Consider the following 143,027-nt stretch of genomic DNA (forward strand, 5'->3'; position numbering starts at 1 on the left):
GGGTCCTCAGTGCTGTGCCCTGCCACCCCTCCTCGCTTCGCAGTGGGCTGGCGGGGTCCTCCAGAGCCCAGGGGTGCAGGGAGAGGAGCGGGAAGGGGGGAGGCAGTGTTGAAAGGAGAGCCAGCCCAGGCTTTGTTCTCCCATCAGCCAGTTCCGTCTACTACACAATCTAGCTGAGGTTAAATATTAATTAAGAGCAGAATGACAGTGAGAGCTGAGCAGTGTCACTTTCTGTCCCAACACAAATGCTAATTTCCTTCCTGGTATAAAAGTGACTTTGGAGTGGGATTGGCAGCTCAGGAAGAATAGCTGGGGAGGACGTGGGAGAGGAGGCGAGGGCCGATGGGCAGCCCTGCTCCAGAGCCGCTCTGAGGGATGGAGGAACGGAGGGATTGAGGCTGGAGATCCCGAGGGAAGAAAAGGGCTTGTCAGGTTACAGAGGATGCTCACAACTCAATCCTCATTTTCTCCACTTGCACAAGAGTGATCTGAGAAGTTGGGATAGAGCTGGCTCTCTCCACCTCTCTAAAGCAGGACTCGTACTTAACCTGGGGTGTGTGCATTGGTTTTGGGGCTCGGGAAACCCTGGACATTGCTTACAAAGCTGCACATGTAGGGCATTTTGGGGAGAGCTACGAATTTCCATCAGAGCGGGTATGATGCTCCCACAGTGTCACACTCGGCATGTGGTACCCCTCTTTGAGGTCACCTCACGGTTCAAGACAGTGGCTTGAGCCTTAGCTGAACATCTATTTTCTAGGTAGGAAGCAGGAGAAAGTTGGGGTGGGAGAGTGGGGCAAAATAGCTCCACTCTGGTGTTCTGTCCCCATTAATGAGCTATCCCGGAATCCACACCTCTCTTCCTGTCCACACCCGCCTGCACGGCAGGATGGGAAACACAGTCCTTTTGCTGACCATGCTGTAGCTTCACATAAAATCAGTGTTTCTGTTCATGAGAAAAGAGAGAATGGCAGACTACTAGGATTTCTGCTGCAGTCTCTGTCTCACTGAAAGGTCAAGAATTTTGGATTTTGGGGTGTGTGTGTGTGTGTGTGTGTGTGTGTGTGTTATCATCTCCCCAGGTTTCCTGGCCCACTGCCCAGACAAAGCTGACTACAGAAAAAGGCTGAGCCCTGGCCGGTTTGGCTCAGTGTTTAGAGCATCGGCCCGTGGTCCAAAGAGACTAGGATTCTTTTCCCGCTAAGGGCACGTACCTCGGTGGCAGTTTGTCCCCGGCTCCAGTTGGGGTTGTGTGGGTGGCAGCCACTCGATGTGTCTCTTTCATATCGATGTTTCTCTCTTTCTCTCTCTCTCCCTTCCTTCCCACTCTATCTGAAGACAATACCAAAACAAACAAACAAAAAGTCCTCGGGTGAGGATAAAAAAAAAAAAGAAAGTAAGAAAAAGGCTGAGCACCCAAATGCCTATTTAGTCCCGAGTCCCATCAACTATTCCTGAGTTCACAGCTGGTCCTGAGAGGCTAGCCTCTGTGAGTGAAGTTGGCAGGCTGAGCCTCTGACAAGGGTGACTGTTTAAAAAGGGCTAAGTAAGTGGGTGCTTACTCTGTTGAGGAACGTGGCCTCGCAGGGCGCTCTGTGGCGTGTGTCCAGGAATGACTTTGCTTGGCCTCTGTGATACCTCCGTCCTGGTCGCACCTTGTTTCCCGCAGCCTGGAAGGGTGGCTAAGGAGAGGGAAGGCATTGTACTTCTTAAGGAGAGACGCAGAGGGGGATGGACAACTGCAGAGGAATCTAGACGGTTTTCTACTTGTTTGTTTTCACGTGGGGAAACTATCGCTGTGTGTTAGGTTGAGCACCAGGCCTGGTCATTCTCTGGAAGATGACTGTGTTGTTCTGTTCTTGTACTTAAAGGTGCTTATAAGGGTGTCAGGGCTGGGAGATGGCACTGTTCAGGGAAGAGGAGGCAAGAGGCCTGAGTGGGGTGAGGGTCTGGGGTGGGTGCTACCTCTGTGTGTTTTGGAGGCCTTTGGAAGGCCTCCCCACACCCTTCCCTTCTCCATCTTTCTTAAAATACCCTGTGTTCCTGCAGCAGTGGCTGCTGATCTAAATAAAAGCAGCGGAAATGCAAATGGTCAGGTTCTCCTAGCAACAGGAGCCAGCCCACGCAGGGCGTGTGGAGCAGAGCAAAACTGGCCTGGGGCTGAGATGTGGTGGCTTGGGTGAGGCAGTCTCCTGGTACAGCTCTGCCCCTCTAGCTTCAGAGAGGGACAGTGCGGAGGGCAGCCCCCTGCTGTGCAGAAGAAACCCTCCAGGAACTGGCCTGAGGCGAAGGATTATGCACCGGGGAGAAGGTAATGGGTAGGGGACACCACAGCCACCCTAGTTAGAGACACCTCCTGACTGCCGTGGCCAGAAGGGTGCCTCTCAGAACTTGATTTTAGGGCTCTGACCAGCTGCATGATTGGGAAGGGCCTGGATGTGTACACATGTCTCTATGTGCCCGTTCGAATCAACCCATGGAGCCTTGTCATTCCTAAGGTTATGAAATAAAAGGAAGTTTTAAAAATGCTCAGCTTCCTAGGTAAGGGGATCAAAATTGGGAAACTGCAAAGTTTCTTAGACACACCTGGTTTAGTCCCCTTCTGTTACAAATGAACAAACAAGTCCAGGGAGGTAAGTGACTTTGCCAGGACACAGATCTGATTAGTGGCAGAGGTGAAACCAGAAAACAGGTCTTCAAGCCAAGACTCATTCCAAGTTAAGTGCTGGGCCCCTGGGGGAAAAAAACAACAGTCACTTTAGGCACATCAAACAAGTCTAAAGACAGTTGAGAGACAAATGGGAGCCACCCCGGGGAGTGCCACGGATAGTGAGCACCTGAAGGGCAGAGGTATCGCCCGGGCTGGAAACACAAGGATGTCGCTCAGGGTGCTCCCAGCTCCCGGCGGTGTCGGCGGTCGCTGTGCACAGTCGTCCGCAGGGTCTCTCAGTGGGAAAGGAGAGGACGAGCACCACCCTGTCAAGGTTACATGGGAGGAAACTGGAGAAGGGTTGGTGACTTGTTCAAGGGGGCAGATCCAAGTGCAGAACTCGGTACAGCACCCTGGAGTCCTGGCTCCCTGGCTCCCAGAGCAGTCTGTGCCCCAGACAGTGTGATCCTATTACAAGAAGCAATTCTTGTATTACTCACACTCCGCTTCCTCCTGCAAGTCTCCTACAGCGTCTCACCCGGAAAACAGTGGAAAAAAAGGGTTCTTGGTTCCAGCCGAGTCTTGGCAACTTGAGTACATGGTCAATCGTTAGGATTCCACGCTAGGTAGCAGGGTGGATGACAGCCACAAGCCATGTCAGGGAAATGGCTGCTGTCCTCAGAGCTTCGTTTCAGATCCACTGACTGCAAAGGAGCATGTCTGCATGCCTCACTTCCCCGTGGCCCCTGGCGCCCACGGCCAGAGCCCTGGAAAAGTGCCCTCAGTCCCACCTTCCCAAGCCGCCCTACTGCTCTGGGCCAAAGCCCCAGCTAAGGCAGTCGGTTGATGACTAAAAGAAAGGACATGGGCTTTGGTGTCAGCAGCCTGGGCTTCTTAAGCCACTTAGCTCCTGAGAGTTGGATGTTTAAATCTGTAAACTGAGAGCAATGTGTCTGTCTCATGGAGTCATATCTTAGTGATATGTAAGGTGCTAAGACAGCCAGACGTGCAGCAGGCACTGAACACACAGTGCTTTCTGTGCTTCTCATTGGTGGTTGTGGTTGCTCGGGGACCAGGTGGAACTTCAACTGCTATTGCCAAGGCAGGGAATGCTATTTTCCAGGTAGCCCAAGATGGAGCTCAGAATGTGATCCCCCCCCCCACACACACAACTTAGTTTGCCTTCATTATTGATTGAATAGCTTTTTATGAACTGATTTAGGAATGTAACCTCTAGGTCTGTTTTTTTGTTTGTTTGTTTGTTGTTCCCCAGCACCTGATATAGTAGGCACTCAATAAACAATTCCTGAGTGAATGAACAAACTCATGTGTTTATGTGAGAAAAGGTATTTAAATGAAAGATACCCCGCTTACAAAGGAATATTTGAAACATAAGGAGTTCCTAAGTTTGGTCTTCTTACAGAATCTCTTTGAGGCCAGGCCCAGAGAAGACAGGTCAGGGTCCAGGGTGGGTACCTGATCTGCCAGGGGGTCTGTCCAGCCATGCATGGCCTGTATCCCAGGTCTGGACAGCTTCCTGGCTCAGAGAACACAGACAACAAGCTGCCATCACTCACAGAAATGGGTTTGAGGGGAAAAGTCTTCCAAGATCTCTGAGGGGCTCCTGGGTCAGTAAAATGGAGAGTCAGCTTTGACCCTGGCAACTTCATCTCTCTCTCACTCTTCCAACAGGTGAGGGCATATTCAGCTGAGGTCTCCTCCAAGGAGTGGTTTGCTCTTGCCTCTTTGTTCACATCACCCCACCCACCATCTCAGTCTTTCTCTCTGCTTTTATCTCTCTGTCTCTGTCTCCCTCTCTTTCACACACACACACACACGCACACACACACACACACACACACACACACAGAGGCACACATATACATAAGAGTTTGGATATTAATTCTACCATTTCAAATCCAAATTATGTTTTTAAAATGTGGATAGCTCTGGCTTATTCATTGTTCTCTTGTTGCTGGAGCTGTTATAGAAGTGAATTTCCCACTGCTGAAATAGTAGCTCCCTGCATCTCCTGGGGGCTTGGCAGGGACGATGGCTGGGATCCCCACCGGACCTCTGGGAAAGCACTGGGAAAGTCTGTGAGGTCCCCGGGGGATGGGGGACGACAGCCCACTTCTCCTGGGAAGAGCACACCCGCTGAGCTTATTTGCAATCTCCCTGAGTCCCAGACTCAGTGCAGTGTTCAGATCTGCTTTTGCTTCCTACACTGAACGCACTGTTGACCTGCAAGAGGAATCAGAATTCAGGATTATCTGAGTGAGAGACAAAGTGCTTGGCCTTAGCTTTTTCATTTCTAAAACAAGAGTCTTCGCTCCCCGGAATCAGGCTGCCTGATATCATCATCTGTGAAGCTCATGGAGAGTAAGACAATTGTATTTCTCTTCATGGGTGGGAAATCAGGTCATCCTCTCCAAAGGGACAGAATACTCCCCTCGGCTGCGAAAGCAGGTTCTGCTTTCTACCCCCTCCCCGCAAAACTACAGAGGAAAACTGCAGCTGCCTACTACTGAGTATGGGGGAGGGGGATGAGATATTTTTAACATAAGGAATATCAGTGAACAGAATGCTAAGGAACTAAATAACTTATTCCAATAAATATGAAGCATATGCTCTGCCTAAAGCAAACCTGGCTTTTGCTATATACAAATTTCACGAAGGAAAAAAATGTCGGAAATTACAGAAATATCTGGCCGTAAGTGGGCTACAACCACTTGCTACAGGAGACCTGAAAGGCTGTGCAGATGGTGAGGAAAAAGTGACTGGGTGGCCACAGGTGTGTGGGGTCCTTGGACATCTGGTCATGCAGGTCTGGGGACTGTCCAGAGCTCTCTCGGGGCCTGGGAGCATGGGCTTTGGATGGACATTCCCTCACACAAACCCAGTTTGTAGTGTCAGGGTGGGCTTGACCAACCATGGGACACTGTCTTCAGCTTCACTCCCTGAAATCCGCATCAAACATGGAACAGGCCTGTCTCTGCGATTCCTGGGAAACATGGCACTGTGGGTTTTGTGTGACAGGTTCTTCCTTTTGCAACCAGGAAAGGCAATTTGTATTCATCTCATTAGCGAGGTTCTAGTAATTGGGGATATTAGTTTTCTTTCTAAACCTGACAAACATTTCACTCTTTCCCGCAGTGGGTAATTGCACCCCCAACAGCCTCTCCTTTTGTGCTGCCAGATGGAAAGGATGTGTTTGCCATTTTCATTAACACAATTAGTACCTCAGCGTCTCCTGCCCTTCCCCAGCAGCGCAGTCTCTGGGATGGGCTGGGGAAGGGGGACCGAGCGAAAGCCTGCCGGGGGCCCAGGTCCCGCGGGCCAAGTCGTGGGAGGGCTGCCCAGGGTGCAGCGAGGGAGGGGACGGCCGCCGCGTGCTAACCGAGACAATAAAAACAACGCCCACGACTGTGTGGTGGAGGAGAAACTGGGCGCTATACTGCCTGATGCTCCCCTCCCCCCGCCGCATCGCCTCGGAGCAGAACAGCCCCCGCGCAAGAGCGCCGCCCTCGCTCCCCGGCGGCCTGACCCGGGGCGCGCAGCCACCTCTGTTCCCACCGTCCCCCGCTGTCCCCGCCGTCCCCCGCTGTCCCCGCTGTCCACTCTGCACCCCGCTCTTCCCACGCCGGCTCTCGCTCCAGGGCGGCGGCCCCGCTGCGAGGGGCCGGGAGCCCTCCCTGTCCGCAGGCGGCGCTGGAAAGCCCGCTCCTTGTCCTCCGAGCTGGAGCTGAACGCGAGCAGCCGCCCGGCCCCCGCTCTCCAACCCCCACCTCGGCCCCACCACGGAGGGGCGCTGTCCCGCGATTCACTGGGGCTCGGCTCCCGGGCCGTCGCAGCACCGACTGGCAGACGGGCTCCGATCTGTTTCTCTCCCGAGACATCCCGGCGAGAGCAGGGGCGGTGTGGGGGTGGACTGCAGCTCGTGTCTGGTTCCTTTCTGCTGGTCCCAGATGAGACCCGGGACACTAGCTGTTCGCTGGACGCTCCCAGCTGTCAGGGCGATGGGGGCACGTGCCACCGCCTCAGCCAGAGGGAACGAGAAGCTGGACAGGGAGCCCTTTCCACTTTTCCCTTCCCTCCGGCCTCTGAGCGCCAACGTTAGGGACGAGCCCGGAGAGGAGCCACCTCTAGGATAGCCGTACTGTGCCCTAGGGAGGAGTCTGTTGCTGCAGAATGAAAAACAATAAGAAAGAAACATCCTTGGTCATAGCCACTACACTGCGCAGACTTACCTAGGACATCACCTTCTTTTCCCCCTTTTGTCTCACCGCCTGATACCATTTTGGCCAGAGGTGGCGCTGCTGGCAAAGGTTTACTTTAAGACATCATTACACTGGGATTTGAAAGAACTTGGGTAGCAGAAGCCCATGGTTCCTAAGGGTAGTTGTGTCACCAGAGAACAGGAAACATTGAACTTCGTGTGACCTCTCTAATTTAAGAATGATATTTCTTCCTGGGACGGGGGTTTTTGAAACAACACTAAAGGCAAATACATGAGCGATTTCCCTGACTAGAATGAACTCCCTTTTCTTTCCAACATATGACCCCATACCTCTTTTTCCCCAAGAAACTTTCCTTGATGGTAGCCGTGCAAAACAATCTTCATGGAGAATGCACTGCCTGTCTCATTCACTTACCGTTGATCAGCCTTGTCCTACACAATTAAAGGTGGCAGGATCGCTCACTCAGCAGCCTGTTGCAAAGTCTTTTCTTCTTTAAACCTCACTCAAAACTGACAGCTTTATTATAGGTTTCCTGATAAATGGGTAGAAGCAACACACTCTTATGTGATTTATGTTGCCTTTAAATTCAGAGTCCTGCCAAGCATTGTGCCTCTTTTTTTGTGGGTAGATGCAACAAATTGTCTTTTACTACAGAGAGTATATCCTGACATGAACTAGACCATTGGATCCTTAGGAACTTCACTAATGTGGCAAGCCTTTAAGCTTTCTATCATGCTACCCATGTAATGGATTACTGTGATGTTCTATAGGATATTAAGACAAACAAGGTTTCTCCAAGGTTATGACAAAGTGTAGGAGCATTCACAGTGAAGGAATACTGTTGTCCCTGCCACAGGAAAACAAATAGCTTCTGATTATCTTTGGTGATAGGAATGGGGAGTGGGAGAGACTTTGTTAGGCTAACATCTGTGTACCAGCTTCCAAGGGCTCCTGTTGTTTTGCTACAGCAAAGTTACCACATCCATAGCCGGCTGCAAATGGCACCACTGATTATGTGTGCAATACTCTACCTCCATTCTCCAAGGCCATATGGCTTTTGCAAGAGCCAGGAAGGAAGTTCAGTGGGGATGTGGTTGGAATCACACCTCTGCCTCTTTCAAGTCTTTAATGAAGGTACTAACTGTAATTCCTCCAAGATAGTGTGTTTGCTGTTGGATTACTAGCTTGGCAGGGGGGAGAGTGTTGGGGGTAAGGCAGTTCTAGGCCATAACAGACCTCACTCTGTGGGTAAGGGAACCAACAAGAAGATTCTTCCAGTTACTAAGTATATCTATTCCAAATATATGAAATAGATCCATGGTCCCACTGGACTTGGATGAAAACTACATCTTTTATGTGACTTTCACACTCTGAATAGTGAGTGAACTGAGGTGGCATTTCAGGTATTAGGATTAGAGTCAGTTCAATTCATTTCTTAATGCCCCAAAGAATAGAGCATCCTCTAGGACCTCCTGAGGGAATTGGTTGAGCAAGTTGCTTGTAACAGATCCATTTTGATATTCATGTTCTTTAACATTTAGACTTCTTCTCTGTCTATAGCATGCCAGGAAGTTCTGGCATTTTGTTCCTATTGGCTGTAGCTTACTCTTGAGATTGGCCAACCTAGTTGACTATTAATACCACTTCCCAAGTGCTCAAACCATAACATTAAAACCCACTTCCCAGTTGTACACCCATTAAAAAAAAAACTAGCTAATAAAGTCTTATGATCTTCTTGGTCTAACAATCTTAGAATTCACTTAAATACATGCTCCCCAGACTCCTGTTGATACAAGTTAATAATAAAGTCCTGCAACTCTTTTGACATACAGTCTATCTGCTCTAGGCCCAGTTCTCGTATTTTACAATCTAAACTATGCTGCCATTTAATTCTCCTTGAGGGTCTGGAAGCAATGAGGGTTGTGGACATGTGTCCCGAGGAAAGTAGAATTTCCTTGGTCAGTCATTGAAAGGTTTCATTCTATGGAAATGGGGTTGCTGGATATTCAGGAGAATCTGAGCATTCAAATTCTTGGTCTCATTTGGGTCTGCACAAGTGTCTCCATCCCATATCTTGGGGTCCCAAATTCTTCCCATTAGTACCCTCAGCTTATTGTAAGAGATTGAAGGGGAAGGATTTGAATATTTAATTAGATTTTCAACTCTGCAATCATTAACATAATTTTCTACACTTGGCCTACATCCATATCCATCCAGAGACTACAGGAGAAGGAGTCCTTTAGAGTTGCCATGGAGACTTTCTCATTTTCCACCTGGTTCTGAGTTGGGTACTCAAGGCTTTCAATATGTTCATTTCTCTGTTTACTCTCTTTGGAGTCCTCAGAAGCAGCCAGGTAACGCCACGGTCTTTATAATCACTATTGTCACCATGATAACTAAGTACCACGGTCACTTTATTTCCGTTGTTTTATACCTGAACTTTATTCCTTGTCATCACCAATAATAAGCTGAGTCACTGTGATGCCAGTGAATGCCATGGATTGCCAGTATTCCATTTTCTCCTGGTAAGAAGGCTAGTTGTGTGCTTCTTAAATATGAGAGCAATAGAATATGTTTCCTATTGATTTTTAGAGAGAGAGGAAGGGAGGGAGGGAGGGAGAGAGAGAAAGAGAAACATCAATGTGAGAGAGAAACATTCACAAGTTGCCTCCTGAACAAGCCTTGAATGGGGATCAAACCCATAACGTAGGTATGTGCCCTGACCAGGAATTGAACCCACAACCTTTGGTGTATGAGACGCCACTCCAACCAAATGAGCCACCAGTCCAGGGCAATGATACTTATTTTTGAAAATTTCTTCTCCCGATATTGTCAGTCTCAGAAAATTAATTTAAATAAATTTTCTGAAAAACTGTTTTTTTATATGCATGTATGTATAACCAATGGACATAGACAACAATGCTGGGGTGGAGGGTTCGGAATCGGGAGGAAGGTGTCTAGGGGAGATAAAGGAGAAACATGTTAAAATAAATTAATAAAAACTGCAAAACAACAACAACAACAACTGCGTTTTCTATGTTAGAGGCTTTGTCCAAATGTTTATGCTTTATAATCCTTGGCTGATAAAAAGTGATTTTATTCAAGAATGAGGAACCAGAAAACTGATTGGATTATGCTCTCTATCATGTGAATAGTCTTGCTGGCTTTGAGTTTCAAAGTGACTTTGTGACAGGCAGTTAGACAGACGTGGGCAGAGCATGGATGATGGGCCAGGTACAGAAGGTCACCAGCGTGGAAAGCCCTGGATGCCTAGCAAAGGACAATTGTAGGGTGGGACCTTGTCCCCAGGGTGACCATTCCTCCCCTAGCATATGGCTAGTCCTGTGGGTTGGAACCCCTGACCTTTCATATGGCTGGTCATTCCGTTTAGACCTGACTTTTCCTCCCTAGAGATAACATCTGGGCCTCAGTTGTATTTCAGCTCCAAGCCCAGAAAAACAGCAAAACCAGACCCATGGCTGACCTCAGGGCCAGATGCATTGGATAATGACCACCTGCCCTGGCACCCACCAACCAATCAGTAGAGACCCAGCCCCTGAAAGGACACACCTAGAAAACTGCTGAATACGCTGTTGAGATCGGCCCCTGGGACCTCCCCTGAAACTCAAGTACAAGGTTGCTGAACCTGCTGTGGGTAGCGGAACAGCACCAGGTGTTAGACCGGGGGAGTCAGATCACACCTGGGTTCTTGAATTCCGGCTAGGAAAGAATCCAGAGCCAAGACTCAAACTGTAAGATAACATTTATTTATAAAATCACAGAGGTGGAAGAAATAATTCGCAGAAGAATGGGCTTAGGAAAAAAGTTATAGAGGTAGAGGAAGGGTCCTTGGAGCTTTGCCGCGAGGAAGGTAATGGTAACATGCAGGTGGGGTGGGGGCGGAAGGGAAAGGCTAAGCCGAGCTCCAGGGAGGGAGAGCTCACTGGGTAACTTATCCTCAAGTGTTTTAAGGGTGGAGATTTGGGGGGAGGTCCCAGGCAAAGATCTCAATAGAATAGTCAGCAGTTTTCTAGGTGTGTCCTTCCAGGGGCTGGGTCTCTGCTGATTGATTGGTGGGTGCCAGGGCAGGTGGTCATTACCCAAGGCATCTGGCCCTGAGGTCAGCCATGGGTCTGGTTTTGCTGTTTTTCTGGGCCTGGAACTGAAATACAACTGAGGCCCAGTTGGGAGGAAAATCAGGAGGTCTAAACGGAATGACCAGCCATATGAAAGGTCAGGGGTTCCAACCCACAAGACTAGCGATATGCTAGGGGAGGAATGGTCACCCTGGGGACAAGGTCCCACCCTACAATTGTCCTTTGCTAGGCATCCAGGGCTTTCCACGCTGGTGACCTTCTGTACCTGGCTCATCATCCATGCTCTGCTCATGCCTGTCTAACTGCCCACCACAAAGCAGGTCTGCTCTGCCCTCACCAGTCTAACCCCTGGTGCCTGCCTGCCACCGCCAACAACTTGATGGGCTGTTTGTTGAGAACCCCCAAGGTCAGTTATGTAGGTCAGATTCTTCAGAGAAGAACTTTCTAATCTCTCATTTGGAAGGTTGGGATCTTTCTACCTGAGCTCGGGGGGTGACAGGTAAAGAGGCGCGGAAGTCTCTGGACTCGTGATTCAGTACGCACATGGTCACTCACGCTCTTTTTTGGGATGGTGCCTCTGTCCTCACATGGGCTACACACTCCCAGTCTAGAGGCCATTCTATCTGCTCTGGACTTAAACCTGCAGAATTCTGCTAGGCCGGGAATGTGGGGCAAGTTCCCAGTGGTGAGAGGTGAGCAATGAATCTAAGGATCTCAGTGCTTCTCAAACAGATTTACCCAGTTTTCTTTTATTCAACCGTCCCCCTTATGTCTCTAGCCCCAGTGCTGAGGGTACTGATGCAGACTATTTCTGGGCCCTTTGTGACTTGTTTGGTGCAAACTGTGCTGGTTCTCAGCTTTCCTCACTTCGGGCTTGGGGCTTGGCTCTCTGAGTACTGCTGGACCTGGTTAACAGCTCTCAAAACTTGTTGATTTTGTCTCGTTTCCTGATGCACTAACCATGTCTTAATTTTTAAAATTCTTCTTTGTTGTTTTAATGGAGTTTCTGGAGGATATATAATTAGATGCATATGTTCAGTCTTTCATCTTACTCCAGAAGTCTCCAATCCACCCTTCCAAGGGAAAAAAAAAATCTATTTTGATTCCCATCTGAATTCGTCACTATCTAATCATGGGGCAGACTGTTTAATTTAATAGGTAGAATTTAATATAAAGAACTGTTAATCAGGTATAAAGGATTGTTAACATGGTGACCAAAAAAGCTAAAAGAGAAAACTCCACTGTGACAGAGATGGACATTGCAGGAAGCAGCCACCGCTCCTAATTCCTGGAGGAATTACTGAAACTTGGGAATGTAGTGGAAAGGGCCTCAGAAAGCCGAATCCCGAGCTGGTGTCTCGGAGGGAACAGGAGGAGGCTGGTTCGAGTGTGGAAAAGCTGGATGGGAAGCTGCTTCTGGGCCGAATCGCTCTGACGGGAGCAGGAAGCAATGCTGGTGGAGTCAACAGGCGTGGGAAACCAACAGGAAGTTAAATAGGAAGGAGCATGTGCCGTCCTCCAGCTCCAGGCCCGAAGTCCCTGCCTCGGGCCCTTGTTGTCCGCGCCCCGAGGAGACCTAGCTGGCAAAGGAGAAAGGTGGTGTTCAGAGCCCAGTCCCAGCATCACAAAGCCGACTAGAAGGTGGGCTGGACGCTGAGGGACAAGAGCTCAGTGGTATAGTCTACCCTTCTGGCTACTCACACTCGTGTGCACCGTACTTAAGCCTATTTGAACTTCCAAACAACAGCAAAATCAACTCTGTGTTTCTACCTTCTTACAAAATCATTCTCACTCTCCAAGGAGGAGACACAAAGTGCAAACATTAACTGTATATCTAGGTGGGAGACAGTCTCACCCAGATAGTAATTACTAAGCTCTAGTAATTACTGATCCGGTTCAGTTGTAGTCCCATCTGAATATTCTGTTTCTAAACACTGTCTTTTGATCCTAATTTTTCTCCTTAGTTTCTCTCAACTGGTTTAGAATTTGGGTTGGGAAGAGAGGAGCATTATATATTGACCTTCTCAAACATTAACATGCTTATCGTCAACAAGGTTTTAGCTATTGTGCCGATTTACATCCATTCCCAAGAGCAATATGAGTTCCAGTTGGTGCACATCATCCACTTAGTATTGTTGGACCCTTAATGTTGCCAGTCTACAAATGAGAAATTGTGTCTCACTATTGTTTAATTTACATTTTTCTTTTTTTTATTTTGTTTTGTTGTTAATCCTCACCTGAAGATATTTTTCCATTGATTTTTTTTTTTTCTCCCTTAGATAGAGTGGAAGGGAGGGAGGGGGAGAGAGAGAAAAAAAAAAAAGAGCCCTTGAGGGAGACTCTTCAGTCTTTCTGGCCCACTCTCTAACCACTAAGCCAAACTGGGTAGGGCTAATTTACATTTTTCTTATGGGAGAGGATTAACATCTTTTGTTTTTTTTGGTTTGTGCCCCTAGCGAGAACTGAACCTGGGACTCTCTGGTCCACAGGCTGATGCTCCAACCGCTGAGCCAAACTGGCCAGGGCGGATTAACATCTTTTTACATATGTCTGTTGGACTCAGGTTTCCTCTTCTGCTCATATTTTTTGCCTATTTTCTATTTTTTTTTCTTCTTAATGATTTGCTGGAATTTATTAAAACTTTTAAATCAAACACATCGAGAAGAATAGAGGACAATATAAAAAAAAATTCATGTTCCTACCACCCAGCCTCACTAAATTGTCTTCATTAATTGTATTATTTGCTTCAGATTTTAAAAAAGAAATAAAACATATATATACTTGATATCCATTTGGCCCCCTTCTCCAATTCCATTTCTCCTCCATTCCTCCCACGATAATCACTATCATGAATTTAGTGTTTATCATTCCAATGCAAAGTTTTTGTACTGAGTAGGAGTTATATTCTGAATACTAAGCCTTTGTTAATTTTATGCATTTTGAATTGCAAATACCTCCTCTCGTTCTGTGCTGTGTTTTTCACGTTGCTTATGGTGTTTTTGATATATGAAAGTTCTAAATTGTAATGTGATCATACTTATCAGATGTTTCTTTTATGGTTTGTGTTTTTTTGTGTTATATTTAAAAAGATCCTTTTCCTATCTTTCCTGCACCCTTTTTGTGAATGTATGTCTTATCTTCCTGATGAAAGTCTATGTTCCCTTGAGGAAAGGTCATGATTTATATGCTTCTTTCATTCTCTACCACGTTAATTCTAGTAACTCCCAACTGGTAGGTCGCAAAGACCAAACTGGTGGACAGCTCCTTTCTCTCTCTGCATCTCCAACTCGAGCTACTGCTCCCTAATCACTATCTGTGCCCTTTCCTGTTTTCTTCCTATTTGAATCCCCCCTTACCACTCTTTCCTGCAGGACTTACAAGTTTAGAAGAATATTAGTTACAGCTGAGAACTATTCAAAATTAAGGGGAGCCCTGGTCGGGTGGTTCAATTGGTTGGAGCATCGTCCGGTACACTAAAAGATTTCAGGTTTGATCCCTGGTCGGGGTGCTATCGGGAGGCAAATGATCAACGTTTTTCTCCCTCCCTCCCTTCCTTTCTCTCTCTTTTCTTTCCTCTAAAAAAAAATCAGTTAACCTATCCTCGGGTGAGGATTAAAAAATTAAGGGGATTAATGGCTCAGACAAGTGGAAACTCCTCGGACTTCAGCTTTGATTCCGCAGACCATTGGCATGGTCACTAAAGGAACGGATATGGTGTCTATCTTTTCGCCTTACTTCCCACTGGGTCAGCTTTATTCTCAAGCTTGTGCTCCCTTGCAGTCACATGACTTTTTGATGCCTAATTCAGGGTTTCTCAACCTGAGACTAGTGATGTTTGGGCTGAGTAATTCTTTCTTGGGGGGAGGGGTCTTTCCTGAGCATTGCAGGGTGTTAAGGAGCATCCCTGGCCTCTATCCATTAGATATCATTAACATTCCTCCTTTCCACCCTAAGTTGTGACAACCAAAATGTCTCCAGACATTTCCAAATAACTTCTGGAGGTGCGGGGGCGGTGAAATCACTGCTGGTTGAGAGTTTTTCTCTTAATTAGATGAGCCTCCGTGGTATGTCTGGGCCTGAAACAATGATGGCCTGCTCAGGCTTGGAAAGCGCCGATTGTCATCATCCAATTTAGACTCGTCTCTAGAGCACTATCAACTTCTGGTCTGTGTTTACAAAGAGTAGGAAGCAAAAAATAAAAGCTAGGTACAGGTAGAAAGAGAGAAGGTGGAAGTAATATTGGAGAGTCAAGAAATGGCCACCCCAGAAAAATCTGATATGAGACCCAAAGTGGCAGCTAAGTGACCATTGCCTCTCTCGTTTTAATATCTGATAATCAATTAAGTATTAGTCCTTACCATTAGCTCTTTACTCCAGTGGAGATAGAGATGGAGAGAGAGAGAGAATGAGAGGAGATGGGGGACAGAGAATTTCTGGTGTCTCTTCTTATAAGGCCACTAATTCCATCCTGAGGACCCCACTCTCATTTCCTCACCTAAACCTAATTATCTCCCGAATATCTCATATCCAAATACCATCCTATTGACAGTTAGGGCTTCAACATGTGAATTTTGGAGATACAGTTCAGGACATAGTATTACTATTTGAAATTTTGGTAATTATAATTCATTGAGGGAAGAAATAGAAATGTATATTTTTCTGTTATAGATTCGCCCCTGATCAGCAGGTAGACCCATCACCAAATTTTTATATAAATGACATTAGAGGAAGCAAAGAATTTTTACATGTGCAGGTGTGTCGGAGATTTTCAATTTACCTGTCATAGTTCAGGCTGCTGGGAATGGTTTTTGAGACCAATGATTTTGAGAGTTTGAGTAGAGGTGGTTTATTGGAGAGTGCATTCGGGAAAATGCCTGTAAGGATAGCAGGGAAGCAGGACTGGATAGAGGATGAAATTGAACTGTCACAAATCCTATGGCCGAGCGTAGAGCTGTCTCAATTTGAGACAAGGGGCCAAGCCCTTTCACCTCGGCAGTGACTAGTCCTTAGATGCAAGCGGTCTCCAGAGAGGGTAAAACCCAGGATGAGGCAGTTCCTTAATGCTAAAAGCAGCTCCTAGAAGCCTATAGTCCTGGAAAAGGGGGTAGGGTGGGGGCAGGTGGGGGCAGCACACCACAGCCTTCACTACATCACTCAAGCAATCTAAAAGCAAGAGACTCAAAACTCATCATTGGGATAGCACTGCAGTGACTGTGTTTCCCTACCAATTGCTTGTTAAGTTTCCAGGAAGCATATTTTCTATTGTTTTAGGATTTCAAAAACAAGTTTTTCTGATACCTTTCAATATTGGTTTAATGCCTGGTTAATCAAACTGAGCCCTGCATTTTAGTAATAAAATATTTTGTTCTTGGTCAGAAACCTCCAAGACAGGTGTCTTCAAGGATAGAATAATGGCAGACTCCACACTGTATCTGACCTTTTGGGATAGTATGTTTATACACTTCCTGTGGTGATCTCTTGGTCGTCGAGTGTTGATAAGTCTTTGCTAAGATGACTAGTAATGAGTGTGGTGACTTTTTTTTATATAATTCTCACTCGAGGATATTTTTCCATTTAGCTTCAGATAGAGTGGGAGGGAGAGAGAAAGAGAAGCAGCAATGTGAGAGAGACACATTGATTGACTGCCTCCTGTACAACCCTGACCAGGGCCGGGGACTGAACAGCAACTGAAGTACATGCCCTTGACCAGAATCAAACCCTTAAGATCTCCACCCAGCAAGCTTTTATTTTGGCTCTGCACCACCAACACTGCTTACTCCCAAGAACATTTCATTCACAAAAATAAGTTCCCATTTTGAAGTATCGTATTTTGCATGTCTGGTCTTTTCTGAGAGTCTCATAGGCATAAATAATTGTCAATCCCAGTAGTTTTATTTGTCAAAAGCATTTCAGCTTGAAAGGAGTTTATCCACATTATAAATTGATACAAAATGGGTCATCGTTATATGTTTATCTGTACCGCAGGCCGACGCTCCAACTGCTGAGCCAAACCGGCCAGGGCCGTTATATGTTTATTACGGACACAGGGAAGAGGAAAAATAGGACAAAAATGAAGAGCCCAAGTCCTATGTGTGTAATGTGCTCTTCAGAAATATCCTCAGGCCAAGAGAGCTGCGTGTAGGAAGTTAGTACTTGGCTCCTGTTTGACCTCCTCTCCTTCCCATTAAGCAAGAACATGGGAATAATTTTACAGGAGAAAACCCACAGTCTTAAGAAAGTACGGGGCAATTAACGCATATCTATCAGCAACTGAATCTACAAACAAAATGAACAAGCAGAACAGAAACAGACTCATAGATACAGAGAACATTTTGTTGGTTGCCAGATGGGAGGCGGATTGGGTGAAAAAGGTGAAGGGATTAAGAAGTACAAATTGGTTGTTAGGCTGACAAACCTCAAAATGGACACAGATAACAGTGTAGGGAAAGGCAGGAGGGGGGCAGGAGCAGGGAGGATGGGGTCAATAGGGGAAAAAAGGAGGAACATTTGTAATACATTCAACAATAAAGATAAGTTAAAAGAAAATACAGTACCTGGTGAAAGGTTTTCAATGTTAGAAAACTCAAGCTGATAGGAGGAATAGAGAGAAACTCCTGGGTTAGTTTCATTGAGAAGTTGGGGAGGTCACTATTTAGTAGGTTGGAGAACAACAGAAGTGAGTGACAGGCATATGTTTAAAGGCAGAACAGCAGGGATTCAGATTCACGTCTGGAGCTCATCTCACACCCAGAGGCACTGACTGAGCTGCTATCACAGTGCAGCAGAGAGCAGATCCCTCCAGATTATGTTAGACTTACATTTACTCAAAAGGACTGATTGATGATTTTGACAGAAGACTCCTTTTCCATAGCAAGTGTTCATAAGAATGTTTTATAAAAAATTCATGTTAAAAAACTCTCACACTAAGGCTCCCACACAGTAAATTTTGCATGTATTTTAAAAACAGTTTAAGTTCCTCCTCACGTGATTTTTCAAGTTCTCCTGGCCTCCAAAACGCTTTCTCTTGGGAGATGCCCGTTTGCCTGGCACAGCTCCACAGGTTGTGATGAATGTAGCAGGCTACTCAAACCTCCATGTTCCCATTTCTGTTAGCCCCTCCTTTGCTGTTTTAAGTTTTTCCTTTCATTCTTGGTACTTTACTAGCCTTTGATTTTGACAAATGGTTTAATAAACAGTGCAGTATAGTAAGAAGCCACGTGGTGATTAAAGTATTGTGATGGGTACTTGTCAGTTACCTACCCAGCATCCACTAACCCTTCCTCCTGACAATATTACTCTATTTTCTATAAGGGACTTCAAACTTTCTCGACTTTCAGCCAGGTTTTTTTGGACAGAACGGACCCTCTACTCCAGAGATGAGTTCTGATGGTGACAGGTATAAACCCATTAATATTTTATTTCCCCCTGGTCTCAATGATTCCTTAAGCAATGGATGTATAACTTCATCAAAGCTAATTTGATAGAAGAAGGTGTTTGTTAGGGCTCCTTCTACTTTTGTGTGAGCCACTAGAAATGATTCATTCTTTCCTGCTACATCTAAAAAGGCACCAGGCAGTGAACAATACAGCAAATCTCTATCCTCTTGGAGCACACATTATAGTAGGAAGACACAGGCAGTAAACAAGATATATTAGATGGTGTTCAGAACCAAGGAGAAAAATGAAAACATTAAGGGAAAGGGGTTAGAGAGGTAATGGGAGGCAAGATCTGCATGGAACTTTGTAGATCATCATGAAGACTTTTGCTTTTACTCTGAGTGAGATGAGAAGCTATTGGGAGTTTTAAGCAGAGTGACATGATATGACAAACTATAACAGGGCACTCTGGCTGCTGTGTTGAAAGGGGAAAAGGCAGAGGCAGGGAGACTACTTATGACAGCTATGAGGCTGTAGTATATTGAAATATTGAGTACAATTTGGCACTCTTCTTCATAGAATTAAATAGAGAGAGAGAGACGTTGTGGGTACAGCTTTTGGCACATAGAATTGACTGCAGTCAAACACATAGAAAACTCAAAGTTTTTAAGAAAAGTCTATGAGCAAAAGCATAACCAACAGCTAAAAGAGACTGAGGATGTGCAAGATGCAAACAGACATTTGGGCTCTCAATTTTCTTTTTTTTTTTTAAACATCGATGAGAGAGAACATTGATTGGCCACCTCCTGCATGCCCCCTACTGGGGATTGGGCCCACAACCTGGGCATGTGCCCTCACTGGGAATCAAACTGGTGACCTCTTGGTGCATGGGTCGCTCAACCACTGAGCCACACTGCCCAGGCAATTTTCTTTTCTTTTTTTATAATATGTTTTTATTGATTTTTTAAAGAGAGGGGAAGGGAGAGAGATGGAAACATCAATGTGAGAGAGAAACATCAATCGGCTGCCTCCAACGTGCCCCTCACTGGGGATCGAGCCTGCAACCCAGGCATGTGCCCTGACTGGGAATAGAACTGGGACCTCTCTGTCTATGAGACGATGCCCAATCCACTGAGCCACACATTCCTATAGGTAGGAATCAGGTTGAGAAACCCACTTATCCACCAAGAAGGGCATATTATCCAAGCCCTTTCCAAATGACTAAGAAAGGTGATGGAAAAAATGAATCTCGACTGCAGAACCAAGAGCTATGGAGAATAGACTGGAGAGTTATTCACAGGGTACAGAACCAATGCCTGATCATGAAGCATCACCCCCCTCCCCAAATAGAAATGAATGAGAGAGTTATCGTTTTGTGTGTGTGTGTGTGTGTGTGTGTGTGTGAGTGAGTGTATTGTCCCCGTCAATCATTTGTTGTATGTTGGGTGTATGAGAAGAAGATCATTTTAATTTATAGGTCTTTTAATTTATAGGTCTCTGCATCAAGAACAGCCATATCTGGACCTAATGTAGATTCTGAATTTCAAGGAGTTGATGGACCTTTTAGGGATCTTGGGATAGGAGTGAATGTATTTTGCATGTGAAAAGGGTGTAAATAGTAACAACCAAGAGAGCAGACTGTGGTCATGTGAATTATTGGTACTTCATAATTTTTCACTACACTGTAGTAGCATTATGTATACGAGGTCTTTGCTATGACTGCATAGTGAGCAATGTATTTCCTCACCTCTTGACTTTGGGCTTAGTCAAATGACTTTCTTTGGTGGCTGAAATGTCAATAGAAGTATTATGAGCAAAAGCTTCTATTCTGGTTTTTCCTGCTTGGACTTCTGTGACCACCATGGCTTGGGTAGCACTTTCAGTGTGGGCTCTGAATAGGACACATACAACGGAGGGACTGCAGTTTACCTCTGGGCTCGCAGCATGAGCAGACCTTCCCAGCCAACCCACAGACCCTCAGCTGAGAGCAGACCTGGACCTAATCTCAAGCCTGGAGTCCATCCTAGCTCCAGCCAAAGTGCTTCTGATTCACAGGCCACAAGAAAAATAAATCACTGACTTTGAGGCGGGTTGTGTAGCATTAATGTGACAAAGACTGACCAACAAATATAGAGGTAATTGCAATAATTCTCAAGAGAGACGATGGGAACTAGGACCAGGGTAGTGATAATAGAAGTGGTCAGATTCTGGATATATTATGTAGATAGAGCCCAGAGGTTTTGCTGATAAATTGTAAATGAGGTGTGAGAGAGAGAGAGGTGAGGATGAATTCTACATTTTTGGACTTGAGCAAATAGAGGAAAAGAATGGCCATTTCCCAAGATGGAAAATGAGGGAATTTCAGATTTGAGGGATAATATCAGTTGCTATTATCAGGACCAATAACCTGTTATTGGACATGCTAATTTTGAGTTGCCTGCAGACATCCAAATAGGGATGTTGTAAGCTGTTGAATATACAAGTTTGGAGTTGTAGTGGAGAAAGGTCCAATGTATACAGTACACATCTGGGAGTGATCAGTGTGTAGATGGCTTTTAAAGCCATGAGACTGCATGAGATCAACAGGTTAAGTGTGATAACTTGAAAGGGGATCCAAGAACTGAGCCTGGGGCCACGTTAGCATTTAGTGGTTGGGGAGTTGAAGCGTTAGTTACCAGCAAAAGAAATTGAGAAAAAGCAGCCAGAGAGATAAGATGAAAACCATTAAGTGCTAATAAAGTGTTATTCCTATGTGTTGTTGTAATACCACATTCATTCCTCCCTACCTTCTCCTCTTCCTTTTCCTCCCTCACCAAAAACATCACTGCCATTAGATTACTAGGTGTGTGTGTATGGGCGTGCATGCGTGCATGAGCACACACTGGAAAGCAGCGTTAATTGCATGTATAATAGAATTATTGTAAAAGTTAATTGGTATCTCCCCTCCTCCGCATCCCCCTTATACTCATCAGAGGGAACAAAATCTTATTTCTTCTGGTCTGCTTTTCAGGACTGGGAAGCTAAGTCTTTGCAGTACAGTAATTCTAGATCCCACTGGTAATCCCCCCAGCAGGATGGCTTTGAGGAGAAAGGGGGTTGGAGGCTGGTTCTTTGAATGCAATTGGGAATGAGCAGCTGAAATCCTGGAAGAGAGTTGATTTTCTTTCCTCTCTCCAAACCTGAGAGGGAGGGGTTAAAGATGGGAGGAAGGGCCCAGTGGTATGGCTCAGTGGATTGAATGTGGTCCCATGGACTGAGAGGTCCCCGATTTGATTCTAGGTCAGGGCATGTGCCTGAGTTGCAGGCTGTATCCCCAGTAGGGAGCATGCAGGAGGCAGTCGATCAATGTTTCTCTCTCACGTCGATGCCTCTCTCTCTCTCTCAAAAATCAAAAACATATTCAAAAATTTTTTTTGAAAAAATAAAGATAGGAGGAAGGGGTCCAGTGGATATTAGAGATTGGTGTTTGGCTGGCATGCAGCTCTTTAGTGCCAGAAAGATCTTGGAAGAGGAAGGCTGTCCAGAGGTCAGTGAAGATTAGAGAATGCCACAATCTTGAAACCATTGGTATGTCATCTGTGTTTCAGTGGAGATCACTTGGGTAAACATCTGCTGTGGCAACAGATAAGGACTCAGTGACAGGGAAGGACTATGGGACACCTGAAATAACATTGCTTTGCAGAAAGAAAAAGTCTGAGCTTAAGACAGAGATTTGTTTTCAGGAGCCCAATCGTTATGTATAACCTAGGCTGGTTTTAGAAGCTCCTCAAGCCCTGGCCGGTTTGGCTCAGCGGTTGGAGCATCCGCCTGCGGTCCGGAGAGACCCGGGTTCGGTTCCCGCTAGGGGCATGTACCTCGATTGCGGTTTGTCCCCGGCCCTGGTTGGTCGTGCGGGTGGCAGCCACTCGATGTGTCCCTTTCACATCGATGTTTCCCTCTCTCTCTCCCTCCCACTCTGTCTGTACAAAAAAAAAATGGAAAAGTGTCCTCGGATGAGGATTAAAAAAAAAAAAAAGAAGCTCCTCAAGACCCAGCCGCCCAAGCATGTTACTAAGCTTTGGGAAATGGCTGTGTGACTGTGATCAAAGAGGGGTGTAATGCTGGAACCAAGGCCTGCGACACCCAAGGCAGTGCAGACAGGAATCTGAAGCAGCCAGGACACTCTGTCGGTCTGCTGGCCTAGGCTGCATCATTAGGGTAGAAGGCAACAGCATTATATGGTAGGAGTCTACTTTCTCTCCATTTTCTTTCTCTGCATCTTTTGGTGTAAGATATGAACCCTGCAGTTTCTTGAATATTCAGGAGTGGGGAGGCCTGAAAAAGGAGAGACTGAACTTTCTGAAAACTAGGTACCACGGTTTGAAGTTTGTGAGTTTGGGATAAAGGTATTACCACTTCTACAGTGAAGAAACGTGGAAAGTTTTAGCTGGAGAAGAGAGTATTTATGATGTTATGATAGCTTTCATTTTTTTCAAATATGATGCGTTAGTCTTATTCTGTGTCATTCTGGAGAGCAAGACAATAAAAATCTGTCAATTGCAAAAATGTAAGGACAGATATTCACAACTAAACCCCAGCACATGAATTCTGCTCAATGCATTTTAAAATAAATGAGTGAATGCAGGCATGCCATTAGGGTAGAAGACAGATTTTTGACTCAGCTTACCTTTCTAATAATTCAAGTTTTTCTAAAATTAACTGGACTACGCTTGAAAGGCAGTGAAATGATCACTATGAGTGAAATAGGAGCTCAAAGACAATGCATTTTCAGGGATGTGATAGAGAGGATTTATTCATTAAATAATGGTTAGACCACATCACATGACCTCTGAGATCTCTGAAAAGTTAGATCCTCCAGCTCTACAACTCTAAATCCAAGGGTCTCTATACATAGACTCGGGAGAAGTATAAATATGACTTATGATCTCAGAGAAATCTTCAAGAAGCATGTGTTCAATGGCATGTTTATTAAACAAATGCTCATGACAGATTTTCACAGCAGCAACAAATGTTATTTCACTACATCAAATCTCCCGTACGAAGAGTAAAAACGACAATCACAACATGTTTGATGGATCTGAATTATGTTTTCATGTTTTCTGGGGGGGAGGGGCAAAACCAGTCTCCTCAGTTGTTTTCCTTTGTTTTCCCTTCAAGATCATCTTGTTTCATTTTCTTCACCTCCTCTCTGGCTAAGTGTCCCCGGAAGATGGCTTGGATTTTGACAGCAGCTTGCTCCTCTTTTTCCTTATCTTCTTCAGAAGATTCCTTCATGAAAAGGAGAAAAACATCCCATTCAGTATTTTGTTGCCATAAAAAATAGTGATAAATTTAATCAGTTTAGGTATGTAACAATCAAGATCTGTTGCTTCCTGAGGGAATTTTATGTATTGTCGCGTTGTCTATGTACCAAATGGTAAATGCCAAAATAGCAGGCATTTTGTTTTTTTCATTCTGTAATATGTCTCTACAACAAATCATCATTTCCAACTTTTTCCTCCAAAATAGCTTCTATTTAACAGTTTTCTGAGCATGATAAAAATGTTGAGAGGAATAGCAAATGTGTTGTTTCAAAATAATTATGATTACATAAAATGAATTAAAGTGTTAACTTCCTTATTTCTCAATAGCCAGCTAACCAAAAGCACACATTTAAAGTGGAGTGCCAGCCCTGGCCGGTTTGGCTCAGCGGTTGGAGCGCCGGCCTGCGGTCCAGAGAGACCCGGGTTCAGTTCCCGCTAAGGGCACGTACCTCGGTTGCAGTTTGTCCCCGGCCCTGGTCGGTCGTGTGGGTGGCAGCCACTCGATGTGTTCCTTTCATATCGATGTTTCTCTCTCTCTCTCTGTTCCTCTCTCCCTCCCACTCTACCTGAACAAAAAATGGAAAAATGTCCTCAGGTGAGGATAAAAAAAAAAAAAGTGGAGTGCCAGAGAGAAACCTAGTTAGTCCAAAAATGTCAGTTTTATTATGACTGGTTTAACTTTTTATTCTAGATTTTTTTGCTTATTTAATTTAAGTATAATTTACAGATAGTGAAATGCACAGATCTTAAGTGTTCAATTCAATAGGTATATAGCTTTTAATATTTTAAATTATAAAAGTGATACATGCACATTTAAAAACTTAAATATCACCACTGGTAGTGAAAGTTTTCCCCTCCTTCTCAAATCCTGCTCCTCAGAGTTGTCTATTATTATGGGTTCAGTGCATATATTCCTCCAAAATTTAATAGACAAAGTATTCATATGGGTACATACATGCCTTTTTATTTTAAAAATGAGATCATGCTATTCACAATGTTCTATTATTAGTTTTTCCATGTAACAGCACATCTTGGTTCTCTTCATCTATGTAATTATTCAGTATATAACTCGGCCCATTTGTTTTTTTTCATGACACCATTGTATTACATTGTACTGATGAGCTTTGATTTATTCACTGAGCCTCCTACTGACAGACCTCTGGGTTGTTTACCTCCCCTCTCTCTCTATTATAATAATAAGGCAAAGCTAGCTCTTAAACTTTTAAATGCAAACAAAATAGTATAAAATCCTCTGAGATAATGCCCCAATATGGGCAAATAAGTTGTTCTGAAGTTGGAAATCAATGGGATTTCACCTCAAACTCATAACAACCTGTGTAAGGGAACCTATTAAAGATGTAAGAAAACAATACTCCCTTTCTTCTTTCCTGATCTTCCACTGCATCTTGTGCCAATGTTAGGCTGTTGTACTGATATAATTCTGGAATAATTTATAAAGGTTATAGGGAAAAGTTATGCCCCACTGGGTAGGAAGTAAGGTGCTCCTTGGGGGGATGTCCACTTTGGGTGTTGTTGGTTGGTTACTGGGTAACTAACTGGGACATGAAAAGGAACTCAAAAGTTTGGCCTTCAACTGTGAAGAGTGAGTTCTTTTTTCTCACTAGGCTTGATTCTCTTGATTCTGGACTTTGAAAAACATAGTGATATGCTGGTAAATGCTTAAAAACTGGCTCTCTGGGAAAAAAAAAAAAAAAGTCCTGATTTATAGTATTTGTCATGGTCTTAATATTCCTTCTATTTCAAGCTACCAAAGTGACATCACTGAGCATAGGGTTATATAGAGATGTACACAATCCTCTCCTGAAAGCCGAAAGCGGCTCTAGCACACCACGGACATTCGTATAGGTATCCACCCAGGTCTTCACTACTTAGGCGTAGGCTGTCAGGCAGGAAGTCTTACTTGTGGAGGGCAATGTATGGAAGGGAAGTAAGACACATTGGGTAAAGCCATTTCATTTGGTTGTACGTAATTCCCTGTGAGTTTCCTTGTGTTACCTCTGAACCTTTGTCACTGTTTGGTGGTAACATCATCAATTAATGAAAAGTTTCTAAATTGGAAAATGAATCTGAAGGATCAAGAATGAGGCTGGTGAGTTCTGCCTGTTCTTCCTTTTGAGGAGATTTTTCAATCTGTTAATAATCTTGGGAAAAAAGATTTTATTTTTAAGGGGAAGAATGAGTTTTTCTTTATAAGAGTTATGGCTATAAAAAGGATCCACCAGTTCGTTTATCACTGATGTTGGTTATCTAGAAAGCAAAATCATAATTTTAACAACACAGATAACAGACTAGATTAATATTTAGACTATAATTTTAAATTGAATGATATTCTTTCCAATAGTACATGGAAAATATAACTTACTAAGGCTGTGACTGGTGTCTCCTCTTTCACAGGTGTCTGAGACTTTTCTTTCTCAGGTGGTTCTTGCTCCTGGAGAGAGGGAAGAGGATCAAACAGGCAGTGTTTCCAAAATAGTAGTCTTGGATCAAACTGCTTAAAGGTAATTAAATATTACTTTAAGTTTGAGAAGAAGTGGGAGTTAAATACATACTGATTTAAAAAAAAATCTTTTTTTTTATCCTCACCTGAGGATATTTTTACATTTATCTTCAGACAGAGCAGGAGGGAAGGGGAGAGGGAGAGAGAGAGAGAAACATCGATGTGAGAGAGAGACATTGATTGGTTGCCACCCACATGACCCCAACTGGGGCCGAGGACGAACTGCAACTGAGGTACGTGCCCTTGGCAGAGATCAAACCCAGGACTCTGGTCCTTGGGCTGATGCTCTAACTGCTGAGCCAAACTGCCCAGGGCTATATACTGATTTTTAACAAGAAAAATGGGTGAAGAAATAATAAATAAATAAAAACTCTCAAGGGAATATGCATAAACAAATATTAAAGATGAAAGAATTGGTTAAAAAATGTTTGCTTTTTTGCTTTTGGAATGTATGTGACATTGTTTTATATTAAAAACAAACCATTGTCTTATACTCAAAGTTGTTAAGATGCTGTAATGAATCCTGAACAAAGTATAAAGAAGAGCTGCCAATAGTTTCTATAATAGAAACAAAATAAATGTCATTGTGTTGCATAGTGTGAAATCAAGGTGACTTTTTAATGAAATTTGTAGGTTAAAAACTAAGTCAACCCCGGTCGGTGTGGCTCAGTTGGTTGAGTGCAGTTTCATGCACCGAAATATCACCAGTTCAATTCCTCGTCAGGGCACATGCCCAGATTGCCAACTGAGTCTCAAGTCAAGGTTCATGCAGGAAGTGACTGATCGATGTATCTCTCTCACATCAATGTTTCTTTCTCTCTCTCTCCCTCCCCCTTCCTTCCCCCTCCCTCTCTCAGTCACTCCCTCCCTCTCCCTTCCTCTCTCTCTTAAATCCATAAAAACATATTTTTAAAAAAAGTAAGTTTTGTTGTGGAGAGTGATTTAAATAGAAAAAGAGAAACCAGCTCTGCCTGTTTTGACATGGTTACTGAAATCTTTTTCCAAAATAGAGATATTGCTAATTCACAATTTATGAGAAGAGCTTCCTTAATCCATTAACACAGACAGGACATATAAGCTAATCAAATAAAGTCTTTACAATTCAAAAGAGAAGAAAGAAACAGATGATATGACACAAATATTTTAAAATCTTCAACATTTTCCTTTGATTTCAATAAAGCATGAACACATAGAATCTAGTTAAGTGGAAATAAACAGAACACCCTCTTATCTGGCAGGCACAAATGGATGGAAATTCACTTCTGAACTCATGGAATAAGTGACAGATATTTCCCCAGGAAATTCCCCAAATGTACTGTGGAATACCATCAAAACTTGAACTTTGTTAATTCCTTTTCATTCAAATATCTGCAAGTGCTTTATGGCTAATATTTTATCACAGTTGTCTAGAGTAGTGCTTTTGCAGACTTTAATGAACTTACATTTTACTTTGGGGATCTTGTTAAAATTAAACTTCTGATCTGTAGACCTGAATTTCTACAATTTCTACAGAGGTAGGGTCTGAGACTGAATTTCCACCAACCTCCCAGTTGATGCCAATGATGCTGCATTCCACACAATCTTTCTCAACCAGTATTCCTTATCTGGACCACAAAACACAGAATATTTTGAGTAATTATTGTTTCAATTCTCCCCAAATGATTCATAACTAGAAACATTTCAGATACAAAGGAGAGACATTAATTGCTCACATGCAATGGGTACCTTCCACTTAGGGCTCAATTATTTTGAGAAACCTTGGTTGAGAATGACTGGTTCTAAGAATGCTACTAAAGAGAAGATAGTTTCAGTCTCTGAACAGATAAGCTTTATAGAGAAAACTCTATCTACCATTACCATCTTTAATTCTACTCAGTCTTTTGTAAAATGTCAATGATAACAAAATAATTGAATGAATAGTTTTATTTTATGAAATATCATTCATTAACTCAACAAATATTATCTGCTACTGCTAAGCATTGTAATGCCCAATAAAAGAATAAATGAGACTAATTATTCTATAACTTTCAATTAAATTCTTCCTGTTGATCATCTTTAAATTTAAACTATGTATCTGTGATTCAGATACTTTAGAAAAGAATTTCTCATCAGAAAGAACATTACAATTAAGAAGGTTTAATAAGATATTTGTGATGCCTCTTACAATTTACATGATTTGGAGGAGGCCTCAATAATCTCTGTTTTGGAGATAGGGAACAGAAATAACCAAATCCATTAGTTTCACAGGACCATACCTTGAATGCATGGTTGTTGTAGAAGCGGTCATCTACCTTAGACCCCCATTCTGCTGGATCAAAGTTGGTTTCTAAATAAAAATATAATAATTTTAGACTTGAGTTCATTGAAGTAAATCTAGAACAATAACACAAAACAAATTTTCTTCAACTCACAGGTTCATTACTGCCCATTGAAAATCTTAATGCTATTATACATAGCCTAGCACTGCAGATATAACCCGTGATCAAATATATGCTGATGAATTAAACATTAGATGAGCCATTGAGTATATTTAGAAAGGCAGTAAAAAACTAAGTGCTGCCTTCATAAAATTTATAACAAAGTGGGAAAGAGAGAAAAAATGTCAATACTTAAATATAAGTATAGAAACTTATAAGCATGGATTAGTAAACACAGGAAAATGTATAAAAATAAATGCTAACTATTAAGAAAGTTTGGAAAAGTGAAGGATGGGAGCATTTTTAAAAATTGATCCATATTATATAGTCAGTTGACATATATAGGAAGAAGTATTTATATTTAAACAAAATTTTTCTTTAACTTCTAATTTTGAAGAATTTCAAACTTAGAAAGTAGAGAATAATGTAACAAATTACTAGGTGCACATTACTCAGATTCAACAATCATAAACATGATTTATCTTACTTTATCTGAAACTTCACTCACTTTCCTAACTTTTCTTCTATTATTTTCAAGCCAGTCTTAGGCATCATATTACCTTGTCTACAAATATTTATTTCAGTATGTATCCCTAAGGTATAAAGACACAATACCATTATCATACCTAAAAATACTAACAATAATTTCTCAATGTCAACTACCCAAATTTCTTCATCTAATATTTTTATGTATTTTACTGTTGGTTTGTTCAAATCAGGACCTAAACAATGGGCACACACAACTTTTTATTGTGTCTTTTAAATATTTTTCATTTAGAACTCCCTACATCCCACCCCATATTTTTTCCTTGCAATTTATTTATCAATGTAATCGGGTCATTATTTTCCCCATAGTTTAGATTTAAAACATTTTTTTTCCTTTTATTGATTTTAGAGAGAGAGGGAGAGAGAGAAACATCAATGAGAGAGAACATCGGTTGGCCACCTCCTGCATGCTCCCCACTGGGGATCTGACCCACAATGTGGGCCTGTGTCCTGACCGGGAATCGAACCTGCAACCTCTTTTGATGCATGGGTCGATGCTCAACCACTGAGCCACACCAGCCGGACTAGATATTTTTTTTATTCCATTCCCATGATGATTTTTAACAAGTTCTTCTGCCTTTGAATTTCCTATAGATTGCTAGTTAGAGCTACATTTCCATCTGATTCAAGCTGATGGTTGTTGGCAAGAATATAGGTAATGCAGGGTGATTCTGTCAGGATATATATAATACCCGGTTGTCTCTCTTTATAATTTTTATGGACCCATTGATTATGACTGCTTAATTTCTTTAGATGTTGCATAATGGCAGTGTCCTAATTTTATCATTACTTCATTTCTGGAGTGCTCAATTAAAAAACAAAAACAAAACTTTCCCTCATCAACTATTTGGTAACCCTGAAATACAATTCTTACAGGAAAGGTAGGTTAAAGTTTTGGTTCTTTCTCTTTATTTACCAGTTTTCAGAATAATCAGTTGGTTCCTCAGGATCCTCTCAAGGAGCTTGTTTTTTAATCATTATGAACTCATGAATATTTCACAAGTAGAATGAATTTCAATCCATTGCATTTATTATTCTTATTGATGCTCTGATTGTACAAAATTGGCCAGTAAGGGCTTATTCGAGTGCTCAGATGCTCTTGAGTCCTTGGAAACAACTCCAGTCATCTTTTATAATTTCCTTATTTTTTGGCATGGCAAGATATTCAAGCTCATCTTTGTATTTCCTACCCAGTTCAAGAAATTACCTTGTTCTCCAAGAAGCCTGGTTCCTGGGCAATGAGAGAGTCCACAGTCCAGGGGCTAGGTACTCAATGGTACTGGGTTGGTCTTTGTTTTGAGGACTTTTAAGAAAATGTATAGAGCCAGAATATACTTCTTTTTTTACAAGAGAAAATATATCATGAGGTCACACTGATATTCTTCAATTCAAATTTAGGATTACAGGATTTTATTAACTTTATTTATATTTGTAAGTCATCTTTCTTACACTAAAAATCTTATTCCTAATTACAGTTAGGAAAGTTACTTATTTGCTATGTCCCACAATTTACAAAAAGTAATTATATAATAACTAAACTATAATATTAACAATAATTACTAAAAATAATTTAAGTATTTTTTTTTTTTTACTTCATTTTATTTTTAGGCTATAACCATCAGGGATGCATAGTTAAATTACTGTGTTATAAAGTCACTTAAATAATTTCTCTGTGTAGTTATGCTATCCATTCAATACTAGTTAGGTTTATCTGTTGTACTTTGCTTCTAGATTTTTGAAATTGTTTTAACAATTTTTAAATTTCATTCTATCTTATAACTATTATGATTTCAAATTCAAGATATATTCAGAGAGATTTAACTTCTATATTGTTCCTTCCACTCTGTTCCTTCTCCCTGAGGTAAATATTATTTTAAAATATTTATTCTTCCATTAAAAAATAGAAATGAACAGTTATGTATTCATATCAACACCCCTTTGGTTAATTAGTAGCATACTAAACATACTTTTTCCACCTTACTTTTTTTACTTAATGTATCTTGAAGATCATTCCATAGTAGATCTTCCTCATTCTGTTTTTTTTTTTTTTTACAGCTGTACATTATTCCATAGTGTGAATGTACTCTAGTTTATTCAGTAAAGCTATTATGGATATTTGGGTTGCTTCCTCAAATAACAATACAATTAAAAGTGAAGAAGTGGAATTTCTGGGTCAAAGGTTAAGTACATATATCATTTTGGTAGATATTGCTATTTTCCCCTCCTTGGGATTGTATCATTTTATATCTCCTCCAGCAATATGAGTGCTTACTGCTCTCTAGCCCTGCCTAGAACTGGCAAACTTTTGGCTTTTTGCCAATCTGATGAGTAGGGTTGGTGCTGGTGGTGGGTGGTGGTACCTCAGCATAGTTTTGATATGGGCTTCTATTATTATGGGTTAGTTTGAGTGTGTTTAAATATGTTAAAGGTCATTTGCTTTTATTTTTGTGTGAATTGTTGGCTCATATCACTTGCCAATTTTTTTTATATAGCATTGTTGGGTTTTTCTTCACTGTTTTTACAAGCTGTTTATTTATTAGGTTGATTAACCAGTTGTGATTTAAAGTGCAAACATTTTTTTTCTCAGTTTGTCATTGTAGTTTTATTTTCCTTATGGCACTTTTTGTCATGTAATATTGTCAATTTTATCCATCTTTCCCTAACTGCTCTTGGATTTTTAAAGTAATTATAGCAACTTAGCAGTTTTCCCCCCTCTTTTATGTTATAAATTTGTCCATATTTTCTTCTAGTATTTGTATGGTTTCATTGAAAAAAAAAATTTAAATCTATGATCAACTTGGAACTTATCCTGGTGTAAAGGAATAGATCAAATTTTGTCTTTTTGCATCTTTATCATATAATTTAATAAAAAGCCCACTTTTCCCCTAGTGATTTTGAGATACCACTTATTTCATTTACTAATATGTTTCCTGTCACAAAAATCAAAATTAAGACTAGTAAGTACCTATGAGGAATGCTGGTAAGGCTGGCGTAGTGAACTTTATTCTTCCCTTTTAGAGAGACTAAATTCTAATATTGTATCAGTTAGATAATTCAGCTTTGGTTTATATGAGTAAAAATAGATATGATGCTTAAAATTTTTTCAAATAGTTTTACCTATATTTTATTACAGAGTTAGTATTCTGAGACCATTACTCTGAATCTCCAATTGCTTTAATTATCATGATCCAGAAACAATGACTCAAATGTTTTTGTAATGGGATGTTTCTGAGGTCTAAATTTAAATAAATGACTAGAGATATTTTACTTATGAATTTGGAAAATAAAGTTATAACAACAAAATTGAATTAATGTTCATTATAATTCACCTCTTACACTCAATGATTTCTCTTAATAGCTTTCTAGTGGCACTTAAGTTTCACATTGTACAACAAATATTTACAGTGACTGGATATGGAAAAGATCAGCAACATTCAGGAAACTGGCAGAGATTTTGAGCTCTGACAGGGTGCAGCAAAGAAGACAAGGGAGTGGAAAGCTATGCAGTTGTGTATGGGTGTTGTTTCAATTCAAGCCTTGTGGTAGGTTTTCTCCTAAAATGATTTAAATGGAATGTTTGCTTATTTACTTTGTTAATCCTCACCAGAGGATATTTTTCCAATGATTTTTTCTAGATAGAGTGGAAGGGAGGGAGGGAGAGAAACATCAATGTGAAAGAAACTCATTGATTGGTTGTCTCTGGCAGGACCCTGCCTGGGGCTGGGGATTGAACCTGCAACCCAGATATGTGCTCTTGACAGGAACTGAACCCACTACCCTACGGTCTGAGGGCTGACGCTCTAACTGCTGAGCCAAACCACCCAGGGTTGGAATGTTTATTTATTTGTGGCTACTTCTAGGCACCATTACCACTGTGTTGGAATACTATAATAAAAAGTAATGATAAAAATTTATATTAAAAACAATTGCTCTAGTTATAAGTTTTTAATAGACATTTATAGCTGTAATAATTCCCATTTTGACCATTAGGTTGGGTCTTGATTGTCATGAACCTTCAAGGCTAGGAATTTGGAAGTGTTTTTTTCCTTTATTGATTTTAGAGAGAGAGGAAGGGAGAGGGAGAGATAGTAACATCGATGAGAGAAGACATTGATCGGCTGCCTCTTGCATGCTCCCCACTGGGGATCTGGCCCACAATCCAGGCATGTGTCCTGACTGGGAATCGAACCAGCGACCTCTTGGTGCATGGGTCCATGCTCAACCACTGAGCCAGGTAGGTGCCTGGAGGGAAATTTTATTTATAGAAGTGAAGAAACTGCTTTGGCTCTCAGCTAGAGTCCTGTTAGCCTGAATTTTAGTCTCTGGGCAGGGTGGAACCTTGAGAGTACAGAACATGAATATAAATTACCTTCCCTAGCTGCAGGTTCTCTTTTCAAAGCAGTTTTCCTCTGTGCCTTTATTGTAGAAAAATTTTATATTTCTCAGCGAATACCAATTTATTTAGTCTAAGGAGTGTAGAATTATTATTATTATTTTTTACAACACTTATAATGCTTTCCAGTAAAAAGGGCAAACCGTAAAGAAAACCACAAACTCCTCCTGGTAAGGACAGCCAGCTGCCTGGGGTGCGCGGGCACAGGTGGCGGGAAAATGGAGTTACACCGGGCGATCTCTCGGGGTCTGCAGCCACAGTGTGCGCGTGGGACACGCAACCACGCAGGCCTGGGAAATGAACTGGTGTCTCCAATCATGCGAGGCGATGTGATTTACGAGAACTGCCCAAACGGCGCCCGTTTCAAATAGCAGGAACCGTTATTGGACGCGGCCTGCCTGCCTCATGGACTTTCTGTGGAACAGGCATGGTCTTAACCAAGCTTCACCATAACCAAGTGCTTAGTCTCTTATTTAAAAACCAAACAACAAAACCTCGTTTGAGAAAGCTTACTCTCTCTTTTCTCTAGAAGATTCTCAAAATACGCTGCTGCAAAAGATGGTATATTGTCCGGTTGCTCCCTCAGAATCTCACACGTCAGCCCTTCGAGAAGATTCCCAAATCCTTGTGGGATCCGGTAGTGGGTGTTGGAGAACGGAACCGACATCTCCTCGGAAGGAACTGCCTCCTGTACCTGCAGGGTCAGTAAAGGGTACCGTCTAACACTGGTCGGGTCTCGCTTCTCCGATCGCAGCTCCGCCACCAGCCATTTCCGAGGGCCCGGCTCCCTGGCCGCCAGCGCCCCCGACACACCCGAGCCCTCCGCGGGTTCCAGGTTCGGAACTCTCCCCCGCTCGTCAGAACGGGCCCAGGGCAGCTCTGGCCCCGGGGTCAAGTCCTTCTTTTCATTCCCAAAACCACGGGTTTCTCACTACAACGGTACTTTTCCTTTCTACTTAAAAGGTGGGAGTACTTCCTGCTCCCTCACAGAAACTGGGGGAGAACGGTTAAGACGTCACCGTCGGTGGCGGCGAAGACCCTGTTCAGGATTCAAGAAAGAACCGGAACTGGGCCTGGTGGTGGAAATCACCCTAACTTGTCAATAGACGAGTTTCGCCCCGGGAAGCGGGGCTGGCAACACCCCTCTCGTCTGGACGGGGCAGCGGGGCGGTCCTGGCTTCGCAGTACCTGCCTCCAGAGTTTGGGGGTTCTTCTATGTTCTGGTTTTGTGCCCAGGCCTTTGCTTCCAGTCTGGGGTCACAAGGGCTAGATTAGGGGCTCGTGGGGCTGCGGAGCTCGCAGACAACACCCAGGGCCCCGGCCCGCTGTGACATCAGCGCCTCAAAGGCCGGAAGCTGGGGTAGGGGTCGCGGTGGGGGGGCGGACGGTTCCGTGGGGCCCAACCTGTGGAGGTGGTTTTTTCCCCCCCTTTTCGAGGGAACAGGCGATGAGGTATTGAATCTTTTTAGGGTTGTGAAAGGGACCGGTGAGACCTTGAGCCGATCTGAGGGGCGCAGGGCGGTCGGCGGGACGGGACGTCGAGGACCTGAGACTTCACAACCGCTGCCTGGGCTCCCGATCTGCCCCCGGGTTCCCGGAACGTGGCGGGTACCCCGAGGGAATACGAGAGGCGAAGGAAAAAGGCGAGGTCTCGGTTTTGTAGAAGAAGGGGGGTAAGCCACCTCACCTCTTGGTTCTCCCAGAGCTGGTGCCGAGGGTTCCGGTTGTTTTTGCTCGTTGCTGAGGAACCGTTTGTTACTCAACTACGGCGGCCGAGAAGGGCAGAGGCACGGCCTATGCGGGCGGCTGCAGCCGCCTCGCGGACGCCACGGCCTGGAAGGGTGGGGTCAGGCCGGCCCCGCCCCCACATGCCCCGCCCTCGAGGCCCCGCCTCCGCCTTGGCCCCCGTCCGGAGGCCCAAGCCGGGAGACAGATCTCAGCAAACATGGTGGCGCTGGGGTTTGTATTGGGGTTGTTGCTGCCATTAATGCCGCGGGCCCACACGAGCGCAGGTGAGGCAGCCCGGCTGGGTGCGACCCGTAGGGAAGCGGCCCGGTTCTGCCGGACCCCCGCCCGTCAGCCTACGCGGGCCCCGACATCCGGTGTGCTCGCAGGACCCCCTCCCGCAACACCTGTCAGGGTCCGGGAAGGGTGTCTGCAACCGAGGCCTGAACTGCCGGTTGCCCTGGATTAGAGCTCCTGCTCTTCTGCCACCCACATCCCTTTAACCGCCACTAGGATGCAGCGCGTAGGGCAGATGGAGAGTTAGGTTATCCGAGTGGGGAGGCCCTCTGGGTCTTTGAATAACTAACTGCTGGGGAGCTCTCAGGGGAGGGGCGAAGCCAGATAGATAATATTTGGAAACAGGTGCCGGAGTCAAGCAAAACATTTCAGTGCTGCCCCCTCAGTGGTAGCCTGGGGGAGGGTTTGCTTCAGGCAAGGAATTACATTTTACCAGTTTAAGTGGTGATTGGGCTAAGAAGTACAACTCCCTCAACTGGCTCGGAATATTTAAAGCTCAGCTTCGGTTTCTGGCTCAATTTACAGACATTGGTGGTGGGATAATATGCGTGACATCGGGGAGGAGGGTGACTCACTGTCATTTGAGTACACAAGGCTGGACACTGGGTCACAACTATGGAAAAACCAGAAGATCTGTCTGCTAATGCAAGTGATAATGCTGGACCTATATTTTTCCTTCAAACACTCAAATAGTGGACTACTAAGATCCCTGTTAAATGAAAGGGGAAGAACTATTGGAATGCAGAAAAATGACTGCTGCTCTATTTAAGAACCCAATAAGTACCCATATTCAGACAGACTGCAGCCCATCGGTGGTTTTTCTGGGTTTAACCAAAGTGTAAACTAATCTTTTTCTCTCTCATCCTTACACAATGACCTATGAATCTAGCATATGATGTGGGAAGAAGATAAAGAGGAGAGTAAAGCCATTATTCTGTTGGTTTTCTCTGTTAAAGGCTGTTAACTTCAGTACTATTTTACATTGATTAATGCTTGAAATTTTCCTTCTTTATTTGGTTGCACATCCTGTTCTTCAGATCATTTCCCCGTGTCCATGTTTATCATGTAATATTTGAGAGGTACAAAAATATATGTAACCATGAAACAATCAAATGAACATCCTTGGGTGCCCTGCCCAAGTTAAGGTCTAGAACATTGCCAGTTTTTTTGAGATTCCGTGGGTGTTCCTCCCCAATACACCCACCAGTTCCTCACCAGAGGAAGCCACTGTCCTAATTTTCTCAGTCTGCTTTTAATGATGATCTCTTCCCCAGAACACTAACTCCTGTTTTCCTACTCCAATACCCAAATGAAGGAAACATTGAAGACCAAAAGAGAAAAAAAATTTAAAAGCTTAAGCTGAAGAGTCTTGTGTTTGACGAAAACTTACCAGTCCTGCCTCCTTTTTCAGTCTCCTGTTTTGTCCATTGCTCTATCCTTTGAAGTGTTCCACTCTTTACTCAGTTTGGAATGTAAGCTTTATAAGGACAGGAAATATGACCTTTGGTTTACCATAGTTTCCAACGGTGGCTGAGTGGAAGCTGCAGTCACATTGGAATCAAGTGGCATGGTTTCTAGTCCATAAACTGCCTATGTGATTTGAGGTCAAAGAAACTTAATATCTGCAGTGTGTTCAGCACAGTGCCTACTACAGCAAGTAAGTACATCAGTAGAATGTAAGCATCCTGCTGGCAAGGGTTTTGCCTGTTTTTTGCTTTCTTTCTTTCACTGTTATATCCTCAGTGCTTAAAATGGTGCCTGGCACATAGGCATCAATAAATATTTGTTGAGTTAATGAATTAATATGCAAACTATTTTTTCAAATTACATAATCTACTAGGGTCTCAGTCTATCAATCAGTACATAACATGATTATACCCCTGGGTGTGAAAGATCTTTTCTACCTCCAAAATTAAACTTTAACTCAGAATAGAGCCATGCACAAAGAGGCTCAGTAAATGTGTGTTGGAGAAAATGAACTGATTTGGAAAGGTGTTTCCTTCAGCCTCAGATGGTGGCTGCATACATCTAGAGCCCTCCATTTGCACAGGCTCCTATGCTAGTGGCAGCCAGATTTCTTCACTCCACTCCCTCACCCCCACCCTCTCTCTGCTTAGCTCTTAGACCTTTAGTTTTCAGTTTTGTTCCATAAGAAGCACCTACCCAAGACAAGGCCCTCCCACACACATGCTTCTCCCCTTTTCTCCAGCAGGCTGCCAACGTGCTTATGCAATTCCCCCTAGTGTAACAGTCTCTTAGAGTGTTTTGCTCCAGGCAGCCATGCAGTTCCAGCCCAGTGGGCCTTCTGTATGAATTTTGATTGTCATGTAGGTTTCATGATGGAACTAACTCCTAAGAGAGAGCTGAGGGTGTTTCGGGACTGGGGCTGTTATTTGAAGTGCAGGACAAATAGGACACTGAGTCTGTGTAGGAGGCCCCATTAGCTGTGCTACTCCTTAAAGTATAGCCTAAGGGGCCATCATCATTTGTAGCTTCTAGGAAGGAAAATGTCAGGCTTGTTAGGTCTGGTTCTCTTTCCTGCCTATCATTTTTTGTTTAAAACCCTTTTTAAAAATCTTAATTGTGTTTATTATTTTCTTCTAGGGATTTTTTATTTGTTTTGCTCAGACAAAGATGTAACTTAAGTTGTTTTTTTTCCCTTTAAGTTTTGATGAGGAACTTACTGAGATAATTTGGATAGATGCTCGTTATTAATAAAATAGTTTCATATAGGCTGGATGTTAAAAATAGGAATAATCTTGTTAGAGTGAGTTCTTGTTCAGTCTTGTTACTGACCCTAGAATAGAATCCACAGTTTCGAGTGCTCTTCCTCTTGTTCTTTGTGCATAATTTAGCTTGTGAAATGGGCAAAATGATGACAGAAGACCTTTGTTCAGACATTTTGACCTTCTAACTCTCACTGAGCTAATTTTTTGCATCTTAATTTATCTGAATTTACCTTAGAAGGAAGTAGATTTGTCACAGATATTCATAAATTCTTATTTAGAATTTCAGTGGGTTGTCACAAAACCACAATAAGGGGAATTATTTGAGGGAAATTCACCCTGGTAGGGTGGAAGGAGGGGAAAAGATTAGCAAGGGCTGTGTTGGAGAGAGGCAGGATTCTTAATTCCCAGCTACTCAGGAGTGGGCGTGGTAATGGAAAGTAGGGGAAGGAAGTGGTTTATTTTTCTCATAAACACCATCTGTAGGGTGCATAAAAGGAGCATTTTAGTGATTTGGGAGGAGAGAGACAAGCATTAGGACTAAGCCCGAGAGCAAAAGCAGATCAAGGGCTCTGAAGGGGAAGAGGTCTGTAGCACATTGGTTGCTTGGAGTTTTCCTTATTGGTCTTGCACTGTGATGCATGTTGTTGGAAACTGTTCTTATTATGTTGCTTACCTACTTAGAAGGAATAAGATCTAGTTTTAGAAGATAAAAAGTACTGAGTATATTCAAAGTCTCTTGTATAAAGTCTGTGTGTTCCTTGCTCTTTAACTAGATTTAATCAGTGATGAATCTTCCCGGTGATGCTCTTCTGTTTGCTAAAATTTTTAGATGTTGGTTTTCGATTTGCTTCATACATTGATGATCACATGGTGCTACAGAAAGAGCCTGCAGGGGCAGTGATTTGGGGCTATGGCATATCAGGAGCCACAGTGACAGTGACTCTTTGTCAAGATCAGGAAACCATCATGAAGAAAGTGACTCAAGTGAAAGGTAAGGCAGCCCCCATTTTCTGTTTAGCTTTTGTCTTCTTCTGCCATCTGCTGGATTATCTGAAAAATGGAAACTTACTCTCCAGCTCTGGTTATTCATCCATCCATCCATTAACAGTTATTTGAGTATTTACCATGTGCTAGGCACTGAGGATACAAAGAAAACTAAGACTACGTCAAAGTGCCTGTCTTCGAGGAGCTCATGGAGCTCATGGAATAATGGGAATAGACACCAAGTTATAAAGTACAGTGTGATAACTGCTGAGGAAGGTATATATGGAATGTCATAGGATACAAAAGAGAAACATCTACTCATATTGGATGGTAAGGAAAGGTTTACATAGAAGGTGGCATTTGAACTGAATCATATATAAAGGGGAGGCAGTATGGAGGAGTGGTTAAGAACTGAGGCTCTGGAATTTGCTGTCTGGATTCAGGTCCTGGCTCTGTCTCTTACTGGCTCTATAACCTTGGGCATGTTATTTAATATGCGTCACAATTTATTTATGTGTAAAGTGAGACAATAATAGTATTTGGGATTGTGTGGGTTTTAAGTGAATTAACACATATAAAGTACTTAGAACAGTACCTGGCACACAGTAAGTACTGAATAAATGTTAGCTATTGTTATTATTATTTCAGTCAATCGCTTAAATATTTATTGAGTGACTACTATGTGCCAGATACTGTGTTGGGTACTGGTGATGCCGTGATGAGCAAAACAGATGTGGTCTCTCCTCTGACGTTAGGCAAGCAGACAGAAGAATAATAGCAATTACTATAAAGTGTGGTAAGTGCCACAATGGGGAAGTACAGGGTACTATGGGAGTGCTTAGTACGGATAATTAACTTAGTCTAAGATTTATCTTGAAAGATGAGTAAGGCAAACCAGGTGGAGGAAATAGCCTGGCAAAGGCATGGAGGCGTTAGTGAGCTTGGGTCATTGGAGAAATGGCAAGTAGGTAGGTTTGTCTGGAACACTGGGATATGTGACTGGTGGTGGGTGACAGGAGACAAGGACGGAAATGTAGGGAGGCTTGTTTGTCATGGTCAAGGAGTGGGTACTGTACTCTATTTCGGATGGATAGATTTTAAGCACAATATAACACAATCAGATTTGTAATTTAGAAAGATTACTCTGGCAGCACTGTGGAATATTGATTGGAGATCGATCAGACTGGAAGTTAGCAGGCTATAATGATATTCAGGCAATAGACGGTGAAGGCTTGACCCAAGGTAGTTGCTGTGAGTATGGTCAAGAAGGTGAGAATTAGCAGCCTTACAAAGGAACCTCTATCTAAAAAGAGATAAAGATGATGGGGAAGGGGGGTGTATATCTATTTGTTAGGCTTTCCACATCTGCTTGGTAGAGAGCAAAGGCATTTCAGTTTGTGTAGATCTACAAGCCTGCTTCATAGGCATCTTGCTCTGTCCTGCTCATTAAGCAAAATGAACAAAGGGTTATTTGGAATAAAGAAGGTAGAAATGTAGGAAATTCCACAGGGCAGAAAAGGTTTCTCAAAGGAGATCCTACAGGGTATATTTAAGGGTCAGCTTCTATTTAAATATCAATGAGGGCTCTGGGATTTTTCAGCTAGACTGCCTCAGTTCACCACTCTGTCTATCTCTGTTAATATTTAACTTATTACCTGTAATCCCCTAGGTGCCCACAACAAAGTGGAATTTAACATAAAGGTTTTTGTCCAGCAGACTGACATTAAGTATTGGGAAAATCAAGACCTGATGGATGATTGGGAATATGGTCAGGTACTGAGCCTGTTCAAACCATGTTGTCAAATGATGCATGATGATTCAGACACAGGAATAAAATTGGGGAGAATAGCATATATCCTCTCTCTCTGACACACATGGGATGCATATGTGGATGATAAAAATGTGTGTCTTTCTGAATTTGTCATCATGATTGAGGTAAACAGATATATTTTCACTGACTTAGAGACTAAAAAGTTCCTGGTTGCAGTATTAGCATATATATACTAGTTTTCTATGGTACATAATGAATTACCACAAACTTCAGGGCTTAAAATGATACACTTTTGCTGTCTCACAATTTCTGTAGATCTGAAGCCTGGCTGCTGTTTAGCTGGGTGCTCTTCTCGGGTTCAAAGCTAATCCAGACATCATCCGGGCTGGTTGTTTATCCAGAGGCTCAACTGCAGAATGATCCACTTCCAAGCTCCCACAGTCTGCTGGCAGATTCATTCCCTTGTGCCTGTAGGATTCATGGCTGCATCTTGGCTGCCTCCATGCTCTGACCTCTAGAAACTCTTAAAGGGCTCACCTTATTAGGTCAGGCCCATCTAGGATAATCTCCCTTTTTATTAGAGTCAACTGATTAGGGACTTAAATCACATCTGCAAAACCCCTTTATCTTTTCCATGTAATGTAACCTAATCATGAGAATGACATTTGATCATCTTGGCTATTTTCTGTTGGTTGGGAGCAAGTCACAGAATCCGACTACACTTACCAAGGAGAGGATTATACAAGAGTGTGACTTATTGGGGTTCATCTTAGGCTGTGTTTGCCATTGCCTGCTACCATTTAAGTAACTTACATAAACAGTTTTATTGAAAGATAAGTACTTAAGTTTTTTTTTTTAGCCATTTACATTTGGTGGTGGTGGAGATGAACTTTATACAGAATAGATGTGGTTGAAAAGAGACAGTTTGGCCTATAAAGCTTTCTTTTTATTTATTTTTTAAATTTATTTATTTTAAAAGGAGAGGGAGAGCGAGATAGAAACATCGATGAGAGAGAACATCAATTGACCACCTCCTGCATGCCCCCCACTGGGGATTTGGCCCACAACCTGGGCATGTGCCCTGATCAGGAATCGAACTGGCGACCTCTTGGTGCCTGGGTCGACGCTCAACCACTGAGCCACACCGGCTGGGCCTGTAAAGCTTTCTTTCCCTCCAAGTCACTTCCACAAATCACTGAACTGCAGCTGGTGAAGTGCCAGGGTTCTGTGTGGGAAGAAGTGAATAGGGTGTTTTCTTCCAGCTCTAGGTTTTTCCTTGTGGGAAGGGAAAGGTTGTGGATAATTTTCTTTTTTCTGTTCTTGGCATCTGAGATTTGGCACAACAACCTGAAAAAATAATTAACATCTGACGTGAAAGCAAAAAGCAAAAAGAAAGCACTTTATGACTAATCGTGTCTCTGGACAAATTATTATAATTTTTTCCCTTTAATTGTTTATTCTTCCCATTTTTAGATAGGGGTTGGTCAGGGAGCTGGAGAGGGAATGGAGATAGAGTGCTCTTTATCTATGTCTTTGGCTGGAATGTGAAGAGAAGAGGAACATTAAATAGGTCACCAGATATGCTAACTATTAAACATGAAAACACAAAGCCCACCCGGCCGGTGTGGCTCAGTGGTTGAGCGTTGACCCAGGCACCAAGAGGTCACCAGTTTGATTCCTGGCCAGGGCACATGCCCAGGTTGTGGCCCAATCCCCAGTGGGGGGCATGCAGGAGGCCACCAACCAATGTTCTCTCTCATCGATGTTTCTGTCTCTCTCTCCCTCTCCCTTCCTCTCTCCAAATAATAAAGAAAACAAAAAACCCCACAAGATCCCCCTCAGTTTGCAAAGCTTTCTGGTCAATGTCACCCAGGGCAGGGGTTTATTTGTCATTTCCATGATGGATTGCCTGACACACTCTAAGTAGCTGTGTTATGAAGGAAATGTATCTTTCTAGATGGAAGAAGAAAGCTGGGAGGAAGCAGAGATTCAAATATGATGAAAATCTACAGAAACCTGGGCCTGGATTGGGAAAGAGATTACAAGATAGCAAGTGTTTAGGGCCCTGAAGAAGGAACCAGAGCAACTGTTGCTCAGAAAGCCCACCAGGGTTAGCAGGAAGCCAGTTAAATGGTGAACTTCTACTCTTTGTGCTCTGGACCTCAGTTTTATTAATTGGATTCAACCTATTGGACTTGGTGGGTTAACACAGTTTCTGAAAACTATAACTGGACTTCATTCACCCTGTGATGAGCTCCACTTTAACTAGGCCTAAACTGACAAGCCAAGGACTAATCAATTCTCCTTGTGAAATGTGGTGGCTTCTGCTTTATAATTCCACCCTTGCCTTTGATCTGAGAAACAGTCTTCAGAGTGGCTGCTCTTTGTATATCCTTACAGGGAGTAAATCCTCAGTGTTTTAAATGAATTGTTTCTGAGTTACTGCGACCATTAGTAACCTCTCTGCAGTAGATCGGATTTCCCCTGCCTTGCCTGGCAGTGAACTTACTTAACACTCATTACTCTATCAGAGTTTGTTTTTCTATCAAGTGGGAGAGAGAAAAAGCTAGAAACTAAAAGAACTTGAGGACTAGAACAGAAGGAAATTCTCCAAGGTCTTCAAGGGAGCTGAGAGGTTTCCTGAGAACAGTTCTTAGGAGTAAGACTCGGGCCTTGATTTGTAGTTCTCTTCGCTCCTGCAGAGGGAGCCCATCCTTTGGCTGTGATGGAATGGTATTGTCATGTTTTGCCCAAATATCCCTCTTCCCTTATTTGTCTTTTTATTGCTGGGCTGCAAAACTTTCAGAAACTCTGGTGAAGGCATTTTCTTCACTAGCCATATGGTCTCAACTGAGGTGAAGTGTAAATATCAAGTTAACAGCAGTGATGAGGAACGGATTGTGTAGTCTTAAAAGGCTAAAAAATAGTCCTGCCCTCAGTTTTCCGGGGGTTGCCCTTTTCGTTACAAATGAGTAATGTTGGTGACAGAAGGACAGAGCTCCGGTAAGATGTGTCAGTGCGAGAAGCCTGGAAAGACCTTGGCAAGACTGCAGTCGGGACAGATTGGAGTGTCTGCCTGCTCAGAAGTGTGAGCCATATGGAGCATACGCACCTGTGTGACACAGTCTGTACCGGCTGCCCACTGTTTCCAAAACAGTGATTGTTCTGCTTTAGGTGAACCATACATTTAATATGTTGATATGTGGCTATCGGGGGTATAAAAACAGTAGTGGACATTTGGTCCTGGGCTTATTCGACCTCTTAGGGCTGGGAGGAGCAACTGAGTCAGTTGTGCTTTTAGAGGAACAGACAGGTACTGTTTCACTGATGCCTGGGGGGTTTTGGACATTCTCCCTAAGACTGAGCAATCCTTTATGGTTTGAGCTTTTACTAATCTCCCATCCTGCATCTGGGCTTCTCATGCTACTGCTTAGCTCTTAGAAAGAGCTGATTAGAAAGAACTTAGCACACTGTTTAGCTCCTAGCAGTCTTTGGTAGTATTTTTTATAATTATTACTTTTTGTAGGCTGGTATAATAACTTTGGGATACTTCACTTCCAGTTGTTCCATTCTTTCCCTTTGAAATTACATTGATCTGATGGGCACAAATTATAAATCAGTTCCTATTCTGCACTACACCAAGGCTATTTATTTTTTAAATGATTATTTCTCTATTTTATCTGTTTTCGCACTCTCACTTTTTCAACTTTGTTCATGTTGTTTGGTTCTCCTAGGCATAATTTTACCATTTTGAAGATATTTTCCTTAAGTTTCTGAGTGTGATGTTTGCAGGGGTGGTGGTGTGAATGGGTGAGAGGTAGAAGGTGGTAGGGAGGTGGTTCCTAAGGAAAATGCTATGAATTTCTGAAATAGGGCCTTGGGTAGCTTTTCATCTCCTTAATTGAGTCTGAAAACCTCAAGTCTGGTAAATAACTCTGTGGAAATAATTAATTGGGCAAGTCTAAATTTCTTCTTTACAGAGAGACTAATTTATATGCCTCTCACTACTTCTTTATGTGACACTCTCCACTCACCTGTTTAACTGTTGACAGGAGAACCCAGAACTACTGCTAGTATTAATCCTTGGTAGCAATGTGGGGAGGAAGTGGGGGGATTGATGACAAAGATGATACCATCAGACAAGGGGAAGTTTCCGATTACAAGTGATTTTCTCTAACCTGCGTTCACATTTGGAGCACTGTGTAAATTTATTAGATTATGTTTATGTTAATATTGACAGCTGGATAATATAGTAAGAATTTCTATTTTGTTTTTATTAAACTCCCTTTAATTTTAACTTATTTCTGTTTTTTATTTCTCCTGTAAACACTTCAATTAAAAGTAAGGAGGAATTGGCACAGATTAAGGATAGAAATGTCACTGCTGTTGTTATTTCTATTTGCTTGTTTGAAATTTGGCCAATTTTCATAGCTTTGAATTCAGTTGATCACTGAAGCTGGGAATGGCCACAAATGAGTATGATGCATGACAGGATTGGGCTTTAATTTCTTTTCAATTCATTGGTTGATTAATTCCTTGGAGCCTTGTTATTATTTCAGCACACTCTAATAGATGGATGGTGGTACTGGATCCTTTGAAGCCTGGTGGACCTTATGAAGTGATGGCACAGCAGACTTTGGGGAGAATGAACTTAACCCTGAGAGTTCATGATGTCTTATTTGGAGATGTCTGGCTTTGCAGTGGGCAAAGTAACATGCAGATGACAGTTTCACAGGTAATTTGCAGAGTCTCAATGACAATAATGTTGATGTTGAAGAAGAAAAAGAAAGAGGAGGAAGGGGCAAGGAGGAGAAAGAGATAGAAACCTTTTTTTTTTTTTTACCATGTGCCAAGATCTGTTCTAAGTGCTTTGAATGTTTGATTTAACAACTTTATGCGGTAACGACTTAATTCACATCTCACAGACTAGGAAACTGGACCATCGAGGTTAAATTACCTGCCTAAGGTCACAGTTAATAGTGGAGCCAGGATGTGAACTGGTGATGTGACTCCAGAGCCTGCTCTCTTCCCGTGGCAAGTATGTGGCCAGGGAGCCCTGCCTTCTTCTCTCACTGTCCTGGGCTACAGGCAGAAGCTGGAGTGTATCCGATGGTAACGGAGATTTCATAGCAAATTGAGGACAAAGTAGATTACTCTTCTTTTTGATTGATCTTAGAAGATGAGCCTCTGGAGAGAGTCTAGGGAATCAAAACAACTAGATTTTGTTTTAATGCTGAGCAACTAAGGTACTATATATCTTCTGTTGTCATGGAGATGGAAAACTTAAAAGTGAATGTTGGCTTAGCCTTTTTTATGAGGGTATGGCTTAGAGCAAATTGCTTGGTATTTTTGAGACTGTTTTTAAATCGCTTTAAAAAATGTGCTTAAATGGCACTGGCTGGTTTTGCTCAGCGTTTAGAATGTCGGCCCGCGGACCAGAGAGCCCCAGGTTCGGTTCCTGCTAAGGGCATGTACCTTGGTTGCAGTTTGTCCCTGGTTCTGGTTGTGGTCGTGTGGGTAGCAACCACTTGATGTCTCTCTCTCACGTTGATGTTTCTCTCTCTCTCTCTTCCTCTCTCTCTCTCTTCCTCTCTCTCTCTCTCTCCCGCTCTATCTGAAGATAAATGCAGGAATGTCCTCAGGTGAGGATAAAAAAACAAAGTGCTTAAATGAATATAACATACTTATCCTTTTAACTATTGGTAAGGGTACAGTTCAGTAACATTAAATATACAGGGTGGGGCAAAAGTAGGTTTACAGCTGTGAGTACATGAAACACGAGTTATTCTTACATTGTCATTTATTAATTATTATATTACTTTCATACAAACAACTGTAAACTTACTTTTGCCCCACCCTGTATTCACAATGCTTTGGGTATCTATCACCCTGTCTATATTCAAAACTATGTCATCATCTTCAACATAAACTTTGTACCTGTTAAGCAATAATTCCCCCTTTTCTCCTTCTTCCAGCCTCTGGTAACCTCTATTCTGCTTTCTTCCTATGAATTTGCCTACTCTAATTACCTCATATAAGTGGAATCATAGTTGACCTTCAGTGTCCGACTTATTAAGCATAATGTTTTCAAGGTCCATCTATGTTGTAGCATATTTCAAAATTTTATCCCTTTTTATGGCTGAATTGTATTCTCTTTTATATGGCACATTTTGTTATCCATTTATCTGTTGATGGACACCTGGGTTGCTTCACCTCTTGGCTATTGTGAATAATGCTTCTGTGAACACTGGTGTGCAGATACCTGTCCCAGTCCCAGCTTTCCATTCTCTTCCATTCATACCTACGAATAGAATTGCTGGGTCATCTGTTAGTTCTATGTTTAACTTTTGAGAAGCCACTAAACCGTTTTCCATAGTGGCTGTACCGTTTTACATTCCTACCAGCAATATGCAGAGGTTTCAGTTTCTCTATATCCTCACTAATGCATGTTACTTTCCTTTTTTTTTTTTTTTTTTTATCCTCACCCGAGGATATTTTTTCCATTTTTTGTACAGATAGAGTGGGAGGGAGAGAGAGGAAGGGAGAGAGAGAGAGAAACATCGACGTGAAGGGACACATCGAGTGGCCGCCACCCGCATGACCAACCAGGGCCGGGGACAAACTGCAACCGAAGTACGTGCCCTTAGCGGGAACCAAACCCGGGTCTCTCCGGACCGCAGGATGACGCTCTAACCGCTGAGCCAAACTGGCCAGGGCTACTTTCCTTTTTTAAAAATTATAGCCATGTTATTAGGTATGAAGTAGTATCTCACTGTGGTTTTGATTTGCATTTCCCTAAAGGTTAATGATATTGAGTATTTATTGGCCATTTATAAAACTTCTTTGGAAAAATGTCTATTTAAGTCCATTGCCCATTTTTGAATTGGGTTATTCATTGTTGAATTGTAAGGATTCTTTGTATATTCTATGTAATAATCACTTGTCAGGTTTATGATTTGAAAATATTTTATCTCTTTAGGTTGTTATTTCACTGTTTTGAGAGTGTTCTTTGATACACAAAAGTTCTTTATTTTCATAAAGTTCAATTTATGTGCTGTTTGCCCTGGCCGGTTTGGCTCAGCGGTTAGAGCGTCGGCCTGCGGTCCGGAGAGACCCGGGTTCGGTTCCCACTAAGGGCACGTACTTCGGTTGCAGTTTGTCCCCGGCCCTGGTTGGTCGTGCGGGTGGCAGCCACTCGATGTGTCTCTTCACGTTGATGTTTCTCACTCTCTCTCCCTCCCACTCTATCTGTACAAAAAATGGAAAAATATCCTCGGGTGAGGATAAAAAAAAAAAAAAAAATTTATGTGCTGTTTTTTTTCTTCTGTTGTCTATGCTTTTGGTGTCATATTAATGAAATCATTGCCAAATCCAGTGCCATGGACATTTTCCCCAAAGTTGTCTTCTAAGAGTTTTATAGTTTTAGCTTTTACATTTAGGTCTTTGATTCTTTTTGAGTCAATTTTGGTATATGGTGTAAGCTGAGGGTCCAACGTCATTCTTTTGCAGGTGGATATCCAGTTCTCCCAGCACCATTTGTTGAAAAGACTGTCCTCTCCTCATTGAGTGGTCTTAGCACTCTTGTCAATAATTAATTAACCATATGTATGAGGGTTTATTTCTTGGCTTTTTATTCTATTCCATTGGTCTGTAGGTCTCTTCTTATACCAGGACTATACTGTTTTAATTGCGGTAGCTTTGTAGAAAGTTTCAAATTTAGGAAGTGTGAGTCCTCCAACTTCATTCTTCTTTTTCAAAATTATTTTGGCTAGTCAGGGTCTCTTGCAATTCCATATGAATGTGAGGATATGCTTTTCCATTTCTGGGGGGGGAGGTTATTGGAATTTTGATAGCCTCTTGAATCTGTATTGTGTTTGAATCTGCAGATTGTTTTGGGTAGTATTGGCATTTTAAATTCAATTGTGAATGTGAGATGTCTTTCTATTATTGTCTTTAATTATTTTTTAGCAATGTTTTATAATTTTCGGTATCTTCTACCTCCTTGACTAGATTTATTCCCAAGTATTTAATTCTTTTAGATACCGTTATAAATCGGATTTCTTAATTTCCTTTTAGGATTGTTTGTTGCTGGGGTATAGAAACAAATGATTTTTGCATGTTGACCCTGTACCCTGAAACTTTGCTGAATTCATTTACTAGCTCTAGTGGCTTTCTTGTGGACTCTGGGATTTTCTCAATGTTGAGAAGCATATCATCTACAGACATAGTTTTACCTCTTTCTTTCTTTCCAAATTTGATGCCCCCCCCTTTTTTTTTTTGCCTAATAACTCTGGCTCAGACTTGCAATACAATGTTAAACAGCAGTGGTGAGAGCAGAGATTCTTGTCTTGTTTGTGGTCGTTGGGGGAAAGCTTTCAGTTCCTTACCACCGAGTATGATGTTACCAGTGGGCTTTTCGTAAATGTGTCTTATCATGCTGAGGAATTTTCACTCTATTCCTAGTTGTCTAAGAGGTTTTATCATGAAAGTATGTTGACTTTTGTTAAATGTCTGAGGCTTAGTTTTTATGACACCGTGATTATATTTGACCTAACTAATTTACAGGACCATTGTAGAAGAGTAATTCTTTTGTTTGTCTCTAAAAGGCCCTCATCAGTTGAAACTGCTATCTGAATGTAAGCTGTCGTTATTTTTTCAACTTGTTATTATTTGTGTAGAATTAAATCATTTTGTCTAAAGTCCCATTTCACTTAGTCATAGAAGAAGTGTAGCTGGGGTTTCAGTAAAGCTAGGAGCAAAGTCAGTATTCAGAGTTTCCTTCCCATGGTGGAGCTGGGTCCAGTATAGCATCAGGCTCATTGCAGTCCATTAACCCACTGAATGTGGGCGAACGCCAGGAAGCCAAGCATAAGCCATGAACCGGGTGTGCCAAGAGGAACCACGAGCATAAGAGCACAAGAGAGCAAGCTTCTTTGTTCAGGGCATTATGCATCCCAAATCTTCATGGGCTTGCAGTGGCCATGCCCATTCTGGCCAACCATATCTGTCCCCAAGTGTGATTGACAGTCAGGTACCTTCCTTAGGGCATGTGTCTATTTCCCTTTGTCCATTCCTCTGCCCCCAGTATTTTGCAGGGAACATGTCTGTAATGTCTGGCCTTTCCTTTGCTTTTTTCCTATTATTAATAATTAGCTAATTACAGTGGTATTACTTTAATAGATTAAGAACTTGAAAAGATTGTCTTTTCTAGCTTTCTCTGAAACTTAGTTTCTTCTCAAGTTGATTTTTACTTTTCTGCCTTTCTTTTATTATCTGCCTCTCTGTCTTCGAGAAACATTTAAATTTGAGATTTAAATATCTCTACAACTACACCATAATCTCAATGTCTTTTTTTAAAAAAATAATAAAAATTGAGTTTTTTTTTAACATACTTTATGATTGTTCTTTTGCTTATTTCTTATTTTGCTTGTATTCTACCACTTATAGTTTCTTATTCTTTTTTAAAACTAATTCCTGAATAATGCTACTAAAAAGATTCTACTCTGGCCTATCTACTCCATTTCATTATTTTCTAATTCAAAATCTAAATTCTTGCATTTATGTCTTCCTAACCAATTTACTTTCACTTCCTGTCCTATTTAAATATATGGAAACCTTTCGAATGTAAATGTTGATTAGGATGAAATATAACTGGACTCCCTTTTAACATAAGTGAATGGAAGCAAAAGTGAAGTTTTAGCTCTTGATAGGAAGCATGGTTTTGTATAGAGGCGGAATTGCTGCTAATGCATTAAGGAAAACAGTGCTTTCCTAATGCTTTAATTGCAGTTCTCTGTTTGCAAAGAAAGGCATGGACCAGATCTATTTTTATTTATAGTCAGGTTGTTCTCAATAGCAGTCTATGCCAGGAGATCTCATCCCATTTTCTGTTGAGCCAAATCAGATTGTTGCCGGTGGACGTCGGGTTCTTCCCCAGGATCATGCGGAAAGCATTCCAAGGACCCATGCAAGGGAGATTGTGGTGTGGCAAATTTTTGGGGGGAAGGCTGCCCCTGGGTTTCCAGTGTCCCATTTCCCTCTATACCGCCATGGAAAAAGTCCAGCCATGTCTTCAACAAGGCCAAAACAAAGGCTAGTGTCCAGAGTTTCTGTTTCATATTAAAACTTAGTCCTTTGGAGCCTGCACAGTCCACCGTAGCCCCAGTTGGCTGTTAGACCTGAATGGTCACATGTTCGGCGGTGGGGGTGGGGTGGGACAGAAATGAATGGGGCCAGCACAGGTCACCGAGCAGAAGAGCTCTTCTTTGTTGCCCTGGGGTTATGACTAGGAGCCTTTTCAAAATAACCAATTAACTCCCAAGCTCTCTTGGGCTTCTGATGGGTTCACCCCCTGACCAATGATCCCTTTCCCGAGATAGGCTGACAGGCCTCTTTGGTCAAGAACCTTCCCTGTGCCATTTTGACTTCTATTGTGCACATGCTTACCTCCCCCTGCTTCCCCCACCCCACAATCTGGTACCAGAGGGAGAAGGGAGGGGTGTTAATCCTTGATGGGGCAGTGTAGAGATCCCCTGTGGGGGGGGGGGGGAGGTGAAGCTGTAGCTTCCTGGTGAAGCAACCAGGCTCAGTGTCCTATTCCCTTTGCTTCCTTCCTTAGCTACTTATGGTAACAAGATTTTGATTGTTAAGAGTGAACACATCCTTTCTGCCTAGAATTTACTCTTTAACATCTTCTTCTTCTTTTTTTTTTTTGAGTTAGTTTATTTTTTTATCCTCACCCAAGAATACATTTTTGCATTTATCTTCAGATAGAGCAGGGGTGAGGGGAGAGAAACATGGGGGTGAGAGAGACACACTGACTGGTCGCCACCCACACAACTCCAACTGGGGCTGGGGACAAACTGCAACCGAGGTACGTGCCCTTAGCGGGAACCGAACCTGGGTCTCTCCGGTCTGCAGCCGACGCTCTTAACTGCTGAGCCAAACTGGCCATGGCTAGCATCTTCTATATAAAATGAAGGCTACAAGCTCTGAGATACAGGAAAATAGAAAAATAATTCCACCTGACACAGCCGTGTTAATTTATTTTATTTTTTGGTTTTAAATCATGCACTTAATTTGTATGACAACATTTTAGGTGCTGACAGTACCAAAAGCCACGTTTTCTAGTCTCTTAACATTTTGTAGAACTTTGTTTTTGATCGAAAGGATACTGTATGTGACTCCTCCATTATTTGTTTTGCTCCTTTCCCCCACGAAGACCCCCCCCCACACACACACACATGCAGTGTCTGTCTCTTTCTTTTTCCTTTTCTCCCTCCATGTGACTTTTCTGAGGAGGTAAGATTTCCACTATAACATACCACTCTTCACATTCAAATGAAGGAAATGGCAGATTGTATGCCCATCTTGTTGTTAGGGTAAAGTGGAATTTTTAAATTGAGTGTTATTTATAACACTGAGTGAGATGTTTATAAATGGAGAAAAGTCTAAATGTTCATCTGTTGCCTCCTAAGACAGGGTAGGTCTTAAGACTTGGATATTTCTAGTTAAGCTCAGAAAAAGATGGCCAATGTTAGACAAGAAACCTGTTTTCAATATCTTGGCAATCCACACATTCCTACTTTACAAGTAGAGAAATTAAAATCCAGAAGAGAAGGTTTAATAGCATATTACAGGAAAAGATTCACAGAAGTAATGATGGGTAGCTTATTTATAGTTATTCCCTCAACTTTAAAATGATTATACTGTAGTAGTGATACCGTTGTAATTAACGTAGTTATTAATAATAGCTAGGAGCAAAGGAGCAAAGGGAAGGCTAAATATTATAGACTTGTCATTTGGGCAGCTTCACCAGGAAGCCAAGCATTAAACTCCCCAGGAGCCACCAGTCTATTCCCTGCAGATCACTGGGGGAAGGGACTGGACAGGGAGGAGAATGCATGCCCAGTAAAGTTGGGGTGACATTGAGTAGGTACTTGCCTGTCAGTCACACCTGGGAACAGGTCTTTGGTGAAAATGGTTGTGGCCACAGTAAGAGCAAGAAATTTGGGATATTTAATCCCCTAAACAAAGAAATTACCTCTCTTGGTTCCTCTTGGCACGCTTGGCTCATGGCTCATGCTTGGCTCTCCTGTGTTCGCCCACACAGTCCACGGCCATGTGAGCTCCCACACACAATGGACTAATGGACTACTGCCAGCCTGATGCTGAACTGGACCCAGTTCCAACATGGAAACAAGCTCTGGACACTGGCTTTGCTTTTAGCTTTACTGAAACCCGCGCTATACTTCTGTGACTGGAATGGGACTTTGGAAACCTAGGGATATATTCCATGTAAATAGAAATCACATCCTCCTGTGCGAGTCTCAGAAAATTCTTTTTCTCGAGATATTGTAAGGACCCCACCCCCAACAACCAGTGAGGAAGAGGAGACCCCAATTTCCCGGATAACAGAAGGTGAAATACAGAATACACCCACACTCTCTCTCTGTCTCTCTCTCTCTCTCACACACACACACATACACACACATGCACACATGCCTTGCTCCCCATGCAGACCCCATGCCAAGATTCTCTGAGGAAATAGATTCTTGACGCTTCTTCATTAATTCAAGAATGCAGTGTAAAGGTTACAGATTGAACACTGGTGAGCAGCTGCTTTGATGGTGAACTGCTGGTCCCTAGAGAGGCCGTGTTGCTCCCTCTCAGCCGCAGCAGCCTTAATGACTTCAAATACCTTAGTATTCATTTACATCCTCATTTAAATACTTGGTAGAAAAATAATTACACTGAGGTGTTTGATGAGATGAAATTTGATCTCAGCAGATGGAGTAAGGCTTCCTCTTTCATCAGCAGGGAAACCAAGTGTCATTTAAATGAAAATCTTCCTGAAATCTCTTTATTCCTAAATTTGTTGCCAACGTCCCTGAGGAAATGCATCCATCAAAAAGGCTTGCTGATACTGGGAAAGGATACCAATTTCGGAAGTAATTGTCATCAGGTACAGCAAAAATTTTCTCCCATCCCCATTTTTGTTACCACTTTATGTGGCTTTCAAGTTTTAACTTGAAATAATGCACAAATGTGAGTTTGAAATGGAAGTTTTTCAGCCAATGTTTTAGCTCCAGTTCTGTGTGCTGGTAACAGTATAGGAGAACGCCAACCACCCCGACTCCGTTGGCCTTGCAGTACTTTACAGTGTTAGCAACGGGTGTAAAAGACAAGTAGCATGTTCACCATGCTGCCTCCCCAAGCTGGCATCTCATGCGATGAGGCACTTGAGCTCCTAGTCACTGCGGAAGCTAGTGTGGGTGGAGAGAATGGAAGCAGCTCCATCCACTGTTTCCATGGAAGCAACAGACGAGCCTTAGCACTTAGTGAAGAACTGAATTTCAAGGGAGATGATTCTTTACAGGTACTTGCTGCTGAAAAATAATTTCCCTGCCAGAATATACTGTGAGTGCATAGCCTGTCCTTACTCTTTAATGTTTATTTTACATTAAACTTGCCAGGCATCATCCTGAACAAACAGATCTGGATTTCCTATGGAATTTTCCTGAGACTGTATGTAATCTGTGTCCGGACAGTGGGAAGACCAGTAACCCTGACAGGCTAGAGCTGCTGCAACACAGGGAGCATTTCAGTCTGTGGCTTCCATTGTGGCCAAAAGAGCCTTTTGTGTCCGGCCATCTTATTGGCCACAGCAGGCTCAGTGGCAAGTCAAGAGGCGATTCAGGGGGCAGCATATTTCAGTGAAATGCTCTGTGGGGGCAATCTGGCAGCTCTCGCTTATCTTCCAGTGTGGGCTGGAGGGCCAGCTGTATTCTCCGTGGTGGGTGGGAGCGAAAGCGAGCCAGCTGCGCCTTCTGCAGCTAGCGGCCAATGGAAGGTATCCAGCCCCCTGTGCATCTCGCTGTGGCAGTCCTGCCTCAGCTGGGGCGCTCGTTCCCCGAGGCCAGTGATAACGGGCTTCCTGACACTCCTCTTAGCCCTTTGTTTTGGGAAAACCAGACTAGTCCAGGAGGATAGAGGGAAGACCGTAAAGAACAAATACACAAATAAAGCAAAATAATGTATATGACACATTCTTTTTAAAATAAAAAAAATTACTGAAAAATCAGGATTAAAGGAAATAGCACTTGTGCATAAACTCCTAGAGGAATGATGCCCAGTAGGACCAATGATGAATCTACACAGTACAGACCACACACATTCTTGTCCAGAAAAACTCCAAGTCCTTCCTGTTACAATCTTGGCAATGGATGAGGGTTCATAAAGTGATTTGGGAAAAAGTGATGTGTCTTTGGATGGATACTTTTAGTTTCTTGGGACTGTTGTCCTCAGTCACCCTGTACACTACTTTTCAAATTGCCATTTTCTCCTAAGCTTTTCTTTGGTGATTTGTTGAGACTCAGATGGGAACATAAGCATTTTGAGACTAATTTCAGTATGTTTCAGTAGTTCAATGATCATTTCTTAGGGGGGTATGTGTGTGTGTGTATGTTTTAATACACTTCTCATGTGGTATGGATTACACAAACTTTTTGGCTCTATATTTAAAAGGATTTAATGCCATGGCTTTATGTTATCAGATACATTTTCTGAATAGAAAATGTGATATCATTTCAAGATACCACAGTGGACTGATTGACAGTTGCTCGTCTTTAGCCTAAACCACTCCATTGTTCCTCTCATCTAATACAGACTTGCTCCTTGAGATCTCAGGTTTCATTGCATTCCTACCTCCTTTGGGGACATGATTCTTCATGATCTCTTCTGATCAAGGTGGATCAAGGTGACTCACACCTGCCCACATCATTGGTTTTGGTTATTCATCTGATCTTGGTATAGTAAAGGCTCAGAAGGAGCTCAGAGGGCTGTGTTGACATAAGAAACATCCAAACCTATAGAGAATTTTTATGAGTTTATTTGAGCCAAACTCACAACACTTGCCAGGAAGCAAAATTTCAATGGATTGAGAAAATGCTCCGGAGAATTACAAAGGAGGCGATTTCATGTAAACATGAAATCCACTGGTGGTAGATTAAGGGGGTAAAAGAAAGCAAAGTGAGGAAATACCCGGAACTGAATAAAAAGTAAAGTGAAGAGACATCTACTTCTTTTACATTGGTAGATATAGGATAGTTAAGTAACATGTACATAGAGATGGTATTTGGGGAACAAGATAATAATGAGGAGCCTGTGGTCTCCTGCTCTGGTGCAGTAGGTGTGCTGTGAGGAGCCTGGAAAAGGAGATTCCTCTGACATTTAATAGCTATGTTATCTTAGATGCAAAAAGACAATAGGCTCATGTCAGGTAAAGACTGACCTTTGTCAAGGAAGCTAAAGGCCTAGGACTGGACTATCTGCCATGACTCACTTTAAGTTAGGAAGCTTTATGTTCAGATCATCCTGTGGTTACTTTCGGTCTCTGTGTTGGTAGGGCCTACCATGAGCGGCCTCCCCTGAGCTTGTTAGGTTTAGTATGTGGTCCCTTCTTTGTCTACAGTGTGTAGTGTTTAAGAGGCAGTCAGGCATGACCAGTGTGGCTCAGTGGTTGAACGTCGACCCATGCACCAAGAGATCACTGGTTCGATTCCCGCTCAGGGCACATGCCCAGGTTGTGAGCCAAATCCCCACTGGGGGGCATGCAGGAGGCAGCTGGTCAATGTTCTCTCTCATCAGTGTTTCTATCTTTCTCCCTCCCCCCCTCCTCTATCTCTAAAATCAATAAAGAAAAACATAATTAAAAAAAAAAAAAAAGAGGCAGTTGGATAATTGACCGCCCACTAAATAGGTAGTATAAGAAATGACATTCCTATTTCTTTTCTAGATATTTAATGCTACGAGTGAGCTGTCGAACACTGCTGCCTATCAGTCTGTCCGCATCCTGTCCGTGTCTCTCGTTCAGGCAGAGCAGGAGCTGGAGGATCTTGCTGGGGTTGACTTGCCGTGGTCTGAGCCCACCTCAGGTGAGTGAGTCCTGGAACACGTGCCCGGGTGGAATCTGTGATCCTGAATTTGGTTCTTATCTATTTATTATGATTCAACCATCCTTTTTTCATTTCTTTTTATTTATTTATTTTTTTTATCCTCACCCCAGGACATTTTTCCATTTTTTGTACAGATAAAGTGGGAGGGAGAGAGAGGAAGAGAGAGAGAAGGAGACATCGATGCGAAAGGGACACATCGAGTGGCTGCCACCCGCACGACCAACCAGGGCCGGGGACAAACTGCAACCGAGGTACATGCCCTTAGCGGGAACTGAACCTGGGTCTCTCCAGACCGCAGGCGGACGCTCTTTTTTCATTTCTTATAGGCTGCCCACCCTATTCCTGATGGTAGCCATCCCACAAGTTTATTCCCAAGACTCCACTGGTGAGTCTTCTTCCTTGTTGTTAGCAGATGACTCTACCTTCAGCTTCACTGAATACACGGAGGCCATTCAGCGTGGCATCTCTCATCAATGCCTCAGTGCTCTCTCCTCCCCGCCCTCCTCCCTCCTCTCTCCTCTGTTTCCGTGTCTGAACACAACCAACTAGAATCCTCTCACAGCTACCTCTGATGCGGGCTCTTACTTCCTCCAGGGCCTTCTTTTGCCCATCAGGCTCTGTTCTTTCCCACACTGTCCATTCATTCAGCAGGAAATTATTATATCCTGTGTGTGGCTCTGTGCTAGGCCCCAAGGGGAGAGCAGTGAGCAAGACAGACAGTCTCACTCTCAGAGCTTAGCTTTTCTTCAGTTACAACAAAACGAAGCAAAACCGAACACAACAAACACCCTTCACACAATGCTTCGCCTCTCTCCTTTGCTTTGTTAAACCTTTCTAGAACATCTTTTTATTTTCCATTCTTTTCGCTGCCTTTCCGTGTGTTCCCTCTCCAACCCTTTGTAATCTGTCTTCTGCTTCCATCTCAACAACTTATTCACCTCCACGTGACTGCTGTTCTTCTAACTGTACACTCTGGGTCCGCCACAGCGTCCCACCGGGCCGCCCACCCGCTGTGGGAACCCCCCTTCCTGTTCGCTTGTGTGGTGCTTCCTTTCCCTGCTCTTCTCCTCTGTCTTCCCCCTGCCTAGGGCTTCGCTTTCGTCCGTTCCGTCCTCCAAATGTGGTCCCTGGTGATCTTTCTAGTCCCTTTTCTCTTTCGGTCTGTACAGTTGGTGATCTCAGTTGCTCCTACATTTTCAAGTATTAATTAATTCAACAAATACTTGAGTGCCTGCTCTGTGCTAGGCACTGGCCTTGGCGCTGGGAGTACAGCAGTGAATAGAGCAGGCACAGCAGCTGGTCCTGTGGAGCTCGCATCCGAGGCCAGGGGGTATGGGAAGTGAGGACTACCGTTAGTGAAGGGTCTGATATTTCCAGTGTCACACTATCTGAACTCCCCCTATGAGAACTTAAGAACTAAATTTATTTTGGTAAATTTTTGAATGAATGTTTTGGTCTGTGAACTCTCACGACATGTTATCTAAAACTCAGGAATTACTGAGATTCGGTTAAGGTATATATACCTTGCTGTCACCTCACTCTCTGAACTCAGAGACCAAATAAATTTGGGTGTATCAAGGGATCGATTAGATGGTGACGGTGCTAACGCATCAGGGAAGGGAAGCAGTAGAGACTCTTGGAGCTAGGATGGGTGCTGGGCTCCAGTTTAGAAAGTCCAGGGCAGCCCCATGAGAAAGGCGACAGGTCAGTGATAACCTGACAGCGGCGAGGCAGTGCAGATGCCCGGGAAGAGCAGAGGCCAAGTCCTCTCGCACTTCAAACCTCTCCTGCCCCTTCTGTTGTCATGTGTCTACGCACAGCTAGAGGGTTTCCTGACTTTAAGGACTCAGATAATTAGATTGGACCCATTTGGATAATTCAGGACCATCTCCTGTCTCAAGGTCCTTAATAGCCCAGTCACATTTACAAAATTCCTTTAGCCATGAAAGGTATATTCACAGGTTATAGGCATTAGGGTTGGCCATCTTTGGTGAGCTATTCTGCTTACATACAGTCTTATTCTCAAGTATTTTCAAGTGGCTTTTCATCTTCTTTACTCCCAGCGTGAATCCAGCCTCCCCTCCAGTCTTTTTTCCTTTGTAATCTATGCTCCAGTCAAACACTTTCAAATGTTCTTCTATTCTGTGGGCCCTTTAATACATTGTCTTCTCTGCCTAGAATGCCAGCTCTGCTCATTAAACTTCTGTCTGCCCTTCGAGGCTTCCCCACCTCTCGCCCTGTCCCTTTAAAAAAATATATGTTTTTATTGATTTTAGAGAGAGAGGAAGGGAGAGGGAGAGAAGCACCGATGTGAGATAGCAACATCGATTGGTTGCCTTTGTGCCCCAACTGGGGATCGAAACCATAACCCGAGTATGTGCCCTGACAAGGAATCGAACTGGTGGCACAGGACGACACTCAGCCAACTGAGCCACACCTGCCAGGGCTCTTCTTGTCCCTCTTAATGACCTTTTCTCTCCACCTGCGCATCAGTGAAACCAGTTTTATAGCAGCCATCCACAGCCACCCGACACCAGCCCCCCACAGCCCCTCACAGCCACCCGACACCAGCCCCCCACAGCCCCTCACAGCCACCCGACACCAGCCCCCCACAGCCCCTCACAGCCACCCGACACCAGCCAACACACATCCACGGACTGTGTTAGGTCCAGACATTAAACGAATAGTGTAGTGGGGTAAGGGAAGCACTATGCATAGAGTATTATGGAAGCACAGGAGGAGGTCAGTCTTTATTGGGCTTTTTATGATCTGCCTTTCATTTTATATTTGTTCTTTTGCTGTCAAAACCCCTTAATACATGTTAGTACCTCTTGAGGCACTTAACCATATGCTGCCATATATTTTATTCAGCTGAATAAATGTCTTATTTTGTAGAATATAAGATCTATGAGGAGAGATTCTTTGTTTCTCCTTTTTATTTACTGTACTCCCAACATCTGGAAGTGCCTGGCACCTAGTAGGTACTCAATTTTAATTGATTTAAATTCATTTGAATTCCCATTATTACGCTATCAACTTTTTGAGTGCCCGAACTATATTGAACTGTAATAGTGCAATGATCTGTAATAGTGCAAGCCAGTGACTTAGACGTGGTAAGTCACGTCTAAATGTTAGGTTGAATTGCCCCGTCAGTGGAGCGTGTGTGCATGTTCCTTCTTCATCCGCTTTCCTCTGCCGTGGAGACTGCGCACTCTGTTGTGTGTTGGTTACTGGGCTGTAGGACATAGGAGCTAGACGGTGCTGAAAATTTAAACACCAGTTTTGGTGTTTGTTGCTTTCCCTTTTTTAAAAATTCCTTACCTGAGGATATTTTTCCACTTATTATCAGACAGAGTGGGATGGAGGGAGAGAGAGAGAGAGAGAGAGAAAAACATCGATGTGATAGAGCCACATCGACCAGTTGCCTCCCACGTGACCTGACCAGGGACTGGGACAAACTGCAACTGAGGTACATGCCCTTGACCGAATCAAACCCGCAACTCATTGGTCTTTGTACCTGCGCTCTAACCGCTGAGCCAAACAGGCCAGGGCTGTTGCTTTCCCTTTTAGCCAAACTTCCCATCACTTATTTGTCCATGTTATCATTCCATAGCTATAAAATTGGGTACAAAGCTACTCAGAAAAAAATATACATTTCTTCTTGACATGCTGCCTGCTTGCCTATTCCCTTGCACAAGTTAAGTGGGGACAAATGGCAAGGGAAAAGGAGAGGTGAGGTGAGGGCGGTATGGGGGCCCAGTGGCCTTTCTGCCCCTCGCCGACTGAGGAGGACTGTCGTATTCCTGGGTTCTCAGGAACTGTAAGAGATAGGGGAGCATGGGGGGAGGTCAGCTTGCCTGGCTGTGGAACTTTGTTCTCTGCTAATGAGATACTTGCTTCTCAGTCTCGTCTTACTTGGGGAAGTTCTTAGAAAGGAACGTAAGGAATGGCCCACACTCCTCCTCCTCACCTAGACCCATCCTGTACCTATAGTTTTCATCCCTCTGCTTTTTACCTGATTTTTGAACTGTTTTTCTGAACAGAAAACTTAGGCCATGGGAATTTCAAGTACATGTCAGCAGTGTGCTGGCTCTTTGGGCGTGATCTGTATGACACCCTGCAGTATCCCATTGGGCTGATCTCCTCATCATGGAGTGGGACACCCATTGAAGCCTGGTCCTCTGGAAGGTCACTGAAAGCCTGTGGGGTCCCCAAGCAAGGGTAAGAAAGCATCCTCCAGTCCGGGAGAAAGACAACCAGGAAATTATATAAAAGAGAAAGATTATGGTCTCCTCGGGGGAGTCAAGTATGTGTTGAATGTCCAAATATGTATTAACTTATTCCATGCACAGGTAAGATATTATTTTCACTCTCATACCACCACAGTCATCTGAGAATATTACAAGAAGCAATTATAATTCTTTTTTTTTTTTTTTTATCCTCACCCGAGGATATTTTTCCATTTTTGTACAGATAGAGTGGGAGGGAGAGAGAGGAAGGGAGAGAGAGAGAGAAACATCGATGTGAAGGGACACATCGAGTGGCTGCCACCCGCACGACCAACCAGGGCCGGGGACAAACTGCAACCGAAGTACGTGCCCTTAGTGGGAACCGAACCCGGGTCTCTCCAGACCGCAGGCCAATGCTCTAACCGCTGAGCCAAACTGGCCAGGGCTATAATTCTTTTTCTTGATAATAATTATAGCTAATACTTATGAAAGCTTTATGCTAGAAAATGTTATAAGCAGTTTATTATATAGCAACCCATTTAACACAACAATCTCTTGAAATGTAGATATATTAACGTACTGTGGGTAAAGATACAAAGTCTGAGAGAGCTTTAGTAACTTGCTCATGGATGTGATGAGTAAGTGACAAAGTCTGGTTTCAGTGTCTGTGCTCTTAACCACTGTGCTCTATTGCTGATCAGAATACACAGTGTAGCAGGAAGACGAATATACATGTAATCAAAGAAATATATAGTATAGTGATTATGAGCGCACCTCAGGAAAAGCTGGGTCAGGAAGAATAGCTGGTGGTGGGGTGGGTGTTGGAGCCCGGGCTACTTAATAAAATCTCAATACTCATACTAATGTAGAGGTTACCGATACGTGAACTGCTTTCACAGACAGTGTCTCATCAGTTCTGGGAAGGCCTTGGGAAGAGGGTGGACTTGAGCTCTTGGTGTAGCTGGTAAAGGTGTACCTGTGTGAAGACATTCGATTCTGGAGCAGAGAGAATCACCCGTGGTAAAGTAGGAGGAATCTGAAGCCAGGCTTCCCAGGTCTCTGAGGACATGGAAGGACAATTCCAAGGGTGTGCGAAAGAGGGTATAAATCCATACAAGTCTACAGAGAAATTTAGGAATGTGTTGAAAGCCTTAAAAAAAAGGTGTCTTTTGACCCAGCAGTCTCATTTCTAGGAATTTGTCTTAAGGAAATACTTAAGTCTGTATGGAATGATTAAGCTATAGGAAAGAAACTCATGGCATTGCTTATATAAGCAAAAAGCTTAAAACAAGCCAAGTGTCTATTCATTGAGTACTAGTTAAATAAATTTATTGCCTGTTTAAGAGACACATAATAAAACATTTCTTCTCTCTGTGGTTTCAATGACCTTATCTGGAAAGTGGGATGGCCCACTCTGAACTCACAGAAAACTGACTGATACACGTATCCTGGAAGAACCTGGAAGTGAACTTCAGAGACTATTCACATGTTTACGTGTGAAACAGAGTGGTTCAATTTCACTCTGTGTTGCTTTCATCAGAAGTTCGCCCCGAGTGAGAGCTGGATAGACACCCAGCTCAGGGATCTGCATGGGATCAGTCGCCAGCTCTCTCGTAACATCCTGTATCTTATCGATTTCAGGTTCATTTTATCTGATCCTGTCAGTGGTCCCAGTGAACACTCTGTTCTCTGGAATGCCATGATCCATCCACTACATAATATGACTCTAAAAGGTGTGATATGGTACCAGGGTGAGTGTTCAATTTGCTATTTCTCCATTGTATCAGTTAGTTTTGCTATATAACAAACCATCCTAGAATTTAGCAACATAAAACAAAAATAATTTTATTTAGCTCACTACTCTGTGTCTAGCAGGGTAGTTTTTCTGTCTGGGCTTCTTTGGCTAATTTCTGCTGGGAGCTGGGATCTCTTATGTGTCTTTGGCCACATTGTCTGATGTCTGGGTGGCTTAGAATGGTCCCTCTTTCATGTGTTGACTGGGAGCTATCTGCTGGGGTCTCACGGTTATCATGTAGCCTTCCATCCTTCAGCAAGCTAGCTCAGACTTATTTATTGTTTACATAACAGTTTCAGGGTTCCAAGTGTATCAAGAGAGAGCAAACTCCCAAACTGAAACACTCTTCAAGTCCGCTTGCATCATGTTTGCTGATGCCCCTGTTGGCCTGAGCAAAGCTAGTCCAGAGAGGCAGGGAGGCACCGTTCCTAAGGGCATGGATAGAGGTTGGGGAGTGTGGTGTTGTCATTTTTGCATCTACTCCAAACTCCTCTTACAATGTGGACTGTTTTTAGGGGAGTCCAATGCAAATTTTAACAGAGACCTATACAATTGCACATTCCCTACACTCATTGAAGACTGGCGTCAAACCTTCCACAGTGGATCTCAGGGACAGACAGACCGTCTCTTCCCATTTGGATTTGTTCAGGTATGTGTTGATGGGAGGAGGGTTTAGGGACTGTGCTATGGGAATGTGCTGTTGAGATCTCTTTCCTGGAATTCATATTTCCTTTATCACCCTCATAGCCACTGGTCAAGAACTGAACGTAAGACTTCATTCATCTCTGTTCATCGATGAGACAATTAAATCTTTTAAAAAAGTTAATAACTAGCCCGGCTGGTGTGGCTCACTGGTTGAGCGTCGACCCATGCACTAAGAGGTCACCAGTTCGATTCCCAGTCAGGGTACATGCCCAGGTTGTGGGCCTGATCCCCAGTTGGGGGGCATGCAGGAGGTGGCCAGTCGATGTTCTCTCTCATCGATGTTTCTATCTCTCTCTCTCTCTTCCTCTCTCTCTAAAATCAATAAAGGCAAAAATATTAAAACAAAAAAAGTTAATAACTAACTAATATTTCTTCCTATTAAAAAAGCATTATAGCCCTGGCCAATGTGGCTCAGTTGGTTGAGTGTTGTTCTGTGCACTGAAAGGTGACAGGTTCGATTCCTGGTCAGGGCACATGCCCAGGTTGTGGGCCTGACCCCAGTGGGGGCATGCAGGAGGTGGCCAATCGATGTTCTCTCTCATTGATGTTTCTGTCTTTCTCTCCCTCTCCCTTCTCTCTCTCTCAAAGCAATAAAGAAAAATTTTTTTAAAAAAATATTATTTAAAAATTACATGTTTATTGAACAAATATTAAAAAGATAAGCTAGCCCAACTGGTGTGGCTCAGTGGTTGAGCATTGACCCATGCACCAAGAGGTCACCAGTTCGATTTCCAGTCAAGGCACATGCCCAGGTTGTGGGCCAAATCCCCAGTAGGGGGCATGCAGGAGGTGGCCAATTGATGTTCTCTCTCATCGATGTTTCTATCTCTCTTCCTCTCTCTCTCAAATCAATAAAGAAAAATAAATTTTAAAAAAGATAAGCTAAAAACATTTATAATTCCACAGTCCAGAAATAAGCAGACTTTTCTGCTCATTACTTTTGAAATAGGATTCATATCATAACACTTTACCATAACTTGCTTTTGATTTCTCATAATGTCATATTGTGAACATTTTTCATGCCAAGAAATATCAATTTTAGGCAGAATTTATTATTATAGAGTATTCTGAAATATGGTTATATTATGATTGATTTAACTAGTCCTCAATAGAGAGGCACTTAGGTTGCTTTAAACATTTTGCTTGTATAAGCTGCGGCATGTTTATATTCCTTGTAGCTCGCCCTGGCCAGTTTGGCTCAGCGGTTAGAGCGTCAGCCTGCGGTCCAGAGAGACCCGGGTTCGGTTCCCGCTAAGGGCACGTACTTTGGTTGCAGTTTGTCCCCGGCCTTGGTTGGTCGTGCGGGTGGCAGCCACTCGATGTGTCCCTTCACGTCAATGTTTCTCTCTCTCTCTCCCTTCCTCTCCCTCCCTCCCACTCTATCTGTACAAAAAAATGGAAAAAATATCCTCGGGTGAGGATTTAAAAAAAAAAAGTATATTCCTTGTAGCTAAATCATTACATATATGCTTAATTATTTCTATAGGATAAATTCCCAGAAATCTAGCTTACTAGATTAAACTGAATACTTAAAAAATATATTTTTCTTTATTGATGTTAGGGAGAGAGAGGGAGCTAGAAACATTGATGAGAGAGAACATCGATTGGCCGCCTCCTGCACACCCCCCACTGGGGATCGGGTCCACAACCTGGGCATGTGCCCTGACCGGGAATTGAACTGGCGACCTCTTGGTGTGTGGGTCACTGCTCAACCACAGAGCCACACCAGCCATGCTAAAATGAATACTTTTTAAGGCTCTAAACATGTTCCCAAATTTCTCTATAGAAATTTATGAATTTGTATAAATGTATACCCTTAGCAACAATGGGTGAGAATGTTCACTTCCCCATACCCTCCCTGATGGTGTTATCCCTGCCACTCCTTAGAGTGAACCTTGTTCTCTCACCCCAGGCCAGTACATATGCTCTTTGCCTGAAATAATCTTTCTCTCCCATACTTTCCTAGCTAATTTTAGTTACCCGGTAGGTCTCAGGCTGGATATGAGTTAGATTGCCTTCTGTGACTAACCAAAGTCTGGGTTAGGTGTCCCCTCCTCAGATGGGTGATCCTGTAGCACTCTCTACTGCCCTGCTTACTTACATGTAGATTGCACCCATGACTGCCTTTCCCGGATCACTTTTATATCCCTAATACCCAATCGGTTGACACTTATTAAATACGGCCCAGCACATGAATAAAGAATACATCAAGAGAAAACCTACTTTTAATTAGTGGTAACTTGTCAAAAAGATTCTGCTCTCAGCCTTGTCTAAAAGAAATAAACATATTTAACAAACTTCCTAATTGCCTTGCCCTCTAAGACCTAGACTTTTTAGGAGGGTGGTAGTTCTGACTTTGCTGGAACCTAGGAAATTAAACAAGTAAAATGTTATAAAAACAAGGCCCAGCTCACAACATACTGATGAAATGGGCTTTAGTATTTGAATTGGACATGATACTTCCAGATGGCTGCCTCTGGATGCCTATGGATTCTTCCCTCCCACCATCCGCCCACCTCCTCTACCTTGTCCTACTTCACCATACTTTTTTTGGATAAAGATTTTTATAGACACTCTTTGCACTTATAACTACTTTACAATAATTTTTTTTCTTACATTTATTTTGACTTTGAAACAAGATTATTCTGCTCGTTATCAAAATAGCAACTCTTATCACCAGTTCTGTGTTACTGTTGGTGGAGACTGCATTTGGATTTTGAGGTACTTTTTTTGTCTCTTAGCTGGGGTTTGTGGTGATTTAAATGTGACTTCAGCCACAGCCGAGCACTTATGATGTGCTGTGAGCTGTGCGACGTGCAAGAACAGCATGAGTCAGAGACCTTGTCCTTGCACTTGGGCCTTACAGTTTAGTAGAATCCCCTTAGCCTCTGGGCTTTAACTTTACATCATCAACAGAAATGTGGTTACATGTGGAAATCTGAGACTATAAGCATCTGCCTTCAAAGGGAAATACCAGATCGAAGCTCCCTTCAGATCAAAGCTAGTCTGTCAGGCTTCCAGTCCCAGCTCTGACACTTCTTTAGCTGTATGATTTTGAACGAGATATCAGACTTCCTTGTTATTTTAAGTATTAAGTGAGTTTAATCCATGTGAAGCCTGGCACATGCCAGATAATGTTAGTGTTTGTTTTTATTAATGAGAGAAGTCAGGAAGTCTGGAGGGACAGTTGGTCTGTAAGGAAAGATGAAGTGTTGGGTTTGCAATGATGGTTGCAGTAACTGGAGCACAGTTAGAGATGAAGGACCCAAGGTCAGTGAGTAGACCAGGGCCAGACACAGGTGTCAGAGATTGTTCGTAGAGAGGTGACCTGAGCATGGTAAGGAAAGAGAACAGGATGCCAGGGACAGGTGTCCCCAGGACTATGCTTTCTTTCTTTTTTAAGAAAATTTATCTTTATCGTCGAAAGTATTACCGATGTCCCTCTTCTTTTCCCCACTGACACCCCCTCCCCACTTCCATACCCTGGACTATGCTTTCTTAAAAGGGGTTTGGAGGACCAGTGGAACAGACTGCAAACTACAGTGTGCTATTTGTAAAGTCCTCTGAACGTGGCCACCTTTATATTCTTGAGTTATTCTATGCCTTCATAAGCAGCAGTATTTCTACTAGTCACCATGGGACACTGAACAGCACCCTGCTATGATCTCAGGTTAGGAAAAACAATTTGGTTGTGGAGTATGCTGGTGCCCCCATGTGGCCAGTATGTACTAGTGCAATCAATGAAATGGAATGGAGAATTGCTGCAGGAATTCTCAGCAAAACTGCCATTTTGAGAAAACTTCCTTAGTATGAGTGACTGTTGTTAGCGTTTCTCCCTGTTGTGCTTCATGCTGGTCCTTACCATAGGTCTTTCTGGTGGCTTTGTTGCTGTGATCCCTATCATGGCACTGACCTGTTGAACATGTTTCTTCTTTCAGTCTTCTGGGTGTCGTGTGGGAAGAAGCAGGGTGACTCACGGATCTCTTTATCCCATTTTTTAGTTTTCATGAGCTTCCATTGTGAAGCTTTAGCACCTTTTATCATTTAATAGATCAAAGCCAATTTGCATTAGAGATTTTAATAAGAGAATTGGAAATACCGCCTACATTTAATATCATACCTGTCAACATAAGGAATGCCTATCCCTCTCTGCGTGGCTCATTTTGGCTGGAATATCATCTCATACACCAAAAGGTTGCAGGTTCGATCCCTGGTCAGAGTGTGTATGGGAGGCAACCAAGCAATGTTTCTCTCTCATTTTGATGTTTCTCTCTCACTTCTATATCTTTCTCTCTCTCTCTCAAATCAATGAACATATCCTAGGGTAAGGATTAAAAAATAAAAGAAACATCCAAACCTGTGGAGAATTTTATGAATTTATTTGAGCCAAACTGAAGACAATTTCTGAGAAGCAAAATCTCAGTGGATTGAGATCCGCTCCAGAGAAGGGCAGTTTTGCTGCTTGTTTTATGCATTAGAATAAAAGGAGGAGATGTAAGGAGAGTTACATGAAATTCATTAGTGGTACGGTAAGGAGGTGGGAGAAAGCAAAGAGGGTAAGTCTCTAGGACTGGATAAAAAGTAAAATGGAAAGACACATACTTCTTTTACATTGGTGGGTACAGGATAGTTAATAATTAACTTTTATAGCACCCAGAGATGGTATTTGGGGAATAAGATAATGTTGAGGGGTTCTGTGGTCTCCTCCTGGGGTGCGGTAGGTGTGCCATAAGAGGTCTGGAAAAGGAGATTACTGTGACATTTCAAAGGGATGTTATCTTAGATGCAAAAAGATAATAGGCTAACGGCAGGTAAAGATTGACCTTTGTCAAAGAAGCTACAGGCCTAGGACTGCACTACCCGCCATGACTCATTTTTGGTTAGGAAGACTTATGTTCAGACCATCCTAATAGGTTACTTTTGGTCTCTGAGTTTGCAGGGCCCACCATGCTGGCCTCCCCTGAGCTTGTCAGGTTTAGTATGTGGCCCCTTGTTGGTCTACATACCCTTCATTCCATATCTTTTCTGCTACTATTGCAGCCTCTCCAGTGTTTTCCTGATGATTTTCTAGTCTTTCTGGAACAACTCAAGGAGCAGGAAATGTCATCTGTCCAAAGCTTCACTTGGCCACATCCGTAGGGATGATTGCAGGTGTTTCCTGGGCCATGAGAGTGAGAGGCTGGGAGGAATAGTCTGTTCCTAATGCAGTTCCTCTGATGGGGACAGACATTTTACAGTGACCATGTGGTTGTTTACCCAGGCTGTTTCTCAGTTTCCGGTTTGACCTACTGTTAGGTCATGGTTTATAAAGAGAGATCATAGGTTGATGCCTCTCATTGGCTGGAACTAGGGCTAAGAATGAGGTACTGTCTAAAGCAGAGAACAGGGTGATACAAACATCAGAGAAGGAAGGAAGGAATAGTGGAACCACATGCACTGTAGTAATTTAAAGAACTTTTCTGGGAGCTTCTGTCCTTTGCAGGAGTAGGGGTCTATCAACTTTGAATCTAGATGAAAGCAAATCCTATGTACTCAGCATGTATACAGAATCCATGACTTAAAATAACATTTATTATTATAGCTCCCGTGTCTGGGTAGCTGGGGGTTGACTGATCTCGGCTGAGCTCCACTGGGTACTTTCATATCTGTGTGGGTCAGCTGGGGGCTCTGCTGCAGACCAGGCTTGGCTGAATTGGGTTGATGAGGCAGCTCTGTTCCCCAGCTGTCATCCTTCTCTCGAGAGGAGTGGGCTAGCCCTGGTATATCATTCTCACAGTGAAAGCAGAAATGTGAAACAGTAAGTGGAGCCATGCTAGGTCTCTTGAGGTCCAGGCTAGGAACTGACACACCATAACTTCTGTTTCATCCTTTGGCCAAAGCAAACCACATGGATAAGCTCAGAATCAAGTGGTGGGGAAATATACCTTTTCTCTCTCTTTTTTTTAAATCCTCACCCGAGGACATTTTTTTTTTTTTTAATTTATCTTCAGATAAAGCAGGAAGGAGAGAGGGAAGAGAGAGAGAGAGAGAAACATCGACGTGAGAGACACACATCGACTGGTTGCCACCCACATGACCCCAATCAGGGCTGGGGACAAACTGCAACTGAGGTACGTGCCCTTCGCGGGAACCAAACCTGGGACTCTGGTCTGTTGGCCAACGCTCTAACCACTGAGCCAAACTGGCCAGGGCTATACCTTTTTTCTTAATAGGAGAAACCATAAAGCCATATGACAAGAGGGTGTGGATATAGGACGGTATTAAGAATTTGGATCTTTGATACAATTTGCCCACACACTCAAGGAGAGATTGCTTTTTGCTTTCCTATAAAGTGCCTAGCCCTGTGTTATATACAGATGTGTCCATTACCTATTACTTGGCAACAAACTACCTCAAAACTTAGTGTCTTAAAACATCAGCCATTGTTTCTGCTCATGATTCCATGGGTTGGCCAGCTGGTCTCAAGTGGGATGGTTCACCTCTGCTCTCTGTGGTATTAGTGGGCTTGCTCATGTGTCTGCAGTTTGAACGGAAGGATATAGAATTCTTACGACTGGCCCCTCTGCTGGGGTTCCTGGGACTACCTATCCCCTTCATGGCCTTCTAGTGTCCAAGGCCCCTCTCTCTACATCATTCCTCCAGCAGGGTAGCCAGACTTTTTACCTGGCCACCAGGGCTCTAGGAGAATGAAATCAGAAGGCAGGGGTCTTGCTGCAACAACTGGAAAGCTGCACAGCATCACTTCAAGCATTCCCCTGTTCAGACAACTGCGCAGACGCAGCCTAGGTTCCACGGAGGAGACAGACTCCGCCTGGTGATGAGAAGGGTGGCAGAGTTACACTGTGGCAGGTGGCATGAGAGGGATTCGGCCACGGCAGTGAGAAGCTCTGTAAATATTTGTTGAATTAACTTTCGAACAAATGAGTGAGGTGGAACGAGGCTATGCTTGTGAAAAAGACGCCAGTGTAGGATTCTAATGCAATAAAATTCTGGTGCAACAAATGGTGAATGGTAATCACATTTCTCTACTTTCTAGTTGTCTTCATTTTTGTCTCATGCAAACTCAGATGATGGATTTCCCCAGATTCGTTGGCATCAAACAGCAGACTTTGGCCATGTCCCCAACCTAAGGATGCCCAACACTTTCATGGCTGTAGCTATGGATCTCTGTGACAGGAACTCACCTTTCGGCAGGTATGGGTGCTTCTTGGGCTTTGCTTGACTAATAATAATAATAATAATAATGTATGTTCCTTTTCTGTGGCCTTCACTGTGATGTTCACTTGTGAGGAGGGAGAGCGTAGATGGTCTAAGGGTTGGACCCTAGAAGCATTATCTACAGTCATTTACACCGGGATGCGCTGTAGTAATAGAAAAGAACCCTCAACATGTCAGTGCTTTGATGCAACAAAATGTACTTCTTGCTTATGCTACATGTCCAAAGGTCAACAGAGAGGCTTTGCCATCATAGTCATTCACAGATCCAGAGAAATAGAGGCACCAAGTCTATCTGTACTTCCACAGTCACCTTAATGTCCCACACTGGCAATTAAGTGCTCTCCCTGGAAGCAACACAAGTCACTTCTGCCCACATTGCATTGGCTGAAGCAGTCATGTGGACACGCCCAGCTTCAGGGAGGGCTGGCAACGTGCTTCTCCCACGGCCTCAGAGGAGGAGCAGTGGAGTATTTGTGAGTGGCCCCTATGACTACCACAAGCTAGCTGTAGGGCACAAGAGGCTTTCAATGCAGCCCAGTACACAATGTCTGGATTATAGTAGGAACTTGAACTAATGTTCGTTTATTTATTTATATTTTTTTCTTTATTGATGTTAGAGAGAGGAAGGAAGAGGGAGAGAGAGATAGAAACATTGATGAGAGAGAACATCGATTGGCCACCTTCTGCATGCCCCCCACTGGGGATTTGGCCCACAACCTGGGCATGTGCCCTCACTGGGAATCGAACCGGTGACCTCTTCTTGGTGCTTGGGTCGATGCCCAACCACTGAGCCACACCAGCCGGGCAATGTTTATGTATTTTTGAATGAATGAATATTTATTGCATGAACAAATAGAACCTGGAGGGGACCAAGTAATGAACAGCTGGTTCAGATGAAACACAGGATATGTTGGTTGGATTAGTTTTTTGTTTTTTTTTTAATTTTTTTTCTTTATTGATTTTTAGAGAGAGAGGAAGGGCAGAGGGAGAGATAGAAACATTATGAGAGAGAACATCAGGCCGCCTCCTGCATGCCCCCCACTGGGGGTTGGGCCCACAACCTGGGCATGTGCCCTGACCAGGAATCAAACTGACGACCTCTTGGTGCATGGGTTGACAACCACTGAGCCACACTGGCTGGGCTGGAATAGTCTTATGAGTTAGCTCTCCTTGGTTAGTTCTGATACCCACCTTCCCTCCCTCTTTATCCTACCCCTTCTCTCCCTCCCTTTATTTCTTTCTTCCAAGTCATCTGTTATTTCAGGGTTTCTAACCCATAGAAAGCCCAGAGCCTCATCTGTGATTACCATTCACCATTTTTCTTAAGCTGACTAGCCACTGATCAATGACTGTTAGATTCAGTCAACATTATTTTCACCTTCTTAAAGGGTGCTTTGTTATCTCCTTTTTTAAAAAATGTGGTTATTATTGAGCTCAAACCCAAAATTCTCTACTTGTGGCTTATCCTGTAGCATCCACCCTCGAGATAAACAGACTGTGGCCTACCGGCTGCACTTGGGGGCCCGAGCTGTGGCTTATGGTGAGAAGATGCTGACCTTTGAAGGACCCTTGCCCAAGAAGATAGAGCTCTTGGCTCACAAGGGACTGCTCAACCTCATGTATTCCCAGCAAATCCTGGTGCAGAGGCAGGATGACAAGATATTTGAGGTGAGAAGAATTGCAGAAACAATAAGGGTTCCTCTAAATCTGGGCCTCAGGATTTCCTCCACAGTGAGGCCCATCTCTTCAATTTAACGTGACTATGAGGCAGGGCTTGGTTGGTGGGGGCTGAGTTTGTCTCAGAGGGGCAAATAAGCAGCTTTTAATCCATTTACTTAGATCAGCGATTTTCAACCTTTTTCATCTCGTGGCACACATAAACTAATTACTAAAATTCTGCGGCAAACTAAAAAATATTTTTGCCAATCTAAAAAAAATATAGGTATAATTTTGATTCATTCCACACTGGACAGCTATTGCTGTGTTGGCTGTTGTCATTTTTATATTTGATAGTCTAAAGGAAAAGAGATCAGTGCCCCTGACTAAATACTCAGGTATTGCATGTTTTAAAAATTCTTAGAGCACACCAGTTGACAGTCGCTGGCTTAGAGACAATTTTGATGCACAGGACAATCAAGGAAGGGAAAATGAGTCCATATTAAAATGGTATTCCTTTTGTATTTTCCCTCCCAGGGCAACTGTCTTTGCTCTGGGCAGGGCTTGCAACTTTATCTGTAGGTTACCTATTAAAAGGACCCTTGTTCCAGAATATTTCCCTCATCCTTGGATGTCTCTTTTCTCTTAAATTCTGATATTCTTTTGAGTTTAGTGTCTCCTTTAAGAGGTTAAGCTTGGTGATTTTTAACTTAGTGTGAATTTATATAATGAAGCTACTTTCTTCTAATGCCTAGCAAGGATCATTCTACCGCAGAACTGGGGCTATTGATGAAAGAGTTTCTTTTAAGAGTCTCCTGTGGTAGGGGGTGGAGGTGGAGGCATTCCTAGGTGGAACGTTTACACAAGTCTGGGAACCAAGAGGCCATTAGGCTACAGTTGTGGTGTATGGAAATGGAGCACTGGAGATGAAAGAATATCTATCTATCTATCTATCTATCTATCTATCTATCTATCTATCTATCATCTATCTATCATCTATCTATCTATCTATCTATCTATCTATCTATCTATCTATCTATCTATCATCTATATTTTTTTTATCCTCACCTGAGGACACTTTATCTTCAGATAGAGCGGGAGGGAGGAGTGGGGGAAGAGACAGAGAAACATCAATGTGAGAGAGACACATCGAGTGGCTGCCACCCACACGGCCCCTGTTGGGGCCAGGGACAAACTGCACCCAAGGTATGTGCCCTTAGCGGGATCCAAACCTGGAACTCTCTGGTCCATGGGCCAAAGCTCTAACCTCTGAGCCAAACTGGCCAGGGCGAGATGAAAGAATATTTAAAACAAACTTGAATCACACAGTTTATCTAGAGCAGTTTCTCCTCTGGAATCCTAACTACAATGCCTACTTGCCTCAAGTGCTTGGTCCGTGCTTATGCCACTTAGCTTCTGGACACTGGGTTTTAGGGGAATTCTAGCCCCCAAGAAGTTTCTGCATTCTGTGTTCTCCACTTTAGTCAGAATCTGGCAGTCTGTCCTTCATCTGGACCCAGAATCATAGTTGTGGTCAGGTCAGAGTTTAACCTTTGGACACTGGATCATTTATGTTCCTTTCCCTGGATTGCTGACCTGAGAGAGGCTTATTATCCAAAACTTCTTTGCGCCCCTTCTTCATTCCTCAGCTCCTTGGGAGTGCCAGAGGGGAGCAGCAGCTGGATTGCTTGGCTCACTCACATTCCTGCTTTGCCATTTGTGGGGAGGGTGACAGCAAGGATTCGGGGAACCTTCCCCAAATGCTGGATGTCATTGTGCTTCCTTGTCTCCCTCAGTAATTTATGCTTTGTTGATTTATGTTATTACATGAACATTTGTTATCAACCTGTGGCTGTGTTGACCAGCCCAGGTTTGCTCTGGTTATCGTAGGAAGTGGTTCTTGGCTAAAAGTGGCTTTCTCTCCCTTAGGCTGTCTGAAAAAGCAGTTCTGAGCCTCTAGAAATTCTTCTACCTGACCTGACCCTTCCTATTTATGACTCTCTTATTAGATCTCATGTTGTCGTGACCATCAATGCAAGTGGCTTCCAGCGCCCATGAACACTTTCTCTACCCAGAGCCTGGCCCTGAATATCAGTTCTTGTGACGGCGCCCTGGTTGCTCTCCGCTATGCCTGGACCACATGGCCTTGTGAATATAAACAGTGTCCCCTATACCACCCCAGCAGTACCCTGCCAGCTCCTCCCTTCACTGCTTTCATTGCAAACCAGATGCTTGGGTATCACAGCAAGGCTGCTAAGTGATTTAGTTGCAGTATGGTCATATCTTAGGCACAAGCAAATGACCAAAAAAAATAGGTATATCATTTTGATCCATTCACACCAGACGGCTATTGTTGTGTTGGCTGTTGTGATTTTGACAATCTAAGAAAAAAGAGGTCAGTGCCTCTGACTAAACAGTCAGGTATTGCATATTTTAACAATTCGATTTGGGCATTAGGAGTTTAAATGATGACAATCACGGCTTTTATTTTAATTTTTTATTAATTTATTTTTGTTATGTTTCTACCCCCCCCCATTGACCCCCCCCTCCTCTCGATCCTGCAGTGTTGTCTGTCTATGGATATGCATGCCTGCCTATGTTCTGTGGTTTATCTCTTCCCTTCCCTCCCTCCAACCCCCTCTTCGAAGGTTTGTCAGTCTGTACCCTACTACTATGTCTGAGTCTATATTGTTCATCAGTTTGTTTTGTTCATTATATACCACAAATAAGTGAGATCATGTGATATTTGTCTTTCTGCTTGCTTATTTCACTTAGGATAATACTCTCCAGGTCCTTCCATGTCGTCTCAAAGGATAAGAGATCTTTCTTTCTTACGGCTGCATAGTGTTCCATTGTGTATATGTACCACAGATTTTTTTATCCACTCATCTATTGACACTTGGGCTGTTTCTACATCTTAGTGATTGTAAATAGTGCTGCTATGAGCATAGGGGTACATATATTCTTTCTGATTGATGTTTCAGGCTTCTTAGGATATATTCCTAGAAGTGGGATCACTGGGTCAAAGGGCAGTTCAATTTTTAACTTTTGAGGAAACACCATATTGTCTTCCATAGTGGCTGCACCAATCTGCATTCCCACCAGCAGTGTACTAGAGTCCCCTTTTCTCCACACCCTCGCCAGCACTTGTTGTTTGATGATTTGTTGATGGCAGCCATTCTGGCAGGTGTGACAACCATGGCTTTTAAAGGAAATTAACAAAAAACCTTGTTGGACAGTTCCCAGCTAGCACTGGGCTGTTTCTGTATTCTGAGATGAGCCAGGGCTGGTAAACAATGAAATGCCTACCTTTTGTTCTCTGGTTAGGCTGGTGCCTATATTGGACTCAGGCCAGACTACAAGCACATTGAACCTCGATGTCATTCACTTCCTCATGCTTGGGAGTGAAACATCTAGCAGGCCTACACGGCCTCGACAGTTCTTTCACTACCCTCGTTTCCACAATTGTAGTGTAGGGGACAAAGTGGTAAAGGTTTCACTCTAAGCCAGAAACAACTCTGCTCTTTCGGGCTCAACAATGTGAATGTTGACAGCTAACAAAGCACAACCATGTGTAGGCATTTGGGGAGGTGCTGAGGGCCAACCTTAGGAATGAAGAGAAAAGGCGAAGTGCAGTGAAGACACTCAGGCTGCCAGCAACTGGAGGTCTGGGGGAATCACAAGCTTAGAAAAATGTGACACTGGAGGTCACCAAGAGGCAAACAGATCATTGGAGTTAAATATAAATCTCAGGCTCTCTAAAGGTAAGAGTTTGAACTACCAAAACGAAGAAAATGTGAGGCTGAAAGTAAAGCTACATGATAAGCATTTAGAAAAAGAATGCTTACGGGATAAATATGAAAGAGGGCTTTCGTGTGTTAAGAATCATATGCTGTTTACTGGTTGATTAAAAACAACTTACAGCACCTGATAATTGTGTTGTCTATTAGTAGTTAGAAATAAAAGTATACAGTCATGCATCGCTTGACAGGGACAGTGTGAGAAATGTGTCATTAGATTTTGTCATGCAAACATCACAGAGTGCATGTACACAAACTTACATGGAACAGCCTATACTACTCCTGGGCTATAAGCCCATAAGCATGTTACTGTACTAAACACTGTAGGCTGCAAGCAGTTTCAACACAGTGGTATTTGTGTATCTAAACATACAAGAGGTACTTAAAGATACAGTGTAAAGGATAAAAAGTGGTACATCTGTACAGGGCACTTGCCATTAATGGAGCTTGCAGGACCGGAATTGCTCTGGGTGTCAGTACGTGCTGAGGGAATGTGGAGGTTTAGGATATTACTGTCTCCACTTAAGCTACTCTAAATTTCCATAACAATGTTTTTCTTCAATAATAAATTGACCTTATCTTACTGTATTTTACTTTATAAACTGGAAATAGCTAAGAAGTTCAGGTTCCTTTCATCCCCAATAATCCAGTGCACACAGTGTGAAAAGTGAGGGATACAGAGTAGATATATTAATGAAAAGTCATATAAAAGTTAATTTATTTTTTTAATCCTCACCTGAGGACATTTTTGCATTTATCTTCAGATAGAGCAGGAGGGAGTGAGAAAGAGAGAGAAACATTGATGTGAGAGTCACACATTAACTGGTTGCCACCCACATGACCCCAACCGGGGCCAGGGACAAACTGCAACCGAGGTACGTGCCCTTAGCAGGAACTGAACCCAGGACTCTCTGGTCTGTGGGCCGACACTCTCACCGCTGAGCCAAACCGGTCAGGGCAAAGTTAATTTATTTTTAATGGTTGAATAATTTAAAACATTCTGTGGGAACTCAGCTTATTTCCCAAATGAAAGAACATTTTACTGTTTGAAAAGTAAAATTTATAATCACTGTGGATGATTTGGATGCCAACAAAGAGTGTAGGGAAGTAAGAATCACTCCAAAATTCATCATTTGGAGAGAAACACTTAATATTTTGGTGAACAGTCACTTGATTTGTTTGGGTTGTATTTTACACTACACTGAATATTATTTTGTCATCTGTGTTTTTCACGTATTCTAGCAAAATAATTTTCCTATGTAAATTGAATGTAGATTTAGTGTTAAATTTTGTGGGACCCTTTTTAAAAAATTTATTTTTATTGATTTTTTTAGACAGAGAGAAACATCGATGTGAGAGGTTGCCTCCTGCACACACCCCAACTGGGGACTGAAATGGTGACCTTTCAGTGCCCGGGATGATGCTCAAGCAACTGAGCCACACCAGCCAGGGCTGGGAGCCCTGTTCTTTAACCATTTTCCCATTAGTGGACATACAGGTTTTCCCAGTTTTTCACTCTTATATTAATACTGTAATGTTGTACTTGCAAACATCACACTACACTTTATTTTCTTAAGGTCCTTAATGTGTTAACAGATTTAAGGATAAATATATTTAAATTTTTGATACCTACAGTTTTACCCTCCCAAAATTTTGACAGTTTTTATTCCCACCAAGGTATAGTCCAATTTTTTATCTTTCTCATTGATATTGCATGTTGTCAAATTTAAAACATCTTTAACAATCCAGTAGATGAAAAAATATTTCAAGTATAATATAGCAGTATTTTTTAAGTTTTTAAAAATAATGATCCATAGGAAAAACATTTGACATTCATGCATCCCCATACATGTGACTGCATGTGTGACATTTATATAAATACATATATACACACTATAGTTGCTACCAAAGCTTTGATCTTTTGACATGCAATGCATTTCAATATATTCTAATTATTTTATTTAAGATATACATCTTGACTCCCTAAGTTTAAGGACAACAAATGAGTTATTTCTGTTCTAGGAAAACTACAAAGTGAATACTCTTCAATAAGAAGAAACTGCACACTAACTTATTAAAATTATTTTTAATGTCTTAAAATGAGGCTCTCTTTTAATGTGTTTTACTCAAGCTGTAATAGAATAGAAAGATATTTTCTATATGATAAAAGCAGCATATATCATTTCTGTAAGTACAGATATATTCAGGCAACTTAACAAAGGTAAAAGAAAAATATTAAAACATTAACAGCTTTGAGTAATACCCTTTCCACCCTTGATTTTCCATAATTTAAATTATAATTAACTTTTGCACTGTAAAAGCCATATAAACTTATAAAATGAATGTTACTTGCTTCTGATACTTTGTAGTGACCAGTGTGTGGTGTGCTCTGAACACCACCCAAGCCCCTCCCTCCGCTGGCCAGATTCATCCCTATAAAATGTTAATCCCATTTGCAGTGTCCCTGAATTGTAGTCATGAATTGTAGCACTAACGATCCAGTTCTCACCACTCCCTCCCCAATCTGCTGCTTCTGGGGTCCTTTTGTTCCTGCCCATTCCAGCCAGCCCTAGTACTAGGAAGGATCCTCACTGCCCATCCAGCCAGCTGCTGTGGAGCGGTGGGATGAGGTGATGTGGTAAAGCCATAAGTAGGGTCCAGACAATTCAGTTGCACTGAATGCAGAGGTATGTTATCACATGGTTAATGAAATGAAGGGTAAGTCTGTTATGGAGGCTGAGAGCCAGTCCCCAGTCATATCTAGATTTGTGTTATAGTTTCAAAGTACTTAATTAAAAGCACATTCTCCAATAAGAAACCACAAAGAAGATGTAGAAAGTGTTAAAAGATAACTTTCTGATCTTCTCAAAGGATATGTGAAATGTGAAGAAATGGATGAAGTGTGCCTTGGGCTGGACTCTCCAGCTTGGGGATGAGCAGGGTGTGATTTTGGTGATGCTGACACAAAAATAAAACAGCCACTTCGGGTGCAGGGGCTGGGACTTAATATTCCTCAAAGCAGGATCAGAATCAAAAGGGTAGAAGGTTATCAGAATCTTAGTCTTTCATGAGTCAGCAGCCATCTCTCATGCTGGTTAATAAAGGACGTAAGTTTACTCTACCTGAGGCAGAGTGAAGCAAAAGAGATTATATCCCAATGACAAGATGAAAATAAGCAGAATTGTCAAGAGAAATTTATTACTAAAAATAAAGTAGGTGAAGTTTTTCTCAGGGAAAACTGTCAGCATGGGAACCTCCATGACAAAATGGGTTAATTTAATATTTTCTTCACTTCTAAATTGCTGCCTTCTCTCTCCAAATACTTTAAGTTTTAGTTTAAGTTAAAATCATCATGATGAAATGATGTGGCATCTGATCCCGTCTTGTTCAATCTGAAGACTGCACTGGGCTACACTGCGATGGAGACTTCAAGTGCTCTAGGTGATCACTGACCAAGGGTTCATGTGTCAGGAACATGGGTTGGTAAGATGACACAAAGGCTGTGGACTGAAGTTCCGGGAGGTCCAAGGATCCTAGGGAGAAAATTCCTCAAGTTCCAGTGTTGCCTGGAAAGACTGATCAGCTACATACACATTCTTTCAAATCCTTAACATTCTTGTATCTGTCAGCCCAATTTCACCCTTGTTTGATGAGACAGGACAGATACTCACTTTTACAATGAAGATATTTACATTCACTATGGCTGAAATAGATTAACTGACTTGCCTAGGGTTAGGTAGTATATCAGGCAAGGAGTGAGAATTTTAATTTTATTATCTTATTTCCAGTTCAGAGCTCTCCCTATATGATCCCAGTGTCGATCCCCTGATTGCTCCATTTATGGTAGGGAATCCATGGAACAGAGCCATGACCTGATCCCCTTTACCCCACTTGGAACCTTAGTCCTGTACAGTAAACTCTCCCTGAAGTTCTGCTTAGGTCTTAACTTCAGTAGAAAATAGAAACCGTAGTTTCTCCACGGGCCCTGTCTTACTAAAACCACAGCCATGCCCTGTGACTGCGGTGAGGACTGCTGGAGAGCTATGCACGGCAGCAGGTCCTCCTGGCTCAGGACTCTCCAAGGTTAGGGCAGTGAAAGCTTGTACCACTTACTGCCCAGACACATTTGGGATACTCAGCTATGAATGAAGAGGGGAGGGGAGCCTAAAAATGGTCAATATTCAAACCAGAAAGGTAAAGTTAAAAGATACCTTGTAGAATGGGATCATTATGACCTTCATCAAAGGTCTGTCTCTGAAAGGCTTCAAAGCTCACAGCTGCATCATTCTCCAGCGGTCCTTGGGGCAGCTGCCCATCTCCAGGTTTGCACACATCAAATTTCACCCACTGGTAACTGCAAGACCAAAGGGAATCATTATCAAGAGTGTCTGCTAGCCACAACCCACTCTTACCTCCAAAGGAATCAGGACTTTTTTTTGTAGATCCCTCTAATATATTTCTAACAACATATTAACTTAAAAAAAAACCCCAACATTTAAAAAGGCTTTCTTAGTGACACACTGTTCTTTAGGACTTCCTTTTGCTATTATGGTTCACAGAAAATGATAATTACAGTACAGCTGGGTACTGGCTTCTGCTCACTTGTCCAGAGGGCTAAATCAATGCCGAGGCACAGTAGTTAAGGAGCAAGCATGCTCTGTGCACAGAGGCAGCTCATTAAGTGTACGAATGAAAAAAACAGTTTAGGTCTCTGGGTCACTGATCATGGAGCTTCTCTCAAGGGAATGGATTTAACCACACTTACTTGACACATTTTCGAGCTCCTGGACAACTCTGGATCAGGTTGTGGATGGTTGGATGAGAAAACCCAAAAAAGTCAGCTCCAGCTGGAAGCAGGTGAGACATTAGTTTCCCCCTACACAGGAGAAGAATTGTAATTCAAGAGCTTAGAGGGAAATGAGAATGGGTTTAGGGACGGAATGTGGGCATGAATACCCAGAGTAAGCTTTCTTGATTTGTATACCCTGGAGACTAGCTGCTGAGACATCTGAAGGATGGAGGAAAGCATTCTACAAAATAACAGCTCCCTGCTCATTAAAAGCAAGAGAAAAGGTCTCACTGTACCAAAGTGATCTTTTTTGTTTGTCTTCAAGCTGTTGGTCAACTTACATAGTAGCACTTATAGCCTTGAGTAGTTCTGCATGACAGGCATTTGCAGAAGAACTGACAATGGCATTCTGAGGGTCATCTTCAGGAACAATTTCAAACTGAGAAAGATAAAGGAGCCATGAGAGCAATTTTCAAGGAAAAAGTAATAGAGAGAAGGCATACTACTCCTGTAACTATTCTTCACTCTGGAACTTGAAGCTGATATATACCATACTAGGAGGGAGGTACAATTTCTTACAGTGCTGTTAAAAATCCAAACAAATCAAAGAAAACAAAGTCCTTGACTATTTCAGTTCTATACTCCTGGCTTGATTGCTCTCAAGTGGTCAACACGTAACTGGTTACATGCCTTTCCAGACTCCTTTCTATCCACTTACACCTGTAAGTACAAATGCAAATGGCATCTTAAAAACAAACAAAATCATTCTCCGTATGTTCTCAAAACAGCTAAGAATATAGGCCATTTTGACTGCAAAACCCCATTTCAATTTTTGAATTGCAAAATACCTTGACTATTTGTAAAGATAAACTGTTAAATCAAAATTACACTTATAGTGAGGAATTTTTGTAATAAGTGCTACCTAGCCAACTTAATTCCTTGACCAGTTTTCTATAAAGTTCAATAAATTTTTGCAAAGAAAAATACCTGAGGTTGCATACCACCATCCTTGATCTGACAGGTATATAGACACTTTTGGTCTGGGCACTTCATGCTGGCATATATTCGAGTACTGCAGTAGCCCACAGGGTAGATGGCACTCTCGTCATGGAAGCCAGGTCGGTCGGTGATGATCTATAAAAAAGATTCCCCCAACCCGCAATTGAGATCACTGGAGAATTTACAAGTCCATGGACCATAGGTAGCCTTTGGAACCACTTTGGGGCTGCAAAGAGTGACTCAAATCACACAGAAAGAGTGTAGGCTATGTTGCAGATAAAACCGACCTGGTTCCCAGGGACTGGAGATTTTCTGGGGTTGGTCTGGAACAGCAAGGGGTTGCTACTAATGGGAACAGGGGGGGAAGGCTCAACCCCATTCCCATGTTTCTGATTCTCCTCTCTATATATCGCTGGTCTCACTCACCTCCCCCAGGCTATATACTGTTAGACCCCCCAGTCCGATGGGGAACACAGGCCGTCCTGAGGGATCCAGAGCAATGGGCTGAACCAGCTTGCGAGCACCTCCCTCCATTTTCTTTTTCTTGGATGTTTTCTTCAGAACTGAAACGCAAATCTGGGGTCATCCACTTTAGGCCCCTCCCAATGCTCAGGGGAAGGGAAAACTTTACACATAAGTGCTAAGAGCAATTAGCCAATCCTGATTCTACACACACAGGCACATGGGCCTTTTCCCCAAAGCCCTGAGTATCTTTCTAACCCACCCACCTAGCAGTTACCAATTTTAATATTATTGCTTAGGACCTAACACCTTATACTTAAGGTCTTTTCTTCACTTTTTAAAAAATATGTATTTTTATAGATTTTTTTTAAGAGGGAGAGAAAGAAACATTGATGTGAGAGAGAAACATCAATTGGCTGCCTCCTGCACGCCCCGCCTGGGTTCGAGCCCGCAACCCTAGCATGTGCCCTGACCGGGAATCAAACAGGGATCTCTCAGTCCATGAGAGGACGCTCAATCCACTGAGCCAACGGGCCAGGCTTTTAAGGTCAGAAATTTCCCAAGCAGCAGTGTGCTCTAAAGGCCACCTAGGTCATTTCCCTGCCTCGAGGAAAAGACTGAACTGAAGGCAAGCCAGAGAGTTGGGGATAGGAAAGAAGGAAGCCTTAGCCTTCTCCCTTCACATCTGACTGGGTGTAACGAACTCCTTCAAAGTGGCTCTGATACACTCGTTTTTCAAAGGCTATTAGGGCTGCTTAAGGACGAGATGAGAGTTTAAGTGTATCTGTGGCCGTCTGTGTCTATCAGTTAGTATCAGTCTTTGTCAACAGTTGAGCCACTGGCACAACTGATATCCCCTCCAAGGTACCTTCCAGTTTGTTGTTCTCTTTGCCTTTTTCTTTTTTCTCCTTCTTAGATTTCTTCCCAAATGGTTCCTCAGCCCCAGTGCTAGGCCCAGAAATGGGCCCAGCTCCCTGTAGAGTTCCCACAGAGCTGGCCACACCGTAAGTCAGGGGCAAAGTGGAGCTGTGAGAAGGAGCTGCAGCCTGTACTTCCCCTTCAGTTAGAGCCTGAAGTTGGAGAAGCTTCTTTAGCAAGTACCTGAGGTTGGGAAGGAAAGGAAGCAGATGTATGGACTTCCACTTTATCGTAAATCAATACTTTACTTAAGTACTGGGAAAAGCCAGAGCTATATAATAAGATTATTATACTCATAAAAATAAGATTCTTATTGAACCCTGAGAATAATGAAGCTCCAGAGGGTAACACTCAAGGAGCCAAGGATAAAGAATTGTAGTGTATCTCTCTGCATTGGGAGGGTTGTTCTACCTTGATGTTGGAAGGTGTTAGGCTCCTGAAGGACATATACCATGAATTGCATACACACCCACACACGCACACACGCACACACTGTGCTTTGCACAGAGTATAGTACATACTGAATAAATATTTGTAGACTAAAGAGTTTCTTTTATAATTGTGGAGCTATAATTAGATTACTTATTCACTGCGGCAAGAGTGCTGTCTCAGAAAGATGAATAGAGACACTGTCTCATTACTATGATCCAACATGATCTGGGTAAACGGGAACCAATACCACAGGTTGTGAGTTTCTCTGTACCTCATCAGTGGTTAACAGGCTGTGCAATGCACAAAAATACCACTGGAGAAAAATCCCTAGAGCAATAATACCATATCGACCACCAAAACTTCCAAACACAAAATGAAGTCAGCTCACCGTCTTTCTTCTTTTGCTTTAAGAAATTTTTCCTCAAGACGAGCAATCTCATCACAAATAGCAGCATTTTCCTTTAAGAAAAAAAAATTGAATAACATAAAATGAATAAGAAATCAAAGTATTTTGCTAGGAAGAAACGTTATATTTAAAACCAGACAAGTCTTTATTGCTAGATAAGGAAGAACTAGTCTACCTTGCAAACTATAAAAAAAAAACCTAGAGGTAACAGTAGAGTCAAGTTCTACTATGGATGGAGTAATTACAGAATTTATCAAAACTGGGGTACCTTTGAGTAAAAAGGGGGCACTATTAATGATAACGCCAGAACAACATGGTAAACTAGAGCTGTTCTGGGCAAACCAAGATGTGCAGTCATCCTACATAGGGTAGCCTTTAACAGAGAAAAAGTCATACTGCTTAAATCCATAGATGCTTAAACTCAATCCTCATAAATCTGAGGAATATCCATTCCCAAGTACTTTCACTCTTGGGGAGCTTACAAAACCAACCTAAGTCAAAGCATCTCGTGCAATATGAACCTTACAGAGAAAAACTGGATGGAACAAAATGAACTCCAGTATGTACAATTCTTAAACTTCATAATCTACTTATTCAAGTACTGTCTGTCTTTACTGATGACTCAGTCTATTTCCCAAGCATCAGTCCTGAAGGGAATGGCTCCAATCTGGAAGTTCCACAGGTGGGACCCCAAACTCTAGAATGTTCAAAACAGTAGCCCTTTTCATCATAAAACCTTTATGTAGGACTTAATGGAACCAAAGTCCTTCTAATAACATAGGCTTCAAGCTTTATGTGCCTTTGACACGTAGGAAATAAAAGAAAGGTATCAACTCCTCTTAATTCTACTATTTTTATTTCTCCCCAGTGCGCAGAGCAAGTGCTAACTAAGTGCTTTGGGAATGAATGTGCTAATTTCCAAACCTTTCCTGATGCTTCCAGAAAAGGCTGGGAGAGTTTCAAGGTTTTGGTAGAAAGAAGGGGTAAGGTGCTCATTCAGACACGAGAGGACCTCTGAGGACTCCTCTCTCTACTTCCACGCACTGAGGCAAGCTTGAGCCGGTGGGATCATTTTAACACAAAGTGTGGCTGGCAATCCATTCATTCAATAAACCCAGTGCCTCTACAATAAAAGAACGGCTGGAATACTTGGGAGACTCCACAGGGGTTAGAAGGGGACACATCATTGAAAGCTCATGGATGCATCTGTTTAGGGAAGGGGTGCACGGGTGCCTGGGAAATAGGCTGGGTGGTGGAAGTAAAACAGAAACTCGAACCAGGGCGTCTAAGTTGGTGCCAGGGCTCAATACAGTGCCCTTCAGCAAATCACCTCTGGGCTTCAGTGTTAAACACAGGGCCCCCTTCTCAGGGTTCTCTCGAGAATCAAACGCATTTCCAAGAGTTTTGCGGTAATAACGATAACGGCTAAAACTCACGGCCACATCTTCTGGGCACCAAACACTTTCCCATTTAACAACCTCGCGAGGTAGCTATGCGCGCTCCCAGGCAAGAAGCGGACCACAGAAAAGCTGCGCTCTGTCCAAGGACAGACACGCGGCCGCGAGGAGCGCCGCACGCCGCCGGGGCGACCCCCACCGCGCCCGCCTCCGCGGAGGGGCAGGAGGGGGCAGGCGCGGCGCGCCCTCGGGGTGGGGAGGGGCCGAGCGGCGTCAGACTCACAAACACCGTGGCTTTGGCGGCTTTGCGCAGCCGCAGGTACTTGAGCCGGTACTTCTCGTTCTGGCTCCTCTTCGGGAGCTTTTTCATCCCGGCCTTGGCGGTCGGCGGCGCGGCCCGCGGCGAGGGGGCGAGGCCGCCCAGCAGGCTCATGGCCCGGGCCCGCGGCGGGGCCTCCCGGGCTCGGCGGGCATCGGCGCCCGGCCGAGGGGCGGCGGGGCGGCGGCGGCTCTGCGCTGGCGGAACCGGGCCCTGAGGAACCGACCTCCCCAGAACGTTCCCCGCGCGCGCGGCTGGGCCAGAAACCCGCGCTCGAGCCGGAGCCCAGAGCCTCCCCGTCCTTCCGCGGCTCCTCGGACGTAACGCTGCCCGGAAGTTACGTCACGGCGCCGACGGACGTTACTTGTGGGTGGAGGGCGCGCGCTCGTTTGGACCTTGGGTGTCACCGGCTCGGGGCGGCGGGGACCGGCGGCCACCGTGTGGCCCTGGCGACTCGCGTCCGCGCGCTGGCCGCGAGTGGGAAGGTTGGGCCGACGTGTAGGAATCGGCGGCACCTTCCCGGCCTCGCGAGTCTCCCGCCCCCGCAGCCCACGGCGTCCACAGCAGCTGTTACACGTGGTACCCATAATGTGTCAGTTAGGGCATAATAATTTGACGTGATTATTTTCATGTTGTTTGACCTTTTGGTTATCAGTTGCTGCAAAGTGCATCTCTGTGCGCAGAGCTTTTTCTCCGCAGGATTATTCGGAGGCTGGGTCTGCGCTCCAAGCGTCGTTCAGTCACTTCTTCCTCCAGACCACGTGTAGTGCTTACGGGGGAATGTTTAGGAAACTTACTTAAGAGGGAAAGCCAGACAAATAAAGGGCGAGATCAATACAGTGTAAGTTTTATCTCAGAGGTAGGTATTGGAAGATATGGCATCACCTAGTTAGGGAAGGGGGAGGAGATAAGGCCTCTTTAAAAAAAAAAAAAATATATATATATATATATATATATATATATATATGTCTTTATTGATATCACAGAGGAAAGGAGAGAGAGAGAGAGAAATATCCATGTGAGAGCAAAACATCCATGGGGTGCCTCCTGCACACCCCCTTCTGGGAATGGAGCCCACAACCCAGGCATGTGCCCTGATGGGAATGTAACCATGTCCTCCTGGTGCATGGGCCACGCTCATCCAACTGAGCCGCACCGGTGGGGCGAGAGGGCTACTTGAAAGAAGTGTGCCTGAGCAGACTCAAGGAGAGAAGAACAGGAGGGCATCTTGGGCACATGGGGACAGCGTATTCAAAGGCTTAGCATCATGAGAAGCGTAGAAACTGCAGGTAGTTGATTAGAGTGAAATAGGTATGTGGAGCGGGGCAAGAGGACTGAAGCAGTAGGCAGTACGCATTTGGGTAGCAAAGCGTCTTGTGTACCAATCTGAAGAGTTAGACTTTTACCAGTGACAATAGGTAGCCATTAATGAATGTTTATGAATCAGCCCCTTTGCCTGTTTTAGGTAAACTTATCCAAATTTGTCAGAAACAACATACTTTTTCTACTTACCTATATGAGGAAGGGTATGGTAACATGTACCTTTAAACAGAAATATTGGCCCTAGCCAGTGGTCGATTCCCAGTCAAGAGCATGTACCTGAGTTTTGGGTTCAATCCCCATTCCAGTTGGGGCAAGTGCAGGAGGCAACCAATCTGTGTGTCTCTCTCTCACATCTATGTGTCTCCTCCCCCTACCCCCTTCCACTCTCTCTTAAAGAAAAAAATCAATGGAAAAAATATGCTCGGGTGAGGATTAACAAATAAAACAACAAAAAAGAAATATTGAATTGTGGACTGAGCATGGCTTTTAGAGTCAGGTCAAGGTTCCATTAAACAGGCACAGGAGTGAGAGTTATCAGATCAGATGTGGTGATATGTCAGGAGAGAGACAAGGGGATTTACCAGCATTTACTCAAACAGTCACTCTTCAGTGATTGGCTGCAAGTGGATGTATAGCCTCCCCTGGCCTATTAAAAGCATACCTGGGCCCATTAGGAGTTGAGAAGGAGTCCACAGCCCATAATTCCAGTCCTTGGTTAAGTGAGTCCCTGATTTAAATGATGAAAAGGTATATCTGCACACCTCATGGCTCCAACCATGGCCGATGCATGGCCCTGGCCTTGTTTTACACTATCCTTAAGCCCCAAGAGCATCTTATAAGTTCCTGCCATTATTGTCTCCTGCCCACTTGCAGGCCACAGAGGGCCTGGCCAAGGTTGATGACTTCCACCAAACAAGCTGGGCATATTTCTAGGATTTCAGGCTACACCAAAGCATTTCCAGGGATTTCATATCTTTATTCTCTTACCAGATTAACACACTTCCACTTTGGAGTAAGCTGAGTATGTATCCCAGAAGGGCCACAGAGTAAATATAGAGAGAAGAACCTGCCTTCATAAATAGCCTTTAGAACCTTCTTTCCTTGTAGAACATCTAGACTTTAATGTTAGTTGTAGGGTTTTTTTCCATGTCTTATCTTCTCACCTTTAGGATAGCATGATGCAGGATATATAATTCAGCTGAATCCAAGCTTAGCATTTCTAAAGATATTTTTCATATTTGTGTATGAGGCTTGTGAGGAAGTAGAAAGACTTTTACCCATAAAATTTCTTGCTCCATGATTTCTTAACTATGGGTTTTCATCACACACCTGGTGAGTGAGATGTTTAGGTTTTGAGGGTTCTAAGCCAGCTAATAAAGTCATGAAATCAACCACAGTGTCAATGTTGTGCTTCTGGGTGGTTGTGTCCTTCAACACACATAAGACACTCAACCAGCTAAAAGAGATGAGCTCAGAGATGTTGGCTCGGAGGAAAAGAAGGATCACATTGAGATCATTGATGGGGCACCCCAGCATCTTTTTGCTGAGGAGGTCAAATGCCGGGAGCATCTCATAGATGGACAGGAGTCGTTTGTCCCATCGACATAGCTGTGTGAGGTTATAGATGATCACTGGAACCAGTAGGGTGTATATTGCTACAGTGGAGAGACTAACAATCTGGAAAACAGACAGGGAGGTTAGTCTGCACGTGATGAGATCAGGGATGTGGGTCTCGTCGCTTAGCAGCCCTGTCTTGACAGAACAACTGAATTCCTTTTGGAAGAAGACATCCAGGTGGAAGTGGCCAAGGTACAGGTAGGTGACTGAGGTGAAGAGGAGCAAGAGGGAGTTCCTCAGGAGGTAGGTAGCCACTAGTGAATGTGAGCGCTGCTTACATGCCAGGTACCGCTCTAGCAAGGGGAATTCAAAGTATCGTTCTCTCCGAGCCCTGGGCGGGGGAAGAAAGGAGGCAAGGTTAGGAGGGAACATTTAGAACCGTAGCCTGAGGGAGACGTGGGAAAGGAACAGAATCTGCATCTCCAATAAGGCCTTCTCGTGAAAACCTGCCTTCTCTGAGCATAATCACCCTTCTTCCCAAAAGGAGGTAAATAAGTACATCTTAATTCTCCAAGCAATGAGTGCAGTGCAGTAAGCCCAGTGAATGACCCATGAATAATAAATTGTCACACTGGAATTCTGCCCAGCAAGGCTGTATAAACCTCTAAGCAAAAGTAGGATCTTTAGGAAGCAGTAAGGCTTATTAGCTTAGCACTGGACTAAGAGCCTAAATAAGCATATTTCTGGTTTGGTCTGTATACTTTGTGTGCTTTTTAGGCCAATTCATTTAGTTTATAAAAATAAATGTGCTAACAAGTACTTGTTGAGAGCTGTGGTATTCAGGTACATGTAAGCCAGTCTCTGTTCTGAAGAAGCTTATAGTCTGGCTTGTGGAGAAGCAGCAGATAAGATACGCAAACATAAAGTAAAAATAGCACTTGCCCTGGCCAGTGTGGCTCAGTGTGGAGCATCATCCCTTACAGTGAAAAGTGGCAGGTTCGATTCCCGGTCAGGGCCCGTACCCGGGCTGTGGGTTCAACCCCCGGTTTGGGCACCTATGGGAAATAACTGATTGATGTTTCTCACATTGATATTTCTTTCTCTCTAAAATCAATAAAGAACATATCCACAGGTAAGGATTAAAAGAAAAATAGCACTTGATAAAATGATGAGTAAAACCATGGCAGTTGTAAATTAGGAGAGGATCACAGCGTGGGCTGGAGGGTTCAGAAACCTTTATGGAGAATATTATCTCAGACTTCAAAAGGTAGGTAGGGTTCAAACAGAGTAAGTGCACAGACGACACAGCGTGGTTTCAAATCTTAGCTCAGCTACGCTCGTGGTGGAGCCCACCCTGGCCATTCTGTTTAAAACTGTACCACTCCACCACCCTAGCTTTCCTGCCCACCGTCTCCCTAGCCTGCTTTACTTTTTTTTCTTCATGCCACTTATTTTCTACCATATAATTTACTTATGTGTTATGATTATTTGTTGTTTGTTTTTCCCGATACAGCATAAGCCCCACATGGGTGGGTGTAGTAGCCTTGTCTACTCCCCACCTCTGCCCCCAGCACACGCACAGACATCTCTAAAGGACCAGAACAGTGCCTGGTACTCATAAATGATGGATGAATGACGAAGTGGATGAATAACTTGTTCAGGAGAAAAGAAGGAGGCTGCTTAGGGAGTGTGGAAAATTTCTGTTACTTGGTAGTTAGAAGTTTGAAAAAGTATCTAGGAGAATGTGGATTTTTTCTGTGTACATGAGGGGAGCGATTGGGGGTTTCTGAGCAGGGGAGTGGCATGTGGAAGCAGTATTTTAGAGTGATCAGTCCCTTTGTGACTGTTCATCTATAAACCAGAGGCAGAGTCCATTCTCTTCTCCCTGTACACAGATGATAGAAAGTGAACGAGAGGCTATGTTAACCACTTTGCACTCTTGAGAAGGATGGTGGAAAAGGTAGTTTATTTACTTATTAAAACAATTTTTTTCCTTTATTGATTTTAGAGAAAGTGAGAGGAAGAGAAACACTGATGAAAGAGAACATCGATTGGCTGCCTCCTGCCTGCCCTCCACTGGGCATCCAGCCCACAACCTGGGCATGTGCCTTGACGGGGAATTGAACTGGTGACCTCTCGGTGCTTGGGTCAAGGCTCAACCACTGAGCCACACTGGCCGGGCTAGAGGGTAGTTTAAACATTACTCTGTACGATATCACTTTAATGCTTGACAGAGTCCTTCAGAAAGGAAAGGAAGAGACAACTCACTTTTCCAGCTCATCCCAGAAAACATGGGGGTCCGAGCTCTTTTGCCGGATCTTCACCATGTGCTGCACCAGGCGGATGGAGCGGTTGTAGGATTTGTCCAGTTCGCTGATGATGAACAGCAGGTCCGAGCTGAGGGCCGGCACAGCTGCATACTGCCACAGGAAGACTGGCAGGTACATGAGCATGGCCAGGGCCAGCAGGGAGTAGGGGAGGGCCTGCGGGGTGAGAGCGAGCTGAGGCGGGAGGCCCAGGGTGTGGGCACCTTGTGGAGGGTCCTGAGAGGTTCCTGCCTCAGAAGAGGAGTGACTACCACAGGCTCAGGACCTCAGGCTCTCCATTGACCTGGCTGAATGTAGTGAGGCCCAGGGGGGCCCAGGGAAGCGGATGGTAGGTCTTCATGCTCCCAGCTCCACTTTCTGATCTGCGGTCTGTGTAGGGTCCCAGGAAGGAGAGAGGCAAGAGGCAGAAAGAGAGGGAGAGAGAAAGGAAGGAGGTAAGAGAGCGAGGGGGAAGGGTTGGTAGAGAGGGCTCTGTGTTCCCCATGCATGTTAGCCTGGTAGCTAACCAGAAATCATGGCCAGCAGTGGTCATGGCATCCCAGGGGAGGGTGTCTTTATTCTCAGTCTTCCACTTTTCTTTCTCTACTTCCAGGTTCTCATCACCAAACATCAGCTTTCAAAGCCCAGCCAGAGGCCCTACATTGCTGACTTTTACTTAGACCCTCCGGAGAAGAGGTCAAATCCCATTTCCTTTTCTACCCCCTCTCGTGTGCTACGTGAGATAAGGAATTTTCCTTCTCTTTCCTCCTCATGTTTACCACAGCTAACCAGGTTGGGACCGCTATACTGCCCACAAGTAAACACTACCTATAAAGGCTTTTAAAGCTACATTTGTGTTAGGTGCTGAACATGCATTGTTTCATTTGATCTTCACAAGCGTGCTATCGTGCTATCGTGCTATCGGAAAGGTACCATTAGTCTCTATTTTGCAGACAAAGAAATTGAAGCATGAAGATGCTAAGTAACCTGTACAACAAGGTTTCACATCTGGTAGGTGAGTGATCGGGATGTGGAACTCGGCAGTCTGGTTTTGATTGTTTCCTCATTGACTGCCTGACTGTAGCTTCTCTGGACCAGGGTGCTTTGTATTTTAGAGGACAGTTTAAAGAAAGAGAGGGAGGCCCTGGCCGGTTTGGGCGTCGGCCTGCAGTCTGGAGAGACCCGGGTTCGGTTCCCTCTAAGGGCATGTACCTCGGTTGCAGTTTGTCCCTGGCCCTGGTTGGGTCATGCGGGTGGCAGCCACTCGATGTGTCCCTTTCACATTGATGTTTCTCTCCCTCTCTCTTCCTCCCACTCTATCTGAACAAAAAACAAAAAGTGTCCTCGGGTGAGGATTAAAAAAAAAGAGAAAGAAAAAGAGGGAGGACACATAGTTGGTTGCATCTAGATAGAGGAGAAAGGTGTGTGTGTGTGTGTGTGTGTGTGTGTGTGTGTGTGTATGAGAAAGAGATAGAGTGTGTGAGTTTCATACCAGAGAGATAGGTTGGGAAAGATACTAGACCACAAGAGAAAATTAGAACCTTTCATGCCTGTTTAAAATATCACTTTTCTCGAAAACATACTCTTCACTCCTAGAGATGTGACTCCTTTCTGACACGAACTCCCTCTCACTGTCTTGAACTCGTTGCCTTCCACATCCTGCTCAAACACTTCCAGTGGCAGAGACCTAGTGAATTCTCTGCATTCAGTCTCTGGTTTTGTCTGGGTCCTAGAGCTGCGGTGTTTGAGGCCTTGTAAATCGTCATGGCTACAAAATGTTATGAGTGACTTCTGATTAAACGTTGCGAATTGGCATATATATGACTTCTGCTGCCTTGTAAAACCACCCTGGAATGACAGTGAGGGGATCAAAAAGACATGATCCTGTAGGGACGAAGAAAACAGGAGAGGAGACGAGCGATGAAATGTTGAAGACTGAGAAGCAGCCGTGTGATACCAGCCCGCGGGAGCATGGGGGTTGAGGCAGGAGCCCGCAAGCACACTGCTTTGTTCTTCAGAACCAGAAAGGCTCAGGAGTTACAGATACCAGTACATCAGAGAGTGGGGCTGCAGATGGGGCTGAGAAAGGAATGTTGAAGACCCAGCCCTGCAGACTCTTTCTGTAACATGATGCACCCAGTGATGACCCTGTCCCTCCCCGCCAGAAGGCTGCGGTTTACTCGTCAGAAACAAAAAACCAGAGAGATTCTGCACTTGGGTCCATTGAGGGCAGGGGCACCACCCTGAGAACAGGGGGAAGTTAAATGAATACTGAATCCTGAGACTTCCATCTGCGTTCTCAGAGGCTTGGCAGCTGAGCTGGATATCAACTCCACCCTGGCCCCTCCACACAAATTAGGGATTGAGTCACTTTTCTGTGGAAAACTGGCCGGCCCAAGGAAAAGGATTATAGATGCTGGTATATGAGGTTTGCCCAGTGAAATGGCCCAAGGGATCTCCTTAAATGGAGGGCTGCTGGCCAACAAGCTTCTTCCATCAGCACACACCTTCCTATCAGATACAAGTGGGAAACCAAGATCACCAGACATTTGAAGAATGCCTGAAACGTGAAAGTCAATAACCAACATGTGAAAGGGAAGGGGTGTCGAAGAGGCAAGAGAGAACATAATGATGCAGTCCAGTCCCACCCCACTCAGCCAGGAAGGCGCCTGATTGAGCCCCAGCACATGTTACCTTGTGAGGCCAGAGGGATTCCAGCTTGTACCGACCAGGCTCGTCCTGTTCGTGGTGAAGCAGTGAGTCCCAGCAGGAGCTGTCCACATAGGCGGCCTGCCGAACGCTGAAGTTACTGGGGGAGAAGCAGCTGATGGGAGACCCTGGAATAGGAATACGGCTCTGAGGAAGCCCTGAGTTGGAGTGAGCAATGGGAACCCAGAGGACATTCAGCTAAGAGCTTTCTAGGAGTCACCTCTACAACTCTGCCAGTTATTGTACCCGGCAGGCACTTTCTTCTTCCCATGGCCCAGTTGCTGGGTTTGGCAAGCCTGTGTCACTGTCAGACAAGTGTGACAGGATAGCAGTCCACTCTGACTCTGGCCTGCCCGTGCACTGACTTGCCTTTGATGTCCGCCAGTTTTTCCCCTCTCTGAGCTCTCCCTGGACTCCCAGACCGGCAGGCAGCAGGGGGCCAAGGGGAGGGAGGGAGTAGAGTGTGGAGGAAGGTGGGGGATCTCCCTGCTCTCTTGCAGTTTGGCACCAAAAGGCTTGCATTTTCATGGTGATATCTCTTGAGAGGGCTGCCACCTTTTGAGTTCTAAAATTTAGAGGATTAATTGCCCGGACTTCTCAGCCCAAATCAAGAGAAACGGTGGCTAAGTGGTGCTAGAAGGAACGTGGGCTTGCAGGGAGAACCTCTCCTTTTGGTTTTTCCATCATGCTCTAGAAAGAGGCAGAGATGGGAACCAGGACCTCTTCCCATCTGTGGGTAAATGAAGAGGAAGTGGGAGGTTGACACACTTCCTTCGGGAACGTAGTAAGCTAATCACGCCGCCAGAAAAGAAAGCCAGAAATCCCAGTTCCTGAGAAGTGCACATCTTTAACAGAGGTGGCAGATTTGCTGAGTTAATCCATCGCCTAGAACACTACATACATGTGCTTGTTAATGTTTGTGTGTTAAGAGAGGAAGGAATGGATTTATTCACCTATGATGTGCCAAGCTCTGTCAGGCACTTAACATGTGTTCTAAGTCAGTAGCCCCGGAGGTGAGGAGCAGGAAGAAGGCTCCAGGAAGGTAAGAGATTTATCAAAAGCATGGGTGACCAAGACCTTTAGAAGTCCTGGGTCGTAGGTCCCTCATCCATATAGAATCAAAATAAAAGTTTTATTGCAGTAACATAAAATATATGAATACTGAAATTTAAGCTAAATCTTTTTTATTGCAAACTCTTGGAAGTGACTTTCAGTAATTTGTTTCTGCCTCTGCTTTGTTTGTGCTCTAACTAAATGCATGCATAGCCATTTGGGTAATACCCAGGCCAGTCAGCGCCCAGACAGTGTGGGAGCTGTTTTGCTTTAGAACCCATTTAAAGAGTAAAACAAAGTGGAGTCTCCTATACACTGAGTCTTGGGAGCCACTTACCGGAGGAGAACTCCTGGGCAAACGCCAGGGACATCAGCAACAAAGGGAAGCCGACAGCTACAAATTTGACCATGCGATCAAGGGGGAGTTCCAGGCGCAGTCCTTTGAGGCGGGAGCCCCTGCGGTCGGGCAGCAGGGCATCTGACAGCATGTACTCTGCAGCTGTGTGTGCGAGTGACATGATGCCGCTGAGCTTTGGGGTGCAGAGGTGGCAGGAGGGGTCCTGGGGTAGTAGAGTGAGGAGATGGCAGCTTCAGGCAGCTGGCTTTGAGCAGATGGTGCCTGCAGCCCCAGCCTCTCAGACAGCTGTGCCAGGAGCAGGCGCTGGTTCTCTAAATAACTGGCCAGGCCCTGAGCCAAACACCTGGTAATTAGAGGGAGGCACAGCGTAGTGGGTCCTCGCTAGAGGAGGGTCGGGTGTCAGCTGGGGTTGGTGCCAGGCTGCTGTCTCTGGATTGTCCTTGAGCAGATGGAAGTCCGTGGCTTTATGCTGCCCTCTTATTAATAAAGTATTTTTGGTGGGGTGGTAGAGAGAGGCGGGCTGTGGGGCCAGGCCCCCCATGTAATTGGTGTGGAATTTGGGTGGAGATTGCTTAATTGTGTTGAAGGTACTCATTTTGTGGTTTGGGGTGGAGATGGGGACCCCAAGACTCAGCTAGGACTGGTACTTCTACATAGTGTTCTTTGTTCCAGTGATGAGACTTGCTTTGGGCTCAGGCTCTTTCTCAGAAAGGACTCTGCATTTGGTGTTAAATTTCCTTTCTTACATCATACTTACAATTTCCATATATCTACAGGTTTGTTTGTTTGTTTGTTCTTTTTAGCCCCCATCACTTCTTTAGAAAACTTACAAGATAGAATTGATTAAGAGTATAATATGTGGCCCAGCTGGTGTGGCTCAGTGGTTGAGCATAGACCCATGGACCAAGAGGTCACCAGTCGATTCCCGGTCAGGGCACATGCCCAGGTTGCTAGCTCGATCCCTAGTGTGGGGCGTGCGGGAGGCAGCCATTCGATGTGTCTACCTTATCAAAGATTCTATCTGTCTCTCCCTCTCCCTTTCTCTCTCTCTAAAAATCAATAAAAATATATTTTTAAAAAAGTATTATATGTGAAGGTATTTTGTAAACTGTAAAGTGTAGGGTAAATGTGATTTTTTTTTAATTTTAATTTTTTATTGTTGTAGTATTACAGATGTCTCCCTTTTCCCCCCATTGACCCCCACCTTCCCGCTCCCATGCCCCTCCTGCTTTCCCCAACCTAATGTCTGTGTTGATTGGTTGTGCGTATATGCTTTTATATTCATCAGGGATATTGACCTGTAGTTGTTTTGTTTTGTTTTTTGTAGTGTCTTTATCTGGTTTTGGAATTAGGATTATGCTGGCCTCATAAAAAGAGTTTGGAGTCTTCTTTCTTCTTGATTTTTTGGAATAGTTTGAGGAGAATGGGTGTTAGTTCTTTTTGAATGTTCAGTTAAACTTTCCTGTGAAGCTGTCCAGGCCCGGGCTTTTGTTTGCTGGGAATTTATTGATTACATCTTCAATTTCCTTAGCTGTTATTGGTCTGTTCAAGTTTTCTGTCTCCTCCTGGTTCAGTTTTGGGAGACTGTGTGATTTGTCTATTTCACCTAGGCTGTCCAATTTGTTGGCGTATAATTGTTCATAGTATTTTTTTTTTAATCCTCACCTGAGGACATTTTTGCATTTATCTTGAGATAAAGCAGGAGGGAGAGAGGGAGGGAGAGAGAGAAACATTGATGTGAGAGAGACACATCAAGTGGTTGCCTCCCACACAACCTCAACTGGGGCCGGGGACGAACCGCAACTGAGGTACGTGCCCTTAGCAGGAACCGAACCCAGGTCTCTTTGGTCCATGGGCCGACACTCCAACCACTGAGCCAAACCAGCCAGGATGTTCTTAGTATTTTTTAACAATCCTTTTTTTTTCTTTGGTGTCAGTTGTTACTTCTCCTCTTTAATTTCTGATTTTGTTTATTTTGGTCCTCTCTCTTTGTTTCTTGGTGAGTCTGGCTAAAGATTCATCAATCGTGTTTATCTTTTCCAAGAATCAACTCTTTGTTTCATTGATCTTTTGAATTGTTTTTTTTTTTAATCTCTGTGTTGTTTATTTTCACTCTTTTACTATTTCTTTCCTTCCACTTGCTCTGGGTTTTTCTTTTTTGTTTACTTTCTAGTTCTTTAAGTTGTAAGGTTAGATAGTCTATTAGACATTTTTTTTGTTTATGCCTGTAGTACTATGAACTTCCCTCTCAGGACTGTTTTCGCGTCATCCCTTAGATTTTGTGTTGTGTGTTCATTTTCATTGATTTCTAGGAAGTTTTTTGTTTCTTCCTTGATCTTCTTGGTAACACATTCATTGTTTAATAACATGCTATTTAGCCTCCATGTGCTTGAATGTTTCTGAGTGTCTTTATTGTAATTAATTTCTAGTTTCATGCCACTGTGATCTGAGAAGATGCTTGATATGATTTCAGTGTTCTTGAACTTGTAGAGACTTAATTTGTGTTCTAACATGTGGTCTGTCTTTGAGAATGTCCCATGTGCACTTGAGAAGAATGTGAATTCTGCAGATTTGGCATCTAATTCTCTGTAAATATCTATTAAATTCATTTGATCTACTGCATCATTTAGAGTCTCTGCTTCCTTGTTAATTTTTTGTCTAGAGGATTTATCCAATGATGTCAGCAGGATGTTGAACTCCCCTGCTATTATTATATTGCTGTCAATTTCTCCTTTGAAGTTCTCCAGAAGTTTTTAAATATATTTTGGCGCTCCTATATTGGGTACATATATGTTTACCAAAGTTCTATCCCCTTCTTGGATAGATCTTTTCAATATTATGTAGAGGTCTTCTTTGTCCTTTATTTTGAAGTCTATTTTATCAGATACGAGTATTGCTACCCGTTTTTGTTGTTGTTATTGTTGTTGTTGTTGTTTTCATTTCCATTTGCTTGGAAAATTTTTTTTCCATCTCTTCACTTTCAACCTGTGTGACTCTTTTGTTGTGAGGTGGGTCCTTGTAAACTATATATATGTCATGCTTTCTTATCCATTCAACTACTCTGTGTCTTGATTGGAGCACTTAATCCGTTTACATTTAAGGTTATTATTGCTATATCCTTATTTATTGCCATTTTTATTTATTATGACTCTCTCTACTTCTTTTGCTTATTACAGCAGTCCTTTTAACATTTAACATTTAACATTTCTTGTAGTGCTGGTTTGGTGCTAATATATTCCCTTAGTCTTTTTTGTGTGTGTGTCTGGGAAGCTCTATATTGCCCCTTCTACTTTGAATAATAGCCTTGCTGGATAGAGTAGTCTTGTATTCAGATCCTTGTTTTTCATTATCTTGAATACTTCCTGCCATTCCCTCTGGCCTGTAGTGTTTCTGTTGAGAAATCAGCTGATAGCCTTATGGGGTTCCTTTGTAGGTAACCTGTTGCTTTTCTCTTGCTGTCTTTAAAATTCTCTCTTTGTCTTTAATTTTTGGCATTTTAATTATGGTGTGTCTTGGTGTGGGCCTCTTTGGGTTCTTCTTACTTGGGGCTCTCTATGCTTCCTGAACTTGTTTGCCTTTTTCCTTCACCAAGTTAGGGAAGTTTTCTGCCATTATTTCTTCAAATATATTCTCTAATTCTTGCTTATTTTCTTCTTCTTCTAGAACTCCTATGATGCGGATGTTGTTATGTTTCATATTGTCTCATAGCTCTCTTAAACTGTCCTCCTGTTTTTTAATTGTTTTTTTTTCTTTTTGGTTCTCTGATTGGGTTGTTTTTTTCATACCCTGTCTTCTAATTCACTGATCCAATCCTCGGCTTCCTCTAATCTGCTGGTTATTTCTTCGAATGTGTTCTTTATTTCTACTGTGTCATTCTTCATTTCCTCTTGGTGGTTTTTCATTTCCAATAGGTTGATTTTCATTGTTTCTATATTTTTACTCATGCTGTTGAGCTTCCTCATAATCATTACTCTGAACTTTACCTCTGATAAAGCTTAATTCTATTTCATGTATCCCTTCTTCTGTAGAATTCTCTTGTTCTTTCATTTGGAATTTGTTTTTTGTTTCACCATTTTGGCTGTCTCAGCAGGTTTGGAGCCTGCCAAATTTTCCCTGTGAGTGTTGGTGTTCCAGTGATTGTGGTTCCCTCTACTGGGTTTGGATGAGTACGGAAGAAACCATGTTAAACACCAATGTCTAGTCTTACTTTCCTGGGTAGAGTTGCAGGCCAAGCAAAGATTCAGTTATCCCAGAGCTTTTACATGCAGGCTGACTATTAGTCTGAGTCATTTTTGAACCTCAGGTTGTCGCCTTCAGCTGAATGAAAAATCCTTCAGGTAGGCAGGGTAAGAGGATTTCCAGCAGGTGAGGCAATTGCTTTCCTCTGAGTTAAAGTTGCTTTGAGAAGAAAATGGTTTCTGCAGTGTGGGTTATTGGATCACAGGGATCCAATACACAGGGATCCAGGACTCAGCCTTCACAGCTCAGTCTCCAGAGCCAGGACACCCAACATTGGGGGTCAGGCCAAGGGTGATGTTAAATTCCTGAGGGAGGGGCAGGTGCTTCTCCCTTAGGCTATAGCCACTCTGATGGGGCCACTTGACAGAGATTGCTCAGCACAGGAACTCAGGCTTCAGCCTTCACAGCTCAGACCCCAGATCCAGGACCCCCAACACTGAGAGCCAGGTTCAAAGCTCAAAGCTTTCAGAGGCTCTTCTCTGCCTACTGGCTAGCAGGTAGTCTCTGCCTATTAATGAGCCTCAGGTTGCATTTCTCTGGCCTGGTGATGTTAAATTCCTGAGGGAGAGGCAGTTGCTTCTCCCCCAGGCTATAACCACTCTGGGAAGGGGCTCTTTGAGGAATATGGTTACTGTCTTGTGGAGGAGTGACTCAGCAAAGAGCTCCTGATGGCCTCCTTCCCAGCTCTCTCCTCAGTACCACAAACTCCCAACTCTCCTCCTGCAATTCCAGTCCAGTCTGCCCTCCCTCTGCTGGAGCCCAAGGTGAGTGGCTGTAGTTGTTATTTAGTGCACTGGTCCTTCAGGGAAGTACTGGTGTTCCCTGCTCCTCTTCCTGACAGACAAAACCTCTGCTCTTGTGATTTTCTCAGCCAGGTGTTATGTGGGTGCCTTTCCCTCCTCTGCCATTCTGTGCTGGGGAATCAGCTAGGGGTTTTAACCCCCGACTTCTCGTTTTAACCCCCGACTTCTCAGAGGGAACTGCTCACAGCTAAGACAGCCCTCAACTGCTGCCTGTGGGCACCCAGCCAGCCCTCTCTTGCCTTCACAGGTCCTACCAGTCTCAATTTGGGGTCTTCTTCACATCCCTGGTTATAAAGATTCTCTCCAGCTGTTCTACAGTTGATTTTTTCAGATGACTTGTCTTTATTTTTGTTGTAATTCCAGTTTGGTCCTGGGAGACAGTCTCTGTCGCTTCCATTCACTTTACAGCCATTTTGGATCCTTAGGAAATTTGTAAATGTCAACTCTTATTTCCATTTGGTGGGGTTGGGTCAGTGGGGAGGCAAACACTGGGCATAGGGCATCTGCCCTGAGAGACCTTGACCTTGGCCTTCACACTGGTCCCCTTTGGCTGTGGCCTTCCCACAAGGCAAGGAGCCCATGGAGCCATAGGGATGTACCCATTTAGAGCCTATGTGCCTGCTCTAGACCACTCTTTTGACACCTGGGATGCTGTAACTCCATGGCCAGATGGCCCCAGCCTGTTTCCAGGGCCTGTACAGACCTTTTCCTCAGCTGCATCCTCCCATGGACAGATCTTGCTGCTGGTGTGCATCCCCCGGGACTAAGGAATGGCTACTAGTGGGAGTCTGGGTGGGATTTAGAGGTCATTTGATGCCCACACATGCAATTATGAGGCTTCTTGCAATGCGGGGGCTTAGCTGAGTTAGGAATAGGGATCTGGAGAGTCTGAGGATTCTAAATTTAAATCTGACAATCTGATCATTATGAAGGGGTGTGTTTGTGTGTGTGTAAATGTTAAGGTAGGCAGATAGAACATATTTAACAGTTTGCTAGCTCTATTTATAAACATTTAATTTTTTAGATATGTGGTATGTGGGCCTCTATTTGAACTGTTTTTCCTGGGCCCACAATGTTTGGGCTGGGCCTGCCTCTCTCCCCATCCCCAGGCTAGAGGCCATCTCTGATCAGAGCCTCCCTGTGTGTGCTAACTGGAGTGACCCAGGCATGGGAGCAGAAGAAGGGATCCTTTATTTCATTTCCATGTAGCTTCTCTACACTCTCATTTCTGTATCTTTTCATTATGTGTATTTTTGCCAAATGTTTATTATTGGTTTGTATCATATATTTTCTTTTAGTTTTAAAAATAGTTTATATTTTTATTGAAGTATAAAAAAACACATTGATAAACACATATCCTAAGTGTACCGTTCAATCAACTTTCATCTGATCAGGAAAGAGAACATTACTAGCACCCTGGAAGCCACCTTTGTGCTCTTTTGTATCGTTTCCCAAAGGATAAGTGTTATTCTAACTTCTAATAGCATAGATTAGTTTTACCTCATTATACTTTACGGAAATGAAATTATATGTATATACTCTTTTGTGTTGGGCTTCTTTTGCTCTACATCATATTTATGAGAATCATCCATTTTTGCTTATTTTTTTAATTTAATATAAATGGAATTACATGTATGCATTTTGTGTCAATTCTCTGCTCAACATTTTTGAGATTCATCCATGTTGTTGTACATACCAGATTTTGATTTCTTTTATTGTGCAGAAATACAATATATTTATTCACCAATTGATAGACAGTTGGCTTTCTAATTTCTGCCAACTGTGAACATTCTAATTTGTATCTTATGGTGAATATAGATATAGATATAGAAACAGATAGATATAGATATAGATGCATTTCTTTTTATATACCAGTGAGAATTGATATATTGTAATTGCTGGGTCATAATACTTTGCATATAGTTCATCTTTGTTAGTTTTCAAAGAGGTATTAATTTATATTTCATCAACAGTTTGTGAGAGTCTTATTTGCTACACATCTTTTCATTATGTTTAGCCATTTTGGAAGATGTGTAGTAGCACTGGATTGAGGTTTTAACTTGAATTTCTCTGTTGATGAATGCAGTTGGCCACCTTGACCATTTCAGTGTCTTCTTTTGTGAATTATATGTTCAAGTCTTTTTCCTGCTTTTCTGTTGGGTTGTCTATCTTTTAATTATTGATTTGCAGAAGTTCTTTTTATATTCTGCATATGAGACCATTATCAGATATGTTTTATTTTTTCACTCTTTTGGTTGAATTTTCATTCATTTTTTAATGTTTTTATTGATTTTTTAAAATCCTCACCCAAAGACACTTTTTCCATTGATTTTCAAATAGAGTGGGAGGGAGGGAGAGAGAGAAAAAAACAATGATGTGAGAGAGACACACTGATTGGTTGCCTCCCGCATGACCCCAACCAGGTCTGGAGATTGAACCACAACTGGGGTACATGCCCTTGACTGAAATTGAACCTGCAGTTCTTTGGTCCGCAGGCTGACCAAAAAATGGAAAAATGTCCTTAGGGTGGATAAAAAAAAAATCATCACCCAAGGACTTCTGATCAAGATGGCAGCATAGGTAAACACGGTATTGCCTCCTGCCACAACCACATTAAAATTACAACTAAACTACAACACAACCATTATTCAGAACCTCCTGAAATTCAGCTGAATGAAAGTCCTACAACTACGAAATTAAACAGCCATACTGAGATTGGTAGGAGGGGTGGAGGTGCGGATGGGTTGGTCCCACACCCATGTGTGGCAGATAAAAATCAGAAGGGACACCCCAGCTGGGAAGTTCCTCACTGAGGAGTGAAGGGTCCCTATCCCACACCAGGCACTCAGTTCAGGGTTCCAGTGCCAGTAAGAGAAGTCCCCATAACTTCTGGCTGGGAAAATCATTGGGAGCTGAGGCTGAGGGAGGCTGCAGCTACTGGATCCTCAGGAAGTTTCTTTCTTTCTTTCTTTCTTTCTTTCTTTCTTTCTTTCTTTCTTTCTTTCTTTCTTTCTTTCTTTCTATTAATTTATTTTTGTTACAGATGTTTCCCCCTCCCTACTTATTCCTCCCTGCCCTTGCCTCCCCACCCTGTCCCCAGCTTTGTTGTCATGTCCATTGTTCATGCATACATGCATATAAATTCTGTGGTTTATCTCTCCCCCACCACACCATCTTCTGGGGATTGTCAGTCTGTACCCTACTTCCATGTCTCTGGGACTACCCCATTTCTCAGACTGTTATGTTCATTATATTCCACAAATAAGTGAGATCATACAATACTTGTCTTTCTCTGTTTGGCTTGTTTCGCTTAGGATAATACTTTCCAGGTCCCTCCATGTCATCTCAAAGGATAAGAGATCTTTCTTTCTTACAATTGCATAGTACTCCATTGTGTACATATATGTACCACAGCTTTTTTATCCATTCGTCTACTGATGAACATTTGGGCTGTTTCCAGATCTTAGCTATTGTAAATAGTGCTGCTATGAACATGGGGGTACATATATTCTTTCTGATTGGTGTTTCAGGCTTCTTAGGGTATATTCCTAGAAGTGGGGTCACTGGGTCAAATGGCAATTCAATTTTTAACTTTTTGAGGTAACAGCACAGTGTTTTCCATAGTGGCTGCCCCAGTCTGCATTCCCACCAGCAGTGTACTAGAGTCCCCTTTTCTCCACACCCTCACCAACACTTGTTTGATTTGTTGATGGCAGCCATTCTGATAGATGTGAGGTGATACCTCATTGTTGTTTTAATTTGCATCTCTCTGATGATTAGTGATGTTGAGCATTTCTTTATATGTCTCTTAGCCATTTGTATGTCCTGTTTGGAGAGGTGTCTATTTAGTTCCTCTGCCCATTTTTTAATTGGGTTCTTTGCTTTCCTTTTGTTGAGTTGTATGAGCACTCTATATATGTTGGAAATTAACCCCTTATCTGATATATCATTGGCAATTATGCTCTCCCATATAGTTGGTTGTCAGGCAGTTTCTTTTAAAGGGCCGGCACATGAACTTACTCAGACTTACTCCCTCTAAGCTTGGAGGGGAGGCAGCTTGAGGGGTGCCAGAGACATAAAGGAAGAACTGAGCTGTTCGGCCTCAGGATGAGGGCTGGAGAGATGGCTTTATGCTGGACAGGCATGCTGGCAGAGGCTGATGTTCCTTTGGTGAGTCCTTCCATTGGGCCGCAGGCAGCCACCATATCTGGGTCTCCAGCAACCTGGCTCACACTGTTTGCCCTGCCTTGGTGACTCCATGAGGCCCTGCCCCACCCAACTTTCGAGCCCACCACCCAAACTGTTTCCAAAAGTTTTACCATAGGATTGGCTTGTCTTGGATCCTGCTTCAGAGTTTCCTAAAATCTCTCAAACAAGCAGCATCTGGTCTCAGTGAGCCCCATACCTCTTCTTAAGTGGCCTCAGGCCTGCTACTAGAAGCAACCAGCCTTGGTTCACAACTTGGATTTTCCTGGGTACCTCCAAGCCCAGCACAAGAAGCAGCCAACTGCAGACCACTTTGTAACTTATGCTGGTGTCCCCAGATAGAACACAGGCAGTGGCTGACCTTGCCGAGAGCCAGCACACCCAGTGAACAGCTCAGACCACATCGAAACACTACCACCCAACCACCTCCACAAGTGACACACTCAATGAGTGGACTCAGTCGGTACCAGAGCCCTGCTGAAGTAAGTCTTGCTCTGTGTGGTGGACCCCTACACAGCTGATCCTCCAAGGAAGTCAGAGGTCAGTGGCTAGTGGGCACAGCCAGTCCTTGCAGCTGATCAGCCTGAGTAAATTCCTTTTATTGATGTGCTAACAACAATCAAGACTCAATTACAGCAGAAGGGTGTACAGTCCACACTATAGGTGCATCTCGAGGGCCCAGATGGAGTGATCAAGGAGGCTGTGCCACTGGATCCTATAGGACACCTACAGCAATAGGCCATCCTATGAAGCCTAGGAGGCACAGCAACTCTGCCTAATATATAGAAACAATCACAGGGAAGCAGACAAAATGAGGAGACAAAGAAATATGTCCCAAATGAAAGAAAAGAACAAAACTCCAGGAAAAGAAACAAAATGGAGATAAGCAATCAATCAGATGCAGAGTTCAAAACACTGGTTATAAGGTTGTTCAAGGAATTTGGTGAGACATTCAAGGAACTTAGTGAGACCTTCAAGGAACTTAAGGAGACCTCCAAGGAACTTAGAGCATCAACAACATAAAAAAGGACCAGTCAGAAATGAAGGATGCACTAACTGAAATAAAGAATAATTTACAGGGAATCAATAGTAGAGTAGGTAAAGCCAAGAAGCAAACCATCGATTTGGAATATAAGGAAGCAAAAACACCCAATCAGAACAGCAAAAAGAAAAAAGAATTTAAAAAAATGAGGATAATGTAAGGGGTCTCTAGGACAACTTCAAGCATGCCAACATTCACATCATGGTGCCAGAGGAGACAAGAGAGAACAAGAAATTGAAAACCTATTTGAAACAATAATGACAGAAAACTTCCCTAACTTGGTGAGGGAAACAGACATACAAGTCCAGGAAGCACAGAGAGTCCCAAACAAGATGAACCCAAAGAGGTCCACACCAAGACACATCATCGTCAAAATGTCAAAGGTTAAATACAAAGAGAGAATCTTAAAAGCAGCAAGATAAAAGCAGTTTGTTACGTACAAAGGAGCTCCCATAAGACTGTCAGCTGATTTTTCAAAAGAAACTTGGCAGGCCAGAAAGGAGTGGCAAGAGATATTCAAGGTGATGAAAAGCAGTGACCTACAACCAAGATTACTCTATCCTGCAAAGCTATCATTTAGAATCAATGGACATATCAAAAGTTTCCCAGACAAGCAAAAGCTAAAGAAGTTCATTACCACAAACCAGTATTATATGAAATGTTGAAGGATCTTCTTGAAGGAGGAGAGGAATAAAAATATGAGCAATAAGATGGCAATTAATACATATCTATCAATAATTGAATCTATAAACAAAATCAACAACCAGAACAGAAATAGACTCATAGATACAGAGAACTTTTTATTGCTTGCCAGATGGGTGGGGGCTGGAGGGATGGGTGAAAAAGATAAAGGAATTGAAAATTACAGATTGGTTGTTAGATTGATGAACTTCAAAGGGAAGAGGGGAGGGAGGGTGGGATGAGATAAACCAAAGAACTTCTATGCATATATGTATAACCAATGGATACCGACAATAGTGTGGGGAAGGCAGGAGGGGGTCAATGGGGAAAAAAGGGGGGGATATTTGTAATATATTTAACAATAAAGATGAGTTAAAAAAAATAAATCCTCACCCAAGGATCTGTTTTTATTGCTTTTTAGAGAGAGGAAGAAAGGAGAGACAGACAGACATCAATCTGAGAGAGAAACATGGATTGATTGCCTCCCATAAGCACCCCGACCGGGGATCAAACCTGTAACCTAGGTATGTGTCCTGACTGGGAAACAAACTCACAGCCTTTTGGTGCACATGGCAATGCTCCAACCAGTGGAGCCACTCGGCCAGGGTTGAAGTTTTTCTTGTAAGGATAGTGCTTTATATATCCTTTATAAGAAACTTTTGTTTATTCTAATGTCCTAAATTTTTTTACTACCTGCTCTCTAAATATTTTTGTTTTATCTTTATCACGTAGATCTGCAGTCCATCTGGAATTTGTTTTTTTAACATATGTTGTGAAATAAGGATTAGAGACTAGAAATAGGGGTTAGATAGGGATAAGAGAGATTAGAGACTAAGTCTAAAATCCACACCCTCATATTCCCAATTACTATGAATGGATGTGAGCGTAGGGCAGTGAAGAAGGCTGATGGAAAAAAACACCGATTCATTTGAAATACGGTGTTGGAGGAGAGCTCTATGGATACCCTGGACTGCCAGAAAGATGAACAAGTGGGTCCTAGGGCAAATTAAGCCTGAAACATCACTGGAAGCAAAACGAAAACTGTCTTACTTCAAGCACATCACGAGAAGCAGGGTTATTTGGAAAAGACTGTAATGCTGGGGGGGAAAGAAAGATGAAGGAAAAGAGGAAGACCAACTATGAGATGGATTGACTCCATAAAGGAAGCCATAGGCACAAGTCCACAGGAGCAGAACAGGGTTGTTGAGGACAAGACATTGTGGACATCACTCATTCATGTGGTTGCCAGGAGTTGGAACTGACTCAACAGCATGTAACACACACAACATAGGGGTCAAGATACATTATTTTTCATGTGGCTATCCAGACAACTCAATACAATTTGTTAAAAAGAGCATCCATTTCTCATTGTAATGCAGTTTGTGTTTGCATAGTTCAGTGACAATTTGTCTATTTTTGTATCAATACTAAGACTATCTTAACTGCTATTGGGGTCTTTCCCCCTGTAGTGTAAATGTCCCAGTTTTATTGTTCTTCAAGATTGTTCTGGCTATTCTTGACATTTTGCATTTCAATATGAATTTTACAATCAGCTTATCAGTTTCAGGGGGAAAAAGCTACCAGAATTTTTTTTTATTGAGACTGTTAAATCTATAGCTTAATTTGGGGAAAATTGATATCCCTACAGTATTGAGGTTTCAAATTTATGAACACAGTATATCCTTCTATTTATTTAGGTCTTCTTTAATTTTTGTTCCTATTGACTTTTAGTTTTCATTGTGGATATCTTAAACATCTTTTGTTATGATTTATCCCTAGGTATTTGATGTTTCTTGTTAATATTCTTAATATCTTTTTAAATTTTTGATTGTCTATTTGTCGCTAATATAAGGAACTAGAACTGATTTTTGTATACTGTTCTTTTATCCAGCAAACCTGTTAAATTTATTTATGAATTCTAATAGTTTATAGATTCTTTTGGATTTTCTGTCTATCCACCCATGTCATCTATGAAAAATGACTATTTATTTTCTAACTTTTATGCCTTTAATTTCTTTTTAAAAACTTATTTTTCTTGCCTTATTGCACTGGTTAGGACCTTCAGTACATTACTGAATATCAGTAGTGATAGTAAGTACCCCTGTCTTTGTCTTCTCTCCCCCTCCCCACCTCTCTCTTTCTCTCTCTGCCTCTGGATATTCTTTTTCACATTAAGACATTTCTCTTCTATTCCTAATTTGGTAAATGCAATTATTTTGAATGGATGTTCAATTTTTAAAAATACTTTTCTGTATAATTTGAGATATTCATATGATTTTTTCTCCTTATAGTTGTTATTGTGATGAAATGTGCTGATTAGTTATGCTATCCTTGAATTCCTGGAATAAAGTTTGTTTGGTTCTTATATATTATCTTCTTTTTTGGTGGTTTCAGTTTGCTAAACATTTTTTCTTTTTATCCTCGGTGAGGACCCGAGGATACTTTTGTTCAGATAGAGTGGGAGGGTGAGAGAGAGACAGAGAAACATCGACGTGAGAGGGACACATTGAGTGGCTGCCTCCCACACAACCCCAACTGGGGCCAGGGACAAACTGCTACCAAGGTACGTGCCCTTAGCAGTAACCAAACTTGGTTCTCATTGGTCTGCAGGCCGATGCTCTAACCACTGAACAAAACCGGCTAGGGCAGTTTGCTAAACATTTTTAAAGGATTTTTGCATTTTTATTTATGAAATAGCAAACTTGATATTGTTTTCCTTTCTTGTAAGGATTTTGGCAGGTTATGCTGGCCTCACTAAAAGAGTTAGGGCCTGGCTGGTGTGGCTCAGTGGTTGAGCATCAACCCATGCACCAAGAGGTCGCTGGTTTGATTCCCGGTCAGGGCACATGCCCAGGTGTGGGCCAAATCCCCAGTTCGGGGCATGCAGGAGGCAGCCAGTTGATGTTCTCATCAATGTTTCTATCTCTCTCTCCCTTTCCCTTTCTCTCTCTCTAAAATCAATAAAGAAAAAATATTAAAAACAACAAAAACCTACAATTGAATATAAAAAAGTTATTTTAAAAAAAGAGTTAGGAAGTATTTCCTTTTTATCTATTCTCTGAAAAAGCTTGTGCAAGATTGGTGTCAGTTATTCACTAAATTTTTGGAAGAATTCGCAGATGAAGGCATCTAGGCTTAGGGGTTTTTCTGTGGGGAGGTTTTAGTTGGTGGATTCAGTTTTCTTAATAAATATTCGACAGCTCAGGTTTTCTAGCTTCTCTTCTGTTAGTTGAAATACAGTAGTTTCTAATGCTGCATAAAAATTGCTTCAAAACTTAGGGTTGAAAACAACAGACATTCATTATCTCAAAGATTCTGTAGATCAGAAATGTAGAAGCAGCTTAGTTGGGTTGTTTGGCTCAGGGTCTCTCGTGAGGCTCAATCAAGATGTTGACTGGAGCAGCACACATCCCAGGGCTTCACTGGGACTGGAAGATCAGCTTCCAAGCTCTTTCAGTGATGACTGGCTGGCAGTCTCAGTTCCTTGTTGGGTGTTGACAGGAGTCCTCATTCTACATCAGGTAGGTCTCTCTCTAGGGCAGATGGTTTTCCCAGAGCAGGTGATCCAAGACAGAGCAAACAAGAAGCCACAGTGCTTTTAATGACCTGTTCTCTGAAGTTGCAAATACTACTTCTTTTTTTTGTTTTTGTTTTTTTTGTGTGTGTGTGTGTCCAATAGAAGGAAGTCACACAAACTTGCCTATATTCAAGGGGAGGGGAATTAGGCTCCACATTTTAAAGGGAGTGTCAAAGAATTTCTGGAATATTTTAAACCACTACATCAGATAAGTTAAATTTTTGAGGAAATTGTCCATTTTTTCAACCAAATTGTCAATTTATTCACATACCATTATGTTTGATATCCTCATTATATTGGATTAATATCTTATCTTGAAAAAAATACGTAACAAAGTCAAAAGAGTTTTACAATTAACATCTGTAACAGTTAATAATTACCATTTCACTTGACCTACTTTGTTACCCAGCAGTTTGTCTATCCATCCACCAAACCATGTCATTTTTTATACACTTCAAAGTAAATTGTAGACATTGACATATTTCCTAAATACTTCAGCAAGCATATTGCTAATTATACTTCAATATTTGTTTAGTTTGTTTTTTTAAGGTAAAATTTACATACCATTGTATGTAATGCACAAAGCTTGAGTGTGCATACACTGATTTCAACAAATGTGTCCACCTGTGTAATCCACACCTCATCAAGTTTAAAACATTATCATCACTCTAGAAAATTCCACTTTATTCTTTTTTAGAGATCCTAGTTTCCTGGTGGAAATCTCTATATTTTTATCTAATTCATACATCTTCTATTTTCTTGTTCATAATTTTAAAATATTTACTGCTAACTCCAGAGTAAGGGTAACCTGTAGATCTGCTTCTGCTGTCTACTTTTTGCATATGGTTTTACCTGTTTGTAATTTTGCATTGTATGCCAAACATTGTGGATGAAAAAAACCATAAGGATCAGAGATGCTCTAGAATCTAGAGTCTAGATAATGCTATCTTTCATCAAAGATGGCTCCCCTTTCTTCGTTAGTCATATAGGGCGAGGAGCTGGTCATTGAGTACAGCCAGGGACTGAGCCAAGTCAGGTCGGTGCTGGAGTTTTAATAAGATTTAGTCTACATTTGGTGTTTCCTATTCCTAGAGCCTGATCTTTCCAGGTATTTGGTTGAGAGTCTGCTGGGTCTTTGTCTCTGAAGAACTGAAAGGCCTTCAGAGGATTTCAGCTTCGCTCCTTCGCCTCCCTCTGCATGTAGCTTCACAAGCTGGCAAATACTATGGAGGAGAGACGGGCTCAGTGAGTTTGTGCCGGTGACTTTAATGTAAGCTCTCTCCCTTTGCAGCACCTCCGTTGCCCACCACCACAGGATGTAGAGGATTTCACTTGGCCTTTAAGAAGCTTTTGGTGTAGTCCACACAGCCCCCGCATTCTGTCAACGTCCTGTGGAGAAGACTGAGCTTGCTTTTGAAGTCTTCAAATTTCTAATTGTCACTTTACCCTTGTAACAACCACTGAAAGCTTTGATGGTTTGTTTTTCCCCTACAGAAGCCCTCTGCTTGGACCAGGACCAATGGTGAGTTGGCACCTAGGAGCTCTGTACCTCTGAAGTTCATTTTGCCTGTACTTTTTTTTTTTTTTTTTTTATCTTCACCCGAGGATATTTTTCCATTTTTTGTACAGATAGAGTGGGAGGGAAAGAGAAGAAGGGAGAGAGAGAAACATCGACATGAAGGGACACATCGAGTGGCTGCCACCCGCACGACCAACCAGGGCCGGGGACAAACTGCAACCGAAGTACGTGCCCTTAGCGGGAACCGAACCCGGGTCTCTCCGGACCGCAGGCCGACGCTCTAACCGCTGAGCCAAACTAGCCAGGGCTGCCTGTACTTTTTATACCACAAAATAACATACATTTCCAATCATGGTCATATAAGAGAATTCCATTGTGATATATATCAAGGAGTAGAGGTTCTAGGTCGTAAGGCAGCATATATGATATGTACTTAGTTTGTCTTAAGTGGCACCAGTTCAACACCAGCAGGAATCCCCATTTTGGGGTATGGTGAAGAAGGAAACTATTTGGTGCAAACAGCTCAATTGCGATACAGCACAGCAGTGGAACAGTGACAGTGTTACAGCTCAGTTCTGAAGCAGCACATCTGTAACAGCACAGCTGTGAGGCAGCCCTGGGGCCAGGCAGCCCTGGGGTGAGGCAGCCCTGGGGCGAGGTGCCTCTCTGGCTAGACAGCTCGGCTCTGCACTGTCCCGCCTGCTCCTCTGCACTCTGGTCCGGAGAGATGTCGTGAGTGTTCCAGTGTTTCATCCTCAGTTTCAGCTACCGTCATGGAAGCACAGTCTTCAGTCTTTTCTGACATAAAATTCATCAGTATTTTAGGGGCAATAATGGAGCAGTTGCAGAAATCCACAAATGATGAATTTCTGATGAAGCAGTACATGGGAATGTGGAGCCGAGAATTAGGAAATCAAACCAGGCTCCCCACTGTAGAGCTTCTGGAAGGGGAGCTGGAGCCCTGACTGCCGTGTTGATCCCGGAGAATGAAACCTGTCACCTCAGAGTGACTTTCTGCAGCCATTCTTTTCCCAGTGGGAGGCCTGTGGTCAGGCTGCACGTGAGCGTCTCCCCACTGCACTGTTTCCTGTTTTACTCCTTTCGCTCTTGCTAATGTGCAACAGGAGTGAGGCCCACCAGGCAGTGTCTCGGAGATCAGCCTGGCTAGAGGCAACGGGCAAGGCCTGCAGGTCCTACTGGCTGCCTGCAACGTTATTGTACATTTAGAAGGAACATATGTGTGCTTTACTTCTTGGCTTTGGACATGTATTTTGCTTCAGAAACTTAGTCTCCCTTTTCATATATAGGCAAGTCCAAAATACTCATCAAAACATGATAATATGAAGTTAACATGATCTCAAATCCAAGGAGTAGTGTGGTGTGGTTATACTACTCACTGAATTGTCGACAAGCCATGTCTTTATCTATAAAATGAAAAGTAAAAATTTCAACTTCTAGCCCTGGCTGGTTTGTCTCAGCAGTTAGAGCATTGGCCTGTGGTCCTGAGAGACCCAGGTTCGGTTCCCACTAAGGACATGTACCTCGGTTGCAGTTTGTCCCCGGCCCTGGTTGGGTTGTACGGGTGGCAGCCACTCGATGTGTCCCTTTCACATCAATGTTTCTCTCTCTCTCTCTCTCTCTTCCTCTCTTTCCCTTCCACTCTATCTGAACAAAAAAATGAAAAAATGTCCTCGGGTGGGGATAAAAAAATAAATTAATAAATAAAATTTCAACTCCTAAGGTGTGTTGTAAACAAAGTGGGACAATGCATATAGAAATTTTTTTTTAATGCTCAGTTGCTATAGAAATGTGAGTTGTCATCAGGCATCTGGAAATTAAGTTTTCCCTGGACTTGAAGCTCTATGATCCAACAAAGCAGGTGCCTCCCACTTTGGGGAGGTTAGTTACCAGCTAAATCAGAGGGAAGTCGTTGGGGTGAGAGCATCATGTGATGGTCCCTGCAGAACCTTTCCAGAAAGGAGTGCAGCCTGCACCCCGAGAGGCTACGTGTACCAGTATTAATAGAACTTGACTAATTGAATTTTAAGGCACACATGTAAAAGTTGGGAGACCATGAAGAAACTCTGTTTTGGGTGCTTGCATGTGGCCTATGACTCGGGCACAACGTAGTCAGAGAAGAAGGGAAAGAAAAGAGAATAAGGAATTGTGCACACCCACAAAAACATGCATGTTATCACAGTTACATATTTAGGAACAATTATATGTATGTTCATGGGTGTGTGTATTGAAAATAACATGCCAATGACTAGGTTTGCTTTGCATATGAAACAGTCTAACAGCTTGGTGGTTGAGCTTAAGTCTGTGGTTGCTGAAAAGCTAGCATCTGTGACCAGGCAGGCGGCAGTGTTCTAATAAAGAACGATTCGATTATGTAACTTGAAAAACTGGTGAATCGGAATTTAAAAAACGGGTGAATTAGGCTTGGGATGTACTTTATCCTGAGTAAAATAAGGGACCTAAGGGGGAAGGATGAGATCTAGTGCTTCTTCTGTGCTCAGAGGAGCTCTGGAAAATGGAAGTTAGGTCAGGATTAGAAGTAGATGCAACTAGAACTAAAATGTAACATTTTCACAGATCAAAAGAATGATTTGAGTAGAGAACCAGATCCCCCTCCTCTGTGAACCTTTTATACTGGGGTCCCAAGAACCCTGTCTGTCCTTAACTTCTTCTCATGTCACATTCTAACCTGGAAAATGGAATTTGTGGAAATATTCAGAAGAGGCACATAGAAAATTATGGGCATAGTATTCACCCTGGAAAAAGTAACACGGAGCAAGGAAAGAAACATAGTTATTATAATATAGTAAGCATTAAGCACAGAGAAATGAAAATTGTGTTATACCTTTATCAGGAGAATAGGAGAGAAGAATTTGAATTCAGGGATGTAAAAGAACTAAATCCCAATACAATCTAATTGGCAGTACTTCCCTTTAGCAAATAACTCGTAACAACTAGTATGAGTCAGATACAATTCTAGGCCATAAATCAAGGAAAAATATCTGCATCAAATGAAACAACAAATAGCATTATACATATATTATTGAGAAACCCTGCTTCTGATATTAAAAAAACAAAAACAAACTTATTTGGAACAGAGAGAGAGAGAGAGAGAGAGAGAGAGAAACACTGATGTAAGAGAGAAACATTGATAAGCCGTCTCCTGCACGCCCCCCACTAGGAGAGATCAACCCGGGCATGTGCCCTGACTGGGAATCAAACCGGGACCTCTCAGTCCAGGGGACGATGCTCAGTCCACTGAGCCACACCGGCTGGGTGCAGCTTTTGATTTTTATTGTGTGACACTGAACAAGTTATTTGACCATCTGAAGCCTAAGCTTCCTTAGCTCCAAATTGAGAATTATTACAGCAGCTACCTCATGGATTGTGAGGTTTAAATTATTACAGTACCTGGTAAATAGTAAGTACTTAATAAAATTTAACTCATTTATTATTATTAATATTTACATATTCACATCATGGTATCTAGCCAAGGCACTATTATCTCCACAGTATCGAAGTACTCGATCTCAGCCATGCTTTCTGGAAGCGTGGGTCTTCCTTGGGATTCTAAACTGACAGACATCTGTGTCTGAGAAGTATTTCCTAAAATAAAAATAATTTAAATTCTAGCTACTTTAGTTGCTGAACTTATATAATTAATGCTATTTACATAATTCAGTAGAGTTTATGCATTCCTTTCACAAATTTAAATCATTCAATCATCATAGAAATGTTTGGGACAACTGGTATTTATTAGCAAGAAGTATAATTTTTTTTGGTGAAGAAACTCAAGTGCAGATAGAGTAAGAGATTTACCCAAGGTCACAGAACTAGGAGAGGAACTTGAACCTGAAGATCCTGAGTTATGTTTCCTTTCCTCTCTTTCAGTGGTTCTTGACCAAGGTCCCCAGCATCATCAGCACTGCCTGGGAGTTTGTAATGTAAATCCGTGGGTCCTACCCAGACCTGTCAGAATTCTGGAGATGGGGTCCAGCAATCTGAGTCTTAACCTTTCTAGGAGATGCTGATGAACAGCAACATTTGAGAACCATTGTTCTAGTTTGTAGCCTTTTACATGTGTACATCTGTGTCTGTCACGCATTGCCGGTGCACACGCTTTACCTTTGGTCCCTTATTAGCGGCACAGCACAGGGGAAAAGAGGAATTTGGATCAATTTTTCATCTTCTAGGAAACTGAATCTCAGGAACTAATTCAAGTTACCAAAGTGATGCAGCTGGTAAGAGGCAGAACTGGGCCTGACCCAGGACTCTGACCACCAGCCACATGTCTTCTACTGGGACATGCTGTGTTTTGCTATAACTTAACTCTTGTGTAGGACTCTTTTTTAAAGGTAAAATTGATTTATTGAATTCTGGGGATAAATAGGAGAGGGATCTTATTTCATAGGCATTTTTAAAAATTTAAAATCAATTTATGTGAATGTAGAAAATGAGAAACTATCAGTAGTTAAGAAAAAAGGAGAAATTAAAAATACCATATTTCCTCTAACTAGTGATTACTATTCTTAATTATTTAATATCTCTGCTTCCAGATATTTTTTTTGTATGCATACGCACAGGGGGTTGGCAAAAGTAGGTTTACAGTTGTGAGCACATGAAACACAGAGTTTATTCTTGTATTATTATAATCATAACTGGTTTGGCTTTTCCCATACGAACAACTTTAAACCTACTTTTGCCCGCCCCATATGCTTTTTTTTCTGAATTGAGTCCATATTATACATACTGTTTCTAACTTGTTTTTGTGTGTTGCATTTTAAAATACATGGTTTCATATGATCCCTTTCCCTAAAATAATTCTTGCCCTAACCACTTTCCTCTAGGGTTCAGAATGCAGTAGGAAAGAGAGGGAAATCCACGTTGCACCATAAGCTTTATACCTTAAATTATGGTGCCAGAAATGGCACCATACATTCGTAACTATAACTCTTGGAATTGTGTTTATTATCCCCATTTCAAAATAAAGGACTTGAAGTTCATAGGGAGGTTAAAACATGTTACCACTGTCATCCAGCTAGGAAATGGCAGAGCCAGGATTTGTACTGAGATCAGACCGATTCCAAAGTTTATTCTCTGAATTCTTAGTGGAACCATATAATTTGCCATCAACTGGGATATTCCTGAGAATTACAGGGGATGTCAGCAAAAATGGCAGAATAGGAAATTCCCAAGTCCTTCTAGCGAGAAAAGCAGTGAATAAACTGGCAAAAGCATTCAAAATGAACGTTCTTGGAACTCTGGGTACTAATTAAGGAAAGGAAAGGGGAGCACAAGGAAAGAAGCTAAGTCTCGGTAAGAGAGCTTTGTGGCATTTTAACTTATTCTGAATGCATCGCCTGCTCCCAGCTGAGTGCTGGCCTTGGAAGCAACAGCCTGCATTCCCGGTAACAGACCTCACTCCCCAAGAATTGTGATGGTTTGTTTTGTCCTGCCTGGTGGCTCTCTGGAAGACCTGCTCAGAGGGCTTGCCTGTGTTCCGCCTACCCTGGAACTCTCCCAGGGCTGAGGCGGCTGCAGGAGAAGGAGGCCATTTGTTGAAAATGTTTAAAGGCAAATGCATTAGTCACTGCCACAGGGGCGAGGGATAACAGTGGGGGCAACAATAGATTAACAGAAAAGCTTGGGAGGAAAGACTAGGGAATGAGATGCTTAGGGAAATAAGCTCACACATATTCCTGGGAACCTAGAGGGTCACACACATGCTGTGGGCACATGCTCAGAAAAGACCTGAGATCATGAGCTCTGAGCTCAGACTGACCTTCAGGCAACATTGTTTATAATAACTCCTAATTGGGAACAATCCATAGGACTGTCAACTGATGCACAGATAAATAAAACATAATATATCCATACAATGGACTATTATTCAGCCCAGAAAAGTAATGAAGTACCTCCACAATATGCCCCAACATGGACAAACCTTGAAAATGTTATACTGTGTGAAAGATGCCAGACACAAAAGGCCACATATTGTATGATTCTGTTTGTAGGAAATGACAAAACAGGTAAATCACTGGAGATAGGAAACAGATTAGTGGTTCCCAGGGGCTGGGTGTAGGAGGGAATAGAGAGAGACTGTTCGCTTATGGGCATGGGCTTTCTTTTTGAGATGATGGAATGTTCTGGATTTAGTGCTGATGGTTGCACAGCATTGTGAATGTATTAAGAGCCATAGTATCTGCACTTTAAAATGCTTGAAATGGTGAGTTTTATGTCATGTGAATTTTACCTCAATAAAAAGTAAAAATAAACATTTTAAAGGGAGGAATGCTCTAATAGCTTTGAAGGCAGCCTCCATGCCATTTGACATCAACTCAGAGCAACTTTCCTCAATGTTACATCATCCAGACAAGGGCCCTCCAAGTTCTTAGAGAAAAGTCAACTTTTAACAAACCCCTGAGGTCTTATTTGCTCTTGAGTTCCAAGGAGAGTCTGCCTTATGGGGCTTATTTGAAGTGTGTGAAAATGAATTGTTTTACTCTATAAAATTTGAGCTGTGAAGCTGAGGGATTGGGATTTAGTAATGATATTGATGATGTAGCAAACTTCTAAGTGAAAATTTACCAGTAAGACATCATTGTTGCCAAGTCTTGGTTGAATATGGGCTACAGGAAGACCAGCAGTCATTGATAAGTGTGTACGTACATATCCTCATAAACAGGCCTTTAAAAATGTGTTTCAGCCTTTATGTTATGATTTCATAACTTCTCCAATGAAATTCCAGCTTGTAACTCTGACCAAAAATATACATAAGCCACCTACTCACTGAGATTTGAATTTCTCTATATTGAGATTTTTTTTTTGCTTTGGCTAAAAAGTCTGTCCTCATTAAAATAAAAGTGTCCCTAATAAGGAATGTGGGGTACCCATGGTCTCATACTAGCTTTATCCATCTTGGAAGGAATGAATTAATCAGATCCCTTCCTGAAGCCAATTACAAAATGAATGGGATTTAGAGCAAACAGCTGGGTGTTTGGAGAACAGAATTGGGAGTATATAGGTACCTTCTCTATATGACCTTTGATTTCTTAAAAAGCCTTTTGCTCCTCTAAACTCTCAATATACCTAAAATTTTCTTCCCTACGGCAGTGTTTGGGGTAAGATGTGGTTACTCGAGTGCCTGGAAGGAGTTGCATTGAGCCACATTTGCCCACTAGGACATTAGAGCAGCAGACTCGACATCTGGGAGGGGGTGTGCAGGAAGCAGCTGGTCGATGTTTCTCTCGTCGATGTTTCTATCTCTCTCTTCCTCTCCCTCAAAATATCAAAACATATTTTTTAAAAATTGTAACTCATGACAATTTTGTCTACAAATAGGTTAAGATTGTTGCTGTAAAGCATGACAGAAAAACCTGGACCAGCAGTCTGCTCCAAGAAGATGTCATTGAGAGTGTGAAGAAGTGACAAAGGCATCCCAGTGGCCAGCACCTCCAGCCAGGTGTGGTGCTGACACAGCAAGGCCACCAGGCTCTGGCTGTCCCGGTCAATGTCGGCCTCCCATTCCTTTAGTCCCTGGCCTGGCATTGGTCTGTCCAGCAGCGTCTGGGAGAAAGTCATGAGCGCCACCACAGTGCCCCAGCTGGGGACTCTGAGGTCTTGGAGTATCTCCTCCACCACCTGCACCATCATCTCGATTTGGTTTCCCTGATATTCACGGTAGCGGCACCAGACAAGCTGGTAACACTATTGTAGCTGGTGGCCACAGAGCACAGCACAGCAGCCTGGACTGCTGCCACGGACAGGGCCTCCAGGCGCAGTACTCCAGACAGTCGGTCAGCAGGCGCATACTCAACATGGCCACTATAGCCTGGCCTCCCCCTCTGCCTACTTTTAAAATGTTCTCTTCATGATTGATATCCAGTAATTTGACTACGATTTATCTATGTGATTTTTAAAAATAATTTATTGATTTGAAAGAGAGAGAGAGAGAGAGAGAGAGAGAGAGACATTGATTTGTTGTTCCATTTATTTATGCATTCATTGGTTGATTCTTGTATGTGCCCTAACCAGGAATTGAACCTGCAACCTTGGTATATTGCTGTCTCTCAGCCTGCTGGGATCGGTGCAACACAATGAACTACAAGCACACACTGGTTGGAGTGAGAGGGAGTTTTGCAAATGCTCCAGATCTTTGGACGCAGTTCCATTTATTTGCAGATTTGTTTCCCCAGCTTACAAGTAAATTATTTCTTTGAGATGGCATCTCTGCAAACCATACAGCCTAGACTTGTCTCTCACTTTTTAGTGCGGAAAGAGACTTTAAAGCTAAAAAATAACAAACCCAGACATTCTTGAGTCCTATGACCCATTTGTACATTCGAGGCAGTGTTCCAGCCATTGTCATGCAAATCTTATCTTATTCACATGCAAACAGAGCATTGAGTGCAAGCAAGGTGGTCTTCCTGCCTATCAGTCAAACCTGTCTGTCCACACACACTGGCTGACCAGGTTGCAAGAATGCATTATCACAAGGTTACAAATTGTCCATCCACCCACCCCACCCCCCATTCCCACAGTGTATTGGGACAGGGTCCTCCTACCACTCTTGATGTGGCTTCTTCTGTATATCCTTATTTATAAGACTTCTGTTCAGCTGCTCTTCAGATAGTTATCCAGGTTGATTGTTCTATAATTTAGGTGTGATTTTGATGTGGTCATGGGAGGAGGTGAGGGTAGCTTCCACCTACTCCATCATCTTGAATCACCCTGCTCGTTTTAAAATAAGTTATACTATTCCTTGCCACTCTCTCCTCATACTTAGTGCCACAGTGCAACTCCTGTGCAGATGTACTTGTAAATCAAGATCCAGGTTTTTTATATGTTTTAGAACTCACTGATTGTCAAGACTTTTCTGAACTTAAGGGGAGTGCCTGAGCAAATTGATCTCGGTCTTTGACTTTTAGGCACGTTGCCACTAGGTCACAGTAGCCAAAGGAGTCATCCTCTCAGAACTGACATTGAGGATGTTCAGGTCTTTGTTGATTTTTAAGTATCATCTCCTACTTTTTATTAGAAATAGACCTAAGTAAATAAGGGTTTAGTGCCTCCAAGCCCAGCACAAGTAGTAGGCAGCTACAGATCACATTGTAGTTCAAGCTGAATGGCCCTGAGCAGAACACAGGTGGTGGTGGACAGTGCCCACACCTCCCGGGAGGTCCCAGAGCCAGCACACCTAGTGGACAGCATTAGACAATGTCAGAATACCACCCTACCACCTCCACAGTGATACACTCGAGGGGCAGACTCAGCAGGCACCAGAGCCCTGCTGAAGTAAGTCCTGCTCTGTGGGGTGGGCCCCAGTACAGCTGATGGTTGCAGTGGCCAGTGGTCACAATCAGTCCTTGCAATGGATTGGCCTGGGGGGCTAAATCCCTCCCATTGACATGTCAACAGCAATCAAGGCTCAACTATAACAGGAGGGTATACACAGCCCACATGGGGGTGGGGAATGCAACTGGAATACCCACTTTGGGTGATCGGGAAACAGTACACTGGATTCTACAGGACGCCTATTACATATGGTCATTCTACCAAGCCTGGGAGACATAGTAGCTCTACCTAATACATAGAAACACACACATGGAGGCCACCAAAATGGGGAGACAAAGAAAAATGTCCCAAATAAAAGAACAAAACAAACTCCAGAAAAAGAACTAAGCAGAGTGGAGACAAGTAATCGTTTACATGTAGAGTTCAAAACACTGGTTATAAGGATGCTCAATGAACTTAGGGGAATAGTAGTTGAACCTGGAGAGAATGTCAACAATGTGAAAAAGGACATGGAAACTATAAAAAAGAATCATCAAGAAATGAAGGATATACTAACTGAAATGAATAATTTACAAGCAATCAACAGTAGAGTAGATGAAGCCAAGAATCAGTTCAGTGATTTGGAATGTAAGAAAGCAAAAAACACCCAATCAGAACAGCAAAAAGAAAAAAGAATACCCTCCAAATGAAGATGATGTAAGAAACCTCTGGGACAACTTCAGATGTATCAACATTCGCATCATGGGGGTACCAGAGGAGAAGAGAGAGAGCGCAACAAATTGAAAGAGCAATGACAAAAAACTTCCCTAACCCAGTGAAGGAAACAGACATACAAGCCCAGGAAGCACGGAGTCCCAAACAAGATAAACTCAGAGAGTCCCACACCAAGACACATCATAATTAAAATGCAAAAGGTTAGACAGAGAATCTTAAAAGCAGCAAGAGAAAGATAGTTACCTACAAGGGGGCCCCCATAAGACTGTCAGCTGATTTCTCAACTGAAACTTTGCCAGCCAGAGGGAATGACAAGAAACATTCAAAGTGATGAAAAGCAAGGACCTATAACCAAAATTACCCAGCAAAGTTACCATTTAGAACCAAAGGAAAAACAAAGAGTTTCCCAGACAACAAAAAGCTAAAGCAGTTCATCACCACCAAACCAGTATTACAAGAAATGTTGAAGGGCCTTTTTAAAGGAGGATGAGGACGAGGAGGAGGGGGAGAAATGATACAAACATGAACAATAATGCCCTGGCTGGTTTGGCTCAATGGTTAGAGTGTCGGCCCTCAGACCAAAGAGTCGAATCTGATCAAGGGCACGTACCTCAGTTGCAATTCGGGCCCTAGTCAGGGTTATGTGGGAGGCAAACAATGGATGTGTCTCTCTCACATTGATCTCTCTCTCTCTCTCTCTCTCTCTCCCACCCTCCCTCCCTCCCTCCACTCTATCTGAAGATAAATGAAAAAATATCCTTAGGAGAGGATTTTTAAAAAATATGAACAATAAAATGGCAATAAATACATATCTATCAACAAATTAATAAAAAAAATAAACAAAATAAAGAAGCCGAACAGAAATAGACTCATAGATACAGAGAACATTTTGACAGTTGCCAGATAGAAGGGGGGTTGGGGGATGCGTGAAAAAGGTGAAGGGATTAAGAAGTACAAATTGGTGGCTACAGAATAGTCATGGGGATGTCAAAGTGCAGCATATGCAATACAGTCAATAATATTGTAATACTATGTACGGTGTCGGATGGGTACTAGATTTACTGGGATGATCACTTAGTAAGTTTTATAATGTCTAATCACTGGGGTGTACACCTGAAACTAATATTGTACGTCAACTGTAATTGAAAAATAAAAAATGATAAAAGAAAAGTGTGATCTTTCGAGACATATTGGATGTGCCTCCATGTCTGCTCTTCTTACTAACCTTCAGCCTTGAACTCATGATTTCACTTTTGTTAACCTCAGTTCACCTTCCTATGAAATGGAAATACTACCCGTAGCTTCTGTATTTGGGACACCAGGCACAATTGGGGAAGAGCTGGGGATTAAGTACCAGTCTGTGTACGAAATTGTGACACCTGTTCTTAGACTGTCGGCCGCCCGTCTCATGGCCACATTCTTTGCGCCCACCCCACTCCCACCCAATGTTAGGAGGTTGGAGGACTTCCTGGTGAAACTGAGACGTCTGAAACCACTTGCACATTCTGAGAAAGGGGTTAACATGGACACCCTTGGTCTAAAACAGTTCTGCTCAAGTGTGGTCGACAACCCGTCACATAACACTGGAGTCCTGGGCCCTGAAATCATCACAGTGACCATTCCCCCTCAGCCATATGGAATTCAAAATAAAATTTTAATAATTGAAATGACATAAACATTACATGTATTCCGAAATTTAAGTAGTTTCTTTTTAGCTATTTTTTTCCATTGGAAAATTGTGGAGATGTTTTCCAAACTCTCTTCGGTGCCCGGACTGGCTGGTGCCTAAGCACATGCTTCACCTGCTGGTTTCCTTACTTCCAGATCGGCCTGAAGTTTTGAAACATCTCGTCCAAACCCCACGCGGAGCAGGAGCCAGGTGGTGGCGCCTCCCCGCTGCTCCGGGCAGTGGTAGCAACACTGGAGAACGGCTGGGCCGGGCCTTCAGCGACAGGGGAAGCCGGCAGCTGTGAACCAGACGCGGCCCTGGGTGCCAGGCTTCTGGGAACGTGTGCTCGCAGCCGTGTGTATGTGTGGGGATGGGGTGGGGTGGGGTGGAGGAGAAACAGCGGAGGGGCACCAGGATGGGCAGGGACACCACTGAGCTTCAGGCTCAGAGCGGTTATCTCAGCCAGAAGCAGGAGATGTTTCTAGAAATAACTGGCCAGGCTCCGGTAATTAGAGGGAAGCTTGGCCTTATGGTCTTCGCTAGAGGAGGATCCAGCTTCAGCAGGGACCTTGCGGGGCTGTACCCTGGGCCATCCGAGCCAGTGGAGCCCCATGCTTTGTGTTAAACTCACAAATAAGGAAATTCTAGCACAGTGCTGTGCAAACAGACCGGGGCAGCAACCCTCTGTGATCGGAGCAGAATTGGCCTAAATATATAGAAAGCTCTTGTTCTGTGGTTTGGAATGAGAATGGAGCCCCAAAACTGCTATGCATTCAATGATGCCAAAGATGTCCCTTATGGTGCCCCCTCCCTGAACTGCTCCCAAGTGGAAAGAGCATGACATTCGAAAGCTGCAGTCAAAAGACCAGGGATGGTAATAGCAGTTTCTCACTGTGTGACTTTTGACAAACTGAATATACAATAATGGCCAGACCATGTGTAAAAATAGAATTTTTACCCACAATCTCTGCAGCAACCAACCAGCCAGGGAATCCAAACCACAGCCTCTGCAATTAGCCCAGAAGGGGCAGGAATTAGTCTTTTTTATTTTTAAACCCTACTTCCAACTTGGGACCAATCAGGGGAAGCCAAATATGCTCCCCAAACCAGTCACAAAGGATGCACCTCCTAGTAGCCCTGCCTCCTGCTTCCCACAGCCTCCAATCAGAGCACCCCTGAAGCTCCCATCTCTCCCCGCCCACCCGCCTGCCTGTGGGTGGCTGCAGGAGGCAGGCGAGGCAGCCCTGGCTGGCTCCCTTGCTATGGCAAATGCTGAATAAACAGCCTCTGCTTGTTATCATTTTTCTATTCCACATCTGGGACAAATTACTTAGCCCCATTTTTCTTATTTGTAAACAGTATATAGATAATCTCACAGACTGTGAGTGTTGCTTTAAAAAAACATTATTTGAGAGAGAGATTTGTTGTTCCACTTGTTTATGTTTTCACTGGTTGATTCTTTTTGTTTTTTATTCTCACCTGAGGACATTTTTCCATTTTTGTTCAGATAGAGTGGGAGGGAGGGAGTGAGGAGGAGAGAGAGAGAGAAATATCTACATGAAAGTGGCTGCCTCCCGCATGACTCCAACCAAGGTGGGGAGACAAACCGCAACCGAGGTACGTACCCTTGACCAGAATCGAACCTGAGACTCATTGGTCCACAGGCCAACACTCTAACCGCTGAGCCAAATCGGCAGGGCCTCTGGTTGATTCTTTCATGTCCCTGATCAGAGATCTAACCCACAGCCTTAGTGTATCGGGATGATGCTCTAAACAACTGAGCTATCTGACCAGGGCCTGCTCTCTTTTTAAAAAAAAGAACTGCATTACTGAGCTATCAACTATCCTGTGATCAGATCCCCTCCGTGCTTTCTCCCACCCCATGTAATATTCTTTATGGTCTCTCCTTAATTTCAAATGCATAAAAAAATGTGTTATTCTCCAAAGCATTTTAGATCTTTTTATTTATTCATTTATTTTTATTTCTTTTTGTTACAGATATTTCTCCTTTTCCCCCACTGACACCCTCCTCCCGATCCCCCCACCCCCACCCCGTTCCGTCCCCAGCATTGTGGTCTGTGTCCATGATTATACATACATGCATATAAGTTCTGTGGTTTATCTCCCCTTCCCCCACCTCCTCTTCTGAGGTTTGTCGTTCTGTACCATACTTCTATGTCTCTGGGTCTATTTTTTTTTTTTTAATCTTTATTGTTGAATGTAGAATGTATTACAGATGTTCCACATTTTTCCCCCATTGACCCCCTCCTCCCCACTCCCACCCACCTCCCGCCTTTTCCCACACTATTGTCTGTGTCCATTGGTTATGCATATAAGTTCTTTGGTTTATTTCTTCCCATCCCCCCAACCCCTTTCCCTTTGAGGTTTGTCAGTCTAGCAATGAATTTGTACTTCTTAATCTCTTCACCTTTTTCACCCATTCCCCCAATTCCCCTCCCATCTGGCAACCAACAAAATGTTCTCTGTATCTATGAGAATGTTTCTGTTCTACCTGTTCATTTTGTTTGTAGATTCCATTGTTGATAGATATGTATTCATTGCCATTTTGTTTGTTCATATATTTTATCTTTTTCTTCAAAAAGACTCTTCATCATTTCATATAATAACGGTTTGGTGGTGATGAACTCCTTTAACTTTTTCTTGTCTGGGAAACTCTTTATATGGCCATTGATTCTAAATGACAGCTTTGCAGGATAGAGTAATCTTGGTTGTAGGTTCTTGCTTTTCATCACTCTGAATATTTCTTGCCACTCCCTTCTGGCCTGCAAAGTTTCTTTTGAGAAATCAGCTGACAGCCTTATGGGAACTCCCTTGTAGGTAACTAGCTGCCTTTCTCTTGCTGCTTTTAAGATTCTCTCTTTGTCTTGAACCTTTTGCATTTTGATGATGATGTGTCTTGGTGTGGGCCTCTTGGGGTTCATCTTGTTTGGGACTCTCTGTACTTCCTGGACTTGTATGTCTCTTTCCTTCACCAAATGAGGAAAGTTTTCTGCCATTATTGTTTCAAACAGGTTTTCAATTTCTTGTTCTCTCTCTTCTCCTTCTGGCACCCCCAAGATGTGAATGTTGGCACGTTTGAAGTTGTCCCAGAGGCTCCTTACACTATCCTCATTTTTTTGGATTCCTTTTTCTTTTTGCTGTTCTGATTGGGTGTTTTTTGCTTCCTTATATTCCAAATCAATGGTTTGCTTCTTGGATTTACGTACTCTACTATTGATTCCTTGTAAATCATTCTTTATTTCAGTAAAAGCCTCCTTCGTTTCTAACTGTGCATCGATCATTTCTGACTGGTCCTTTTTTATGCTCTTGAGGCCCTCACTGAGTTCACTGAGCATCCTTATAAGCAGTATTTTGAACTCAGCATCTGTTAGATTGCTTATCTCCATTTTGCTTAGTTCTTTTCTTGGGGTTTTGTTCTGTTCTTTCATTTGGGACCTGTTTCTTTGTCTCCTCATTTTGGCTGCCTCCCTGTGTTTGTTTCAGTGTGTTGCTTAACGAGCGGTATGGGGCTCGCTGAGACCAGATGCTGCTCGTTTGAAAGAATTTAGGAAAAACCTGAAGCAGGATCCAAGACAGGCCAATCCTATGGTTAAGCAAGTGGCAATAGCTTGGGTGGGCCTGAAAGTTGGGTGGGCCTGAAAGTTGGATGGGGCGGGGCCTCAGGGAGTCAGCAGGGCGGGGCTACCAGTGTGAGCCAGGTTGCTGGAGTCCCAGATATGGCAGCTGTCTGCTGCCCCAGGGGGGCTCACCAAAGGAACAAAGGCCTCCGACAGCACGTTTGTCCCAGAGAAAGCCCCCTCTCCAGCCCTCGGTCCAGTGCCAAACAGCTCAGTTCTTCCCTGTATGTCTCTGGCGCCCCTCGAGCTGCCTCCCCTCCAAGCTTAGAGGGAGAGAGTCCGATAAGTCCGTGCGCAGGCCCTTTAAGGAGCTGCCTGGGGCTCCAGCTGCTTCAACCTCCCTGAGCCTCAGTTCCCGCTGGTTTTTCCAGCCAGAAGTGATGGGGATTCTCTTCCTGGCACTGGAACCCTGAGCGGGGCACCTGGTGTGGGACGGGGACCCCTCAGTCCTCAGGAAGGACCTTCCCAGCCGAGGTGTCCTCCTGATTTTTATCCGCCACACGTGGGTGTGGGACCAGCCCGTCCGCCTCCTACCAGTCTGGATGTGGCTGCTGCTTTAATTCTGTAGTTGCAGGACTTCCATTCAGCTGGATTTCAGGTGGTTTTGAATGAGGGTTGTTCTGTAGTTTAGTTGTAACTTGGATGTGGTTGTGGGAGGACGCGATACCGCGGTTACCTGCGCTGCCATCTTGACCGGAAGTCCTCTGGGTCTATTTTGTTCATCAGCTTGTTTTGTTCATTATATTCCACAAATAAGTGAGATCATGTGATATTTGTCTTTCTCTGATTGGCCTGTTTTGCTTAGCATAATACTCTCCAGGTCCCTCCATGTCGTCTCAAAGGATAAGAGATCGTTCTTTCTTACAGCTGCATAGTACTCCATTGTGTACATGTACCACAGCAAAGCGTTTTAGATCTTGCTTCCTAGTAATTGTCATCAGTTCTGGCTAAAATAAACTTATGAATATCCTCTGTAGATTCAGACGGTTCTCACATTGATGAGGAACACACATTTTATCTTAGTTGGGGACGGAAGAAACAGCTATAGGAGGACATATGAGCAAAGGTCATCTCTCTTCATAGTGGCATCTGAGACTTGGCAAAAGGTGCCCTGTCCTCAGCCCTCCTCTGGCTGTGTCCCTTCCCAGTGGGTGAGCAAATCCAGCCAGAACCTATGCATGTCCTTCTGGACTCTGCTTTCAGTGATGGATACCAGAATCCCTCCCCACATACCCCGTACCTGCTTCTACAGTTCTTCCTGAGGCCCATCCCACCAAAGGCAGACCACCCAGTTGGTGGTTCACTCCTGGACCAAAGGGCTGGCTGGGGGCAGGGGGTATGCATGGGGCTTGGAAACAGGCCATGTCCACACTTGTGGAGTGGGACCAAACTGAGAATGGGAAGTGGAGTGGGGCACCGTGGCTGTGGGTGGGGGGCTGGGGACCAGGAAGAACCTTTGTCTTGCAGATGGAAAAGAGGTTCTACAGAAAGTACCCTCACAGGATGATCTGATCATAAATTCCCAACTGGATGCCAGACATATCACTTTGTTTCGTAAAGGTTTATCTTCGCTGTAAGCGAGCCCTGTCAGCTGTTTCTGGACACCCCTTCGAAGTAAGTGTGCGCACTCTCAACAGAGCACATCAGCTTAGCTATCCTGGATCCTTCCCCGCCTCGCTTTCTCCCGCCTTCCTGTCACCTCTCCTACGTGCCCTCCTTAATTGTAAGTGCACAAAAAAAGCTGCAACACTGTCATTTTCCAGGAGCATTTGAGATCTTGCTTCCCAGCAGTTGTGTTTGGGCTCAAATAAACTCATAAAAATTCTCTACTGATTTGGACATTCCTATGTCAACACTGGCATTTTTCGTTCCAGGGTGGAACTCTTAGAATTCTCAGACTTCTACATTTGAACAGGGTCTTCTCTATTATGACGGTTTATTTGTCAAGATAGGAAGGAGAAAATAGCATTTTGTCAGCTTGATTTTTAACTTCTAGATAGAGTCTTTCCTCAGGCCCCACAACGTCAAGGTAGGCCCACCTGTCTCCCTACTCAACGTGAGTGGTCAGCTCTGACGCAGAGCTTCTTGGGTGTGTTACCTGGTGCACCTGGGCATGGGTCTCGGCCAAGGAATTTTTGCTTTTGTTTCTCTTTTTCTCCCTCCCTACTTCCTCACATCTTAGCTCTCTAGGTAACCATTCTAACCTGACTAATGAGTATTTTATTCGTTTTTTTGTTTTCCAAATATCCTTTTTTCGGGTTTGTGTGTGTGTAACTTTAATGTACATAGATAACATTGTATTTTATATCTCATCTTTCTTACTTTTCTCACACAGCACCAAGGCTCTACACTATGTTGCCTGTAGCTAATCCTTTGTTGCAAAGTCTCTACTACAATGTATCTGTTTATTTGCTCAATGGTGGGTGTACAGATACATCTTGTTTTATTTTGCTTCTCTGATTAGCAATAGGCTTGAGCATCTCCTGATAGGCTGAGCGGCACTTCAGGTTTTCTATTCTGTAAATCGTTCTAGATACTGGGCCCATTTTATTTTAGTTGATGTTGAAGTTTCTAATATATGCTGGTTAAATACCTTCTTCCATTTTGTTAGCTTTCTATTAAGTCTATCCCCGGTGTACTTTACTGAACACAAATCTGGATTTTTAATGTTATCAAACTCAGCAATTTACCTGGCTCTATGGTTTCTCATCTTTAGATAACAAAGATTTCCCCACATTTTCTTCTAATTAGAGGGATCTGTCGTGGTTGAGGTCTGAGTCCTTGCTGGAGGAAAGTCAGGAAAAAGGGGTAGAGTAGCCACTTGGCAATAATAGCAACAACCCTCTCACCCTGCTTGTCCTCAGGACAGAAAGCTGAAAAGTACACATCCCAGAGCCCTGGATGTGATCAGTTTCCCCGAACTAGGTGCATTTGCAAGAGATTTGAAGGGTAGAAGTGACGTGGCTCTCACACTTCAGTACACACCGGAGTCACCCCAGGGCTGATTAAACACAGATTGCTGGGCCCCAACACATTTCCACGTGATACTCAAACTACAGTTCAGTTGTTTAGTTACCAGTTTTGTGAGTGTGCGAGGCATTTTCCATGGTGGCCAATGTCACAGTGGCAGCAGGAGCTTCCTGACCATATCTATTGTGGAGTCGCTTTGGGGGCTCCCTCCCCCCTTCTTCAGTCATTCAATAAACTGTAAGCAAGTCATTCTCTGTATGAAATCTCTTTCTGCTTGAGAAAACGAGTTATTTTTGTTTCCCATAATAAACCACTGATTGATACAACGTTGCACTCCAAATAGCTGGAGATGAGGAGAGGATGTCCGCAGAGCCTTTGCACTGTATCAGGCTGCTAAGTGTAAAACCAGTATCCTTGATGTCTTATAAACAAGGGGAGCAGGGAGGAACTTTGTCCCATGACCCCTGGATTTACTGAGTGAGGCTGGCAGTAGATCAATCTGTTATTTCAGCAGGAAAGAGATTCTGCAGCTCGTGTGACCTACGATGAGCAAGTGCTCTGGTTTGTTTGGGATCGAGAGGTTTCCCGGGATGTGGGACTTCTGTTCGAAAACCAGACTGAGTTGGTCACTGTAGTGTAATCTTTTCTTAATGATCTTGAAGAGATTTTTAATATATATATAAATGGGAAGAGGCTAGGCTAGGCGGATGATAAAAGTGGGAGTCTGGGAAATTATTTTCAGGAGGCATTTGAAATCGGAAGAGCATAATTAAGCAGGCATAATAGGCTCTTCAAAGGGAGTGTTAGCCTAAAGCAAAGGGGGTGACTGAGAGCTAGGAGTGGGGGCTCTGGAGTCACTTAGGCTTGGGTTTAAATCCCAGTGTCTTTGTTCACCAGCTATGTGACCTTGAACAAGTGACTAAACCCAGTTTCCATGTCTGTAAAATGGGGATAACAATAGTACATATTTATAGTGATGTGTAATTAAAATAATACATATAAAGCATTTAGAACAGTTTCATGATTCAATGTGGGCACCAAAACCATGTTAACAGCTGTTGTTTTGGTTATTGTTACTAAGAAATTGCATAAAGAGATCAGCAGAAGTTTTGGGGCAGGAATGAGAGGAGAGTATGACTTTAGATGAGAAAGGGGCTCTTCTCATCACTTCTTGGTGGCTTTCAAGTTTACCTCTCTTTGTCTTGTGTACTCCTAAATGCAAAAAAAGAAAAAAAGTAAGAATTGGGTTGAGTAATATTTTCTGTCTAAAGGTAATAAAACAATGTGTGACTCAAACTCAATGCAAAGGGCTCAGGACAGAGAAAATTGATCACAAATGAAAGAAAATGTGAATTTGAAATCAGCTGGCTTCAAAAAGCAAGGAAAGCCCTGGCCGGTTTGGCTCAGCGGTTAGAGCGTCGGCCTGCGGTCCTGAGAGGCCCGGGTTCGGTTCCCGCTAAGGCCACGTACCTCGGTTGCAGTTTGTCCCCGGCCCTGGTCGGTCTTGCGGGTGGCAGCCATTCGATGTGTCCCTTCACATGGATGTTTCTCTCTCTCTCTGTTCCTCTCTCTCCCTCCCACTCTACCTGAACAAAAAATGGAAAAATGTCCTCGGGTGAGGATAAAAAAAAAAAAAAAAGCAAGGAAAGCCCTGGCCAGTGTGGCTCAGTTGGTTGGAGCATTGTCCCATATACCAAAAGGTTGTGGGTTCGATTACCGGTCATGGCACACACCCAGGTTGCAGGTTCAACCCTTGGTCGGGGTGCATACGAAAGGCAACCAACTGATGTTCTCTCTCTTTCTCCCCCTTCCCTTCTCTCTAAGCTCAATAAACATATCCCCAGGTGAGGATGAAAAAGAAAGCAGTGAGGGTAGAGAGATGGGTGCAAGGAAGAGGGGAGAAGCAAAGGAGGTATTCACCCAACCATGCAGAAAAGTGACGGTTCCCACTGTGGTTGGGCCTTCAAAGGGCTTCTTGCTGATATAGATAACAATGTACTTTTAAACCGAGGAAGAATAATAACCGTTGCATCAACACATTTTTCTCCGCAATGTTTTCTGCATGGCAGCCTTTACCTCCTTATTCCTCAAACTGTAGATGAGGGGGTTCAGCATGGGGATCACTGTGGTATAGAACACAGAGGCCACGTTCTCCTGGGCCAGGGAGCTGGCTGTGGACGGTTTCAGGTACATGAATGCAGTAGATCCATAGAACACCCCCACAGCGGCAAGGTGGGAGCTGCAGGTGCTGAAGGCTTTGGACCGCCCCTCCGCGCTGCTGATGCGGAGGATGCTGGAGAAGATGAAGGCGTAGGAGAAAAGGACCGCTGAGCTGGTGACTATGATGTTGAATCCAGCCAGAAAGAAGACTGTCATCTCAATATCATAGGTGCTGGAGCAGGAGAGCTTCATGAGGGGGAGAATGTCACAGAAGTAATGACTGATGAGGACCTCACAGTAGGGCAGTTTTAACATGAGGCCCGTCTCTATGGTTGAGCCGGTGAGCCCCATGACGTAGACCACAGCCACCAGCAGGGAGCAGACGCCACGAGACATGATGACGTTGTAAAGCAAAGGCCGGCAGATGGCAACATAGCGGTCGTAGGCCATCACTGTCAGCATGTAGCACTCGGCGATGACGAACACGAGGAAGAAGTAGAGCTGTGTCATGCACCCCGCGTAGGAGATGCTGTTCTTCTCGGACACGAAGTTCAGCAGCATCTTAGGGGTGATGACAGAGGAGTAGCAGAGATCCACGAGGGACAGATTGCTGAGGAAGTAGTACATGGGGGTGTGGAGCTGGGCGTTCAGACGGATCAGTGTTATCATGCCCAGGTTCCCTAGCACGGTGACCCAGTAAACCCCGAGGAAGAGGAGGAGGAGGGGGAGCTGGAGCTCCGGGGGATTTGCTAAGCCCTTGAGAATGAACTCTGTCACTGTGGAGTGATTTTCGACGGCCATTCTTCTTTACTGGGGAGCCCTGCGGGGATAAGAGAGAACCCCGTGAGAGGCTGCCTCCCGGACTGCTTGGTGAAGCCCTGAGCGCTCGGAGCCGGCTGAACGACCCCGGCTCTTTCTCGATGCATCCATTGCTCACCCCGCAGTTTGCCGAGAGGAAGAGCAGGTCCTGGGTGTTTCAAAAATCAAGGAGATGAGAGGAGAAAAGGGGCCAAGATCTGGATCGTTTAACACCTCTACTCACAAAGATCCTGGAGCACTGCTTCTTCGAGTGCAGTCCTCGGACTAGCCCCAGCAGCATCACCGGAGTGTGAGAGCTGCAAGCTCCCAGGCCTCACCCCTCACCCACCAAGTCAGGAACTGTGGGGATGGGGCCCAGCAGTCTGGGTCTAACATTCTCTCCAGGCGATGCTGATGCATGATCAAGTCCGAGAGCTGCTACCCTGCAGGTAACAAGCAGTACATTTTGTATTTTGTAGTTGGAGAGGTACTTTCCTTAAAAAATAAGATTTCACTGTCATCTATGCAATTCCTAAATATTTCCTGAATATGAATGTCTGAATGCCTATCTCAAGTTGAGGCAGTGCCAAGGACGATACAGTAGCTATGCCTGTATCCTGGAGTACAAATCGATTTTTGTAACCAGCAAATGAAGAAGTTAGGAGTATCAATTCCCAAAGTGATTGTAAACCTAATCTTGGATACCACGTATTCAGACATTTTTTTTCAAGTACTCAATTTCTATAAAAATGTGAGTTGTCACCTTGGCCGGTTTGGCTCAGTGGTTAGAGTGTTGGCCTGCGGTCTGGAGAGATCCAGGTTCGGTTCCCGCTAAGGGCGCGTACCTCGGTTGTAGTTTGTCCCCGGCCCTGGTCGGTCGTGTGGGTGGCAGCCATTCGATGTGTTCCTTTCACATCGATGTTTCTCTCTCTCTCTCTGTTCCTCTCTCTCCCTCCCACTCTATCTGAACAAAAAATGGAAAAATGTCCTCGGGTGAGGATAAAAAAAAAAAAATGTGAGTTGTCATTAGGTGTCTAGAATTTGTTCTTCATTTTTCACTGAACTTGAGGCCACAAGACCGTGGTTCTCAACACTGACTGTATGTTATAACTACCTGAAACATTTAAAAAGTAAGGGATAATAGAGGTCCTGACTTAACTGATCTGCAGTGTAGCCTGGGCCCTGGCACACAGTCTAATCCAGAGTGAGTGTCCAGTAGCCGTTATTATTATTATTATTACTGTTATTATTATCATTATTGTCTCTAGATCATAATATTAAACCATGCCTCATTATCTACCTTCTGGCAAAGTAACCCACGAAGCATGGACCATCATTGCTGGATATGATACCTGTGGACATACTGTCTCTTACATGTATTTCTTAAGCTAAAAACCATAAACTCTCATAGTTTAATGCTTCCTTATGCAATTACTAACTTTTCTATAATGTTCTTCACAGGTCCATCTTATGAACTCCTCCTAAATTTTCGGGCATGAGGAGAAATGTATTTAGAGTAGGATTTTTATTCTCATTTTCATATTGAGAAAACTGAAGTGCCAGACACTAAGTTACTGGGACTTGGGACTCAGACTGTTCTCTCGATCATTAGCTTCTTCCCTTGGCCCAAGTGCGTAGCCTTATGTATCCACACGCCTACAGCTCTAAGAAATGTTGTAGTTAAACATGCTTTACGCTTGATGTCTTAGCTTGTACGTGGCATGGAAAAAATACGAAGGCTATGTTATGTGTTCCATTCTCTAGGAATTTGAAGCTCTAAAAGTTAAATAAATCACCCTAGCATCCAGTAGCAAGAGGCAGAACTGGGCCTACACCCTAGAACTTCTGGTCACCAGTCTGCTTTGTTCCAATAAGTTAGGTTGTTCTGCTGAAGCTTAGCTTTGTGCAGAAATATAGTATCATCTAATAAACTTGATTTACTGCATTTGTGGAGGTAGAGGAAAGATTTAACTGCCGATTTCAGGTACATCCAAGAAAATTACCATGGTAGTATATGTGCCTTGCAGCCAATTAGAATTACAAATAAGCAAAAATCACATACCACTTTTCCTGCTCCTTGGAGACAAACGTTGGTAGTAACTACCCTTCTAGATTTTTTCAACACACTTATGTATTTACATTTGTATAAGTATCTATGTATATTGAAAACCATTTTAACCTGTGTTTTAATGTAGCACTTTAAAATACATTGTCTCATTTGGGTTCCATAATACTAACTCCAGCACTAACTGTATTTCTTTCTCTTAGGTGTAAAAGTCTTTAAATGCTTAGGGTGTGGTTAAAGAGAATAAAATCTGCATTGCATTTTGAACTTTATTTGTTAAGTTATCAGTGGTAAAGTATTTAAGAGGTATTTAACTTCATAGTAACTACTACCAGAGGTAGCTAAGATTATTTGAATATTATTTTCATTTATTACAAAGACGAAAATAAACACCCTCTAGATAACAGTAGATTAAACATCCTTACATATTCCTTCTACCTCTTAAAACAATCAGAAAGATAGAAAATCCACCTGATATATCATCACCAGAATTCAAAGTGCAGATGGGAAAACCCTAGACAGCCTTGTTTTCATTTTTACTCCCATGGTCATCTAATGACATAAGTAGGCAAATAGGACCCATATATTTGATATAAGTTTTTACCTCTAGTTTTGCCAGACCAACAGAGGCTCAGGATTGCTGTCGATGAGAACACAGCACAGACAGAAAAAACACTCAGAGGTGAAGGTGGACACATGGTTGGAAATATCCCACACTAAAAACAGTTCATGAAAGAATAGTTTCTTTTTATAAAATTGCTTTAAATCTGTAAATACCTGTGCTGAGGAAAAATGGAATAGTCTCCTGGATGCCTTGGTTTCAACAAACAGGAAATCAATATCAGAAAAATGAGAGAAACATACAGATTTATTTCTAGTCCTAAATTTCCTCAGAGGAGCTATCACAGTCATAAGAAATGAGGCCCTGAGGTTGGGAGACCTGGGCGTCTGTTTATATGGGCAGAACCTCTCATGGGAGGCTGTCACTTCAGGGCCTGGAGTCCTTACTAAAGGAGCAATTAGCCTTGGTTTACCCCTTTGCTGCTAATCACGTTTTGTCTCCCAGGTGTGATCATTTTTCTTTTATAGAGTGTTCTTGCAGTTTGGGAAACTTAGAATCTAATGCTCACATTCAGGTATTTCATGAACAACAACCCAATCATCCTCATTACCATCACCATCATTACCATCAAAACTGCCTCAGTCATTACTGTCAACATCATCACCAGTTACCAACCATTATGGTTACTCATCATTAGGCATAATCAACTTGGCAGAAATGGGTTTTTAAGCAAATTCAAATATTTTACTAAAACCAACCCTACAATTTCAGCAAAGCGATGTGAACCTGTAACGAACATTACGTAGTCACCCCGCTATACCTGCGCACTGCCGACATAGCCCAGCAGGAGGCCGAGGGAAGGAAGAAAGGAGACGTATACGAACGAACTCTCACATATATATTCTCATTCACAAGTGAAATATGTTCATTAAAAATGTATTTTCCAAGAATATGTTCAGTAATATATTATCCATGCTAATGAAGATTTTTATTAAATCTATTTTGAGATAATTATAGATTCACATGCAGTTGTAAGAGTGTAAGATCTATTATAGAGAGATCCTCTGTGCCCTTTATACAGTTTCCCCCAGTGGTAACATTTCACAAAATTATACTACACCATCACACTCAAGATAGTGCACACTGCCATATGCAATCCACTGATCTTAGAGTTCCCAGTTTTGCCAATACTCACTCGTATGTATATAATTCATTTAGTTCGATGCGATTTGATTGCATGCATAGGTTCATGTATCCACCACAGTTCAAATCAAAACTCAGTCCTGTCGTTTTCTAATATTGAAAATAATATTTTGGTTTTTTATTATCCTCCAAAGGTGACCATTTATTTTTCTTTAGAATCTTTATACTCTCACTAATTTAAACAGAGTCTATGTGTTTCAGTCCATTGCCGTTATCTTTTTGCTGCTCAAATTTTTCCTTTGGCCTGCGGAATTCTCTTCAGTTTTTCTGCTGAATCTTTTTTTTTTTTTTTTATCCTCATTCGAGGCCATTTTTCCATTTTTTGTACAGACAGAGTGGGAGGGAGAGAGAGGAAGAGAGAGAGAGAGGGAAACATCGATGTGAAAGGGACACATTGAGTGGCTGCCACCCACACGACCAACCAGGGCCAGGGACAAACTGCAACCGAGGTACATGCCCTTAGCGGGAACCGAACCCGGGTCTCTCCGGACCGCAGGTGGATGCTCTAACCGCTGAGCCAAACCGGCCAGGGCTCTGCTGAGTCTTGTTGATGGTGCTATTAGTTTCCAAATGCTTCCTTGCTCTCTGATGTGACATGTTCTGAGCACATCTCATGTATTTTATTCTTCAGACCAGGAAGTAACTATTTCCTCAAGAAACTTGGTTTCTTTTAGTGGTTAGCAATGTTTCAAGGCCAAAAATAAGGTAACAGAGAGGCTCATTGCTTCTGGGTTATTATTTCTAAGTCTTTTAAAAAAGAACTAGGAGCCTGGCGGTGTGGCTCAATGGCTGAGCATTGACCCACGCACCAAGAGGATGCTGATTTGATTCTGGGTCGGGGCACATGCCCAGGTCATGGGCTTGATCCCCAGTAGGGGCCGTGTTTCTATCTCTCTCTCCCTCTCCCTTCCTCTCTCTCTAAAGTCAATAAAAACATATTTAAAAAATAAAATAACAATAACTAGGAGATTTGGACTACATGGTTCTCAAAGTCTCTCTTTTTTATTTTTTAAACAAAGGACCACTAATTTTACTAGGACATGTTTTGGTATTTATTGTAGGGAAATTTTTTTAGGTATGATGTTTCTTTTCAATATGTCACTTTGAATCTTTTTTTAACGTTAGAAAAATTATCTTGAATCATAGTTTTTGTTACTGTGTCTGTCCCTTGCTTTTGTCTTCTTTGAGGCTCTGGCTCTGGTAAGTTCGATCTTCTTTGCCTTGTATCTACATGTGTTACTTTCCCATAGATCAACTTTTAAAAAACAATTTACCCCTCTTTTTCTCCTTGTATTTTTTCTAAGGTGTTCTCTGTTGTGTTTCTTTCTTTTTTTTTTTTTTTTATCCTCACCCGAGGACATTTTTGTTCAGGTAGAGTGGGAGGGAGAGAGAGGAACAGAGAGAGAGAGAGAGAAACATCGACGTGAAAGGATCTGTTGTGTTTATTTCTTCTTCTCTTACTTCTAATTGTCTTAATTTCCTAAATTATTTTCTGTAATTTCCCAAGTTCTATTACCTAATATCTGAGTTTTTCTATTTCTGATTTTTTGTTTTTCTTTCATATCTTCTTTTTCGTATCTTGTATCATTTTCAAAAAGTGTTTTAGCTCATTTTGAAATAATGCAATAGTTTTCACTTATTTGTGGGGCATATGCTATGGACTGAATTATGTCCTCTGGCATAAACCATCCAAAATAAGCAATTAAAGGACTGGACAAAATATATAAAATAATTGTTTTCAGATATTTGGCCACTGGTGTTGCTGCATTATGATCTAAGTTAAGAAAGGAGCAAATGCAGTGAGCTCTGTATTCACCCTGACTTTCTTATCTGGAGATGCTTGGAAATACCCCGTAAAGTCATTGGATGCCAGTTTAGGGGCTTAATAGACAGATGAGAACTAACATTCCATGTTCAGGAGCCACCTCATAGAGGAGGTTGTTGAACACAGGAGCTTAAACCATTCAGAGACGGAAAGGAAGTGTCTAGCACCGTGGAAAGGCGGCATGTGAGGGGAGAGGAAAAGGAAGAGGAGACGATATGAGAACTACCTCTGGTAGACCGTAAGCCCTTCCAAGGCATGAGCCATGCCTTTTCATCTCTAACTCTAGACTTTTATAAATGCTAAATAATGTACAAATTAAAGATTAATTGAACATTAAAAAGAATACTATCCCATCTGACTCTTAGTTAATTACCTTAATTTTATTCACTTCCTCAGGAGTGAAAACTACTTTAAATAAAGATCTATCGCTGCTGCCTTTTCTCTCCAGCCAGTCACTGTGCCTCTTCTTGGAATATGTGTGTTCCTGTGTTCCTGAGTGATAAACAGCTCACCGAAGGCTACATTAGTGCTATTTGATGGACTCTGAGACATATACGTAGAGACATTGTATACATGCTTAAGTGTCAGGTATACATTTACATTACACATGATAAAATATAAATATACACTACATATGAGCTAGAAATAAGCAAAGAAACTATTAAGCAGAGATTCAGGTTTTGTACCAAAATAAACATGGTCAGAAATATTTCTTTCTATACTGCTTGTGTAAAAGCAAGTCATCAGTGAACTTGGTCTTGGAGAAGCCATGGGTGAAATGCAATTTTCATGGCTACAGTCTCCGAAGTGATGTCAACTCAGAGGACATTTTCCTGGTGTTGCATCATACAGACAAGAATTCTCTAAGGCTTCTAGAGAAAAGTGAACTTTTAATGAACCCCTGAGGTCTTCTTTGCAGTTGCATTCCTAAGAGAGTTTAGGATAGTTAAGTGTTTTTCTCCATTTGTAACTTACGTGCTGTGGGATAAAGATCAGGCTTTGGGATTCATTAGAGTCACTGGAGGACACAGCAAAGTTCTAAGTGTAGATCTACAAAAGAAGCACCATTATCATGGAATATTAGCTACACATGTCTCCGAGAGGTGGCTGGGCAAGCAGACATGGATGTGTGCACACACATGAGCACAGCGATAGGGGCAGTGGTTGTAGTTGGACTTGACAAGAAGCTAGGTTTCGCATTTGTAGTGTGCTTTTGTAAATTCTCACGAGATTCCCTGATAAAAAAAACACAGCTTAATCACTTGTTCACTGAGGTTTGAGTTTCTCCAAATGGAGATCTGCCCCCCTCCCCCCCACACACACACACTTTGGCTAAAAACATCATAAGTGCTGTGTGAATGTGCTGAGTAAAGGTAGCTATACCCCAGCTCAATTAGTCCCTGTACAAAGGAGTTGATCAGATCCCTCCCTGAGAGATGATTTGAAAATGAAGGGAATTTAGAACAGCTGGTGCTGGCTATTTGAAGACTAGAACTGTGTGTTGGCGGTGACCTTTATTGTGTGACTCAGTGATTTTTATGAAAAGCTCAGAAAGGTCTTTTGGTTTCTCTAACTTGTCACTACCTGCAAAATTCCTTCCTCTAGGGCCAGTGCGCAGGGTGAAGGGTTCACTGCAGCCCAGGGCAAGAATGCGTTGCCTGGAGGAGCGAGTGTTCTCTGCGGGTCGCTTAGCGTAGCTGATGTCAATAGCACAGCTCTGACCATTGTCTTTCAAGACTTTCCTCAAAGAGCACCTTCGCAAGGGTGCCTAGTCTACCATGGTGTTTAAACGTACAACCCACACCTGGGTTTTTCTTAGCTCCTATTATTTTCTAAAATATTACATAAGTTACCTATTTTATTTATTATCTGTGTCCACTCTACTAGAGTAAAAGCTCAGTGAAGGCAGGGGACTTTTTGTGTGTGTAGTGCAGTCCCTAGAACAGTGCCAAACGTAGTTTCTCGATTAATATTTGTCGAATGAATCAATTAATGTCACTCTGTGATTCAAAGACTCTTAGAGGTTACTCATTGGCTAACAAATCGCCTTTGGGTTCAGCATCCTAGACCCTCCTTAGCGTGTTCTCAGTGGACTCTGTCAGACCAATTCCTGATTTCTTTCAAGAGTCACTTAGGTTGTTGCATGTATCAATAGTCCATTCTTTGTTATTGTTGAGTTGTATTTCATTGTGTAAACAAACCATGGCTTATTGATCTATGTTCTCGTTGATCTTTATTTGGGTCGTTTTCCAACAAGGGAAATGTTTTAGCTGTTATGAATAAAGCCGCTATGAACATTTGTGCATGAAACATTTTGTGGACGTATGCATTAATTTGGGGGGAGTATATGACTAGGTTTGGAGTTGGTGTACTTTACTAGATACTGCCTATATTACAAATAGTTATGCCATTTCACATTCCTACTGGCAATATAAGAGAGTTTCATTTGCTCCACATTCTTGCCAACATTTGGTATTATCAGTCTTTTAATTTTAGCTATTATAATAGATACACAGTGATAACTCATTGTGATTTTAATGTGCATTTCTCTAATAAGCAAAGCTTTGAGCAACTTTCCATATGCTTACTGTCTATTTGAGTATCTTCTAAAGTGTCTATTTAAATCTTTGTCCCAATAAAAACATTTTAGTCTTTATTAATATATTTGTAGGAGTTCTTTCTATAAGGAATACCTCATTTTTGTTTATTTTTTTCATTTTTTAAATTGATTTTAGAGAGAGAGGAAGGGAGAAAGAGAGAGATAGAAACATCAATGAGAGAGAACATCAGTTGGCTGCCTCCTGCATGCCCCCCACTGGGGATCAGGCTCACAACCTGAGCATGTGCCGACCAGGAATCGAACCCGCGACCTCTTGGTGCATGGGTCAATGCTCAACCACTGAGCCACACTGGCTGGGTGGCACACCTCATTTTATTGCTCTTTGATTTATTGTGCTTCATGGATGTTGTTTTTACATATTGAAGGTAACACCTGTCACCAGTAAAAAAAAAACCAAACAAACAGATTATGACTTGCTTTACTGCGAGATTTGCTTTATTGTGGCTGGGTGGGGCTGAACCTGCAGTGTCTGAGGTGTGCCGTACACGTACAGTGGCTATTTCCTTCCTGTCTGTGGTTTGCCTTTATGCTTTCTCGATGCTGTATTCTGAAGAACAAAAGTTTTTTGTTTTTTTTCATTTTTAAAAAATATGTTTTTATTAATATTTTAGAGAGATAGGAAGAGAGAGAGAGATAGAAACATCGATGTGAGAGAGATACATTGATCGGCTGTCTCCTGCGCTCCCTCCCCCCAAGGATCCAGCTCGCAACCAGGGCATGTGCCCCCGCCGGGAATTGAACTAGGACCTCTCAGTCCATGGGTGATGCTCAATCCACTGAGCCACACCAGCTGGGCAGAAATTAACTTCGTTTTAGGGGCTCAGTCTCACATGTCATCCTGCTGGGGTGGTTCTGCTTCAGGTTTGAGGGTTGTGTTCGGTCTGCTCCACATTCTGGGGCCCCAGCTGGAGTCATTGGCCACCCAAGGCAGGATCCCCTCAGAGCACTGTCAGAAGCCTCTTGGGCTCCGGCAGAGGGAGGGCAGACTGGACTGGAACTGTGTGGGGACACTTGGGATTTGGAGGGCACTCAGAGCTTTTGCTGAGTTGCTGCCACGCAGGACGGTGGCCACATTGCTCCTTCCCAGGGATCTGGGGAGAGGCAGCAGCCCCTCCCTCGGAGATCAAGAACAGAAGTTTTAAATATTGATCAAAAAGAATTTCTGGATTTTTTAAATGGTTAGTACCTTTTATGCTTAAGAAATTCTTTCTACTATAAGGTCTTGAAGATACTCTATTTTCTTCTATCGGCTTAACTTTTATTTTTTAATTAAATGTATTGGTTAATAAGATTATATAGGTTTCGCCCTGGCCGGTTTGGCTCAGTGGTTGGAGCATCGGCCTGCGGTCCAGAGAGACCCGGGTTCGGTTCCCACTAAGGGCACGTACCTCGGTTGCAGTTTGTCCCTGGCCCTGGTTGGTCGTGCGGGTGGCAGCCACTCGATGTGTCCCTTCACATCGATGTTTCTCTCTCTCTTCCTCCTGCTCTATCTGATAAAAAAATGGAAAAATGTCCTCGGGTGAGGATAAAAAAAAAAAAAAAGATTATATAGATTTCAAGTGTACAATTCTATGCTACATCGTCTGTATATTGCATTGTGTGCCCACCACCCAAAGTCTGATCTTTTTCCCTCACTATGTATTTGGCTCCCTTTACCATTTACCATCCCCCACCCGTCTCCCTATGGGAACCACCATACTGTTGTCTGTGTGTTTTATTTGTTTTTCTTGTTTGTTTATTTGTAACTTCAGTTTTATATACCACATATGAGTAAAATCATATGGTTCTTATCTTTCCGGTCTGCCTTATTTTGCTTAGCATGATATTCTCAAGATCCATCCATGTTGTCACTAATGGCAGTGTTTCATCTTTTCTTATGGCTGAGTAGTGTTCCATTGTGTACATGTGCCACGACTTCATCCAATCCTCTATTGAAGGACATTTCAGTTGTCCCCATGTCTGGGCCACTGTGAGTAATGCTACAGTA

At 43.0% G+C, this 143,027-nt stretch overlaps 5 protein-coding genes across 6 annotated transcripts; 1 reads left to right on the forward strand and 4 right to left on the reverse strand.

Moving 5' to 3' along the window:
* Nucleotides 1-23,283: 23,283 nt before the first annotated feature.
* Nucleotides 23,284-35,363, reverse strand: SPA17 (sperm autoantigenic protein 17). Of its 2 annotated transcripts, none has more exons than XM_036277292.1 (5): nt 35,232-35,363; nt 34,058-34,238; nt 28,444-28,514; nt 26,051-26,119; nt 23,284-23,632 (listed from the first exon to the last, which is right to left on the reverse strand). In XM_036277292.1, the coding sequence occupies exons 2-5, from the start codon at nt 34,209-34,211 to the stop codon at nt 23,492-23,494; spliced, it is 435 nt and encodes a 144-aa protein (XP_036133185.1). In that variant the 5' UTR covers nt 34,212-34,238; nt 35,232-35,363; the 3' UTR covers nt 23,284-23,491. The 2 variants fall into 2 exon arrangements, with proteins under 2 accessions (XP_036133185.1, XP_036133186.1); XM_036277293.1 differs by lacking the exon at nt 35,232-35,363 and adding an exon at nt 35,038-35,108.
* Nucleotides 35,364-35,457: 94 nt separating this feature from the next.
* On the forward strand, nt 35,458-74,916 carry SIAE (sialic acid acetylesterase). Its single transcript, XM_036276647.1, has 10 exons — nt 35,458-35,556; nt 39,125-39,286; nt 45,610-45,785; nt 56,847-56,985; nt 61,050-61,227; nt 62,877-62,986; nt 63,546-63,679; nt 70,772-70,929; nt 72,426-72,621; nt 74,619-74,916. The coding sequence occupies exons 1-10, from the start codon at nt 35,490-35,492 to the stop codon at nt 74,868-74,870; spliced, it is 1,572 nt and encodes a 523-aa protein (XP_036132540.1). The 5' UTR covers nt 35,458-35,489; the 3' UTR covers nt 74,871-74,916.
* Nucleotides 74,917-78,588: 3,672 nt separating this feature from the next.
* Nucleotides 78,589-86,393, reverse strand: TBRG1 (transforming growth factor beta regulator 1). Its single transcript, XM_036277167.1, has 9 exons — nt 86,096-86,393; nt 84,398-84,468; nt 83,528-83,760; nt 82,624-82,760; nt 82,186-82,332; nt 81,540-81,637; nt 81,175-81,285; nt 80,621-80,763; nt 78,589-79,942 (listed from the first exon to the last, which is right to left on the reverse strand). Exons 1-9 carry the CDS (start codon nt 86,243-86,245, stop codon nt 79,797-79,799), a joined length of 1,236 nt encoding a protein of 411 aa, XP_036133060.1. The 5' UTR covers nt 86,246-86,393; the 3' UTR covers nt 78,589-79,796.
* Nucleotides 86,394-88,591: 2,198 nt separating this feature from the next.
* PANX3 (pannexin 3) lies at nt 88,592-95,713 on the reverse strand. The gene is made up of 4 exons (XM_036277232.1): nt 95,417-95,713; nt 94,012-94,154; nt 91,280-91,494; nt 88,592-89,402 (listed from the first exon to the last, which is right to left on the reverse strand). Exons 1-4 carry the CDS (start codon nt 95,595-95,597, stop codon nt 88,763-88,765), a joined length of 1,179 nt encoding a protein of 392 aa, XP_036133125.1. The 5' UTR covers nt 95,598-95,713; the 3' UTR covers nt 88,592-88,762.
* Nucleotides 95,714-131,838: 36,125 nt separating this feature from the next.
* On the reverse strand, nt 131,839-132,768 carry LOC118640340 (olfactory receptor 151). The gene has a single exon (XM_036277265.1). The coding sequence runs from the start codon at nt 132,766-132,768 to the stop codon at nt 131,839-131,841; it is 930 nt and encodes a 309-aa protein (XP_036133158.1).
* Nucleotides 132,769-143,027: the final 10,259 nt, after the last annotated feature.

Source organism: Molossus molossus, unplaced genomic scaffold, assembly GCF_014108415.1.
Source record: "Molossus molossus isolate mMolMol1 unplaced genomic scaffold, mMolMol1.p scaffold_m16_p_22, whole genome shotgun sequence".
Lineage (NCBI taxonomy): Eukaryota > Metazoa > Chordata > Mammalia > Chiroptera > Molossidae > Molossus > Molossus molossus.

What these genes read in the sequence shown, in the direction of transcription:
- SPA17 (XM_036277292.1), bottom strand. Translation starts at nt 34,211, where the DNA reads ATGTCGGTTCCGTTCTCCAACACCCACTACCGGATCCCACAAGGATTT. An exon ending in TCTTCTAGAGAAAAGAGAGA is followed by an intron (nt 28,515 to 34,057) that starts GTAAGCTTTCTC and finishes ATTTTTATTTAG; the next exon opens with AAACCAACTTTGATCCAGCA. An exon ending in AGACACCAGTCACAGCCTTA is followed by an intron (nt 23,633 to 26,050) that starts GTAAGTTATATT and finishes CTTTTCATGAAG; the next exon opens with GAATCTTCTGAAGAAGATAA.
- SIAE (XM_036276647.1), top strand. Translation starts at nt 35,490, where the DNA reads ATGGTGGCGCTGGGGTTTGTATTGGGGTTGTTGCTGCCATTAATGCCG. An exon ending in TGCAGATGACAGTTTCACAG is followed by an intron (nt 45,786 to 56,846) that starts GTAATTTGCAGA and finishes TTTCTTTTCTAG; the next exon opens with ATATTTAATGCTACGAGTGA. An exon ending in GTGGTCTGAGCCCACCTCAG is followed by an intron (nt 56,986 to 61,049) that starts GTGAGTGAGTCC and finishes TTTTCTGAACAG; the next exon opens with AAAACTTAGGCCATGGGAAT.
- TBRG1 (XM_036277167.1), bottom strand. Translation starts at nt 86,245, where the DNA reads ATGAGCCTGCTGGGCGGCCTCGCCCCCTCGCCGCGGGCCGCGCCGCCG. An exon ending in GGAGCTCGAAAATGTGTCAA is followed by an intron (nt 80,764 to 81,174) that starts GTAAGTGTGGTT and finishes TTGGTCTTGCAG; the next exon opens with TTACCAGTGGGTGAAATTTG. An exon ending in TAATGATCCCATTCTACAAG is followed by an intron (nt 79,943 to 80,620) that starts GTATCTTTTAAC and finishes TTTTCTCCCTAG; the next exon opens with GATCCTTGGACCTCCCGGAA.
- PANX3 (XM_036277232.1), bottom strand. Translation starts at nt 95,597, where the DNA reads ATGTCACTCGCACACACAGCTGCAGAGTACATGCTGTCAGATGCCCTG. An exon ending in TGCCCAGGAGTTCTCCTCCG is followed by an intron (nt 94,155 to 95,416) that starts GTAAGTGGCTCC and finishes TTCCTATTCCAG; the next exon opens with GGTCTCCCATCAGCTGCTTC. An exon ending in AATCCCTCTGGCCTCACAAG is followed by an intron (nt 91,495 to 94,011) that starts GTAACATGTGCT and finishes CTCACCCCGCAG; the next exon opens with GCCCTCCCCTACTCCCTGCT.
- LOC118640340 (XM_036277265.1), bottom strand. Translation starts at nt 132,768, where the DNA reads ATGGCCGTCGAAAATCACTCCACAGTGACAGAGTTCATTCTCAAGGGC.